Here is a 144,179-nt window from a genome sequence, read left to right as displayed (position 1 = left end):
AAATGTAAAAATGATAATTTCATGTATACACATATGAGTGATCAACTCGTTGTATTTGGTTGTACTCACTCTTTTGTTTGATGATCCAGGGTGCCCCTGGAGTCGACTGATTTTCAGGATGTGAGGAGAGTTGCTGGTTGAAGCTACTGTTGCATTTAAATGAAATTAAAAAAACCCAAACAAATATTTCCCCCACCAAAAAAAAAACACCTTTATGAAAACAAACTTCAAAACGATGAGGAGATAAGAGAATTTATGAAACAATAAAACTAAGATTTCACCAAACACAAGGCAGTTGAAGAGTATACCCTGTTGGCATCTTTCCTGCTCGATTAATTTAGCACACCTGAGAGGATCCCGAGAGACCAGGTCAGGTGATGCATTCAAGTGACTGAAAAAAAGAAGGAAATTATAAGGGCTTGAAATTGCTCTAACAGTGGGTGTTATATATACCTGTCAAAGCATGGAGGAGGCATGGGTGTTTTTGCCACTAAATTTGACTCTATTTGCATGCAGTTGTATGTGTGAATTGTGTTTTCTCTAAACTGTTAACTGCTGGATACCACCTGAAAATAACATTTACCACCAAGGGTTTTACATATCTGAAAATATGTTGTGCTATCATTCTCCATTGTCGCCTGAAGATACGTTTACATTGGGCCAAATAATCAACATTTTTGGAATTTTGGACATTAACAGAATAAAACAAAGTACATGATCGGGTAATAAATTCAGGATAATGGAGTATTGGCTGATTTTGAGTGTCAAATGTTTCAAGGCAGGTTTTCCCATTACAACTGATTTTACTAATTAGCTCTGTGCCCATGTTTTATCCACATCAGTAATGTTAAGTCAACACTGCAATTAGTCCTGAACAGCTGCCACACGGCCATACCAAACAATTCTCCAATCAACACTTGTCATTTTGGAATGATTGTCACAGAACAATTAACACTGAGAGCCACATTAAAGGGGATACATCAGTTTATCACATCAAATAATTCATAATTCAATCATGACTGAGTTTTTTAAGTGTTAGGCACCATTCAACTATATACAGTAACTATAACATGTACAGAATTTGAAAAATTTCCCCCAGTAAAGTGCTTTCCATTTTTTCTAGCTCTACAAAACAAACCTGCTGAACTCCTTTGTGTGGACTAATCAAGCAATAAGTGAGTTCTTGTTCATCCTTTGGCACTGAAGACGACATTTTCTTATGCCGACTGTCTTTGACCTGCAACAAGCAGAAGGACAAAATGCACAGTGCACTTAGACGGCTGCTCTTTTTGCAGCATTCGCCAAGGTACTCTCCTTTTTTCTCTTTTGATTCTTCCTGTTAACATTGAAACAGTTGCTGATTACCAACTGATTACTGAGTGCATTTCACAACCATAATTTTCTCTCCAATAAAATTATTTCATAATAGTGCTTTCACTTTGTGCAATGTAAAAGACATCAACATAAGCATTTTACAAAGTCTGCAGAATGTAGGTTGGGATACTTTATTATTCTTGTCATCGTCATCATCATCATTGCCATAATCACAACACGGTACTTTGGAGTGGTCTATTAGATGTTAAGCTTTAAGAAAAACTTGGTTGCTAATAGTAACTATAAGCAACACAATCAATAGGTGCACTGTAACAATTTTCCCTCCCTGCAGTATACATAAACACACATAAGAGGACTGTAATTTTTTTTCTGATGGATGAGGCGAGGCTTGTTTGTGCAACTGCTTTTATCAGTGATTGTAAAAGTCTCAGTTGCTGTGTCGAAAAATATGTATAATATGCTCAGTATGCACTGATGATACCTACTGTGATACCCTGACTGGTGGCTCTCTCTCCAGTCATATTATCAGAACAACTTGAGGCATGGTAGTATACTATGACTGTATGCAGGTATCACATGTCTCACTGTAACAAGTAAGTAAAAGTGTGCCAGCACAGCAGTGATAATCTGACAACAAACACACCGTTTGCACAGAGAGACGGCTGGACTGTCAAAATTGGTGCATAAACTGAGTTACAGCTTGCAAAGACTGTTATGTGCACATTCACAAAGTAATGATTTTGCATTTCATTTTTGTCAGAGTTCAATTTCACACATTACTACCACACTGTAAACGTTGCATTAATAATTAAGAAGTGCCATATGGAAGACAGATGTTTTCAAATCTGGGCGCAACAAATGACTGGCCAAAACATTTCAACAACCGCAGTGACATCTGGATTACAACATGACAGGCCAACGCTGTAGTAGTAATTACCGACAAGAGCACTGTGATCCAGTTTTTTAGGCATAAAAAAAAGCTTGGAAAAATTGAAAATTTGACCTGATGGTGCTGTTTGACGGGTCACTAAAGCTAGCACAATTCATCCTAAAGAGAACATGAATGTTGCAAAAATATCATTATCCATTTGATTATTTTATTGATATTTCTGACAAACCAAAGTGGTGGACCAGCTCACCAACACATAGCACAGTATTGCAAGCATGTGTAAAAAATAAACATTTGATTCTGTGGTGCTTTGTGTATTGTGTGAGTGCTTGGGACTGTCTATGTGCATGATTGGTTTGTCTGTGTCTCTCTGTGTTGCAGGGGCTGGCCGTGGCTTCCAGGTGCTGGAGCACGGGACACACTTCCTCACCTGCGCCTTATCTGCAATCATCTCCCACTGCTTAAATACTCCAGCTTCACCTTCCATCGGCGCCGGATTGTTGCCAACTTCAGACGTAGTAGATTGGCCGACTCAATTTAAGATTTTCTCTTGTGTGCTTTTTGAGACTCTCTCATGCTTCAGGATTTTTTGCTCATTGTGTTTTTTGCATTGTGTTTCCTCCAGTGCCTCCCGTCATCGTCGTACTCAGTCCTTTGCCTCACCCACCTCCTCAGAATCTACGCCACCTTCCATTTCACCAGCCTCACCTGCCACCGCCATTCCCTTCCTGTTTTTCCTCCTGGGTCCTCCCTCACTCACAGTTCCCCGAACCGTCACAGATTCATTGCTTTAAACAGACAAAGTTTCTGTGCAAATATTGCACAAATGATGGTTTAAATAACTAACACGGTTTGCAGTCCCAAATAAGTGTTTTGTATCTTCGTTTTTTAAACTGGAACTAAATTTTTAGTACCAGAGCTAGTGTCAGTACTGAGTAAAGGTATTCAAGGATGGAATGATCCTTGAAATGAACACTGATGATATTGCTGTACTCTGACACTTTCAACAGCCAAAAAGATAACCTTTTGTGTAGCACCAATGACACATTTCATGCTTACAGGATGTGGTTTTATGGAAATTATTATCCCCACTGACAAAGCACTGACAAGCAAGACACAGTAATGAAATCAAATCTCCATTTTCACTGAAGCAACTGCATAAGAAGCAACACAACAGAGCCTGAGCGCCTTGGCCTTGTCTTGAGCGGTTAGAATAAATCGGGCCACACGGGAAGTGCAGTGAAATGCTCTTGTTCCTCCCTGACAGCACATACAGCCCTGTGCATTGTGTTTGTGTGCGTGCCGAGGTCTGGGGAGTGTTAGGCCGATGTTGGAGGGAGAAATGCTCGGCTCACATCTGAGAGCGGTGGCTGATGCTCGGTCCCTTGGGCTCTGCAGCACCATCGCTGTCAAACCCCGGGGCCCTCGGTTCTTCTCCTGCAGCCTGTGGATCAAACACTAGGCACAGGACTGTCAAAACCCATCTCATCATGGGGAGAGGAACAGACTGAGAGGCTGTGATACAGTTTACTGGCAAGAGAGAGGGACAAAAAGCACTTTGCTTTGACTCTTGGACCCAGTGTGTTCGCTCTGCAGTTTCCTATGTCTTACTTGTGTTTCAGCATGCTTATAAACGTGTCCTACTTACTGACCATACATGAACAGCACTGGGCACTTTGGGAGGCTTGTTAGAGAACAACATGTCCCCACATGCATACAGTGCTTGTGATAACATATCCTGCATATGTTTTCTTGAAATCAAAAAGCAAAAACATGAGAATGTGGAGACATGGTATGAAAACAACATATGGAAGAGAATAAACATTAAACAACATGGCCTGGGGCACAGAGGAGTATCTTGGAAAGATTAATGAGTGTTTCCGAGGACCCCAAATTAAAATAGCATCGCTTTACATATCATCTTGACAGGAGATAATTAATTACCACCCCACATACAAGCATTTTCAGAAACATCATGATTACTGTGCATGCACAAAAAGTCATAGCTTCCACTAATGAAATTCACTGCTTCTTTAATTGATGTCTCTATTGGTGAGGTGCCAGCAGGTCAAGAGAGCTTAACTTTGCATCCGCAGAACTGCTGCCTCAGTGACTCGCTCCTCAAACTAGACCGTGGCAGACAGAACTTATGATCCCATTTTTAAGTGAGAGAACCTGGAGGGAGGAAGTACACTCAGGAATGCAACAAGGACAGTACCGCAGCGATTTAAGTCATGGGGACTTACAGAACTGCACAGTATCTTTAGAGCTACCTGAATAAATTATGGAGTGTCTCACACAAGAGATAGAGCTCGCTAAGAGAGTGGATGGAGTGTGCTTGTTTCACCTCCTCATCAATCAAGCATGGAAAGCAATCTAAAGACTGTCGATACAGGATGGGGAATAACATTGAGAGGTCTTTGGTGAATGGGACGGGAAGGCAAATATAGGCACGTCGCCAAAATGTAGGCAGAGATGAAGGCAGAGCTAGATTTCAGCTGCTTGACGTCATCCTAAACCTTGCTTCAGTACTTGGCAAGATTTCCTGTAAAAATACAGATGTTATACTGTTCAAGCGGAGAAAGTAGGGCAGAAAGGATTGTCCCATCTCTATATATGAGAGGATTGGATTTGTCCCATTTGCCAACATAAAATGGTAAAACTCTTTGCCCACAGGACAAGTTAATTTCAAATTTTAGAATAAAATACAAACTTTGGGCTAAACAATCATCTTAAGAAGCAAACTGTTATGGTTGTCCTTTTTTAACCTTGAAACTTAAAAACACCCATGGCTATGTTAAGTAATATCTAGATATAGTATGATGAACTTCCACCATCACAGAGAGTGTTGTCCGGAGATTATTCCCAGCTTTTCTGCATAACAGCTTGTGTTTCACTCACTCTGGGTCTTATTTACATGTTTATTACTTTACTTCACTACTACTTTACTTTACTTTTATTTTATTCCTTTACGCATGTAATGATTGTGTGTTGGGCTCAAAGTAATCATGGCAGAAAGGGCTCACTGGCAGAAATCTTCTCACTTTAACAATAGACTATATAATAAACATGGATAACATGACAGTTCAACAAAAGTGAAGCAAAAACATCTTACACTCCCCCCAGTGGCTGGCTACATGTAAGGCATAAACCCCGCCTCATCAATGTTAGTGAATGGGACAACGTGTCAAACTAAAAGCTCAATGTACATTTGCTGATTAGCACCAAACACAAAGTACAGCTGAGGCTTATGGGAAAAATCTTGGTTTTTAGATATTTAGTCAAAAACAAAAATATTAGACAAATTTTAAAAAATGACATGATGATGACCAGCCTAATGGCTTACCAGTGATTCAAACTGATCCTGTTGAACATGAATTCTGTGACAGTTGTTAAGACATTTTACATTCAATGAAAAATGTTGACTTACTGGTCATATTAGAGTCAGGGGATCAACAGTGAGTAGGATTCATCTTCTGGGGACAATGAATGTATGTAAAAAATTGCATGGTATTCAATCTAGCTTGTGCCAAAGTGGTTGCCAGACTGACATTTCCATCCCCGGATCCCTGCTGCTAACATTGCTAATAAAAGGTACAGCTGTCAAGTATTCTTCTTCTTGCTGTTGGGGATACCGGAGCCAAAAAATAGGTTCTCTGGTTATTTTGAAGTAAGAAATGTGTTTGGGTCATTTGGGTATGAAGGCAGCAATTAATTGCTTTAATCAGCGTTGAATGCTGGACCAATCGTACCAAAATTTTTGGCAAAGCTTTGATCTTTTGTCTCTCTTTTTGCTTTCAGCTTCAGTAATAAACACAAAAACATTGTGTGTGGTTCATCAGTGTCACGTTTTACATGATAAGCCAGCAGTGTATGAAGTTGCCCTGTTGTGCATCGCACTGTACACCACAGGGGTGTCAGTGCTGACAGCAGAAGGAGAGACGGTGCTGGAAACCTGTCAATCTCCCCAAAGCAATTCCCATCCGTTTTCAGCAGAGTATCTGAGATTTATTCAACCTCAGTGACATTTCTCCTTTACTTCACTTTATTTGTAACCTCCCATTCAGCGACAGATGTGCAATCACTTGGTTTTATTACACATTTCAAAAGTAAAGAACAAAATTAGAGAAACAACAACATCAGTATGGGAATATTAAGTAACTACTAGCCCTCAGAAAAGCCTACTTTAATGAGCAACTTAAATTCAAAAATTCAAAAATTCAAAGTCGAGGGACTTTTTTATTTGACTGTGAAACAATTTTGACTCAATTGTGGATTCATGAAACCACTCTTGTTGTTGCACAGCGGTGTGTTCTGCAATGTATCCTCATACAAACATGGTGATTATGTGATGTAGTAAATATAAACTGACATAGGCCTACTTAATGTAAAATTAAGCAGGTTAGGTTCAGGCAATTAAAGTTACATTGGTGAGGTTTCAACTACACCAACTTACCTTCTTGTGGGGACTATTACTCTTTGTACTACTTCCTTCTTTACTCCTGTCAGTGCTTTGGTTATCGGATCCCAGCCTTCCTGATTATGGGGGGTATATACAAATGTCTGGCTCATTATTGGTTATATACGAATTGTGGCGCATTACTTTATACATGAGTACATGAGTACAGCCTGATCTTGTGGTATGTATCATCTCACAAAGGGGCAATAGCGTGAGTGATTAATTTATGCACCATAACATGCTCCTCATGGCTAATGGCTCCTCATTGCTGCCATTAGCGATCCATCCTAAATGCTTAATAGTGTGCAAAAACCATGGCATGATGACATCAACCTTTGGTTGTTTCCAAAAGTAAATGGTCTGGACAATCAGGCCTTCCTACTCCTTTTTCATGTCGTTGTCTTTTGTGCTCTAAATTGTGTAATGTGACTTGTGCATTCATCCTAGACTCAAGCCATTTCTAAATGTCAGTGCTGCCACATTGGGGACATTTTTTTCCTGTCTGGTTCCACAAGTCTTGATTTAGATCTAATAATATATTAAATCAGCAAGAACCCTGTTCAGTGTGCGCCTCGCCCTGCCAATGATCCTTGACTTGTGACAAATGTTCCACCTCTATGAGTCAGGCACAATGCCCTGCTGCCATGTTAGTATGTATGCCTGGGTCAATGTGAGGCATTGTGTAGTGCTTTGCACTGCTCCCAGATTAAAGGCGCAAAAAGACAGAAAGTGCTGTGATGTATTGCAGGGAAGGTTTGGATGAAATAAACTTGATTCTCTCCACAGGTGGTGACTTAAGTTATATATGTATATATTATATATATATATATATATATATACTTAAGTTATATATGTATATATATATATATCTTTCCATTTTTGTCTGAAGACCATAAGGCTGAAAAGCAATTGATCTTTGAGGTTGAGCAAGTGCATTTTCCAAAGCAGATACAGAGGAGAATCAATTTAAAGCAAGAGCACCCGGCGCCACAATTGTTTTCGGGTATCAAAGGCTACGCTTTTCTGTCTCATGAAACAAACAAACCATAAATCACCACTGATTGGACAGTGTGGATGGCATTGGCCTCACCACAGTTCATACAACAAAACCCAGATCCCCATTAGTGAGGTAAATCTAAAAGTAAGTTAAGCTTTGGGATTTAAATGCCAAGGGTGAAGCTGTTGTAATACATTCAATCATTAGGTGATTATCTGGAAGATCAAATATAGACTCTGTTATAAGCAGGGATCAGGCTACATTTAATGAGTGGAGAAAAACTTTCTGGAGTATCGTCAAAATGAATTGTTCAGTGTTCAGGTTTATAAATGAAACCTGAAAATTCTACCTTTTGTTTTTTTTCCAAAGATTGTTGGCTAAACCCCCTAACAAAACTCCCCAATTGTAGCTCAACAACCCTAACTTGCATAGCGGGACTGTCACACTTTGGATCTCCAGTTGTTGAAGCGGAATGCATGATAGTGTGGTGAGAGAGATACAGAGCATTTAAAGCTTTTCAAGGCTAGTGTGTTCTTCCCTAATCTCTCCAAAACCAAAAGGACTTGAACAAACACAAGGAACAGATTAAAAATTGTGTTTGTCTGTTATAATGTCAAGTGCAATTAATACATTAATGTCTGGGTTTGTGCATTGTAAGGAACCAGGCCATGACTTGCACATCCTGTGTGATGTATTTTTCCACTGTGAGGAAGCTGGTTCATGGATGCTATCAATTTAGATTAATGTAGTGGCTCTATCCCACTCTTTATTGGGTTTGGGGAAGTTCACACTTCAGCAGCCCCAGCCGATGTAAGCCATGATGGCATAATGCTACTCAACTTGCATGCAAGGACCATTGATTTGGCAAACCTTCCAATTTTATTTTGTAGTTCAGGAAAATGCTTTGGGTATAGAAATACAAACATACTGGAGTAAAATGGAAAAGATAATTGGGGGTTTCCTGTGGTCCAGACTAAATCTTCCACTCCAAAATTTGGCTTTTAGGTTCATTGTTTCCTGTTCCACAGTTTCTTGAATTTGGCACAAGTTAATTGGCACTCTTCATTAATGACTGGAGTTTATGATAGAGTGGCCAGGGCGCGCAAGATACTGCTCGATACAATGCCAATGTCATTCAGGGAACCATATGAATGCAAGGTTGCAGTAATAGTGGAGCTTTTTTTTCTTTCTTTTTTTTCATTGAAAGGCTTTTTAATTTGCTTGCTAGAACACATACCTGGTCTAATTATAAACACAATAACACCGTTATATTTTTAATTGGTGTTGTTCCTCAAGGATTAGTAACAAGCAGATTACTGAAGAGAGTGACCTTTGAAAGGATATGTTACCTGGAGACATTGTTCTGGCACACTGTAGCTTTAATGTAGGGGACAGTGTGGGATTTTAAAATGGTTCACTGAAGATACTGCTTTCACAAAAGGGAAGGGAGTATGTGCGTATTCATATAGAAAGGGTTGTAAGACAATAATACTGCAGAGTAGAGCCATTTCCATTGAAGACATGGCAATAAAATTTTTTATACTGTTTAATCTATTCAATCCTCATGAATTATAAATATGTGTGCTTTTATTAAAGGTACTTAGAGGTACTCAGTTGTGTGTTTGTTCTTAGCAATCTGAAAATAACGACATCCCATGGCAATTCTTTTCTTTATCCAAATACATGAAATTTCACAATTCATTTTAACAATATTGGAGGTAATGCAGTTGAACAAATAAGACAGAAAATTTGGCATACTCCTATCTTTATGACTGCATGTCCCTTTCAATGCCCAGTTGGAACTGGAGGGATAACATCAAGTCTGAAGAAATGCAGCCAGTGATTCTGGAGAAAGATTGTTGATGCACGAATTTAAACCCCCACACAAATACATCCTCCTATGCTGTCACATTTATGTCATTACTCACAAGCGCAATAAAACATACTTACAAGCACATTATATTATTTCACATGCACAGATATTAACTGTCATTTGCATGCTAAAAGTCCTTGTGTACAAATTCAATAATTGAGAGTTGTGCAGATAGCTGTGAGAAAAGACAACACATGGGGAGAGGCAAAGAATAGCACTTGCATGTGTAGAAATAAGCAGTAAGAGCACACAGCAGTGTGACAGTGTCTGCTTGACAAGTGCTGGAGTGCATACATGCTCTCACAGGTTCACTCTGCTCTCAAAGTTGAGTTCTGCTCATGTTCATCAACCCAACTTTTGAAAATTTGGGGTGGAAACCAAGGGAGGCTCTAGACCTTATATAATTGGTCACTTTCAATGCTATAACAACAAAGAACAACCCCAAAGGCTGAAAAATGAAGCAAATGCAGAAGTGCCAAATGCTGTAATGCCAAACTCAAGGTTTCAGAACAGCAGTCCACAAACCAATGGCACTTGGCGTAAGAACTGCGGAAGAAGTGTTTCTGTTTTTACTGACAATGTGACCAAACATGGCTACCATAATTAACGGAATGTAAAAGTTGAACTCATCTGTTCTGTTATGTGCAATGCTATTGAAACTACTGTAAAGTAATTTCCTTAAGGCCTAACCATGGAAATGTAGCCAATTACTGTAGTAATTATTGCTAGTCTTAGCTTACATTGATTGTTAGCCAAATCACCATTGCCAGTCTGACTTCCATAACAGAAATCAGTGGAAAAGGAAGTACTCAGTTCACCTACTTACTTAATCTTGCATAAGTAAAAGTACAAAATGATTAATATAAGAATAAACTTAAAGTACAAAAAGTAAAAGGCTACTCATGATGAAGAAAGACCTATTTCAGAATGATTTATATTATATATTGTGTGCTGCACACATTAACCATACCCATTAACTTGTACCTCTGACCACACTGTATATAAAGTGATAATTAAAATGTGCTCTGAGTTTGTCACATCACATAAAGATGTGTTATTAAACACCTGATCAAATTTGAAAGACCAAAAAAATCACCAAGTATGTAAAAGAAGGTCTCAAAATCATGAAAAAAATGATCTGAAACGCTGTGGGCATGACCGCTGGAAGAGCGGAGGCCACGCCCAATCGCAGGACTATGCTGATGATACGTCTCATTTTTATACTGCTACATTGTCAGGGGCGGGGTTATGCTGAGTATAGTTCCAGTGTGTCATAGAGCTATGGTTTTAGGCCTGCCCAAAAAATCTTAAAATAGTAAAATTTTGAAAAAACAGTCATTGTCTAACTCCACAATGCAGTACTGTCCATTAAAGGGTCTTTTTAACATGTTTTCAACAATCAGTTTCCAACATTTAGAATGTGTTTTGAAACAAATCTCTGAACTCACTTTACACAGACTTTAAAATATTCATATTTATGCTATATTCTATATACTGTATATATTGTACATGGTGTATACACTGTATTCATATCACACCTTCATACTGTAATATATCTTAAGAAGACATATTTTCAAGTACTAGTACCACAGTAAACAACTTTGATATTTCCAGACATTTTTGGTAAGTGTGAGGGTCAAAGTACTCAGAAATGATTTGCTCTAACAGTCATTAATTTTTCATTAACTAGCAGACCCTTTGTGGAACCGTGTTATTTTCCTGGTACAGTGTGTCCTTGGCATATTTTTTCTCCAGAGAGCGCAGGTAACAAATTGGTGCGTCTCAGTCCTCGCCTCTGTTTTGATGGCAATACACTTCCCATTGATGATAATCATCTGAAGCAGAGCATAGTAACAGTGATTAATTGGCGATTGTCCATCAGACAGTTAGCAAGTGATGTACCACACTGCTCTGGATTACAGTGATTCACCAACTGATTGCAAAGGTTATCTAGGAGGAAGATTAAAGCTCTACTTACTTTTGAGAACAACCTTGGACAGATTGGCCCTCGGTTTCCAAGACTACTCTTTGAAATTTCTCTCGAAAGTCTGAAACTCAGTTTGTTTTCATAAGGACTGTACACTGAATGTCCTTCTCAGCAGAGGTAAGGACTTGCCTTGTCACCTATGTTTGTTGTGCAAATGTCCCCTTTGAGAGCTATATCAAGGGCATCAGCGGGTGCCCACATTTGAACGGAGTGATTATTTAGAGAGATAAAAGGAGGCTCATTTGTATTCAGAGATGAGTAAAGAGGGAGAAGTGAGTACATCACGCCCGGGAAGGACCGATACTTGCAAATGAAAGCAACCCACGGGTCAAATCAATACTGTGTCTACGATAATACTGTAAAGTGCATACCAAGGCCATTTATATATTTAATAACACTTACCACCTCAGCAATGCAATGGATGACCATGGTACAGGAGCCGCTCATCTACCCATCCATCCTACTGTATGCTTCTTTATGAGTTTAAAAAGGGGGAAACAATGCAAAAGCAAACCTGTAGCATGAATATTTGAATAAATTTTCTAAATTCACTTTGGAGATGAGTCACATCTGTTGAGAATTGTTCTCTAAGCTTTCATTTCCATTTTCTCCTCAGCCCATTTCTGATTGGCATTTAGACAAAGCTTCAAGTATCCTGGAGAGGATTGACATTTGCGTTGCTATTTTTTTTTTTTCCTGGCTCTTCTGCATATTTGGAATGATAAATCATTCCTAGATGAACTCAACACCTCCAATTCTTTTTTTTTTCTCAATATAATGGAAAACAAACCTATGATAAAAGTGAACAGGTTTCAGTTTCCTGCATAGAGTTTGGAAGACTGTGTGTATGTTATTTGTTCTGTGCTACACTATCTGGACCCAATACATGTTCGTATTGACACGTGCTCGGCCTGCTAGTTCAGCTGGGAGTCTCAGCTGGTGGAATATTTAGTATTTGCTATATATTATTAATCATCTTTGTGACTTACAAATGTTTCCTGCTTGTGTCTTGGCTGCAGGAAAATTAATACTGTAGCAGTGCTGCATAGCTGCAACTGCTACCCTACAACTACCACTCCCAGTGATAATGATAACTGCATTTATACAGCCCTTTAAAAAATGTACAACACAAACCGAAGCAAGACAATTAAAATTATAAACCAAATAAAACTACACAACTGAGAGAAGCTGGCTCATAGTTTGTCAGTAAATATAAAACAAGTCCATCAAAGTGCAGTCAAATACAAACACAGGTTGAAAAACACACAGCCATAAAAAGAAAGCAAATTATAAAATATAAACTTAGCAGACGCTGCACAGATGTGTCCAAGTTGGCCTGTGGATGATTTCAAATACTGAATTCCCTGCAGTATAGGTATAAATACAGCTGTCTTTCAGATGACAGCAAATATTAAAAACAGGACCTAAAATATATGGTAGGGACATTATAGTTCAAGGATATACAAAGGTCTAAATCTTTGTTTTTTTGAGCATTCAGCAATCACAGCATTAATTGATTTAGCAGTTGGAGGCAGTGCAACAAGCTATAAACACAATATGGACACATTATAACTTTACAAAGTTGTTATGGTTAAACTATTGGCAACATTTGCTTATTCAACATCCAGTACACATGGAGCAAGTTTTTTGGAATTTGTGTTTTCCGGACAAATGGAGAATATAAGTCCAATATTCCTTGACCAACTCCTGAGCAAAATATCTGGCTTTTAAAGCTGCTAAATGCTAACCTGACACGCCAGATGGTTTCTTACACAGAACCATTTGAGAAGTTGTCATTGGAAACTGTTTGAAAAAGGGCATGGACTTTCAAAAAATACTTGGCATCCGATCGGATGAACCATCTGTCTAACACAGTCTATCACACAGGCCAGTCGGGAAAAGAGTGAAAACATCTTTTGCAATGAAAAAAACCTTCAGTGCTGTATTTTGCTCTTCTTTCAGTGAAGAAATACTCTACAGTTTTGATATAACTCATGCTAATGTAGCTTATTAACCTCTTTAGGAGCCACCATTGTTCTTTTGAATTAACAGTAGACCTGCATGCGTGCGTGTTCTCATGATTCCTTAATCCTTGCATAATTAAATGATATCGCAACAATGTAGGTGCTGTGCATGGTAAATGCTCCTCGTTGTTCAGTAGTAGCAGCAGTAGTAGCTAATTTTATGGATCTGCAGTTTGGTTTGAGCAGAGGGTTAATCTGAGCTTGATCATTAAGAACAGCTGCCTGCCGCTGTTGGACACAATGCTGATGAGAGCTGTGAGACTGAACCAAAACAGTAAAGGTGCGGGATGAAAACCAAAATGAGCTGAAAGATGCTAAAACAGGTAATTTCTTTTGCGAACACAAGCTACGCGGCTGTAAAATACAAATTTTAAAAAGCATTCCTGATTTTTATACATTTAATATATTAGTGCTTTTAGAAATTTAACATATTGGTGCTCTGTTTATGAAATTATATTATATGTGGTGAGGAGTGCGTCGTGATTTGTTTTGGACCTGAAACTCATGACTTGAGAGTTGAGTGCAAATCCTTGCAAAACAATTACTTTTCCACATCCATAAGCAACAGCTTTAACATTACACATATTAATCTTTTCTATCATTGATATACAAATATGAATGAGTGCAGCTTTAAATTAAGGTCACAACAATAGAGTTTGCAGAGGATATGATAGGTTACTCAAAAGGTTCGGTCTAAATTAGTAGGAAAAATAGTGTCCTAAATAAGTTTAAATTTGTCTCATTCAGATTAAGACAGACTATAGATAACCATTTTTTTTTTTTTTTAAAAAGTGAACCAGAAACGTCAGAAAGAACACATACACAGAGTGCATATTGATCGCTGAAAGAAGAGCATGTTTAATGGAAACTAGCAAAATCCTACATCAAACTCCTGCACTTCTCTTTGCAATCACCAGTATATCCCACAATAGAAGAGTCATCAGAGAGTAAATCAGGCAGAGACTTGAAAATTCAGAAAACATGATTTTTACCATGTTTCCTTGCCTCTCCAGATGGATGGAAACCCTGTGGACAGGTACACTATATATACACAGCATGTGCAGTTTTTGATGGCATCATCTTCACCCGTGTGGGCTGATATACTGACTTACACCCTACAGAAAAACCAAGCAGGTTAAAGTTGAGTATACAGAGTTTAGAAAAGAAAAAAAAAATCTTCTCTCAGAAAACAGCCTACACACAGATCACCTGGTCAGTTGCATCATTGGCTGGCTTTTAACTCCTCTCAGCCCGCTGCACACCCAGATGCATAAATGTCTGAATGTCCCATTACCACTTCACTGTATGGTGAGATTGATTCCATTCATCCGTGTTATTAGAGGCCTGGAGGCCAGCCAATGAAGAGGGAGTACAGTATGGTGCAGCAGAGCTGTGGCGACAATTCAATTAGCTGCCTCCATCTTTGCACCACCTCCACATGACCTGCACGGTAGTTTTTGCTGACGATCAACCTAAGTAAAGTGATGGCATCCTTGGGTTGTGCCGTGGACGCAACCAACATGCTGATCAGCTGAGGGGACTTCAGGTTAATGGGATGGGTGGAGGGAGCTTTCCTTCTATTTTCAGTTCAGAGATTGGTTTGGGTGTAATAGCTGGAGAAAATCAGCAATGGTTCAATTTCAGAATACACAAAAGCACACTGAAATTACAGCTCTCTCTTCTGTTCTCTCAGAATGCGACCAGTGTGCCATCAATGAATATAATCATTTATCTTGCAGCTGCAGTACTTCACTCTTAACCTGTAATTTCATTTCTGCATTTGTGTGTTACAAGAATAGTCTGTAGTTCATTTGTGCTGAATATTGTAAACCAGCTCACTGCGCACGCTTCTCAGGTTGGCTGAATGACCTTAGCTCATCTGAGCTTATACAGTAACAAACAATTGCTCTGTCATTTACCATATTTATGGGAAATCAATTTAAGCCTTGAAATATTGAAATGTTTCTGAATATTTAGGACTGCTGACTATATAGATTGTCATTTCAGTCAGTATCCACAAACTTGTCACTCCATCACCAATCATTGCTGCTGCTGATGTTCACCATCTACTAGCTGTAGTGTATATTTCACTTTTATTAGCTTATAACTATTTCAGTAGTATTGTATGAGCTAGAGATATTAGGGCTAGGCACTATGGCTTATTGATAATATTGTGATATTTTTAGGCTATTCTATGATTTACTAAACCTAACTGCTGACCCCATTTAAGTCATGAGTCGACTCACATGATGTAACACTGATCCCTTCAGCATCAAGATCTGCCAACCCCTAAACGGCTTCTGCCTAAGTGTCAAGGAATGGCAAATAGGGGTGTTGCAATACATGTATTTGTATTGAAATGTTTGGTATAAGTTATGTTAAACTAAAATAAAATTATTAAAATCAAGGATATTTCTCAGGCATTTGGACTTTTTTGCTGTATAGAAATAGTACTGAACATGACACTACTATACGGTACTAAACTGAACCCCTAATGAGGAATAGGTATGAGATTATTTAAGATCGGGAAACCCCAAAGGTGAAGCTGAAACATCTTAATCGCCCCCTTGTGGCTGGCTGTAGTATTAGTCATAATATTATCTATGTCCCTGTTTAGGTGCAACGATGAAAACTCAAATATAATGGTCATCTGCCATATCACACAATAATTGATATTGTGTGTTATTAATATTCAAAATTAGCTATATTCCCTAACCCCCCTAAAATGCACATAAGCTGTGCAACGCACTTCTGTAGGCAGTAAGTTAGTTTGGATCCCAAAGTCACACAATATCACAAACTAACTATGCGATCAAGGCTGCAGTAGACCAGCAAATCCCAATTTTTGTGATAAAATTACTGTGTTTGTCAAACGAGTCTGGTGGCTTTGAAAAAAGAGATAAAACTGCTTCTGTTCCCCTTAGGAAAGGGCTGTCTGACAGCAAAGTAAAGTGGTGAAATTATTACACTGACCAAGTACCTCATACAAACTCACTTTAAAAAAATCAGTCGTTATTATTATCAGTGCTCGCCACTTTAAACTACTTCACTGCTTTTTGCTCGTCTGCATACCACTTCATCTTTGCCACGTTTACCTTGGCCTGGCCTCTCTGTCCCTTTTCTTTCCTCGTTCTCTCTATACCCTGGTTTTTCTTCCATATACCTCAAACTTTTGGTGAGCAGTTTGACTCAGAGAGTCAGGCTGTAGTTTATGTATGTTCTGCACAGCTGACCACCGCTGTTGAACCTCGACCGAAACGTTTTCAACAAACTGTTAATGTCAGCAGTGATACAAGTCACTGAGTAAATTGTTTTACGTGAACCCATTTGATGGCTGGCTGCCTTACTTCTTTGAGTTTTCTTACTCAACATTTTTTACAGTGCATTTTGACAGTCTTTTGTAAAATGTAATAACCACAGATGCATCTGTAAACAGGATGGAACTGAGAGGAATACATTTGGACCAAATGTAGACCAATGAAATCTCCTCCATTCTTTCCCAGTACTACAGATCTGTGAAGATTCTGCAAGGCACAAAAAAGTCTGGAGTGGATTTAACAAGAACGTCTCACCCAAAAGAAAAAGACTGTCCTTGAGGTGGTGAAATTACATGAATTAATATGGCAGTATAAGATTAGCCTGGTAAGAGACACCAGTGTAGGAGCCAGTTCAGTGATATTAGGCAAAGAGCCAAACAAGTCAACAGTGAACAGCAGGGACAGTTTGGCCGGGAAAGAGGGGGTCTTTGGCCGGTGTTTGACATCTGCAGAGGACATAGCTGACTGCAGGTTCTATTGTGGACGACAGACATTCACACAAATAGTCAAATGTGAATACACTGTAGTGAGAATGACGTGTTGGCTTTTACTCTTTTCTGCTTGAGTTATGTCAAAGTGAAATTGGCCGACATCCACAGGCGGAGTTGCTAAGCCTTTGAATAGGATCTGCCCGTGTACACATTACTTGGTAAAACCACAGAAATAGCATTCTGCCTCACAACATGTGCCTCTGACAGGGTGTTAGGCAAGTGACATAAACACCAATCCCAATAATCCTCGACACCAAAATTGGACTGCATGTCTTGATTGTTACTGACTCTTGCTGTGCTTCTCCTCCCACATCAGTGTGCAGCTCACAGCAAATATCCTGTACTCCTTGAGAATTCATCACACAGTAAGCAACTAAAAACTGTCCTGAACCAAAAGCAGTATTTCAACCGTCATCACTAAAAATAGCTTTAACACACTTTATGATTTTAGGCTTTAGAACAGGCTTAACGTATCTTTAATTCATGAGCTGCTTCTTAAAGGTTTAACAGTATGGAACTTCAGCATTTCACTGATCATAACAGACAGTCTGATCACAGTAAATTGAGACACTTCTGCAAGGCCATTGTGTTAATATGGAGAATATGTGTCGTAAGAAACCAGAGCAAGAAACACACTTTGAGAGATCTCTGGTGGGATGAAGTGGCAGAAAAAGTTCAGGGGCTGAGGGAACCTTGCTGTGGCAAATAACCTCAAATGTTGCTGTGGGTAATGCATTCCCCCTCAAGCCATTGTGCTGTTTTGGGAAATGGCGCCATTAAAGTCATCACTGTCTACGATGTGGAAAGAACACAGGGATGTGGGAGCAGCGAAAAGACTGGCTGACCTTGATGGAGCTTATTAGCATAAAGCAGCCCTTTGGGCCTCGCGGACTAGGTGGTGGTGGCGTGTGTGTGTGAAAATGTAGTCAGTTCTGCAGGCTGCTACCTATAACCTTGTATTATACAAACCTATAGAATAAGAAGAGGATTATACTGCTCTCCTGTTCACTGCTTACTGCATATACAATTCTGGAGTGAAGAGTAACAGATAATATAAAATAGGGTTGCTGTAATAAAATGATAAAACAGTTAAAACAAGGAGCTTTACAGTTAATGTAAATAAGCTGAGGTGAAAAATTTCCATAGTAATTGGATTTGATGGTCATATAAGAAATAGACTGTGACTGTTTTACTTTTAAAAGTCACTGGATTAATTCAGTACATATTCTGCGGATACTTGTAGGATAATTAATCTAGCCATATTGGGATAGCACTGTTAATTTTGGCAGTTGAAACTGCTTTCATTGATTGTTTTGGACAGTTTTGTCCACCCAGTGTTCACTTTTTTTTGGAAATTTTTTCGGTCTCCACCAACTCTGGCAAAGTATCCCCACAAATGACTTTTTAAACTTAATGTAAAGTTACATAGGTTAGGTTCAGGAAAACAAGCATGGTGAGAACATACTTTAAAATTACTGTTGACTTGGTCTTCCAGGGACAGTCCTGTGTTTTTCAACCACTCCAATCTGCAGCCGTACACAGAGTTTCAGTCTTTATACTATTCCTTCTTTGCTCCCATCAGCACATTGGTCACAACATCACAGCTTTCCCAATTACGTTGTTTAAATACTAATTACTTACTTATGATTACATGGGTTATACAAAAATGGTGGTACATCACAGTGAATTTATTGGACCTTTTTATTGCTGAAAAAAGCTGCCTGTGGCAGTTAAAAGAGTTAAGAGCTAAAAGACACAAAATGTGGGAAAGAAAGAAGTTCAAACCTGAAACCTGTCACTGAAAGGTCCGTGGATCATCTCGAGTAACCAGATTATGATTTCTGGAGACGACATTGCTGTTGAGTTCTGCAGATGGAATTTTTGGCACTTTGAGCACCACATGTCAAGTGCCATCTAGTTATATTAAAGAGAAGGCAGACATTTCTACGGCTGATTTCTCCAGCACTCCGAAACACACTGTTTCTGGACTATCCATCCATGAAAATAATATGTACAAGTCTTTAGAGAACTAATTTTATGTTTACAGAATCCATCCAACATTTTGAGAGGCAGATTTATTTTTTTATTACTTGCAATTTAGGTTACAGCCTAACAAGCGACAAGTAAGGTTGCCATTTTATTGAAAATTCAGCCTTTTTGTGAGCAGAGTTTTCTCAGTGACCAGAATTATGCTGGAACTGCCTGGGTTGTAAATGTGTGAGTCTGCGGGTATGTTTGTGTGTGTTGTTGTTAGAGTCAGGGAAGAAGCTGCTAATCAATACCAGAGACTTTTTATTTATTCGGACAGATACTTTCCAGCCTGAACCCAGGGTGGAATAAAAACTCCCTACACATCAGAGTTGCGTGCCGGGGAAATGTGTAGGAGAAGACGGGCTCTATCAGTGTTGATGTAACTTCTCCTCATCCTGTAAAGGTCATAGATTATTTAGTGTGGCCTGTTGCCTCTAAACTTCTTTTGTCTTTATGATCCAATTAAATGCTGGAACAACTTCATATTATAATAACAGTCATTAAACAAGCGAGACATTCCTCCAGTTGGTTCGATAACTGTCCCTGCAGACGATGTTTCCTTCTCTATCGAATTAAATGTAAGCTCACTAAATAGATCAAACCTGTTTTTCTATTCGTTTGCCAAATCAGGGCCTCAAGGCATCTTCAGACTTAATTGGTTTACAGCAGTTATTTTGAACCCTGGGGCACTTTCTACCTCAGTAAGGTTTGTTTGAGCATTAGGGACCGCTGCAGTCCAAACCAATTGGCCAGAGACCTCGTTGAGGGGCTGGTTCCTCTTTGGGTTTCCAAACCAGCCTGGAGCTTCGTCTGGAGAGAGAATGGGATCTCACTTGCTTCAGAAAGTACAATTATCAGTATATACATCTACAGCATCATACAATATAGCCCCTTTTGCAATGTGCAAAAACTGATTAACCCCCTCTAACATCTGGCTTTTGCATTTTATGTAGTAGTCACGGTTGTTTAGATCAGCTTCAGCTTTGATTGGCAGTGATGAAAACACACAGGTTACTCTCATGCAATGTTCGTCAGTTGTCCTATGCAAAATAATGCACCAAAATTTGGATTTAACCCACATAATCATGAGCCAGTAATCCGTAAAGGCTGCAATCATGTGACCAGTGTGCTGGTAGCATAGAAGAAGGTAGTCCAACTTAGGTGGGAAGATGAGGTGTTGGTCAAACAAATGCAGGACTTCCCCCCACAAGACTGATGTTTGGAACCATGTGAAACCAAGTGAACTCACATCTTCACCATGTTTCTTTTCCTTAAACTAATTGAAGTAACTTTATTCACTTAAATGTATTCTATGTAACTTAATGTTAAGTGCAGAATTTTATGTTAAGTACTGGCCTCCATGCTGCTTTCTACTGTTCATTATGCTGTTTTCCAGTCTGTCTGTGGCATTGACCGTGACACACCAGAAAAAAAAACAAAAACTGAAAGGCATACTCGTCTACTGCTGGTCTACTTGCAGTGGGAAAGCACTCCATTGCCCGTTTCTAGCGGGTTTTCATGCATTTAAAAATCTGCAGACCTGTGTTTATCTTGGTGGAAAAGGGTATATGACTGGCTTTTGAAACCTGAACAAACCAATACTGAACACCAAAGAGTTTGAAATTATACATAACAGATCGAATCACCTACCACATGGTTTATTCAGAGGAAACAGGTCGTTGCGTGTGGATACAGTTAGCCCTCGAAAAATTGTCTGCTATTTGTTGCATTGCTTAAATTTTAAAAACACCAGGACACGCACGTGCATGTGCACACACACACACACACACACACACACACACACACACACACACACACATACCATCATATGCACACACATACCAACACATGCACACACATACCACCTCGGTGCTGCCTGTACAGTTCTATCTTGGAGGCAGAGCATCGCTGGGCCTTAATTGTGTCTTGGAGCTACTGTGCTGTTCATCTCTGGAGATCTCATTATAAGATCCACAAGCTGTTCAGGCACGTACCCGCTCTCCTCACTCTCTCATCCTATCAGCTTGTACATCATAACTGCCTGAAATCTCCATCGCCCCTTTGCAGTATTGACAGAATAAAACAATTATTGTTGATTAGGAAATTGCACCGTGCACCTAAAGAGAGACACACAGAGACAAAGAGATAAACTGCTCTGCAATGTGTTTGATCTTGTCGTTAGCTTTCAGTAGCGGGTGTCTAGTTAGCAGCTCTGATGTAAGCCGTGAGAGCAGCGTGGGTTTCAAAGTCTTCAGAAAGTTTTGTCCATTTGACAGCATTTATGGCTGTTGAAGGGCCCAAAGCATGACTTTTTCACGATTCAGCACCAGTGCCACACTCTCAGACTGTTATTACTCTTTCATCCTTCCTTATTTTCTCTTCCACAGGTACATCTGTTCAACATTTTCATGGAATAATTCATCATGTGCAGGTATTATCAAGTGTGTATATATAAGAAACACACACACACACACACAACATCTTTTTTCTGTGTACATTTGATCTTTTGAGCTGTTAATTTGTAAGTTAAATCTATGTTAGTTGTTGCCCCTTCAGCAATTTGTATGTGGAAATGCTTAACCCTTTAAAACCAGAGCAAAGTGGTTTGATTTCCTTTAAAAACATGGGTAGAAGGCCAAGAGCAACTTAAGGCAACACAATGAATTAGTTTTTTAAAAAGTTGCTTAAAATTCCCAAAGCAATAAGCCATGATAATAATAATAATTGAAAGAAAAAGAAAAAGACATGTAAAGGGGAGTAGAAATGTGATAAATACATGTAAAGGAATTCTGCAAAATAATAAAAAATATATAATTAGAATAATTCTAAACATAGTTTTTTGTGACAATTTTCCAATTATTCATCCACCCTTACAAGATTTATTTTCAGGTTATTTTCAGGTCATTTTCTTCGTCACCCTTTACCAATTTCTTGCAACTGTGGGACATTTCTTGCAAAGTTGTCATTTCCTTTTTAGCCTCTGTGCTTTTGAAAGAAATCTAACCAATTTGCTCAGGTTTCAAAGGGTTAAATATCTTTTGAAAGGTGTCTGAAAGCAGCACAATAAACTAATGTCTAGCAGAGATTTAAAGAGTTAATCATACAAGTTAGTTTTTGTGTTCTTGCCAAATTAGCATCTACCCAAGGATGTGAAACTTTTCCACAACGTAATACTTCAGGCTTAAAAAACATATTAGGACAGCTGGAAACTGCTGTTTTGAACTGAAGTTGCTCGGATGCTGATTCAACAGGAAAATGCCGGTAACAACATCAGTAGCATAATACTTGTTAATGCCAGCCAAGCTGTTAAAGGAAAAGTTTGGGAAAATATGCTTATATGCTCTCTTTCCAAGAGTGAAATGAAAGACACCACATTCCTGTATGGAACTGGAGCTGGGAGCCAATTAGCTTAGCTTTGCAGAAAATTTGGAAGGAGAGAGGAACAACTAGCTTGGCTTCCTCTAAAGCTCAAAAACACATAAACCAGCACCTCTTAGGTGTCATGAGATGCAGAGCAGGTGAACCCAAATGCAAAAGACAGAAAGAAACAGGAACTCAAAAGATCACTATTAGTTTCAAGAAAACAGCAACTAAACATCACAAAATCAAAGACTGGACTGAAAACCAGGACTTAAATACAAACTAGACTGATGAGAGGATGAGGTGCAGGTGGAGAAAAAGGCAGAGAAGCTCAGGTGAGGGGAATGATGAGACGAGGCAGGAGAGCAGGCAGCGAGTTGATTGGCTGAGAGAAAGTGAGGAGCTGGGACGGACTTGCGAGGCTGATGCAGGACAGCTGTGTATCTGAAACAGCCAAAGGCAGCGCAGGAACACAGGAGGGGAAGAACACAGTAAACTGAAACCCAAAAATCAAGACTATACAACATGTAGTTCCAACCAAGCAAATTGATTAGTCCACAACACATTTAGAATGAGCACAAGTTTGCATGACAGAACAGCTTCCTCGTCATTCAGAGAATTACCCCGCCATTTCTTAATTACTGCTCTTACAGAAATCATATAATTATGATACCATCTCGAATGAGATCTGCAGCAATTGATCAACAAATGAACCTTCAAAGTGAAAATGCAGCTGACTAAATGAAAAGCTCACTAATGGTGTAGAATACAAACTAACACAAAGATGACATTAACCTGCATAAACCACCATGTTCTGCACAGACACATTTTAAATACTGACACTGAAAATGTTGTTTTTGAGAGACGAAATGGCATCAAAACGCACAATGAAGCTGAATATTTTGTTAGATAACAACATGTTGTGAGTTTTGGAATTGGTCTCTCTTTTTTTTAATTTATTTTGACTTTTGGACTTTGCCAGTTGCACAATCACAATAATACACTTGAAGGTGACAGCAATACAGTCAGGTCCCAAAGAATCTCTGATGTGCTAAAATGATGTTAAAGCACACCCTTTCATGTTATATTGCTTAAAAAACACACTCTTCCAATAAGCTGAGCTGGTGAAAACAAAGACAGACTAACTAATGAAGGCACCTTAAATGAGTCTTATACAGCAATTTAGTCTAGTCTTACTAAAAGTTGAAGGAATAATGACACAGCAGACTGTGACATTAAGCTTATTAATTAATGCTTTAAAGTTCAGGGCTGAAAAATTAAGCAAAATTGCCAAAAACTGCAGTTCCTCAAATGACCACTTGAGGCTGGCTCCTAATGTAAGTTAATCTTTATAGACCCCAATGTTAAAATGCCCAACATTACAGCTGAAATAAATGTGTTTACAGCCTGATAAAAAAAAAAAAAAAAAGATTTCCGTCTCCATAGTTTACCTCCACCTTCATGACAACCATACATGGGGTGAGTTTTTATATAACTCACCTGTTTACATTTTACTGTGGCTTAAAGTTACCCATAATTAATGACTTTTTGCGAGGTGTTGCTATAATCTATGAGTCAGACCCACTCCTCGCTCCTCCACAGCTCCACCCTCTCGTCCAAATATGGTCAACTCGGGTCACATCTGGTTCCAAAAATCTATGATGGCAATGGCAAAAATGGGAGTCCACAAACCCGTGGCTGACATCGCAGTGACTACGTCCATTATTTTTATAAAATATTTTTATAAAATCTGCATTAGAGTCACAGAAGCTGCTACTTCCAATCTTTATGCTAAGTTATTATCTCCCACTTAATCCACAGATAGATAGTGGAAGCAATCTTTTTATGTAACCCTCAAAAAGAAAGCAGTAAAAGTATATTTAGAAAAATACCAATAATGTACCTTCTAATGAAAAATTCTTCTAACATCTTTCCTGTGTGAATGGTTAATGGATTTTGTGTCAGAAAGTATATTTTAAGATTTCAGCAGATAATGTGTGAAAATCATGTTAACCTTTTCATAAAAGCATAAAACTTTGTACACTTTCACAATTTCGGGCTTTAAACATGTTCAGAAATATCACCATTGTGGTGATTTTACACTCCCCCATAACCAAATAATGTAATTTGCATCATATTGCCTGAACCAAACATGATAATACAGAATAGGTGATATCTAATGATACCATATACAATTGTTCAGATGAATAATTAATGGGGAATTCAGGGACATGAAAAGGACATTGCAGGATCTGATAAAAAGACATAAAGAATGTCTCAAACACAAAGATTGACTTAAAAGAAAATGTATTTCGCAAACGCATTTTTGCAGCGGGGGCCCCAAACTTTACAAGTGTACCAAGTGCTTTTCTGAAGAAGTGAACATATCACCTAAAATTTGACACATATCACATGGACTAAGAGACAACGAGCGGGGGTTCAGTGTCCTGCTCGAGGACATGGATGTGGGTCAAACCTGACACCAATGTGTTGCATGACTCTAACACCAAACAATTCTCTCTCGAAAGTTGGTGCCCTGCCCAGGCGAAGCAACACAGGATTGTGTTTTCATATTTGATGCCATATATATTAAGTTTATTCAAGTACTCCTTTATATTCCCATTTAGTTTTAGTGTAAATGACACGCTATTAAACAGGCAAAAATATGATGAGGAGAGATGTTTCCTGTTATGTCAGCACAGAATGAGAGTGCGGATACTATTAAAGAGGTGAAATACTGAATAGAGAAACGATCATTTTATCTCAAGAAGGGCTCATAAACTGTATGACATTAATCTGTGCGGGAATGACCCTCTCACAGTCCCCATAAAGCCTGGCTGTTACCCAGACCACAGGAAAATATGTGAGTTTTTTTTTAATAATCCCCACTGATGGATCTGAGTAGACTGAGCCAAAAGGTCATTTTCACTCTATTCAGTAACAAATCAGGGGGTGTTTTCTTTTTCTTTTCTTTTTTTTTTTTTACAGATTGAAAAAAACTTTTGATGAATATAGTTGTGTCTGTATCTCCAGACATAATGTTTGCATTACACCTACAGTTTGCTTTGAGATGAATCGACATTTATATCTTAGATCATACACAATTACAGGTTTGTGGGTTTGCATCTCAAACTTTGCTCATTAAAACTTTTGCACTTTTTCACTTAGCGAGCCGGCTATCTGTCCAGGTCTCTGTGCTTTCCAAACACTGCAGTAATTGCTGTCAGTTTCCCTGCAGATAAATAAACCTCAGATTGCTCTCCTGGCTCTCTCATAGTTAGGAATATATATGCAAACACAATCCAGTCCTGGCGGTCCAGAGAATTAGCATCGGTTTGGTCTCACAATGAAATTGCTGTCTTTTGCAACACTTTTATCAGACACAGTTTAAAGCAAACCCACCAACCCCCCCCTCCAGCACCACCCAACCAAACCCTGCAGCTGTCTGAATAATGAAGTCACCTCTCCCTCTTGGCTGCAGCCCAGGTGTAATAGGAGTATTGTCAGTATCACAACGAGAAAGAACGAGGGTCCCTCGCTCTTGAGATGAATGTAGTGTCCTTGTCCATCCAACCCCTCCCCCGCACGCAGCACCACTTCCCGCCTCCAGCTCCCTGTCACACATTCCTCGCCCTTCGCCAGCCCATCACTCACTGTCACTGTCATCCAATCTGAGGGAAAATGAAACCTCTGATGCAGCCTAACCTTCCCTTTCACCTGCTGCAGCGAGCTCAGCGGCTATTGTCTGATGCTCAAGCGTGCAGTGCTAATACAAACGTGCACACACACAATTGTGACTTAGGTTGGTTACACACACACACACACACACACCTTAATCCCTACCTTTAATCCATAACACTAACTTCAAATGGTAATCCACCCAAAATGTATTCTTTGAGTATGAGACTGTCACTTATACTTTGCCTCCTCACACAGAACGGAGGCACGAATTCAAAGAATTATTGTGATTCTTGTGTATCCAAGATGATCACAGCCTCATCGACTGTGTAAACACACAAAGCACTACGTTTTAAGACTACAAAAGGTGAGTGTTTGATAGTTTAAGGGTCGATCTTAGGTGCAGCACCACCACTACACCCAAACCGTAATTTTTAATTCTTGTACACACACACATGAACACACTTGAAATAAATGCAGCTAAGCCGAGCAGTACTGTGGCTCTGCTGTCTGCCATCTGTGCCTCACTCTCTAGCAGCCTGCTGTAAATCGACTCTGCAGGCGAGCCTCTGAGAGAGCTGTAACCCGCTGAATCCATTCCTTTTATCAGGTAGGGCAACATTATTCTGCTTGTGCTAAGTCCGAGGAAACCCATATTGCTAGAATAATAATTCCCTGGTTCAGGCTATTTCCTGACACAAGGCCGTGAGACATTGCGCTGGCAGTGTGTTTGTAAACCTTGTGTGAGACAAGAATGAGATATTACCTTGCGAGGGCTGGAGCGGTCTTCGTTTAGAGGACACACAGATGATGCATCACATATATGAAATGATTAGAGGCAAAGAAGCATGACGTGGTGGCAAGTGGAGGCAATCTCTCAGGGTAAACCAGCTGGAAACCAAATTAAAATAGGCCTTTAGAACATGTAGGCTGGATAGCATGGCTAACCCCAGTAAAAAGGACTTTTCACTTTCCATTGCACCCTAAAATGCTCAGTATATCTGGGCTTGAGGAGAGTGGAGAAAGAGATTGGACACACGAGGCAGCCTCTTGTGAACGCAACAAATGTGCTTTCAGGACAGACAGGCCTTTTCTGGCTTACATCCTGCTGCATATGATGTCTGTGTTACAGGGAGAGGACGTTTTCACGTCTTGTTCTCACTTAAAAAAAATATATATATATAAATAAGATCAGGCACCCGATTAAGCTGGATGCTGCTGGAAGATAGTGCAGTTTTAAAAAGAAAAACAGCGTAATTATTAGTAGGCCATAGACATCTCGAAACTGATTGTATATGTGTATTCGGGGAGCGTTCAGGAGTGTCTGCCTGTTTCCATTAAACTGAATGTTCATTTTATGAGCATAAGCCATTTCCAATGTTGTTTCTGTGCAAACAAGTACAATGCAAACAAGTGGGTCATGATGACAAACTGCACTCAGGTCAACACCCCTGTGTGGTGTGGACAAAGAGCATGCACATGAGCTTCGTTGTGATGTTTTATGGCGGTTTGTGCAAAAATTCTTGGTGGTAAAATCCATTTGGAAGGGTGCTAACGATAACTTTTTTTCAAAAGATTTTCAAAAATTTGTGACCAAAATTTAAGAAAAAAAATATATTTTGAGTGCATAAAAAAGGTAAAGGTCAAAGTTTTTCTGGATGATTTGTGATGTATTGTATATATATTTGACTTACTCTCTGACATGTTGTGTTCAGTATATTCCTGTATGGATTTGTTTCTGTTGTTTTTGGGTTCTTTTCATGGAGACATATTGTGTCCAGAGATCGGAGAGCATCATCATTCAGCTCCGCTCTGATTGGTCCAGTCTGATAGTTTCAGCCTGAGAGTAGATTATTGACCCTCAATCATGCAGATTCCGATCACCTGAGAGACGAATGTGTTTGTGTCTTTATATTGTTCTGCTTTGTGATGGTGATTTGACAGGTCCTGACAAAGATTTCTGTAGATCCAAACATTGCACAATTAAATTTACTGAGAGCTTTTAATACAGTGTGTATGATCTGTCTGATTCTTGCCTTAGTTTGATTTTTTGATCCAGCACATGTGAAGGTTTTAGTATACCCTCCCGGTCACAAATGGAAATCTGAAAACTCCAAACCTCCTCCAATCTCACTTGTTACCTGTCACCCCTGTATGTAAGACCATTTTCTCGATATCTCAGCTATTCTTCACCTCCGTTTGCTTCAATAAATTGCATGAAGGTGACTCAGTGGTTTTCTATCAGTTATTGTAAACAGAGTGATTTGGTCTGCTCAAAAAGGAAGCAGCATTTGCCAAATGACTTTCTACCAAGTTCTGTCTCCCCTTAGTTACCGTAGCGATGCCTGTCATATTTTAGATGTTTTTTACACAGCACATGTAGTTTACTATATTAACTTTGGAGAATAAACCACTCAAAATTCTGTCTTTGATAGTAGAACGAGTGAGGCAGAGGTTAATAATTTCAAATCAAATGACAACTGTTGCTGTCAAATTATATAAGCTAATATACCCTACTAAAAATGAATAGCTGTGGCTAGCTAGCTAGCAGTTAAAGTGGACATTAATTTTGTGAATTGGTTTAAAACGCTGACTTCAGTTCACTTTTTAAAGTATCTAGCTGACTCAAGAATCCAGTAAATGCACTATATGGCTACATAAATGATACTGGGCCAAGAATGGAGTTAAAGTTTCATGTCTTAAGCAAAAAATTTGGTCAGCTTCCTCCCGTTGTTGATCCATTATTGTTTTTGCATTAGTTACTCCTGTTAGTAGTATAACAGAGAACAAAGGGTTGCTCATCTTAGAAAGCATCCATGACCTGATTTTAGTTTGGAAAATAAATACACAACCCTCCAAACAATAAAGTAAACTCAAAGCTGCCATGCCTTGATACGAGTGCCAAGCAATGATTGGACAGATGTGATTCGGGGGAAGGGAGACTGCTACACAACCTGCCAGTGTTGGTGTGGTGGTAAATCTATTGTGTGCTGCAACAAAAGTAGTGTATTATGTAACTCAGAGAAGATTGTGGGCGTCTCTTGAATGTGTTTTGATATTTAAGTCAAAAGCACGTCAAAAGACACTTTCAAGTCAGTCTTTCCAAACTGCCACATTTTTGGCCGGGCATGAAGAAAGTTTCTCTGCGAGTATAATAATTGGAAAGCTTTCAGTTTAATCCAGTGGGCGGGTTGGAACAATCACAGTACACAGGGCCAGACACCTGACGGAGGTTTGAGGTGCTTGTGAGTGCATGCACAACAAAAGACAGGCAATTGTGCTGGTGCTGTTAGCAACTGACTTTGCAATGGAACTACATAAAATGCGTAGTTTTTTATGTAACACAGCCAAGTTCAGTCACGGAGCAAAAGTTGGCGCTGATTCTTTGAATTGAGGAGAGAAGTGATAAATGCTCAGAAAGAGAAAGACAGAGAGGCAGCTCATCATAAAAATGATTTTATTATCCTAATTGTTATCAGAGGACGGATATCAATTCTTGACTTTTTACAATATATTACTATCATTAGACTGTTTTATACATTGTTTCATATATTAATAATTTTCAAATAATTTTGTACATGCTTATTGGGACTGACATTCCCTGGTCAGATTAAGCAGAAAATGAAGAAAAAAAAGGCACATGATTGCTCCTTGTCCTCAGTGAGCAATACAGTCCAAAAAAACCAAAACAAAGAACTGTCATGTTTTGTGTGAGTGCAGGTGAAATGCGTCCCGATCCGATGATGGGCAGCCCCCTTTGAAGACTATTACGTGTCTTGCCTGTGCAGCACAATATGTCCGAAGCAATTTTCCAAATCACAGCCCAAAGTAATCACTTCGATGTGGCAATTGACAGCAATCATATCTTTTGATTTGCTCAGATGCACTCAGAAAAAAAAAGAAAAAAAAGAATACTCGCACGCTTACACACTTTCTCATCTCCAAAGATCTGATAGTTTTACAGTAGAAACAAAAGATTTACTTGAGCCACCTTCAGGGGCTGCACTCAGGTGTCTTGTCCTATACATGTAGCCAAGTGTCAGAAATTTGGGCTATTTCAAACAGCTTGCCATAAGGTCTGTGTGTCTGTGAGCTCAGTGGAACACATGAATTGATCAGATTCTTCTTTAAGACTTGGTGACGGGAATCTCTGTGGCCTGAGGGAGACTCCGAGTGCAGTGCAGTCTGTAGTGTGAAATATCACACACTCCTCGCTCAACTGTCCACACTTTGAGATCCAACTGCGACTTGAAATGCTGCCCAAACTGTCTCAGAGGTTGCTCTCTGGCTTTAGTGCCTGGGATGCTTAATCCAGTTTCGTATCATCCACTTCTGACCGGAACATCTCTGGACCACCAGGCGAAGGCCAAAGTTGGCATCTTTGGACATTTCCACCTCCAAACATCTACCGGTGTCCCTGCTGATGATTGGACCATTCTGCAACAAAAACACATGAAAATATGACCCAATTTGTGAAGTAAACTCATTCATAGAATACTGTAAAACTTCAAATAATAGCCTAGTCCCAATTCAAAGCCCAGTCCCTTTTATTAGACTGGGTTGGTACACATTTTGGCAAATAATCTCTATTAGAAGCCTGGTCTGGTTACCATGCAGTTTATTTTTATAAAGGTACTTTGGATGTATAAAACTGGGTTGTTGGCTACCTGCTGGACATAATGTTAGTCAGCTGCTTATATATATTTAAACCCTTGTCAATATGGATATCCTACACTTAATGTTAGCTTAGTAATATTCTACACAATTCAATCATTCAGTTAATTCTACTGAAAGTGTGAGCACCAAAGATTACGGCGTTACCAGCAGAGTAAACACGAGAGACGCAAAGAACAGATTAACAGATGAGTATTTTTTAATAAGTGGGGGAAAAATGTCCAGTGAGCTATATTCATAATTATACATGTAACATAATTTGTAGCATTCATTTGTATTTTTTATTTTAGTTTCTATTTTTTGTGGCAAATTTTCAGGTATTTTTTGCACTTTTCAAAGATTTCTTGCTAACTTCTGCGTCATGTTTAAAAAAAAAAAAAAAACCCACTCAACCTAGGTTTCAAAGAGTTAAATAAATAATTTGATTGTATTTACATCTTTGCTGGGCTACAGTTTTGTGTGACAGATGTTAAAAGCCTGTCCCAAATATAAGCCTGTTGAGTTCAATGAAAAAAGAAAATAATAGCCCGGGCTAATAATTGAAGTTTTACGGTAAGTCTGTTGTTATGGTATCCATGACAGTTCTTAAGCAATCAATAACACCCATCACAGTCTTATTTCAGGCTTCATTAGCCTCCATTTAAACTGTTGCACTAATGAAAATCAGTATCAAAAGATCATTTGTATTCGTTCTACCTGTGTAAAGTCCCAAAGCCTCTGGGAAATCCTTGAAACAGCGTCACATTTTTTCAGTCTGGGAGTTCGTCCTCTGCCATCATCAATGAGGCATTTTGTGTCAGGCAGGAAGGTGGTCGACCCCAGGGGTCCCAGCTGGAGAAGCCCCTCGGTGGAGTAGCGGGCGAGCTGCAACACACAGAAATCTGATGTGCTTCACAGCAGCAATCACTGCTTCAAAAAACAAACACTCAACTTTTTTTGGAGAGCACCTCAACATCAGTGGAAAGCACAAGCTGTGAGCGGGCTTCAATGAGACTGACAGCAGTAACTACACACGCTTTCAAGTTTTCAGGCCAGTTGGCAGACTGTGTGACAGACAGAAAGGTTGTAATGCTTTCATTTTACGCCTTTTAAAGCTCATTATTTTACACAAAAATAATTGGCACAGAACCTCGATAGCACATAGAAACTGTAGATACTGCACTCTGCCTTTGGATAATCCTTGTTAAATGAAAAGAAAAATGTTGTATCTACCATCAAAAATGTCTTTCAGCTACATTGGGCAATTCAACAGTTTGTTCAAGAAAATTCTTTTGATTATTTACAGCCTATGCCTAAAAGGAATCAAAAGTTTCTCTGCTTTGTTAGGTGCCCTTCCGTCGACTCTAACTATGTATACTGACGTCAGTGTAATAGACTCAGTTACATAAAGGTGACATGAAGGTGTCTTAACTGCAGCAAATCACATGAATTCCACACCGCATCAAAAGCTAAAACAGCAGCTGACCAGGGGCGTAATTTTGATTTCAAACGTGAGGGGGTTGGGAGCACAGCAGAGGCCTAAATACTTAAAGGGGATTACGTTTTTCCAAAACCCCTTCCCAAGAAAGAACATAACATAAATTTGATGTGTCCCCTTCAAAAACAGGATAAACATCACAAAAATATTTTATACAGCAATTTAGGGTTATATATGATGGCATGTTGGCAAAGGTAAAATTGATTTTTTTTTCATGTTAATATGTAAAAAGTATGCAAAATAAACTTTTTTATTCTTTAGGATATATTTAAAAATAGAATTTTAACCCTGTTAAAGTCCATGGAGCTAATTATCATTTTAAAATGTATCTCCTCCTCAGTATTTAAACTAAACGCTCCCAGCTACTCTTTAATAGATACTGTTACCACCTTTTAAAGATTTCATAGCTTTAGAAATGTGTTTGTTGTTTTCAGATTGTTCTTCTAGTTCTAGTTTTTCCATTTCTCCACTCACTCTCATGTCATTTCCTACAACTTAAATGAAGCCAACACCATTTTGACTAATGTACATTAAAAAAAAAAACATTACCAAAAAAAGATCAAAAAGTAGAGGGGTTCAATATTGCCTTCTGAATACACGCTTCTTATAACTTACAACCACCAGCCCACCCCCCCCCCCCACGCCCAGTGAATACACCCCTGGCAGCTACTGAGAATGGCAAAGGTAATTACATTTAGCAGATCTACCTGAGGGCTTTTGGTTTATGTATATATATATGTGTGTGTGTGTGTGTGTGTATGTATATTTTATTACTCATTTTGAAGCATTTTTCCATTAAAAGTAGTAAAAAATCGATACGTGTAGTTTTAGCTTTGGCGATCTCCCTGGCTAGCTTTTACTTGATAAAGCTCTCCTGCTCTAGCTCTCTGGTTAGTTGTCTTTCTGAGCAAAGTGCAATCTTAAACAGAAATCATACATTTCTTTGCAGCAATATTTTTATATGATAAAAAGATATCAGGCTCACATTTAGGCCTTAACTCAAGTTTGACCAAATGTGTAGTTACAAAGTTTTTGTCTAACCTTTTATTTTTAGATAGGAAAATGTCCTTGTTTAAAAAAAAAAAAAAATAGCATGACTGCTTTTCTGTATTACATGCGGTTTTACAGAATATTTCAGTGTACAGCAGCACTGCATGGAAACCACAGTGTACAGCTTATTAATGCCACAATATTTCCCCAAACCAAAATTTGATCCCTGACTGTTTAATCCTGCACATGAAAGGCTCTGTGATGATACGTATCTATTACGTAAGGATACAGTAGAGATAGCATTTATTATTTATGGGAGTGATCCTCTGTGAAAAATGAGATGCCAAAGATAGGGAGGTCTTCAGTATGACAGCAGCCCTGCTTTGAGGGGAACACGCATTGGTTACATGAATGAATCGTACACACACGCACATGCACATGCACACTAAAGCACAGGATGGTTATGTTATTCACAATCCTGGAAGAATCAATGTAACAGAATGCCTCTGAATCCAGACTGCCGAAAAGCTGGCTTATGAATAATGTGTCTTCCATTCCTTTATTGATGCAAAAACATGCTATATCCTTTACTGCCCTAGTGTTTTTTTCTCAGAGTTTGACATAGAAAATGAGATTAAATAGCACATTTTGAACCTGTTGCAAAATCAGGCCTTTGTGCCAAACCAGTAAACAATTTGTTGAAGTTCTTTTGTTGGTAAATTTCAGCATGTAAAATCTGACAAGTAGATCTTACTTAAATCTAGATTTATGTTTACTTTATATCTAAGTGTTAGGTTTACTTGAATTCAGCTGTAATTACTTAATTTTGTGAAGCTGCTGCAACTTATAAATGGCAAGTGGAATTTCCTTGTTCTTTCTGAGTGTTAGCAACTTCAGTGAACCAAGTTTGACTGTAGGTGATCATGAAAAGAAGGTTTTGTCAAGATAAGCTTATCTGCGAGTTCTGTTTTCTTTACATGTTTAAAAGTATACAAATAAGACTGACTAGTTTGCAACTGACAAAATCCAGATATATAGCACAGTATACTTGGTTGACTAAAGCTGCAAAAACAAAAGATTTATTTAATTAAACTTCTCATTCCAACTTCAAAAAATTCAGTAAATATGACCAGATTGTAAGTAAATTTAACAATTAGATATAAAGTAAACCTACATTAAGATTAATAGTTATATCTTCTTACATTTTTCAAGATTTTTTTAAAAGCTAAATCAACTTGTCAGATTTTACAGGGCATAACAGTGTGAGTGGAGGCTTTCTGGAGCATGGATGGAGAAAATGGAGCTGCAGTCAGTGGCCTGTGTGAGTGTTGCTCCTTGTAAGAAGAGAGAACGCAGGTGGTTTTTAATCCAATGTTCTGCCCTAAAAAGCAACTCGGAACAAATAGGAAAACAATAAATCACCAATTCATGTGTCACTCAAAGCTCACTGGAGCTGGTTGGATTGTTCATGAGGATGCTGATAAGGAGAATTCTTTGGACTAATGAATGCCAGACATTGACATAAACATACTTCAAACTCTCAGTCTAATGTGGGACACGTGATGCTGTGCTATTATTCTCCAGGTGGCAGCCTAAAGGTCAGTATTACAGAAAGTTTGATTAAGAATTCTTCATGGCATTTTGGATTGCTGTCTTGGGTCTTCCGGGGTTGTAACACTGTAAGAAGATTTATCCACGGTATAAACTATGACTGGGCACAAGGAAAACCCTCTATAATCCCCACTAATACCTGTTTACAGCTCAGTCTGCCAGCCTTTTATAACGCTAATACATTTAAAATGGGACCATAACAAATAATTAACGCAAGGAAATGATTCTGCCAAGCCAATTAACCTATGCCTCGCGCAGAAACATTAGACGCTCCATTGCCTTCCTGCCATCGTAAAAGTTCTGCCTCCACTTTCTCGAGGTCAGGCTAATCACAAGTATCTTAATTAGCTCATTAATGGTGCAATGCGGTGACAATGTCAATATAAGATGGAGTGTTTGTACACTGCATTGGTCTGTAATCTCCACATTTTTACCTTTCCTGTACCTGGTTCCACCAGGAAATATATGAGGAAGTTTATGCGACGGATTACAGAAAAACGTCTTAAGAAGGGCTTGGCGCTGGACCTACCACATGTCCTCTCCCTATGGGACTACAGTCTAGCTTTGGGATCTGAGTGAGCTTCCGATTTCTAAACAAACCTCAAAAGGGGAGACTTAAGAGGCCCCACAGTGTAAGCGGTGCGGGGGGTGTCCATCAGCGCCATGCACACCCAAGTGCACGACACATAGCTGGCATTCCTTGTGGGAGCAATTTGCTTTTTCCCAGTTGTGCAAAGTGTAGTGTAAGCAGCTGCATGAAATCTGGGTCTTGGACATGCAGTGAAAAATCTAAATCTAAATCTAAAAAACACAATATGATCTATGACTTAATATAGCTAATTCTATCATGCTTTTATTCATGCGAGGAGGCAATTGTGCATGGCTATCCACTATTTTTACCTTTATTAAAAGAGACCAGGCTGCTACAAAATAGTCGCAAAAACGTCTCAGACACATCAGACCGGCTGCCACTCTGTCTGCAGGAAACGCCGGAATCCTGGTGCTCGTTAATCCTGTCACAGCTCCTTCAAACTTTTATAAGATTGCTTTATTAATATTGCTGTTTCATGTTTCATTACTGAAGTGCTTTATGGCGAAAACATTGTGGTCACATCAACTTTAATGTGATGTGACTGTTTAGAATTATGACTGAAATAGCTTCGACTTGACCAAACATTTTTTGTGCATTTATTTTTATGGTCTGCCTGCAGTTGCAGATACAGTATGTCGAGCTGTGTGTTGTTTCAGAGCTATAAGACCAGTAATGTGACTGGCTGAGAGCAAGGGCACCTGTTTCATTTCAATATTTTGTGGAGGAGACAAACATGAAACACATGTTTGAGAGTCCTCTACCAGAAAATGTTTAACATCGAACACTGAATTTCCTGCATTCTGGTGATTTGTGCACCATTTTTTGCAATTTCTGCATCAGTTTATGGTGTTTATCTCTTTTATTTTATCAAAACAAACATCCTCTGCGACTTTCATGCATTCATTGAGGGGGAACAAATGCATGTTCTAAATATAGAGGTGGGCATATCACCTGCATTCATCCATGAGATGTATGCCTATGGCTGAGAGTGTATTTATTGATCACCACAACCTCTGATCTTTGTTCCAGCTCACCCAGCCCTTTGGCAATGTGCACTTAGAGATATCCACACAATCTAAGCCAACAAACATTATACTGATATTTTCTAGAGATCTTCAGATTCTGACACTTGAATTTGCATCTCAGCTAATACCAATCCAATAGCATTACATAAAAAATAAAAATAAAAGAGCAGCTGTGTTCTACCTATCCCACATGGATGTGAAATGATTATTATCATTATTGCATAGCTCAGACTAGACCCTAAACTGGTGGGACCTTCCAGTGAAAAATATTGGCAAATTGCTGACATTTTGCTTTTGGCTAACATTACACTTTTTTTTTTAAACCAGAAAACAATTCTTCTTCGATACTGGTATCAGTATCAGAACAATTCTTATAACAACAACATTAATAATAATTTATTATGAGCAGGTCTGTTAAACTATTCATTTTTTCAAATCATGGTTAATCGCAATTCATCAAATTTTTTTTATCACAATTTTTCAATTCCATTTATTTACATTTCAAAACAGTTTTGAAGTCCATTTTGACAAGTTGAAGCAATTCTTACCAGATCAGGAATATAATGACAGCAAAAAAACACACTGGACTAGCGTAAAGTGGACATGTCTGTTAAGGGGAGACTCATGGGTACACACAGAACCTTTTTTTTATTCAGATATCTATAAGCTAGCATGACATGGGTGGTACCACTTGATTTATTAGGTCTTCTAAATTCATATAATACCAATGCCCACAAGGCCCAGTACAGCCTCTTAAAGACGGGAATGTTGGGCAGCCATTAAAAATAAATGCGTTCTGTGAAAACCTTGGTTGCATCACGATTAACATGTTAACGCTGACAGCCCTAATTATGGGCAGTTATCTTGAATATTAATTGCAAGACCTCACCTCAAATCTCATCAACAGAAAATCTATGGAAAAAGATGCATTACTTACTTTAGAGACTACTCTTTGGTGTGTGTGTGTGTGTGTGTGTGTGTGTGTGTAGGGCAATGATGCAGGCTCTGTAGCCCCTCCACTGTGCTTTTGCTTTTCACACTATTGCATAAAGGTGAGGCATTATCCATTTTTTACATTCCCACTGAGAAAGGCGGCAGACAGAGAGACGCATTCCTCAGAAGCACTGTGAAGAATTATTCTGGCCAATTACATTTTTTTTTTCCATAAGTAAAAGGAGCAATGGTAAAAAGCAATGCAAAATCACAGTGTCCCATGAAATTGAATTTAAGACTAGCTCACAGTAATGCCGGTCATCACTGTAATCTAATGATACAAAGACACAAAATTCATCTCCATTTGTTTATTTCCCACGGGGGGATCAGGATTATAAGAGTCGGTGAAGCTTTATGTTACTGAACCCTGACGAGCTCTTTGGAGAGGGAAAGAGGAAAGGCTGGCGAGCTGCTGGCCTCCTCATAAAACTCCCTCCCATGACAGATAATGAACATGTCACTCACCAGCAACAGGAGCGGATAGGAAAGGTGGGAAATGTAAGAACTATTATGCATGAATAGCATTTGCATGATTTGTCTTTGGGAATAGCTTTTGTTTCACTGCACACAAAAAAACAAATAACAGGACAACTGCCTCCCACCCACAGTGTCATTTGTTCTGGTGTCTGTTCAAGTAAAGGTTATGCTGAGCACACATGTTCTTGTTTTCAGCCGCATCCGCCTGCATATTCATAGATCTACATGTAATCTCACCTGGAAGTGGCCCAGTTTGCCCGTGTTTTCCAGCTGAGCAGCTCAGATAGAGCTGTTGGTGATACTTTGCTCGATTGCACTTTGTCATAACACTGTGTCTGTACTACCTTTCCTAACTGCAGCAGACTTACTGATGTCATGCAGTATTACTGAGCCAAATAAAGCATTTAAACACATTTTAACTTGTTACAAAGCAGTGTGAACATTTGGCTCATTGTAACACCAAACTCCCATGTGCTTTATATTCAGCACTCTTTCACTGGTAAAGAAAAAAGAAATACAGAATTCCAGCATGATATTCAGCAAAAAAATTTACACTACAGAGACAATAGGATGCAAGGATTTAAGTGGGTTGCAATTCTAACAAAGTGTTTTTGGAGTTGGAGTTGCGGAAAACTTTCCTCGCCCACACCATGTTGCAGAATGATAAGTAAAGATGATAAAAGAGCACAAAGACGTCAACAAAATGACTTACCTTTCCAGTTATGCCGATAGATTTGGTCATTTCTACTAACAGAATCTGGGAAATCGCTCCAAGTCAAGCTCTCATTATTATGATTCAGAGAAATGTTGCGGCTAACTTCATTATTCTTAAGTAGGATTTGTAATGCTTTTTATTTTTTTTTTGCAGTATGACTCCATCACTGTAAATAATCTATTAAGATTCTTCACATATATCCACAACTGTTTATGAGATCCTCTGTGCATAAATCTGTATATAAATGCATACTGAGCATGTGCTGTTATATCACTGGTGTGCATTTCCAGTCTCATTTAATTTAATCTCTAGCTGTACTACCCTGAGTCTGTTATGAATGTTTATTGGCTCTGCTGTAGGTTTAAGTGCTAATTAAACAAGACAGGAGGCACGAGGTAGCCATGTTATGTTCCCTTCTGAGTCTTATATCTGCACATGGATTACTATACATATACTGTGTAAGTATATGAACTATCTGATAAATGAAGAACCATCTCCAGAGCTGCAGGTAGAGCAGCCAGCTTTATAACATGAAAAGAAAGATGTTTTTAGAATTTCAACAGTGATACGGATTTAAGGGGAACCACAACCATTTCTGAAATTCATTGATATTAATTAGTCTTAAGACCGTCTAAAAAAATTAGTAACCATCAACAACTCTCTCAAATCCAAAAACTACAGTGCAAAAACTCACATTTGTGCTCCAAAGACAATGAATTGTGAAAGATGTTATAATGATGCTGTGAGCAGCCACGACAATGTTCTGAGTATATGGGAACATTTCCTCTTTCACATCACACTGTAATAGAGTGAAGCTCATTTGGATATAAAAAAAGAAAACAAACATCCTGTAGGTCCACAAAATCAGGCTCCCATTCTCTGTCTATGGAGCAGCTCCAGTCTTAAAACCCTATGATTTGACAGCTTTGAGACTTACTTCTTCGGCTTCTGGGTTTGAGAAAGAGTCGCTCATGTTCATAAATATTGATTGAACTTTCCAAGGCCATGGAAATAACATATTGGAATTAATAATATAGGTGGTGTTCCCCTTTAACAAATGGTAGGACCACTTGGTTAATTGCAATAAAAAAAATATCTCCTAGATTATTAAATCAAAATGCAGTATTATTTTGCACATATTTTCAGATATACTAAAGGCAGCAAAATTGTTGTTTTAAACCCGGACCCCCAAAGCCATCCATACTGTCAGTGCACCTCATGTTCCACACCAGGTTCAGGTTTCTAAATGTAATTCAGTGGAGATCTGCAGCATGCAGAGATGTCAGCATGCTGCAATAAAGCATGTTACATATATCACTGTATGTATTGCTTTCTTTTGGCCTCATTTCATTCCTTTTTTATTGTGGCTCTGTGCAGTTACGTCACCCACGCAGGTTTAGTGGATGTATCACTTGGAGATGTGTGAAACAACACTTAATTTTTATCTACCTGAACTTAATAATTAATGGGTTTTTTTCCAGGGTGGGAGAATCGGCACTTTTAGAATTATTTATGTATTTGGAGTTTCGTTAACCAAACTTAAACTTTAAAACTGAGAACACCCTGTGGGTGTGTTGGGCCTTCTGCTAGATTATTACTATTCCACAAGAATACTTGTTAAAGTAAAATGTGCCTTCTGATTAAATCCACACACAACTTTTTTTTCCCACTTATGTAGCTCTTAAATCTAGACTTATAATTCACTGTATTTACAATTTATTGTAACTTCTTCCCCGGTGTTTTGCAGCGTCATATTACAGTCTGACGTCATTGTGTCCTGGGTGTGTCCTTGCTGTTCACTTAAAAGCTTCAGTGGGGTTGTGTGGAAGTCTATAGTCTGTTAAATTAGAAGCAATCAGGCAAACATATTTGTCTCTATGGCGCTGTTGCAACCACCACTTAAATAAACAAAATTTGATTAAACTTCTGTGGGGCTTGAAGAGCAGAGTAATTACACCACATCATCCTGAGGAGAGTCCTCAAGTGTTTAAATGCAGAATGTGTTGATTCAGAGTATTTACGTTTGCCAAGAGGGCAATATGAGGAAGCCTAATATAAAAAAAAAAACAAAACACTTGTACTGTTACTTTCAAAGAATCCACATAATACCTGCACTGACTGACAGTTTAATTAATTGTATTATGATGAACATGGCTGCTTAATGAACACAGCAGTGAACATGGACACACAGACAGTTCATGAGTCTGGTCTTACCTGAGAGGACATGCCGTGGCACGGGTAGAGGATGGCTTTGTCATCGTCCTCAGAGCCCTGGTCCAGGCAGTAACCGCTAGCTTTGCTGTTCCTCACCTGAAAGACAGCACAGGATATACAGGTACTTTATGGATGTCTGAATTTTTAAAGAGAGGAGACAAGAGAGAAGGTTCTAGTGTGGTGAAAAAAAACTTAATAGGATAAGCGGTTCCAGATAATGGATGCTTATTTGTCTTGGAAAAAGCTAGATGAGAAGATTTTGGTCTTGCTCCTGTCTGATCATTCAATATGTCTGAAGCCTACCAGAAACTCTCAAACTCGCTAATTAACAAGTTTTTTCTCAATTTTTAAAGAAGTCACTGCCCGACTCAGTAATAGTCCAGCACAGAAGCTAACCACAAAGCTGCAACTTGATGTTCTTTCCACTTAGGTTTTTGTGATATAACACATAAAGCATGCTTGTTAGTGACCTCTAGACATGTTGATAGGTAGATTTTGTCACTTTTGGATAGAGCAAGCCTTCCCCTTGATCACACTCTGTCCCTGAGCTAAGCTAACTGTCCTGATTTTATCTTTAGATCTGGCACACAATCAAGACAGTGGTATAACTGTTTTTATTTAACTCATGGCAACAATGATGCACTCGTGCAATAATTATGAAATGGACAATAATTGTTGCACAAATTATGATGGAGGTGGATCTCATCTCTCTCGGGAGCATCCGGGGTGTTGATTAATTAAAAGCTTCCACATAAAGCTGTGGCTTAGTTTGGCATTGGTAAACTGAAAATATTTTACAACAGTGGTCATAAACAGTACTGTGCAAAAGTCTGAGGCCACCTTACACTTTGTTATATATATCTCCAGCCGGGCAACGACAGCTCAGGAATACATCATCAACCTGTGTGGTTGTGCAATCACTCCGCTTCACTGTCTGGGCATCCGCCACACTCATGACTGTGGCATGTACACCACTGTTGCCATGGTTTCTCTGTGCGGCGCTAGTGTGCACAAGATTTTCTGATGTGTGTAACTGCAAACTAATGAATCGAAGCCTTTAATGTTGCGGCTGTATTCAATGTTTCACACTAAATATTGACTTCAGTCTGAAGAAGCCATTTTGTTCTGACCTTTTTGGCGTTTTAATGCATTTTACATGTGCTCTGTATTTTTTGTTGGTGTCGTCAAAAAGAGACTGAGAAATAAATGAATTAAAACAAAATAAATACAAAATAAATGAATAAGGTATCAGTAGAGAAACTTGTATTGGTCAAAACTCAGTGCATAGTAACATGGTGTTGGAAATGAAGAAGAAGTTGCTACCACTGCTCAAAAAGTGCTTCCTTCCTATTGGTTGCTATAGTTAGATTTGCCACAAAATTGAATCTGAAAGCAAGTCAATCGCCAATCGTTTGTTCATTTCCCTTTAATTGGACTCATCATTTCATGCATGTTGCATCGCCTCCTGTCTTTTTGATCTACTGTGGCTTATTTATGCAGAAAAATCTTGTCTCAAGTGCTGACCTGGATGTGACGGATATCATCATGCAGTGACCAGTCCTATTTCTCTTTTCTGCCGCTGCCTCTCCTGCAGGCCTCCAGATGGTGGTGTGCATGGAGCATGAGCTCTGGCTCTGTGTGATTTGAATGCATACGGCTTTATTTCCAGGTTGTGACATATCTATCATGTGCTGTTGTCAGGGAAGGTTTCGCTCGGCTGATCTGGTCAGCATGGCCGAGCGCCGCGGTGATGCTCAGTGACAGATGAGACTCACTTCTGTGGCGGCGACTGTGTGGCAACACAAGGCTTGTCGACAGATCTGAAATAGTGCCACTTAAGTGGCTGCCGCGCTGAGGAATCCATTAGCTGGGTGCCAGAGCCAAAGCAGGCGGCCAGAGAAACAAAGGGGGTGGTAAATCCATGCAGGTTTGATAAATCCAGAGGTTAAATTTGAAGTGTATTCTGACATTGCATCTCCCAAGCATATTGATTAGCTACTGCTTTCCATTGCTGAAATTGATATGACGAATAATGGTGCGTCTGAGCAATCCTCCAAATAATGTCTGACTCCGGAGTGTGTTCAATTCTTCAACCTGTCATAATCCTGTTTTCTTCCCCCACTGTGCAGCCAAGCCCAACACAATCAAGTTGGAATGGAAAACTAATAAGTGTTTAATTAAAACTCATTCGGAGGAATTTGCATCTAATCCTGTGTGGTGATGCTGCATTGCTATAGCAACGAGATACCTTCATCTTAGACTGGTAACAGTGAATTTATATTTATTTCTTCAAATTGGAAGGTCGAGCATGTTATTGTGATATCAGCAATCTTGCGTGCACAAAGTTTTGTACAAACTACAACAGATATCAGCTAGCTGCTGACATCTGTGTTCCAGGAAAATGTATCTCGCAAAAGACACAGAAGTCACAGAAATGATCCTTATAATACACAGCTCACAAATTAATAAATTCTCATCAACTCATTTTCTGTATTTATCATCTGCGGAATCACATTAGCTGTCTCAGTGTATGCATCGTCTTTAAACCACTGCTCTGTAATAGAATTACAGCTGATGATATAGCAGAATTAACATGCAAAGTATTTCAGTAATCCTGTTAGTGAGTATCTCACCTCGCCGTATGTAATGGTGTTGTTGTAGATCCGCATCTCTGGGTAGACGTGTTCAAGATACCAGCGGAAGCTCCGACACTGTAGCCTCTTCCTTAAGGCCAAGCGCTCCGAGACATCCCCGAAATCAACCCCAGGGTTCTGTCAACAAATGGTGCAAAACAAAGACAAAATTAAGCTCTTAGCCTACGGGCACTTTACTTAAGAGCCAAGCGAGAATGCGAGCTGCTGGAGGAATAGAAGACGTGAGAGTGTTGAGGTGCAGAGGACGCAACAAGCATTTAGTTAAGAGATGGATAGATGTGCCTGTCATGCGGGACCTTTATTGTTCTTTCATTAGACATGATCTGTGCTGAGCAAATTCTAATCAGCTGCTTAATTATGAGCGCTCACGGCCCTGCCTGCCTTATGGAGGTGGCTTCCCAGATTGATTAGGGGAATGCCTAATAGCTGCACTGCCTGGCACAGAGGCCTGATCCCGACACACACACACACACACACACACACACACACACACACACACACACAAACACACACACCCTATATCAGTATGTCCATATACAATGCACTGCTTAAATCTGCATGAACATACAAATAAACATGCATTCTATATAACCATAGAAAATACACACATTCATATGAAAGGGCAATGGCCTTCCCAGAGGAACTGCTGCAAAGACACACCCACACAAACAGTCCTCATCCAGGCAAATCCTTCTCATCCGTTCCCCTGCTCTGCTGGAGTCTACAGCCAGCTGCTGAATTTGCTTTCAAACATCTGTTAATAATGAATTCTAGTTAGAAACGTCCACTTTTTTTTTCACACCATAAAGTGACACTAACAAATGCATTCAATTTCAGTGAGACGTTGTTTGGTATTTGGACTTGGGGCCGGCCACTGTGGTGAATCATAAAGCCGTCCCCTACCAAAGTAATTGTGCTCTCAGCGGGTACCTCAGACAATAACAAGAATCTGTGATTGTGTGCACGGGCGGGTTGGGAGGGAGGAGGGGGGGTAGATGGAATAATCGTAGCGTTAGGTCTTTGTACTGTACACAAAATAACTCTGCGCCACAGGACAGCTGAGGTAATAACGTGCCATGCCACTGTGTTTGTAATTACGCTGGAGAAGGGATGTGGCCTGATTGGCCAGTTTGTCAAAGTTGCCCGCTCCTCCTCCTCCTCCTCCTCCTCCTCCTCAACATGTCCTCCATGCTGCACTCACACAATGGTTACAACATTTCCCCAGCTGGTGCTTCCTACCTGCACTTAGTGAGTTCTCTTGTAATGATGTTTGTGCCAAATTTGTTGGACGACATGCCGGCATCAGCAGCATACCAGACCTGTATGAGACTGCTACACAGCCAGTTACTGTTTTGTTATGAGCAGCAGCATGCTGTTTTGGAGCAGAGGCCTTTTCTGACGTCCTTCACTGACAGTCATCTCACTCTGCATGGCTGAAGAGGCAATTAAGATTCAATATTAAACTCTTTATTAATGAAAGTAGCTGTTTACTATTTTGCAGCCCATCTCAAAGACCCTTGAAAGCAATTAAACTGAACTGATGTGTGTAAAAATAGATTGATTAGACATGAGGCTCATCACTTGGTGCACCTCTCTCATCTGTTTGGAGCGAGACTCTGCGGCCTCTTCGCTCTGCCTTTGCTCTGCTGCCAGTGTGAAGGTCAAACGGGATGAAATCTGAATTTTGAATATCTATTGACTCGTGTCTCCAGGGACCCGGGCTGCATGTCTGAATGAGCAAGTGAGAAGGGAAGAGAGGGAGCAAAGGGGAGCTCAGGGTTTGAGGGAGATGTGATGTCAAGACGGAGAAAAACTTACGTTCATGGGAATGTTCCAGGCCATGTAGACGTGGGATTTGTATTCATCCATCCACACCTCAGCGGCCCGCAGGGCATTGCGCTTAGCGTAGTAATCTATGTCATTGTTGTAGGGCTTCTTGGTACGCTCGATGTGAGCCACTCTGGCACATGGCAGGACTTCCATACTCCCACCACACTGCCACACCTAGACAGCAGCAGGAAAGAGAGAGTCCATGGTTCAATCAAATGTGGATCCAAATGTGAACGTTTTTAATTTTTCAGATATACATAAACATAATGCAGGAGGATGCTTTATATTCACTGTTGGGTGCAGTGATAATTGAACTACTTCACAGCTATTGCCTACCAGAAGTGTGGAATCAGTCTCAAGTCACAAATCTGACTCAACATCACACAATCAAAAAAAAAAAAGTCTTGCACTATGACTTTACTTAGACCATGGGAGGATTATGAAACAATGTTCCCTGTGCACAGACATGGAGAGGGCCCAACCACTTCTCCTACGCAGTAGCAAGACACACAGACATTACAGTTGTTAAGTTGTCTTTTTCTTGTTTGTTTCATGTCTCCTTGTAGTTATGTCTCATCTTTTTGTAGTTGTTTTGTGTCTTTAAGTGGTCATTTTCAGCTCTTTGTAGATGCTTTGCATCTCTTTGTAGTCTATTTGAGTCTATTTGTAATTGCTTGTGTCATTTTGTATTCCTTTATGGATGTTTGCCCCTTATTGTAGTCTTTGTTAGTCTCTTGCATTTCTTTGTACTCATTTCATGTCTCTTAGTGGTCATTTTGGGCTCTTTGTAGCTGCTTTTCATCTCCCTTGTGGTCATTTTGCATCTTATTGTAGTTTTGTGTCTCTTAGTAATCATTTTGGGCTCTTTGTAGTTTTCTACGTCTCCTTGTATCATTTGGTGTCCCTTTGTGGTTGTTTTGCCCCTTTCCATAGTCTTTGTGAGTCTCTTTGCAGATATTTTGAATCACCTTGAAGACACTTTGTGTCATTTTTATGGTCATTTCAAGTCTCTCCGAGTGACCTTTTACATGTGAAGGCCAGGAGGTCCCCCAAATAGGCCTATTCAGCAATCCATCCATGACTTCATATTTAGCTCTTTGACACAAAGTATGATTTAAATAGTAATAAAATTACTGATACACCCTCCTTTTTCTCGCTCATGAGACAGTTCTTGTAAGAAGATTATAAAGTAATTGCCAAGATTTTTGAGCACAGTAACAGTGCTACAACAAAGCTTCTCTTGACAAGAAAGCTGTCTAAAAATCTGATAAATTGCCAGCAAGTCAACAGTTTGGCCAGATTATCTCTAACACCGCATTTCAAGGTCAAACAGGAAGAAGCTACAGCCTTGCACTGAGTTCATGCAGGCACAAAAACAGCAAGTACTGAAGGTCAATGTTGACTCCAGAGCTTAGTCTGTAAACAGTAATGGATGTTTGCAACCTTTTTAGCGACCTAAATACATTTAAAAATTTGAGCAATTTACTCATAGAGTCCAATCTAATTGCTTCAGAAGAGAAGAATGGTCAAAACTACCAAAATAGTGATCATTTAAGGCAACTTAAAGTCTCTCTCTCTATAAATCTACATGCTTTGTTTGTTCAAAGCAGTTATAGTTTACCATTCGATGCAGAATCATTGCTAAACATCAAGCTTCAATGGACTTAGTTATTTCACATTTATTCTGAGCAAATGAAAGTCAATGCACACTGCATGGCATGCACTGAAATTCACAGCAAGAAATCTTGCATTAAATAGAAGTCAAGTAAAAAAAAAACTTGACACTGTAACCACTCATCACTGCGGCTCTCTTTTGCTGGAGGAGTTTAAGGAAGAAAATTCTCACAAATTTATGTCTTGTTATCTGCTTTCTGATGCAGCTCAGTGATTAACATATGAGATTTTTGTATGGACACAAACATCTGCAACTAAATGTTCCAGCTAACAAAAGAGCCAAATAACACAAATTCCATACTCCCACCACACTGCCACACCTAGACAGCAGCAGGAAAGAGAGCCCATGGTTCAATCAAATGTGGATCCAAATGTGAACGTTTTTAATTTTTCAGATATACATAAACATAATGCAGGAGGATGCTTTATATTCACTGTTGGGTGCAGTGATAATTAAACTACTTCACAGCTATTGCTTACCAGAAGTGTGGAATCAGTCTCAAGTCACAAATCTGACTCAACATCACACAATCAAAAAAAAAAAAGTCTTGCACTATGACTTTACTTAGACCATGGGAGGATTATGAAACAATGTTCCCTGTGCACAGACATGGAGAGGGCCCAACCACTTCTCCTACGCAGTAGCAAGACACACAGACATTACAGTTGTTAAGTTGTCTGGAGTTTAAGGAAGAAAATTCTCACAAATTTATGTCTTGTTATCTGCTTTCTGATGCAGCTCAGTGATTAACATATGAGATTTTTGTATGGACACAGACATCTGCAACTAAATGTTCCAGCTAACAAAAGAGCCAAATAACACAAATTCCATACTCCCACCACACTGCCACACCTAGACAGCAGCAGCCAAATAACACAAATTCAATCCAATAAACAAAACTGGGAGCAGGGAGCAGCATGCACAATGACCACTACATAGGAAGTAAGGGCTGGGCCTAAATGTTGTTTCATTGTGCGCTGTCCCTGTCTAAATTACATTACATTACAGTATTACATTACATGACTGAGGATTGTTAAATGGCTCAGTGTTGGAGGTTAGCTGCTGTTGCTATGTTATCTAATGCTAATTGGGCAGACGTTGAATTGTCCATTTGCCAGGGGGAGAGTGGCTCCACAGATGGCCGTTGTCTAAACCTTCAGGCAAAGGAAGTTGAGTATCCCTTGTCTAAACTTTGTTAACAGAAACACCGACTCATTCATTTCAATGTCAAACCTGAAATAAGTTGTAGCTATCGTCCTGTTTCTGCACTTCTGTTTCACAGCACTTTTCAAGCACTGTGTCCCATCTTGTAATGGATTCTGAACCATTAGTTACACCTATATTACAGTTATAATTGGGTTAAACAATCAACCATGCAAATCATTCTTTACTTTAACCTTTAGACTATTTTAGGTTCAGGTTCAAGTTACTTTATTTGTACCTGTAGGTGGATTAGTTTGCATTATAAAGTACAAGGCATCTACTTGACACAGTTGTCAGACACTACAGACAACATACAGTATAAAACATGGCAAGATACTAAAAGACAAAAATAAAACATTAAAAAAAACATAAAAAAGATAAAACAATTACCCCAGTGCTAATCAAAATGTTAAATATGTAATAAATAAAACACTTAACTACAAAAACAAAACCTTTAATTAAAAATCTAAAAACTACAATTAAATAAATCATAAATACAGACTCAAAAATGATCTTTGCCTCAGCAGGATCTCCCTCTAGCTAGCAGGTCTTCCTTTAAGGTGACACACATGTGCTTGATGCTACGATAAAGTGTTACTGTCCGTTATTTTCTGCTGAAGCGAGTCAAAGAGCATGTGATAAACAGCTCTAGTCCGTGGCTAATAAATACAATAGTCCATGAGTGCCATGTGTTTGGCTTAAGGAGTGATAAAGCCAGTAAATATTTGTCATCTCAGAAAACATCTATCACAGCAGAAAGTATTGACTGATTGCAGACTCAGGGATGTTGTGACACTCGGCCGACATACTCAAGGTAAGAAAATAATGTCAGGCAGTCACATGGTGGCAAAACAGCTATTTCTTAGAGAGCAGCAAAAGATTTAAATTTCAAAACACTCTCCAAAATAACAGCCTCCATTGATATAGAGTATGCAAATCTGCAAATCTGTGCCATGCTGTGGGAAAGTGGCCCGGCAGTTACACACTCACACAACGCCATCTGAATGCCACAGCATATGGTAATGCCCTTCCAGCCGTACAAACTGCAGAGCCACCACCACCCACAGCCTCTTAATGATGATCACCACAATGCGTAACAGATGTTCTGATCCATTAACTTCTCTTTGAACCCAAAACGATACCCCCTGCATGGTGTTAAAGGAGACTTCTGCTGCAAAACTATTTTCTCAATTACATCCAGAGCCGGGGTTAAGTCCGTGTTAAGCTGACCGTGTTTATTTAATGCCTGCAAGTAAATAAGGCTTCTTCTGCTTTAGGGCATGTCCACAATAATCACGTTTGGTGGGCTTTATTCAAATTTGGAGATTTTCTCCCATAGTTTTGTTCCCTTGACCAGACTAAACAGTGCCATTCAACTGAAAGCAACAACGTCAGGTATGGGCCTTCTCATTCTCCTCCTTCAACATATTGAGTAATCACAGCCTAACCTCCTTCATATGAAAATGACTTTCCAATTTCTAGTTTTTTAACAAGTGGGTAAAATCTTATTTCATTCTAGAACTGTATGAGGCATCTATTTCCCTCAGCACCTTCTTGCCCTGCTGTTGCCCTCTCTCTGTTCACTACTGCTGGGATAGTGCTACCTCTGTGCTGCTGATAGCTGTTGAGAGTCTGCCTGCACACACACACGCACGCATGCACGCACGGACGCACGGACGCATATACATACATACATACATACAGCGACAGGGCTAACCATTAGCATTACATGGCCAACAATACCTAATGAATATTAATGAGTTTAACAACAGAGTTGAGCCATTTCAGTGTGTTTGTTGGGACTGTATTATGATGCAAGGTGCTAAGTGCTTTTCAATTTTTATGCATTCATGCACAATCACATAACAATGGCAATGGCACCAGGAGCACTTAGAGGTTCAGTATCTTGTCCAAGGATACTTTGAGATGTGAACTGGAGGAACCAGGGATCAAACCGCCAATCTCGAGATTAGAGGACAACTCGGTAAACCTCTTGAGCCACAGCCGCCCCAGTAGGCTAATTGAAGCATGGTTGCTCAAAAAATGATTTTCAAATGGCACCTGCCTACCCTTATTGGCCAATTAACATTCCAATTCTTAGGATAGATTTTTTTTCATGAGTACTCAAGTACTCTATGATGCTTCAATGCGAGTACTTGAATATGGAAATTATCTAAAATCTCCCTCACTACTGTGTGTCTCTGTGAAGAGGGAGTATTAGACCAACTACCGAACATGACCCCTAAATGTAAATGCTTTGAAGATGATTGAAATCTATTGAGAGAATTTTGCTTTCTTTAGTTCGGTATTAAGAAACAAATGTGAAAAACAGTTCATGAATATTCACTTAAATAAAAAAAAAAAAGAAAAATGTTTAAAACAGCTGGGCACTGTAGGTTTTAGCAACGGTTGTGGAAATGGGAGTAAATAGGGAGTTAGTTGGGGACTATTTCAAGCCTTGGATTGATCTGGTTATGTTGTGGTGTTTCTATGGCAGCAGGATGGTGTTTGTGGGTTTGCCTCAAAATAAAATGCAGATGTTACTGGCAGTAAAGGAACATGTTTCCCAGGAAAACAGTGCCCTTGATGCAGTTATTCAGAAGCTACTTATTAATGGCGTTCCAATTATTACACCACTCCTAATTTATTTCTAAGTCCTTTCTTCCTTGTTTTCTACTCTGTATTTTGTTTGAATTGTAAAGTGCTATCTAATTAGACCAAAATAATGACAAAAAAACATTGAGATCATCATCCAGCTCTGTTACCTCGCAGTGTTTGAAACAAGCTGAGCATTTGTTGAGACAGCAAAAGCCCAATCAAATCACCAGAGAAAGCTCCTGTGGGCAGACGAGATGTCTGAATCAGTGAGCCTTGAGCCATATGGCCTAGTGCGCAGCGTTCATGGAAATGAGACACTATCAAACATTTACCCAAGTCCCACTTACCATAATTTACATGTTTCTGTAATGCTCAAGGGTGTATGAAAGCCTGTGTTTAATTGTACGTTAATAAAGGCATCTGTCCTCAGTTATTCTCTCTTACCCTGAAACCCTTAATAGCCCTGGCTGGATCTGTGGTGGAGTATTTCGCCGGGGGCTGACCTAAGCTTAAACACCTCCATTGACTGGCTGACCCCTCATCTTCACAGCTGATGATCCACACTGACCCTGGCCTAAAAAATCCATTAGTACTTTGGAGTAGGCTTTACTTGCTTTGCTGCTGCCCATGACAAGTGCTGCCTTTCCACAATAGCCTTCATGGTTGGTGCAGTTATGTGGGAGTAAGTGCAATTCCAATTTAATGGTAAGGCTTTAGTCCTTGCAGATTCTCCCCCATCACCTTTTGTATCATAGTAATCTCTCTGTAATGCCGTTTTTCTTTGGTTTCTTTATCCGGGTTTCCTGTTTAAAATCGATAAAATGTGTGTATGTGTGAAAGTATTTATGTGTGTTAAGTGCTTGTGGATATGTGCACAGAGCACTTATGGATAATTGAAAATGTGTATATGTGTAATTGCAGTTAGCAGTTTGCCCGGCACTAAAAGCAAATTGAAGATCGATATTTTCTCAACCACCATTTCCAGAAGGTCACAAACCTGATAGCTAACTAGGCTTGTGAAACAGCTTTTAGTTTCTTTGTATCACATAAGGCTTCATGCGGTGTCACTCAAAAGCAGCAACACAACATTTTTGTTTCAGTGATGAAGGAGAGGATAATTTTCTTCTTTTTTTTCTATCGTATTGCAGCAGGTCGTTACCACTGTCGCCCCAGACAGCTGATAATAATACTGCGTGGCTGTAATCATCTCAATAAGCATAATTCTTTTAATTATATATCACAACATGGTGTGCTACAAATCACATGCTAAGTAAATTGCAAGGAACTATTTAATGTGGTATCCAACAAAGCAAAATGCTATATTATCTGCCAATTTTGGTAGCTGTAGGTGTTCAGATACTTTGAGGGCAGGAAAAGAAGAGGTGTTCCAAGAGTGTTCCAGTGTTAAAGAAAAAAAAAGAAAAAAAATAGCACTGCTGAATAAATTGAGCTGCTGTAGCTTCTTACATACATACTAAGATGTGTTCACCTCCAGGAGAGGAGCAGAGACTGTGTTTAAGCCAGCAGGGTGTGTTTTATCTAGGCGGTTTACCTTCCTCGTCAATATCCTTAAGTATAATTATAGTGGCTCATTATGTGGGATTTTTCAATGTGCAAGCACGCATGATGGTAACAAAAACATTTCACATGTTAAAATCACAGCTTTCTCATTATTACTTGCTGTACACCATATGAAAAATGGCAGGTACAGGGTCAAATGTAGCAGTGCCTTCAGCATTTTACATTGTTATGTTTGTGACTTTCTTTCTGAAAGCCACTGAGATTAACATCAGTATATCGCAGTGTTTGTAAGGACAACTGAGGCTCACCAAGTTTATTTCATCAATCATCGAGTTAATTTAATTATGCATTAAGTTTGTGTTATTATTCATCAAGTTTATTTTGTCGCTCATCGCTTTATCAAGAGTACACGATTTTCTACAACATTTTTGCTCTTAATACATTTAAATTATTTTGTTATGTATTTTAATGAGTTTAATAATTTTGTGGTTTGCACTTTTGGTTGCTTAAAACTAGCACTGCGAATATGAAATTTTGGGCTTCGGCATATTGTGAACATTTTAATTACCCCATCAATTATTGTGAACATTTTTTACAAACTAATCAGTTAATCATATAATCAAGAAAATAATCAAGCAGATTGATCCTTCAATGCAGAACTTTAAGTTTGGGATTTTTTAAGTTTGTTATTAGTACTTTTACCCAGTATGATTAAGTACAAAGCAAAGGACCTGAATGCTGCCTTTACCACTGGAACTTGGCAGTGCCTCTCAGCTGCTTGACATGCCAGTTGTGTATATATGTGCACTATTAACGGGACTGCAGCATCTCTCCATAGTGTATTTTACAGTTTATCTGTGCAGACGTAACTGAGTGGAAAGAACGAATCAATGCAATTGAGAACATCTGGTAACATTGTAACCTTTATTGTCTGAGATAAGCGACTACCTGGTGATGTGAAAAGCTAATCACAAATCACCAACTATACAACAGGGGAGAAGATGGGGGCCGAAGTAAATTTCTTCCTTGATTTAACAGCAAACAACCTGGTACAAGACATCTGCAGGGAGTCAACTCTGCCTTTGAGGATCATCAGTGCTGATGTGATCTTTTTCAACGTGTGAGAGAATCACCGATCTGAGGATTTGGAGGAAAAACAGAGCAGCAGATTGCTGGCTCCAACAGTGTGAGTTACATTCCAGGACTGCTCATAACTCTATCCTGCAGCCTGCATCTTCATTACTATGGCTTCAAAGCATTAGCAAAACAAATCAGACCAAATGTCTGATATGTTTTCTCTTCGATGTAAAGACATAATAAGGAAGCTCGTGCTTTTATGTTCACACTGGAAAACACACTAATGACATGCTGCAAGCACCTCTGCTCACAACATACTCCAACTTTATGTTGTTATATTGCAAATCGTTGAACCATATGTGGAATCATTCACACTCACTTGTCTGAGTATCAAGCCAAATGGTTCATCTACTGCAGTACTTACTAATAAAAATTGAATGCCTTCTTATTTAAAATAAATTAGCATACAATAAAATCTTCTAAACACATGGAATACAAACATGGAAAAAAAGTCAATAACAGTGGAGGGAAAACTGAGCTTCTGTTGCGATTAGAGATTGTTCCTTTAAATATTCTAATATTATGGAAATATAATCTAATCTAAATACCAAATGATTTTAATATTTTTACCCCATAAGACATCCACGGGTCCTCAGGACTGATTTTGTACAGGTTCATTTGGCACTGACCCTTCATAAAATTGTAGCCTGCATCATTAAGAGGAGGCACTTAACACAGAGCACTTTGATGTAGTGGTAATGTAATTGCTAATTTAATTTAATTGTCTCTGTACATGCAGTTAGTTAATTGCAGCTGGACCATTTGCGTGATAAGCTCCATGGGGCTAGAGAAAACATCAGCCATAAAGAGCATAAAAGCTATTAACAGCAGTAAACAGGTTTCCATCAGCACCATTACACAATAAAATCAATAAACTGGGAAAATGCAGCATGTAGAGGACTATGATGGACGTTTAGACAGGCTCTGGATTCAAGATGTTGGCTATTTTCATGGCACAAAAATATTCACAAGTGAAAGAAGCCACTCAAAAAGTTTTTACTCCTCCATCGACCATGACAACTCTCCACTGAAACTGTGGAATATTTAAAACGATAAAACTGGGGTACAATCAACGTGTCCAGATTGGAATTACTTTGAAAGGTGCTTAAAGCTCACCTTTAAACAGTCAGATCTGAATGCTAAACACTGCTGTCCATCCAAATTCAAAATATAGTTCAATGCTTCTGACACCAAAACGAGCCTTGCTGGTAAAACTTAAGTTCACTTCTGCGTGGTCGGACATCTACAGAGGGAAATGTAAGTGTGACTAGTGGGCTGCGACACCAAGTGGCAAATTCCAAAGCTGAAAAACTGACTTTGCAGAAGTGTCAAAAACTGCAGCTCTTCAAAAGGTCAATTGAGGCTGGCTTCAAAAGTGAGTCAATCCCCATAGACCTCCATGTTAAAATGCCCAATACACATGTTTACAGCCTAGTATAATAGAATATAATAGAATATAATGTAATAGAATAGAACAGAATAGAACAGAAATACTTTATTGATCCCATTAGGGCAATTGTTTCGTTACAGCAGTAAATAAGAGAGCAGGCAAAATAATGCAAATATATATGCAAAGGAAGTCCAAAAAATGGTTTTGGTCTCTATAGCTAATTTCAACATTCATGACAATTGTCCCGTTTAAATATTATTGCAGCTTAAACTCCACCTTCTCTGAACTCAAATCTTCAAAACATGAGTCAACAAACCAATGGGTGGCATTAACAGTGGCTTTGTCCATTATTTTTACATAGTCATTGTACAAGACTAAATGAAAGTAGTGTTCTTTGAAATTATTGATGCGCTATTATGAATTCCAGGCGTCTGATTAGATATATCAACCGGTCCCCAGTGCTCCAACCTGACCAAAGGGTTATTCTAAACTAATTTGTGTGACGCATCAGCCAACCAAGGAAGAAGCCAAAAGTACTACTAAAAGTAGCTAGGACTGTAACCGTGTGTATTCTTGCAAAACATCATGGTCTTTCAGTCATTTGCTAAGGTTGGTGCAACAAGCTGAATGTGACTGTCAGTCAGAATATGATGAGCTCAAATGAAACACCGGAGCTGGAAGACCTGCTTACTGGTTTCCTGTCATAAATGCAATGGAGAGAGAGTTATGTAAGAAAAGGACGGTGTGCCAGTGTTTCTCTGTTGTTGTAGGGTATGTGATTGGAAAAACATTCAACATGATAACACAGCACCCAGATATGCCAATCAATGAGAAGAGGAACGAGCAACCCCTGTTTTGTATTTTTTGTTTCATTGCACAAGAGATGCTTTTCATTCTTTTACCCTTCTGACCCTGTAGCCTTTTGGGAAAGTGTTTGTTCCTTGTTAGTACAGTATATTACCAGTATTTTTTTTTTAACTGAAAGTAGTCTACCACAGCTGCCAGCAGGCAAAAATGTTACCTCAGTCCCCAGCAAGAGGATTGTGTCTGTCTCTGACACTTGCACAACAGTGTTCAAAATAAATGAAAACAAATGGATCCTTTTGCAGTACAGAACTCGCACCAGACTGTGACCAACTCTAGCACCCTGGAAAACGACTGGTTGGGGTTATGGATATGCTTGTGCTCGGGTTAAGACCTTCTGACAAGCACTTCTATAGGAATATATATATATGGGCCCTTTATGTAATCATCCCCTGATTTTCAATCCCACCGGGGAAACCTTAACTGAAACTGCAGGGATGATATTACCAGTTAGGCTTTTTCTCAGTCAGTGGCCAAAATGGAAAATAGGCCAGAGGAGACCGAGCCAGTGAGCAGCTTAGAACCCAGATTGAGATGATGAAAGGGAGGTCATTCAGACTTAATATAATGCCTCATCTTTCTAGACAGCTGACATGTTTGATAGACAGGGAGGAAAATTACCCTGCAGCAACAAACAGAGGCCCCAGGTCTGTCCAGATGAGTGTAGCAGTGTGCCCGGGGTCAACCAGAGTTCATTTCCACTTTTCTCTGCTATTCTGTGTGCATGACTATAACTGCTCAACTACAAACACATACCAGTTGCCAAGAGTTACCAAGATGTGCGGGTTTCTAATTTTGAACGCAACTGAGGCACACATCATCTGGAAGACAGATTCATTGGGTGTATTGATCTTTTCAAAAAGAAGATGTTGCAATCTCCCTCTACAAATCAACGCCTCAGTTAATGATTTCTTGCAATGAAAAACTACACACTTTACATTATTGGCAGTCATGACATTATTGGAGTCATGACGTTGGAGACACACTAGACTTCAATGCTAGTGTGTTCGTTGTAGCTGTGTGTTACAATGGCCAGAGATGCCTGCTATAAAAAAAACCTTACTGAACTGAACTTTTTCTGGTGAAAACTTAGGGAGCTATTCACACTTTAACAGAGGAACAAAGCTCTTTATTATAGGTGTCATATCGCCGAGTGAAATGTTGTAGCAGCTCGGGTTCACTGGGGGGCATTAATTGACTGCCAATCTACCTGCCTTCTTAAAGTTTCTTCACAAAACATCATAAAAATACATTAATTCCTCCTGCCATTTGTTCCTCTCCGTATGGAGCTGAAGATAATTAGTACTGTGTCATTACTGCACTGTTGGCGGAACTCTGGGAATTAACTTTATATAACGCCTCTCTTTACTTTCAAACAGCTTCATTTATTTAGTATTCCTCTCAGCTACTGTGGTGCCTTGTGATTATGGAAACGTCAGGCAACTTTTTGCTCTATGTTTCTGTCAATTCAAAAGCATTATAAATAATGTGACTATAAATATAGAAATCTAAATATCTATTCCTTTTGATTTTGTGGATATTCAATAAGCTCAGTTAGCAGGCAAGTGACATTTCAAAAACTGCACGGATGATCCTCCCACAGTGTGAGTACTGCATTCAAAATTGATTGTGCACATGCATTAATCCAGCAGCTCTCAGTCCTTGTACTTGAGTACACGGACTGTTTTTTTGTCCCACTAAATAACATTCATCTAAAATCCCAGGTGTTAAGTCTGCTCCTGACTAGACGGCAAGGAAACCAGACGGGCTGTAATCCTGGAGAATTAAGGTTGAAAACCACTACATTATCAGTGCCAACCCTCCCCCAACAGAAACGGCTTGGAATTTATGATGTTTACATACTCTTGCGTCGTATGACTCAAATATGAGCATACAGTGTGTATTTTTTTCACTAAAACTCATCTAAAACTATGTCTGCATGTTCAAAAGATTAATGCGAAGCTGCAGTCAGTATGTTTTTTCTTGTTCATTAACATAGAAACAGGAGGTAAAAGAAAAAGGTATTGTTATTCAGTCAGCCAATATGCCTTCATCACATTTCTGGTCAGCACCTTTCCTACAATGCAAGATGAAAAACCTTTAGCAGGCATTAATCCAGTTTTTGGCCGCATTGGGGCAGTGGAACAAACTGTACACATAACACTGACATCTTACCATATTACAAAGTCATTGTGGTGAACGTGAGAAAACAGTTGCTTACACATACTCAGAGCCACATTAGCATTCATGTGAAGTAATGCATACAAGTCCAGTGTTCACTCTTCCTTCACAGTAGCTGTAGTTTGCTCTCCACCAACTCCTAAAGGAAATATGTATTTTTTTCTTAGCTGCTAAATGCTAGACTGTGTTCACCAGCCATTGTTCCGTTGATGAGATGCTCTAAAGGAAAAGACAGCCTAGTCAAATACAGTTTTCCTGGGTGGGCTTGTGTAGTCCCCTGCTGCTGCACCTCCTGTAACACTGTTCATGGAAGATTTAAAGGTGATGAAGCCAGACAGAGGAGGAGGAGGAGGAAGAGGAGCTAAATCATGCATAATCTTATAAACCAGGCAGGTTTTGTATTTTGGGAGGTTTTGCCAAGTGAGCAGGTTATATTTCTTGAGATAGGGTAATGATGTAAACTAAACAGCTTCTTGTCCAAAGTTTTAAGTTGTTTCAACAATGCAGTGCTTAACGTGTGTTCATGTTTCGACATTAAAACATTTGGTTAGGGTTTGGATAAAGAGCATTGTTGCTTGAAATATGTACTTTTGGTGGCACAATCGCCCCCTGAAATGCTGCTGACATTTTGCTAAAAAACAACCAGTCTTCTTTGTAGGTCTCAAACAGTCGTCTGCAGCTTGGCAGATGGGTGTGTCACGCAAATCCACCTACCCCTTCACCTCCCGATGACAAAGTCAACACATAAATATACATGTACTCTGAACTTCATTACTCTAGAAACAGTGATAGGATATGCATAAAATGTACAAATGTACTGTATCCATGGTTTGCACAAACGTACAACACCAGCATTTTTTTTTTTTTGGCAACTGGGTTGAGTTGCTAACATTGTCTGTCTGCTGTTTGGAGCTGGGCAGGTAGTACATAGGGTTTATTTGAGCAGTGAGACTAAACCAAAACACTTAAGTTGTGGCACGGTAATCCAAAACAATGAGCTAAAAGATGCTAAAATGCTCGTTAGACGTGAGGGGGACTACAGATTTGGGTGATAATAATAATAAAAATAATATTAATAAGAAACCCCTCTTGCATTACACATTTTATAAATCTTTACGCAGAAAATATTGAGTATAAGCTTTGGGTTTATAGGTGAAGTCATAAATAACAGTGCACTCCGTGCAGTGTTGGCACCAGGCTCAGTGTCAGTACACTAAACAAAAATCCTTCATCTTTTGTGATTAAAGTTGGTGAAATCATATGCAGAACTGTGTCACAGGACTACCTTCAAGTTCACATGGAAATTTTCACAATTAACTTGGAAGAAAGCCATCCACAGACTTGCTGTATCCACTTGAGATAATGAGTTGTGTGCGCTCGGCTGCATCTGGGGAATTTTACACGTCCCTGTTTTTAATTGAAATGCTCTCCACTCTGCAATCTCTATACCCAAGGGATGTCTTTTTGCAGGATAATATCCCAAAAAGTCTCACTCGTTTCAAAGCAATGCCAGGAAAAGCTTATTAAGGGTGCAAGCCAACCAGACGGCATGTTTATATCTTCTCTCATCCTTTTTGTAAGGTTATGGGGAGAAAGACATTAAGACATTACAACAAATATCATATAAAATGTGATATAAAGGGATTTTATGGGGTATGGTGGACAAAATCGCTGTTCCCTGTGATGTGTTGAACCATTCTGTGTTGGCAAAACTGCTATTGGACACAGAGAAGGCAGAATATATTATAATAGCTATGGATATAACCCTTTCATATTTTGGAATCAGCTCTGATGTTACCTACTATGTAATATTTATTCACACTAACAATAATTTCCAGTTCTCAAAGCTGTAAATGTTCCATGGTAACAAGTCATTATTCACATCTGTTGTGTGAGTGAGAAGAGTATCAGTGGGGAAATACAGAGGTAAAATTACAACATGAAAGATGACAAATAGCCTGGTTTATTTACTGTAATATATCCATTTGTTTTTTTTTTTTCTCAAGAATTATAACTTTACAAGGATCTCAAGCACATTTCACACTGGCAGTTAAAGAGTTAAATATGCAACTGGTAATTTATGACTTATCGATCTCGATCAGCAAAGGAGGAAATGTAACATTAACAGGTCCCTGGCACAGCTTATGGTGGCCTTTAATTACCATAAATAATAAATTCACATTTTTACAAAAGCACAAACAAGCTAGCTAATTAGGCCAGAGCCCCAACAACAGAACATCTAGTTAAGAATTCAACGATGTTCAAAGTAGTAGTGTGTAGTAATGTGTTTTTCTTTGAGCCGTGTGTGTTGGAGGAGGGTGGAAAATGGCTAATGAAAGGCTGAAATCTGAGCGCCTGGCAAAGTACACCCTGAGTCACTGAGCCATTGTGTGTTCGGTGACATGGAGCCTGATCCTAAAGTCTTAGTTAAAGCACTTGACATTTGATTGATGTGTTGCTGCTTGAATGAGCATTCAGTGGCCTTCAACCTGGTTCATTTTTGGACTGTAGGTTTTAAAATGGAGACTGGTAAATTAAATGTTTGACATTTTGGGGAATGGGCGTATTTATTTTCTTGTCGAGACAACAAGCTCTGACTCCCAACTTATCATATACATCAGATTGAAGCGTGGCCCCATGCTTGGTGCTCTGGTACCCCTCAGGAATGGCATGTCTTTTCAAAATAAACTTCTGTGTTTAAAGGGAATATATGTTTGGTCACCAAAAGGTTTAGGCAAAAAAAAAAAAACACTTGGTTAGGGTTAGAAAAAAGATCATGTTTTGGGTTAAATTGACCAAATTTGTTACATAAACTAAGCAAGTTAATGATGTTACGTGGCGTTAATTACGTATTAAATGTTTTTTTTTTTTGTTGTTGTTTTGAAAAAACGTTCCACACAGGACACAGACACCAGACTCCTGGCTGGAAGTCCTGTGTATGTCTGACCCATGCACCACCCTTCGCTCACAACATGTCTTTCTTCTGCATACTATGGCATTGTCGCACATGGATTTACATTTAAATTATTTGAAAGCCCAAAACATCTTATACAGACACTAAAAAAGGCCTGTGTTGGCATCAGACACTGCTGGGGACTGAAGGTCAGCAGCTGGTTAGCTTAGCTTAGCATCAAGACCGGAGACAAAGGGAAACAGCTAGCCCAGCTTTGTCCAAAAACAACAAAATCTGCCTCCCAGCACCTCTAAAGGTCATTATTATTAGTCACTAAATCTAAGCTATGTTAGGCTAAGCTAGCTGAAAGCTTAACATTTTGCATACAGAAGATGTGGTATTGAATTGCAACAAATATGAGTATTTCTCAAAATGTTAAAACTATTCTTTTGAAGTTTTGTGACCCATGCCAGAGTAAACTGAGACATTTTCCCTTTGTGTTTACAACACCTGTTGAATTTACGTATGTGTGCGTTTTCCCCAGTTATCTCACACTGGACAGAAACACGACCATGCTAGCCTCCCGCATTTCCTTCTCAAGTCTTGTGTAATGATGAGTGATGTTTCAATGTGTTGGGAGCTGAAGGCTCCCTCCTCCATTGAGAAGCTGTATATGCCACTCCCCATGGCCCATCACTTCATTTCATGCCTTCTTTTCCCGCCTCTCCTCCTCACACATCCATAAAATGGAGGATGTTGATGGAGAGACTGATAGATACGGAGGCCCCTTTTAACTTCGCCTGTCAAACGGTAATTCCATCCAGTGGCTGCCCTTCGTCTTTGATATGCCTGCTGATTTGCTGGTGCAGCCAAATCAGTGCGTGCCAGCGTTCCTCAAATACTTCAGCATGTCAGATCATTTCAGGTTTATAGTCTGATTTTAAGACATCTAACAGAAACAATTACGTGAATGGGTTAACTAATGCGCAGATAATGAATGAGATGAGTCAACCTGCGCTCATTAAGTGTTACTATGTTTCCTGGTGATGATACTGTCCACAGAGAGAGCTTTTGATGCTTCTCTATATAATTCAATTGTATCGAATAGCAGAAGAATGTGAAATGCACAATTCATCTGAAATGATCTTAATTACCATGTCAAAATGTGCACAAATTAATGTGGGAGTATCTGCAGTCATTCTTGGAAGAGGTTTTTAATGAAGTTTATGATTCACATGGATAATAAGCAAGCTGACAACGTCTGTCTAATTACTTATTCCTTTGGCCCTGAACACCAACTCAGCACGTCTCTGATGTACGCTGATGCTCAGTAACCCATGACACGTTTCCAAAGCCATTTCAGGCATAGGAGTATGCTACATGTCACTGTTAAACACACGGTAAACTAAAAGCGTACTTTCGAAAGACACAATCTGTTCAGGCATAAATTAGGATATAGCATGGATCAGTGGGACCTGAAGGAAAAGCGAGACAGTCTTGAATTATCTATGCATGGAACGCACAGACACATAAATGCAAATCATGAACATGTTTTATAATGTGGGCTGATTGAATGCAAACCCAACGGTAAATTTAACAGCAGCACAAAGCATATGCAGAGCTGCTCCACTTGGCCATATGTCAGCAGTAAGTCCTTCAATAGCTGCAGTAATTCCTCTGAAACAATACCTCACCTGAGGCTTGTATTCACAACTTAAACAGCTGAATCTATTCTCAATTGTCTCCTCTCCCTGAGACGGATGCAGACTGGAACATACATTAATGAACTATGGAGTAAGTAAACCTGAGTCCATTAAGCCCCAATGGATTGATTCAACCGCTAAATAATGCAAGCATTGAAAAAGACAAACGCCCAATCAATATCCAATGCTATGGTTACCTTAACGTGGGCTGTATTGATGCAGAGCAGATGGTTCCTCCCATGTCGTAGCTCTACTGTGTTGTGGGATAATGAATTGGTCAAGTAACAGGGATGGGATGAGCAAACAGAGCAGGGTTGTAGTTGAGGCTACCTACTGCAAGTCGAAGAAAAAGTACAATTTAGATAATTATAAGAAGGACACAAAATAAGCTCTAAACCCGGTCAAACATGTCTTGAAACGACACTTTAATATGAAACCAGATTCAAGTACCACATTCCTGTACCACCTAATTCTTAATGTAGCTATTTATGCAGAGGTCAATAAAAGGACACTCTACTGCGCTGTGTGTAACGACCACATTGTTGGTATATGGTGTTTTGTCCAGAGGCTCCTACAGCATTCCTCATTATGGCATGTATTCAATAATTTGCTGCATTTGTGTCCTCCTTCTGATGAAGTGTAATAGCAGGAATCCTCGGAGGCCTAAGATTTGTTCTCATCTTTGGAATGACTCAGATTGTTGGAAAGGGCTCACATATGGTCTGCGCCCACTGTCATTTGCTGCTTGATGGACGTGAGCACGCCAGTAATTTTGAAGCTGCCAGAATGGCTGGTGTCCACAGATGGCCGGGGCTTAATGCCGCCTCATAATGACATTCATGCCCTTTTCAAGGTGACTTCTTTGGCTGTGGACGGCTGCAGTCTGTACGAGTCGGAGGCAAGCATTACAGAGGTTTGGTCTACTATTCTAATAGAGTGTATGTCAGAAATGTTCATGAAGGAATCTGTACAATCTAAATGTCATGCACAAGACAACCAACCAAAGCACACACACACACACAGATTAACACACACCAACACAAGAGAGTTCTTGGAGCGGTATGTTATGAATGGGCAGAGAGAGCACACACCACTCTGCTGTTCCCAAAAGGAACCGAGCTTATCAGGAAGTAACTTGCTCTGGGCTTATCGAAGCAGCCCCTGATAACTCATTGTAGCCCGCAGATGACATTAACATTTATTCTGTTAGTCCTGGTACAGGATCAGTGTCAGGCCCTGCCTTGCTGTCATGTTGTTGTATTCTTTCAGAAAGTTGACAGCAAAACGCAACAATAACACACCCACCTGTCAGGCTTACTTGCTAAATCTTATGGTCCTGTGCTTGTGATTTATGGGCTAGGCAGACTGAAAGAAGATGATTTCGCCCAAGAAATGTAGCAAGATCAACAGCAGTACAGTAAATCCCTAGTTTTAGGACATAGGCCCACATGAGTGAATGTAGGCAAGTGACCGTCACCTACCGAGGTGATATTGCAGCATGTGGGCAGTGCCGGATGTGGTACAAACAAAGATGTAGCAGCCCAGCTAATGTCAGCTAGTTTGCAAATAAACACAGTGAAATATGACATTATTGGTACATTTGGCATTTTCTTACATTTCATGCCTGTCCCCTTACTCACAGCTAATCAGGCAGCATCTCCAGTGTGGGGCATTTTGTATTTTTCATGGCCAGTATCATACAATATTGGCTCGTTAGACACAAAAACAATCCAACCATATTTATTTGGCATTGGTCAAGTCTGTAACTTTGTGGGTCAAAATCCATCAGAATCGAACTCTATGCAAAGATGCAAATTTGTTCCACCACCTGAAGCAATTGTTTTATTTGCCCCTTGATTTAAACAGAATGGAAGCGAATAGGAGGCAAATATTTGCAATGTTTAATTCTTTTGTTTTTAGATTATTTTTTTTAGATTTATCTTTTGCTTTTATTTGATAGGACATATATAGCTTGAAAGGGGAAGAGAGAGGGGATGACATGCCGCAAAGGGGTTGGAATCAAAAAAGGTTGGAATTGAATGTGCAGAATGTGTATTTGATGGTGTTAGGATTCATGAGTTCTTACGTTTGACACAAGGGGTTAAAAAGTGTCCCACCTTAGACACATAAAGCTTAGGTGGATTATATGTTTTAAACTTATTGTTCTTTTATCATATTCCCCACAGCCACTGTGTTTACAGTCTTTTATTTACTTTAGGATACAAGAGACGGTGGGAAGGTCTGCTTTGTTATAGTAAACAGTAAAGAGCACAGTTCCTCCACAGGGGCGGCATAAGAAGTATTAATTCAACTTACGATAACCACAGTCACTGTTCTCCTCATCCCCTGCTCAACTTTAATCCATATATTACACCAAAAAATAACATAAACATTCTATGAAAGTCACTCAAACGGGAACGGGAAAAATGAACGGGATGGAAAAAAGAATTAAAAATTGAGATTCAACTGCAAAATCATATTAATACCTGTATAGCAGTATCAATGGGAAATGTTCAAGTAAATTGTGGAATCTTCTGTATATCCTATATATCCTACATGCTGTCATTACACATTTGACAAAGCAACACATCTGGAGTGTGTCAACTTCTTGTAAATCCATTTGTATCTACAATTCCAGGTGGCATGTGAGGTTAGTCAACTGCAGTAAAGTGTCCAAGTTTCATTTGTGACAGTGGGCCAGATGTTCTCGGAATAAAGTAAGAGCAACATCTGACTGCTACCTACTGCTTTGAAGCAGCACCTGTTACTGTGCCACCTGAAATAATGCTTACTGGCTCATCTTCACAGTTTGTCTAGTTATCTTTTTTTTTTTCATTTAGCAAAGTTAGTATCTGGAAAAATAGACCTACTGTGACATAAAAGTTGTGGGTGGCATAAGATGCAGCATACAGTAAGACTGGCTGTCGGGTTTATTGTCTGGTTGACTGGTTATTGATGCATCTAGTCGACTGATAATCCATCTTTTCAGTAAAGGATGATACAGATAAACAATAATCTACAACATTTGACCATCAATACATGTTTTTTGGTATTTACTGGTATTACAATACAGATTTGGAATGCTTTTAGTTTTCCAATTGCATGGCCCATGGGTTTTCTCTGTGTTGGTTAAGCCTTGGTATCATGCACATTACAGCTGGCAATACACTGATATTTTGACATGAGAATAGATATCTTAGATTGAATAGATTTGAATATAGTTATATCCTATTGTTGTGTTTTCCTGGTTTTAAAGGCAGAATTACAGTAAAGTGGAATAATTTTCTGAACTTACTACACTGGATGTGCTATTATTTACCTTTACCCACTTAGTAACTACATCCACAACTGATACTACAACTGAAATATTTTGTGAAAGTTCCAGTAGTCACATTCCTCATTCCTCCCCCACCAACTTCCATTAAAGCCTTCATTCATTCATTCTCACTGTCTGTGTGTTTGCTCCTAGGTCCGTCCACCTCCACCGGTTGTCAGACCGTAACACAGGAAGCATATAACGTTGCCATGGAGCCAGATAGCTACCTTTGGAATAGATCTTGAGCCCCATATCATTAGCCTATATTAGTTTACATTTTGGCACACTGACACTGTTAAAAGTACACTTAATTAGCTATTTAGTAATTCCTGTTTGCAATATATCCACGATTGTACAGACAGCTATCACCGGACTACTGTCATACTGAAAAAAAAAAATTTAAACATGATGATTCTCAGGTCAGTCCTGGAGTTATGAGTTATTTTTTTCTATGATTTTAAAGCTGTTGGATGGATGCTTATTTAATGGATATCTGAGATAAGGACATCCCAGAAAGTCAATTTTTTTTTAAATTTAATTGAGGTATGTTAAAAAAAAGAGAGCGAACCACTGATGTTGCAAATTGCAGCATTTGGGCACTGAGGTTTTAAAGTACCATAACAGGCTCCATGACCTGTATATCACAGTCACTGCTGCAGATCTAACTGCTGACCATGTTAACTCTCCTCAAAACAGTGGCGAAACAGCAAAGTTCAGAGCCCCTCCTTTTCACCTCACACAGTATCTCCTGTGCCTCCTGAGACAGGCGTCTCTCACACTTTGAAAACCCCTGCTTAATAGACACTGTACTGTTGAAACTAATTTAAAAATAATATGTACAGCGATAAATTTCCTGTTAAATATTTAATTCACAAAACTGATGAAAAAACTAATCTGAACTCAAAATAATAAATGTAGTGAACTGTTGTACTGTAACATGTCATCACACTTTAATAACTCTGCTTGGGATGCGGAGGGGACCAAGCGAAGTGTAATTATGTCCCACTCCTGTCTAGCTGCTGGTAGTGCTAGACTTTAATTAGCTCCATTCTCCTCACTACAGAGAGATTATGACCAGATGCCTCCAGGCCCCAGCCCAGGTGGTTATGGAGACGAGACTTCAAAGAAAAAAAAAAAAAAAAAAAAACTAGAATAATTTTTTGGTTCATTACTTCTGAAAGGAGTTCCTGGAGAGTTTAATAAATGTCATTGAGACAAGCACGCCACCCCATGAGATCACACTTGAGTTTCTTGGATTTGGAAGTGACTGATTGTTATGAATATGAGACAGATTTCATGAAGCAGTTTGGATGGTTTCCTGATGGCAAAGTGAGCAAATGGGCATATTGTGTGGGGTAAACCCATCTAGTCTCAGATTGGCCTTTTTTGGCAGTAAAGAGGCTGTTGGCTGAAAATAAATTAACCAAATTAACACACGGCACAGTGTTAGGATGAAACAGACCAGCGAAAACGCAACTGAAAAATCTCCTGTGTAGGCGAAACTTAACTGTTTTATTTGATTGAAATACTTCTAATCTAGCACAATAACTTATTTCTGCTGCTGATTCTACACATAAATAGATTGTTAGACTTTTCTTTCCCCACTAGAGAAAAAATACAAATGTAAAATTAAAACAATTATAATACTGAGGAAAGTGAAAGTACATCCCATTATCTATTATTATTACCTATTATGGAGTAATGGCATGCCCTGTACTATTCAGTGTTTAACCATTGTACTTAATAAAAATAAAATAAAATAATTTTAAAATTCAGTTTGGGGACCCATAGCTATAATGATACACCATAAAACTGCAGAGTTTCTAGGAGGAAAAGATATTTTCGGCGACTGGATTTGGCAAAACCTTGATTTATCTACTGGCTATTTTGGTAATGAAGAGGAGGTTCCTCTGTACAAATCCAATGTTCATTGTTGTTTTGACACTGATTACACTAATGGAGGAGCAGACATGAGAAGCCTTAAAGTTGGGGATCACGGCCATTCAGATGTATTCACAATATTTCAACATACAACAAGGACATTGGCCTGGTTGTATTTAGAAGTTAGTTAGTCTGCTGTTTCAGCAATTACCAACTCTGGATAGATGTAAAAACCTGCTGATCTGCAATGTTTATCCCCAGCTGCTCTTGATTATTTTTCTGAGACAGCTACAGTACATTATGTTTCAACAAGTGAACAAACATCAGTTACAGTTCGATTTTATAAGTAATGGATTACTTATTTGAAAACATACTATTCTACTGGTCATTTAGTCCGGACTGAAAATCCTCACCTCACTAAGTTTGTGACTTGCCACCTGTTGGTTTGTTTATACAGAAGTTAGCCCGCTACAATGGTTGCAATGGCAACCTTACACATAAAAACTAGCTGCTGCTCTGACTTTGCTGGTACGTTGATCTGAAATTGAATATCCATTCTACTCTCATTCTATTTCTATGCATTCATCACTGTCTCCTAAACCTGCCTCTGAGCCCTGTAATTATGCTTTAGTTTCTTTGAACAATCCACATCTTCATTTAAATTTGCAACAATGATTTTGAGGATTTATTGTTCACTTTGAACGTGATGCGTACTGCTGTTTCCCATAAGAATTTTATAATGGTCTGAATGCTGCTCAAGAGGCAGGGGAAATCGATGGAAAACAAGGACATCAGACAGGCTGATAGTATAAACAAAGGCATCTGGCAACTTCTACACAAATATAATGTTATTACTTAGTGCATTTCACTGTGTCAAACCCAAGCAGATTATGTTTACTCACCAATTCACAAATTCAAATTTAACACTCATTCATTCTTTTTTCTTAATCAATATGAGCTGTTAACTCTATGTAAGAGGTTTTAGTGAAACTAGCGCAAGGGATGACCCTTGATAGATTTGATGTAGTATTATATTTGCGGACAGATATACCACAGTATAATGTCTGTGCCCACAGGAACTTTGAAATGAAAGGCAATGTCCCGTTCTCCTGAGATGCTATATCAGCAAAGCAGGAGGGCTGGGAGACACATTACAAGATAAACTCATATTGACACTTCTGGCAGAATTCATCATTTCTGTCCCTGACCATTTTTCTCTGTTTGCAAAAGGAGCTTGGTGGCAAGCAGGATGTCCGTGTTCAGACATTTACAATTATTTAAAAAGTGAAGAAATAAAACACCTGTGTTGCTAAAAGAAAAAAAAATGTTATGAGGTTAAGCAGCATCAGTGCTAGCCAAAAGTATTCTGCAAAACACAACACAAAAACACAACTTGGCAGACAAAGAAAATTATAAATAACAATAAAATCAATAAAATTAATGCTATGTGCAAATTTACAAATGTCCTCTTCTTCTGTTTTTTCCCAGCTCCCTTCACCATCAAGCATGTTATGATGAAGATCACCTACTGGTGCATATTTTAAGGTGAACTGCATTGCCAGGTCTAGAGGTGGTACCCCCTACCACAGACTGAATTTTAGCATTAGATCTTTGGATCATGTTTCTCCTCTGTTCAATTTTGTTTTAAATTTAAATGCATAAAAATTCGCCTATAAGAAGATCTGCCACTGAGCAGCATCAGAAGCTAATCCAGTCATGTAAGAAGCTTAGGCTGTATAATAAGATGGAGGACATGACACCCCCCCAAAATGTGATGCCAAAACATCTCAATCGCCCCCTGGTGGCTGGCTTCACTAAAGGTCATAAACCCTGCCCCTTCCAAAACTAAAAACTCAAAGTAAACATCAAATAAAACATATCCCAAAGTTTGTTTCTGTCTGTAGTTCTGCTACTGCATGTTCAAGTGTACATTTATCTGATAAGATTAGTTTTAATTAGTTATTTGATGCTATAAAAATAGGATATAACATCATGATTGGCAGCTGTGAGTGCCAATTGGCATGCTTGTGATCATTTGGGCTGCTCATGATTGGCCGGACAGGTGTATGGGCGGAAGCTCTACTGCGAAGACTCCGAATGATGTCACCAGTGAAAGAGCAGCCATATCTGATATATTCTGGCTTCATTTTTGTACTGTGGAAGTAAGTGGAGACCAAAGACTGTATAAATAATGGACTTAGCTATCTTGACATCAGCGCTATTTTTTTGGTACCAGGCTCTAAACATGTTCATTTCTGCTCATTTCTTCTCTCTAACTGGGCATTTTATGGCTTTATTTTTCAGTTTATCCATTTTCATATACGATCTATCGTACGTTGCATTTGGTGTATCTATCCTTCACTACATCGTGCTAGGAGCATCTGTTACATTTTCCTTTTCCTTGTCTCTGTAATTTTATCCTCTCTCTGTTCATCTGATTTCTTTTATAGATCCATACCTTATAAATTATTTCACACCTGAACAAACAGAAAATGTCAGTGAGATCTATGATTTATTTTCCCTTTTCTTTTGGTTTTTCATCTATTCTCTTCCTCTCAGAAACAACACCACACGCAGTGCTATGTACGGTATAATCAGCTCTGGCACATCCTAGCCTCCATTCTGCTTAAAAAGAGGCCACTTCTTTGGATCCTGGAAGCCTTTTTATTATTTCTTTTTATCCAGAGTGAGCTACAGAAGCCGGAACTCACAGTAAATTATAAATACCCTGTAACCTTTCTGTGTGAACCCTGCCTTTCATCAACCCCCTGTAGTCAGATGGTACTGGGCAGGCTCAGCTATTGTGAGCTGCCCAAGCTAATTGTTAAACATGTTCTTGTCAATCAAGCCTATCCGAAATGGCAACTCCTCAGCCGCCACTACAATGAGCTGCCTGAGCCGCCGGTAGCCTTAGAGGAGTAATTGCCGTCCACTCGCCAGAAGTCCATCTCCATTCCATTAGCGGCTGTACAATATGAATGGCTGAAGCTGGTTGTTGACTGCAGACCTATTCAAGCTTGTACATGTGCTGAATAGCCCCTTTTTCTGTGGCATGTGTTTCATTTCCACACGAACAGGCCAAACAGGAGGGGAGGTAATTGCATTGGTGATGGCATTGTGTTTGCAGACAGAGCGGCATATTCTCTTCACTTCATGAATCAAAAAGCCACAGTAAATATTCATAGTGAAAACAGACAGTCAATGAGGGGCCTGTGTGTGTGTGTGTGTGTGTGTGTGTGTGTGTGTGTGTGTGTGTGTGACGGCCAAAAGAAGCTCCCTGCTATACTATATCACACAGTTCAATAGAGTTGTTCTAACTTTATTTAGCTGCTGTAGCTGAATTGATCTCCCCCCACGAACTCCGTCTAACTCAGTTGCATGGTTTGTTAGGTGCATATAAGCAGCTCTATTGAATGAGAGAACACCGTGTAACCTTGGGGAACGCTGTTGGCAGTTGACACATAATACATAATGCTGAGTTATCACTTCATAATGGCAAAAGAACTATGAGATAAAGACACAAGAAGCTAGATGTCATTACTGTGGACGGCAAAAAAAAAAAGTTATTGATTTCGGGGGAAAAAAAGCCACTCTGTGGAATAATGAGAGGTTCTGAAATGGCCACCAACAACTGCGAACGTCTCTGACTTCAACAAAGCGCGGCAGCAATCTGTAAACCAAGATCCATTCTCTGTCCCCTGTTCAAGTGCTTTTTCAAAGGCGGCCGACACTTCAGAGGTGTCGTTGAAGCCATATTGAGATTCTGAAATGGATGTGGGGATGACGTTAAATGAAGGAGTGGGATCTTTCAAGCATATCTCATTCCAATAAGCCGAAGGAGTGCGTTTAGATTCTGAATGGTTCCACTCGGCTGGAGAGAAACATTTTCTGAATTTAAACGCTAACCAATTCTTCAGCAAGCCCTTCGCTCACATGAAGCGTTAAATTCAACTCAAAGCAGCAGCAAAAGAGATTTACATTTTCCGTATACAGGCTTTAGAGCCTTTGGCTTGGTTGAAGATTTGCATTAAGGGGATTTTTTTTTTCTCTCTCCTCCACTCCCATCTAAGAAACTTTGCAAAGTTTAATCATGGCTTCTGTTGACGCCCCTGGGTTTTGTATCTTAAGCTGTTTCCCCCCTGGCTGGGAAAACATAAGAAAACTTCATCATAAGCTGTTCCAAAGTCTGAATATAGATTTCACAAATCATTCCGACCGGGGCTTTACATCTAAAAATTACCCCCTCAAATATTGGATTTGTAATTATGGCTCTTTGTGTGGCCTTCCTGGTGTACGGCTGCACACACAACGGCCTCCGGCTTTGAAGGAATGCCTCATTAAAAAACAACTTTTCTTGCAGCAATTCTCTAAGCAATCTCATCTTCTGCTTAACACAGTGACTTTTAATTCGGTTTAAAAGAGGAAAAAAAGGAAATTATTTATCAAAGTCTCCTTCCAATTTGAATGCATTTTAAGAGCAACATGGTTGATGATTTGTGGTCCCTCCTTACCCGCATGCCGAGCTCGATGTTCTCGCCTCCGTAGACCTCCATGCCAGGATCCAGCAGACCAATCTCGCCAAAGTATTCCCGATCAACCACAAAGGAGCAGCCGATCATAGCTGGAGTTCTGGATGAGCAGAGAGAGACAGCATCTTTTGAATATTATTATCCAGCCGCTGAACTTTTATACACCCACAGAGAATGCTAAAATATTCAATGCAATCAAGGCAGAAGGCATCTCAGGTTTTCAAAGTTCTGTTATGTCTTTTTTTAGAGGCTCTTGACACTCTGTCAGGGTGACAGAAAGGAAATAACGGGGATAATGAAAACAATTTTATTTTTTATCTGCCAAGTTCAGCCTGGTTTAGTTTCACTGTGACCGAGGCAGACATGTCTTTCATCCAGGAGCACAATTTATTGAGAGGACTTCTAAGATTTGTGTTTATCAAGTATGGCTGTGCAATATATTGTTTTCGATTTTTTTATCATCTGGATGTCAACTTAAACAATAAATGCACTGAGAAAGACTGTCATGTTGTTTTAGACTCACATAGATGACAGAGCGTATTGATACAATAAAAATACAATTTAAAATGGAACTATGATTCTTTTTTTTTTATTGGTGCTTTGCGTGATTAGTTTATTTTTTACATTTGTTCAATAAAATAATGTTTGAATATTGTATTTTAGCAGTATACTGGAGGCAGCAGAGAGACAGAACTGAGTACACTTTAAAGGTATGCAAGAATTGTCAGTAACTGTTTGCACCAGTGAAAGTCAAAGTGAAAGCCAAGCCCAGCTTTGTCCTCTTGGTGTTTTGCCTCGTTTTACATTAATACTGTTGCGAAACTTTTATTCCAATTTTGTAGCTAACGCTGGGTTTACACTGGACGAAGAATGCCCGTGAAGTGTATTGATTTTCGCGCTGATTGGTTATCTTTTACTTACCGCTTCGATTTTAAGAATCTAATGAAAACATTCAAAGCATTACATGGTCTTCAACCAAACTACATTAAGGATTTACTGACGCCCTATGTACCTTGGCGTTGCCTCAGATCAGTGGATGCAGCTCTGCTTGTTGTTCCCTGTTCTCTGCTTGTGACAAAAGGGGACCGCACTTTTGCTGTCACAGTCCCCAAACTGTGGAACACTTAGCCTACTGAGATCAGACTTGCTACATCATTAGCATCTTTTAAACCCCTTTCTCAGATGTTTTTTTAGAGGAAAGCATTTTTGAATATTTAATATGTGACCGTAGCTATGCTTTATTATCCCTCGGCGGCCATTGTATGCTCCTTTTATACATTTTTTCCAATATTAATTTTATGATCACTGTGTTGTTTGCACTTTATTTTACTGTTGTTTTATTGCTGCCTTGTTTTTTAATCTGTTGCTTCTCTGAAAAGCACTTTGCAGCCTTGTTAAGAAAAGTGCTATAGAAATAGATTTTATTATTATATTATTATTTATTTTGCTCACCTGACAATATGTCCTGTCCAATATTCCCTCTGTTTTTAGCTAAAGTTTGGTGTCCATCAACTAATAGAGCCTGTGAGCTAGTTCAGGCAGTCAGCTCGAGGTGCACTGATTCATACACACGTCACACCTCACTCTCACTTCCCAATTTGACAGTCTACTTAAGCTGCAAAAACTTCCCAGCTCTCTTTCCTTGTTAATGCAACTGCTGCCCTGCGTCTGTATTACTGTCTCTCTTACAGTCGCACCTCCACCCCTGCATCCACATGCAAGCTCCAGCTAGCAGGTGGTAGATATTTAATCCTCACTCCCCAATATCTCATGAAAACAAATCATTTGGAAGTGATGAGGCCAGAGACTAGATGCCAAAGTCTGGCAATGTTCTGCTGTGAAATTAACATTTCAAACGTGAGTTGTCTGTCTGATCTGAGGAAAAAAATCCTGCTAAATGCTCAAATACTGTTTGTTGGATGTAGCAGCATACAGTGGGTGAATCAGAGCTTTATACAGAAAACAGCTGCTTGCTGTGGCTGGAAATGAGTTGACGAAATTGGTGAGAGTGAAGCAGAACTTCACAATAAAACCAAAACAATGAAGGAAGCTTAAATGATCTGTATCACTAAGGGAAAACTGCAGAGATAACGGATTATTCTCCGTGGGTTTATTGCCATGAGCTACATATTACACATCGTAATTTGGTACATTGTTAATACAAAAACACTGAATAGTTCAGCTTTATTATTTAGATGGAATAGTAGAGGCTAGAGATGTAAAACATGACACTAGCCCTATTCCCTATTTCCCAGTCCAGTGCAACAGTCCAGAGTGGCATTTTAACTGTACTTTTGTGATTTCATTTCATTTATTATTTGTTTAATAGAAGAAAACTAAAAAAAATGCTTTCAAAACTAGCACAACTTGAAAACTACACAAGTTTAGCTGGTAGAGCGAGAGATAGAGAGTGTTTCTCACAAAACAAAGTGGTTACTTTCCACCTTTACTAAAAGGAATGGTCCCACTTTAGCTGCCGTCCCCCCAGGGCTGCTTTTCACTACTATTATCTGTCAGGTCTTAAGTGCTCTGGGAAAAAGCCCCACAAAAAGCACGACATTCATACAGAGTACTGAGCTGCGTTATTTTTTTCTCTAAAGTGACCATGAGTGGCTTTATTCTTCTTTCTGAAATGACTCCCGGGGTAAGTTCACCATACATTGTTACACACACTCGTACAGAAAAAGCATATGTGTGTCTGCCTCTTAAGTTTAAGAGACATGGCTGGGGAAAGTACTAAAAGGAAAAGCTGCATTATGATTCATTGACTCTGTATTAAGAGAGTGCACTGAGCTATACACTGTGTGAGCCAAAAAGAAAGGTGCTTTTACGTTTAGACGCTGTCTGGGTCGTCACCATGGAGTATTACTTTGAAATCCCTTCATGAGAAGATGAATAAATCTCTAATGCAGGGACAGATGCAAACGCACCTGGACCAGTATATAACCAAGGAAAGCCTTCCTACCATCTTTGTTGGCATAAATCTTTTTGACCTGACCACATATAGGCTGCTAATACTAGACACAACCCTAACCATCTTAGACTCTGTCCATTCTTGATTAAAAGCTCTATTTTCTTTTAAGAGCACACCACGCACCATCTGACTGTTGTCTTACACATCTCGTATTTCCCCCGTGTGTGTGTATGTGTTTGTGTCAGTCAACATACACACTTCTGCACTTCTAAAATATCCTAAAGGTTTTAACTACTTTGGAGAGAATAAACTAGGCTTTGCAAAGTGTATTTTCATCAGAAGTTGTTGGTACAGGCCATGCTTTACACATGGCTGTAATCCACTATTATTTGGAAAGCAAGATGAAGAGGTTGCAATCTTGAAACATAATAAGTTACCTTTGCCATCTGAACAATCTACAGGAGAAAAATGTAGATAATTTTTCAGGAATTTGTTCCGATTAGGCAAGCTGTGATTGCTCTTTCACGTCAGAAGGTGTTGGCCGTGTTTCAGGCTGTTCAAAGACAAGTAATGCAATGATTTTAATGCACGAGGAGATGCAGACAGAGGAAACAGCTGATCAGTCATGTGAGTTAAAAGTTCGCTGCATCAGAATTTATTCAGTTAATGCATTCCATATGCCACTTTATCGCATCAGCTCTTTTTCTTTTTTGACAAAGGCAATACCAAACTCAAGCAAGGTTAAAAACTTATTTGTGCTACTGAGGAAGTTTTATCGAATTTTGCAGTTTCCATACAGATTTTCTAATGTGATACTTACAAAAAATACATTAAAATACATTTATGGAAATACACCTACTGACTCAAGTTGCAGTGCTCATCGGAAAGCAAGGATTGGCTAAGTAGCATCACCTGAGATGATTTACCATGTATGCAAATTTCCTGGGCCACTATACAGATGCCGTAAAGGCTAAAATTGCTGCGCCAGTTATATAGAAACACTCCATCAATATTTAAGAATCCTCGATAATTTATCCAGACCTTGGTCATGTTGCTTAGTGGCACCCACCCCCCAAAAAATTTCTTGCCTACTGCTTAAAAGTTAGATTTTGACAATCCATATGGTTAATAATCTAGCCATCCTCATAACCATCAAAGCACAGAGACACATACTTCCTAGCGGAGAATAGACACAATACAATAAGAATGCAATACAAGCTAAGCATACAAATTAGTTTTATAGACACTGGGACGTAACTTTACTGAGAACATCTCATGCTTCCTGACTTGTGTACTCTTTTTGCCTGACGTAACCTCATACAGTCTTTGTTTAAATTATAAGGCGGCGACAGGGAGGCTTTCAAGTGCCATTATTTGCACTCAGTGTGCAGATAAAAAGACAGTCACAGCACACACTCAGCCTCGTTCACCTCATCCTTTCTCCTCTCTTGACAAGTGACCTACCTTGCTTGTCTGCATCGTGCAAACTTTGTGCAACTCTCTTTAAGTGTCCTCTTTAGAATAAGCTTCCTGGCAATGTAAACACTGTGTTATAGTGCAGACTCAGCATCTTAAGTCAGACGCATGTGACAATGAAGCTAAATGCCTTGGCTGACCATATCTGTTATGTTTGTGATACTTTTCAACATCATGTAATGTACGGTTTTAATGGTCACAACTTTAGTGGGTTATGTGTGGCTATAATGTTTATTGGGAAAAGAAAAGAGAACAAATTATATAGCAAAGTTTGGTGCCTCTATCATTAGTCTGGTGTGCAAGGTGATCAAACATGCAAAATTAAGGCATGAAAAAGTAATTCCCCCACTAGAGCCAATTAACTGAAGCCAATTACATGAGTAATCAGAGCCAGCTGTTCCTCCAAAAATGCAGAAAATAGAGAGGCTGAACATGTCCACTTTTGGTTTCGAGAATCAAACAGCGACGCTTTCATTCCTGACTCGCAATTTTACAGCAGCTTTCAACAATCAAACAAAGAGAAATCAATCATAGAAGAGCCAGAGGTACCAGCTTCTCCATCGACTGAAACATTCAATAGGCTTTGATGCAATGCAACCAACGTTTCTCGGTCTGAGCGACCCTGCCATCAGTTGTGTGTGAAATACAACACAGTCTCCGGTGGCTTTTTTGGAATATTTTGTAAGTGGGAATGACACAGCCATTGTTCTCTCACCGTCAACAATTTTTTTCACCTGCACTGTTGTACTGGTTCTTTGTACCTACATGTATACAGTACAGTGAGCTCACTTCAAACAGCGACATGAAAGAGAGTGTTAGTGGAAAAACAAGACCAAATTGTAAGAGTTTGTCATATAATAACTTCTGGGCTGCATTAGACATCACAGATTGATGCCGGAATCCTCCGATGGTTTTCTCATTTAATGTCATTAGATTTAGTTATTTTTAGTGTACAGATGGTCGGCCTGCAGGGCTCATCTGCCCCTCGCACCCCTTAACTTTGGCCCCTCGATCGCTTGCTTGCAGTATGAACATCTGATATATGTATGCATTTTGGCAGGATAAAGGCTTTCATTTCAGATTGCTTCCTTCTCTTCCAGATGAAGACACTGCTGTTGAGACTGATTTTTGAAAGTGACATTGGGCTTGTATGTGACCTCTCATTTCGAAAGGTGCAGTCCTGATGCTTCAAGTACAGTAGAAGAGGAAAATTAGTGAAACAATGTTAAGTAATTTCTCTTGAATATAATGAAACTAAATGGTACTTGAATTGTAATGTTTTTAAAGTGCAAAAACAAAAACCCTCTCTTTCCAGAAACCATGACGTGGTAACTAAAGATAATCAACAGACCTTGTAGAGAGAAGTTTCATGATGGAACTATTTTCTTTCTACCAAACTGCATCCACGAAGCGTATCACCTCACCAAAGAAAGCATGCATCTACTCATGGAGAAGAGGCTTATGACAGTGCGACATGTACACTTTAACTGTGTACTCATTTATTCTTTTATGCACAATTTATTGTTCCACCTGTTTAAAGCGCAGTGGTGTCTAAATTCCTGCTACAGCTTTCCAAATCTGTAATTTGCTGGTTTATATTAAACCTATCTTTATCCTGATAAAAAGGTATCCTCTGATTCATCTACCTACGTCATATTCCTGTATTCTGTTTTTCAAGTATCTGTTTATGCAAGCTGCCTAGACTGAACAATTTTGTTGAAGTATCTTTTCAACAGTAATTGCAGGAAGTACTGCAAATGTATTGCTTAATCAGGTCTGACTCATATATATTTTTTTTTTTTTTTGCCATAGAGTGATTTTACTGCAGTCACAGAGGCTGACAAACCCGAGAAACTGCTTTGATTTTTAGCATGGGCCTCCTATAAAGCACAACTCTCATCCAAACAGAACGCTTTCCACCTTGATAAACAACAGCCTCTGTGTGATCTTTGTTGAAAATTTCAGATATCTGTCCACACAGGACAGAGTAGGAAGGTATTGGAAAAGGCCAGCGCAAGGTTTGACTGTCAGTAATCGCTGTACTTTGCCAAAGCAAACCTGTTTTTTGTCAAATCTCCAAAAACTATCTTCAGTACTCACAGAATGTGGCAGTTCTGTGCCTTCATGTGCCTTTTTACTTACTTTGTTGTTCAATGTGTCCAAACAGCCAGAAAAGGCTTTGAGACTGAGCTCCAAATGGCCACAAAGCTTCTGCTGTTGATGGGCAGAAACCTCAAGGAAACAAGTGGAAGAAAGATTTCCAATAGAAATCCACATAGCCGACACACTTCAGCTGGCCCTTGAGGGGATCTGTCCATTTGCAGCAAAGTGTCAATGGGGAAACATGAAGCAGCTCTGCAGCGTATGAGGCTGCTCCCATGTCTTTCTCCTATCTAAAGTCTGGCACTTTATGCTCAATAATATATGATCTTCATTGAGATTTGATAAGACATCTAATATTTAGGTCCACAGTATAAACCATCATCACATTGTTTGTTTGTATGAGGCCAACTGTATCAAATGAAACCGTTATTGCTTGGACCGAGCGAGATAATGAAACTCTGCTTTGGAATTCAGTTTTTATTGCCCCTGGTCAAAATCCAACAGTATGTGTGAATGCTTTAGCTTTGGTAGTTTGGGATATTAGAAAACATTCTGACAGTAAGCATCAGTATGTTTCATGTTTGCAGCTTGGTTAAATTGCACCAGCCAAAGCAATTCAAAACAAACTTGCTTATTCTGATTTCAGCAACTGTTCAATTTGCCGATGGGTTTAAAATCAACTGACAGATTTACTGATTAATTTTGAAGCATGGCAAGGTCGACCCTCGAATACTGCAGGCCCTTGAACTCCCCATTACCCAATGTGCTCCCTCAGATCCTGAGGCAGACTCCTTAAATTCTGGCAGTGTCTATTCCTGATACCAAAATGCAGCCTTTTCGCTCTAGAAAAATCTGGTAGATAAACCAATGGCTAATTTACTTATGGGATTGCTTTTACTTTTATTTTTGCTATGTCTGTTTATGCTCTCAACACTTTTCCTTGTGGTGACTTTTTTGTACTAATTAAGACACCCAAATCCCAGCATATAAGGGACCTCTTGCTTAGTTGTAGTCTTGTTATAGCTGTAGTCTTGTTAGCAGGTTCCACATCTTTTTATCTCTCGATCTCTCAATAAATCGTCCCTGATCGAGTGCTTCTTTTTATAAACATCTTTTGTGATTCCTGCGCTAGCTCAGCATATAGACATGCAGTTTTTCTTTAAAACAGCTAAAATAACAGGCCTCATTTGCAAAAAAAACTTTTGCACTTTTTTCCCTAATTTTGTTACTCAGAAAGGTCTGAAGAAGTCTACTTTAGATTCATGATGTATTCTTAAACAGCAGAGGTTTTACACTTGTGTTCTCATCATGAAAAATCCCATTGTCCTTGCAAATCATCTGCACATCAGTTTGGCCAACTGATCCCTTTGAGTACAGCTAAATGCAAAATCCCATCAAAAAGCATGAAACTGCAGGGCTGTGTGCACACACAGAAACTGAAAAAAAAGTCAAAGAATGTCAAAAACAATAGTCTGAAGAGGGTGGAGCACTGGACTCCAGATGTGAAAAAACCCCCAAAAAAGTTCTGAAGTGGACGCCAAACAAGCTGTCATATTTAGACATGTCAGTAGTGGATATGAAATAACAAAAATAACAAATTGGGTGCTCGTTCAGTGACAGCTGTAAGTATGTAAGTATGGTTGAAAAAGAGTGCACAACTGATGAAGAAAAAAGGTTTGATCTCAAATTTGAGGTCAAAAAAGAAGAAACACAGAAGAGAGACGCTGACCATTGGAGAGGGACAGGCTTGCACTTGTTGCTCTCAGGAAATAGATCTACATGATCTGAGAAAGTATGTTGCAGTAGCAGTAAATATGCCTTTGTAAAAGTAGGCCTAGGGTGCAGAGCAGAATCTTTGCAAAAGCTGCATCACTGGGTTTGACAAAGAAATTTGTACTAGAGAACAGTTGGTAAATAAGGTCCAGATGAAGGCACCACAAGCGTGAAAACAACGTGGTACTGTGAAAGTGGTCACTCATGGTGAACGTACAGAGAATTATCACCTGAAACTGCAGCTCCAGCTTTATAGTGAGTTTCAGCAATCTGTTCAGCCCACAACTTTACTGTTTTGGTTCACTCTCACCACAATGTTTAAGAAAAAAAAGTGCTCTTCAAACCTGACATACTAATGCACCAAACAGCAGACAGACACGGTTAGCTACAAGCTGGTGAACATAGCAGAGCATTAATTAAGAATTGGTAAAGGCCAAAGCAGCTGGACACAATCATAACTCCAATTTAATGATAATGTTGCTCCGTAACTGCTGGATGTGTGAATAAGCAACTGTTTGCCAACATGTTTGCCTTATCTACTTAATAGGTGATAATGTCAGTCTTCCTACAGCTGCCCCAGGTGTTGTTATTATCAACGATTCCTAAAAAACAGAATATTTTCAGGGTCTTGACAAGTCAAGTAGAGGGCCATCACTCACACTGGCTCCTGCACCAGCTTTGGCTTTACCTTATTAAATCAAGGAAATACAGTTTGAGTTCTTCCATGTAGAGCAGCATATGAAATGTCCTTCAAGAGTGTTTAAATGCCCAAATCATAAAACAATTCAGCCACCATATTTCAGATATATTCACAGTTCCATTGCCTGTCTCACTGAGACGTATGCATTTATTCATTTCATCAGAGAGATCAGAGCTCAGGGGCAGCTGGGAACCCTAACCCTGCACTTGGCAGGTAACTACAATGTTTAGTTAAAATGGATATTTTCATAGGTATGACCACATTTGCTATGTGCATACTGCACCTCTCTTTTCACGTCTTTTCCACTCTCATATTTCCATGTTTTGTTTTTATGTATTCTCGAATCAAGCCCATCTAAAGATACTGAATAGCCTCAAAATGTATCAATAAAACACACCACATTACAGTCACACCTCTCTTACTGGTTTCGAACCCATTCCAGTTTCAGCGTGTACAACAGCACTTCCTGCCAATATCCAGTGACTTCACACAGCCATTGAAAAGCAGTGAGCAACATTCAACAATCTGACCAACTCTATGCAAAGGAGATGTGCATGAGCCAAATGGTGGTCACACCAAATACTGACTGAACCTCCTTCGTATCAAAGAGCAAAAAATACATTTCTGGAGCATAAGTCTCGAGGAATCCTGATAAATGTCTTTTTAAAGATAAATCTGCACATTTTAGAGTGGCCTTTTATTGTTAGCAACCCAAGGACAACAGTGTCCAGTTCTGAGGTCTTTACTCTGGCTTCCTGTCTCTCAGAGAATCAATTTCACAATATTACTGTTGGTTTATAAAGCAGTGAATGGTTTAGGACCCAAGTACATTTCTGACTTTCTGCTACAATATGAATCATCCTGGTCCACCCAAGGTCTTCTGGGACAGAGCGGACTAGCCAAGACTAAGCATTTTTAATACGCACCACATATCTGGAACAAACTCCCAGAAAACTGCAGGGCTGCTGTAACTTCACGTCTTTTAAATCAAGTATAGCCAAGTATCAATATATTCTTTTTCTGTTAAAAAAAACATTCTGGCATGAAACTTTTCACATGCCTGTGTGTTCAAACTTCTGATGTGACCTCAAGATTTCATAGCAATAAAGCTGCAGAGGCAACACACTAAGCCGATAGCAACATTTGCAGTCCAGCACTGCTATGAATATGAAAAAAGATGAGAAACAATAGCTGAGCTACTTCATGCTGGCTCTGACTTGACCTCGCACACTTGGCTCCTGCACCAGCTTTGGCTTTACCTTATTAAATCAAGGAAATACAGTTTGAGTTCTTCCATGTAGAGCAGCATATGAAATGTCCTTCAAGAGTGTTTAAATGCCCAAATCATAAAACAATTCAGCCATCATATTTCAGATATATTCACAGTTGCATTGCCTGTCTCTCTGAGACGTATGCATTTATTCATTTCATCAGAGAGATCAGAGCTCAGGGGCAGCTGGGAACCTTAACCCTGCACTGTAGCCTGCTGGCAGGTAACTACAATGTTTAGTTAAAATGGATATTTTCATAGGCATGACCACATTTGCTATGTGCATACTGCACCTCTCTTTTCATGTCTTTTTCACTCTCATATTTCCATGTTTTGTTTTTATGTATTCTAGAATCAAGCCCATCTAAAGATACTGAATAGCCTCAAAATGTATCAATAAAACACACCACATTGCAGTCACACCTCTCTTACTGGTTTTGAACCCATTCCAGTTGCTACTCTCTCTCTGTTGTTGCGCCTTTGTGTTTATTGAGGCTCAGCCACGCTGCCGTGGCAACAAAATCATGGTAATTTTCTCTGAATGATGCAACATTTTCTTATTGTTATGGCAGGAGATGCTGGTGGGCTTCATGCCCAAGGTTCTGATATTATATCACGCATCAGGAATGTGACTGCTAATGGTCTCCACGCTCCAAAAACATGGAATAGACGAATGAGAAACCTGACTCTTTTAGCTTTAGCTTGTAAACATTCATTGATATTCATATTCAGGTCACCACTTTATGCAGATACAGTATTCAGAAAGGCTAACTGCAGTTCATGTGTTTTCTTGTTGTCTTGATAAATTCAGTATGATGTGCATTTCCACAGCATTAATTTCAACTCTGGAGTCTTACCATTTGCACTGCTGGAGAGTTCCTATTTTTTAAACAGAAATGTTGTTTTGATTCATTAATTATTTTGAGTCAGTATCACTGTTATGTTATATTTAAGGAAATTTAAATGTCCTGCATAGATGTTTCCTATTAAAAAGCCTTCTAGTGGCTCAAAGACAGTTAGACCCTCCTCTGGGTTTTCTGTTAGACTTTTATTTTGAAACACTTGCCAGATGGGTTCTATTTTACTGACCATTGCTCATCAGCAATAAAAAAAAAACAGGTAAATGGAAACATTTTAAAATAATCAATGATTGATAATGCAATTTCTGCTTAAAAATACACAGTAACATACTTGTGTAATTTGCATTTTGGAAATATACAGTACATTAGAGTAATTTTCTTTAATTTTTAGGAGCATATCTCTCCCTTTTTACCCATACAGTTACCACTTATTAGTCTTAAAATTGAATAAGAAGTTGTTAAAATCACTGGTAGCAGATGGCTTTTGTGCAATTGGTGTAAATATCTTTTTACTGTTGAGTTTTGACTCTTGTTTTTTTTAACTATTTACACTGTTCTTTTGCCTCTATTTCATTTTTCTTTTTTTTTTTGCTCAATTCCTATTTCTATTTCTAGTTTCACATCTTGTTTTTTACTATTTAAATGGTTCTTTTTGCTCTATTCACCTTGTACATACCTTGCTTTAAAATCGTTTTGCTGCTGTAACAATGCAAATGTCCCCGTTGTAGGAATCTAAAGGGCTATCTTATCTTATCTTATCTTTTCCAAGATAAAATCATCTACCTGAAAGGTGCTGCATATCAAGATGCTGATTAAACAGCATCATGACTATACAGGTGTGCCTTTGGATGGTAACAACAAAAGGCCAAAATGTGCAATTTGAACACATTACACAATGCCACAGATTTTGCTTTTTCAGGGACCGTGCTGTTTGCATGCTGACTGTAGGAACCTGTGAACCGAATAATCCTTATGCAACCATAAGCTGTCTCCAATGCCATTTCCAGAAATTTGGCACTACATCCAACCAAAATCACAACTGCAGACCACATGTAACCACACACCCAGGACCTCCACATCTAGCTTCTTCACCTGCAAGATTATCTGACCAGCCACCCAGACTGTGATTAATTTGCACAACCAAAGAATTTCTGCACAAAATGTAAAAAATGTCTCAAGGAAGCTCAACAGCATGATCTTTGTCCTCACCAAAGTCTTGACCTGACTGCAGTTCGTCAGCATAACCAACTTGAGTGGGCAGCTGCTCACCCTCAATGGCATCTGGCACTTTGGAGAAGGGTTCTCGTTACAGATGAATCCCAATTTCAATATTATCAGGCAATTAGCAGATGGCATGTATGGCACTGTGCGGGTGAGCTGTTTGCTAATGCCAACATTGTGAACAGAGTGCCCCATGGTGGAGGTTGGGTTATGGTATGGGCTGGCATAATATTCGGACAACAAACACAGGTGCATTTTATGGATGGAGATTTGGATTTGGATTTAAATATTCAGTGATACCATGTGAAGATCCTGAGACGAATTATCATGCCATTCATCTGTTGCTATGACGACATCATGTCTGACTCATATTTTACTCGTTCTTACATGGCCCACATACTCACCAGACATATCACCCATTGAGCATGTTTGGATGCTCTGGATCAGCGTGTACAACAGCACTTCCTGCCATTATCCAGTGACTTCACACAGCCATTGAAAAGCAGTGAGCAACATTCAATAATCTGACCAACTCTATGCAAAGGAGATGTGCATGAGCCAAATGGTGGTCACACCAAATACTGACTGAACCTCCTTCGTACCAAAGACCAAAAAATACATTTCTGGAGCACAAGTCTCGAGGAATCCTGATAAATGTCTTTTTAAAGATAAATCTGCACATTTTAGAGTGGCCTTTTATTGTTAGTAACCCAAGGCACAACAGTGTCCAGTTCTGAGGTCTTTACTCTGGCTTCCTGTCTCTCAGAGAATCAATTTCACAATATTACTGTTGGTTTATAAAGCAGTGAATGGTTTAGGACCCAAGTACATTTCTGACTTTCTGCTACAATATGAATCATCCTGGTCCACCCAAGGTCTTCTGGGACAGAGCGGACTAGCCAAGACTAAGCATTTTTAATACGCACCACATATCTGGAACAAACTCCCAGAAAACTGCAGGGCTGCTGTAACTTCATGTTCTTTTAAATCAAAGCTGAAGACTTTACTCTTTGCCTGTGCCTTTTATTGAATCAATTACTTATTTATATATTTCACTGCACTGTAACTTTTAGTTTTGTATTTTATGCATGTTTTCACACATTTTCAGCTTGCTTTATCTTTTTTCTAACTTTTAAATTAAGTTTTTAGTTACATTTAAATGCTCTTTAAATTTCCCTGTTTTGCACTGTCTTGATGCTTTTGATGTTTATGTTGAGCAACTTGAACTGCCTTGCCTTTAATTAATCATGCTGTATAAAATTAATCATGCTGTATAATCAGCATCTTGATATGCAGCAACTGTCAGGTGGATGGATTACCTAAAAGATAAGTGCTCACTAACAGATTTAACAATTAAGAAAAATGCTACCGAAACTTCAGTAATAATATACATATATATACACACATATATATATAACTATTTACAGTAACACAATACTCCTGATACACCTGAGCTCTTTCTTAGTCAGTTTAAGTCCATTATGATTTTACCAAGGACACATCTAATCAATTCTAGGATTATAAGGAAACATGATACAAGCCAGTGCTGTCCTCCAATCAACGATGGTGTAACGGTTTGCCCTGCTCATATTCAACATACAATTACACTAATGACACTGCATCGCTGTGGCCTTGTGATCCTGCATCAAAATGACGATATTCATCATGGTAATTAGACAGCTTCGTACGGGAAGGCTTTATTTGTGTGTTCGGGTGGAATGTCGGACCCCAGTGCACCTTAGTTTGATGGTTCCACTCATGAATAAGTCATATCCTGAGGCTATCCATATTTCATCAAACATCCTCATCTATAATGGACGCTGTTGGCCAGCTGAGGCCCTCACCTGATAGGGGCTGTCTCATCGCCCTTGTCCAGCCACTCCTGTGGAGGGATGATGTACATACACCACAGCCCCCAGTTGTAGCCATGAGCAGCGTTGGCGTACTGCTGCACCTCAAACGTGTTGTACTTAATGTTGTCTATGGCGGGCAGGATGATGCGGGTGTGATCCTCCTTCATTCGGGTCAGAATGGGTTCAGCCCTTTGGATGAGAAAAGAGACAGAAGTTAAGAGCCGGCTTTCTGTGTTAAGTATGCAGACGCTTCATTGCACAGTTGCAAAAGGTGAAGAAAGACAGTGAGAGGAGAACAGTCTGTTACAGGGCAAATAATAAAGCTGTGCATATTTTCATTCTGTCCTGCAGAGGTTTGAAGTATTAATATTGCAGCGATGTTAGGATGAATAAATCTGGTCAACAATGGCCAGATGGAAACAGTATGTAAATGTGAAGTGAAAGCTGTGGTTTCACGGAAACTATGTGCAGCAAATCAACCCAAATATTGTTCATACTTATTGAACAGGTATTTACTGTAGATCCTGATTTCATAAAACAGTGCCAGTAGCAGCTATGGATGACTGCAGATGTCGTCTCAACTTTCACTCCAGCGCTACATTTACATGGGTTTTCGGCAACAATGCAGTCTGTCGAATCAGCATTTATTCTGCGTTGGAAATGATTGCCAAGATCCGCTTCCCTCCACTGTTTATGATGTGAAGGTCTTGCAAAATGAATTTTCAGCAGAACAACAAATAATATCATATCATATTTTATATCTCCTGCCCATGAAAACGAAATGTCAAAATGTGACACTTATCCTGGTGAGAGACTTGATAAGAGGTAAAACCTGATAAAGCAAAACACATCAGGTGAAAAGAGAGGCTTAGTCTGCTCCTGGGAAAACTATTCACTCACTGTCTTTTTTTCCTTCTATTTGAAGGGTTGCAAGTTAGTTTCTGAAAAAGGCCTTGCTCCGAGCACTCGCCAGGCTTTTCATCTCATGGCTTTTGCTCTGAGGCAGCTTTGGCCGGCACAAATTCTTTTAGAGCACACTGAGTGGAGAGCAGGGGCCGTAGTCACAAAACATCTTAAGGCTAAGAGCAGCTCTTAACAGGCCAATTTGGAAGAAACATCTTGGAATGACAGGCTTGTCAGTACGCACACCAGAGCTGGGACAATTTCAGGTTGTGTCGGTCTGGTCCGATGTACAAACTTGATTTGATGCAAAGTGCAAACCAGCTGAAACAGCATTGTCACTCTGACACATTGTAGGGAATTAAAAAGTAGCCTTCATCAGCAACCTGTGCAGAAAGCGTCACAGCACGAAATTCAGTTTGTATTGCATTAGTAATACGCAATATGACAATGTGATGATGATAATATTATGTTTGTTAAACGTGTTTAAACAGACTAACGGAGCAACGAGTGTCTGACACAGCAGTGTGAAATTTATTGCATAGCAACATAAAGGAGATCAATTAGTAGAGGTGGTAAGCGCACATTGTGTTTGTTAACTAGAAAGTTCATGTGGTTTTTTTTTTTGGGTGACAGGACAAGACATGGCAGAGTTAAGGCCTGAAAGATAAGCAAATGCACACAAAATGAGAACTGTCAATTTTCATACAACAGTTTACCTTGGAAATGGTATACTGCTGCAACCCTACTTGAAGGAAAACAAGTTATTTTCCAAAATGTCAAACTATTAGAAGTGGGTATCACCAGAAGCCCCACAATAAGATATTATCACAAAACTTAAGTCAACTATTATTTTAATCATTTTTATTGCTGCAAAATGTATCTAGTGGACTGACAAAGCAATTGATCATATTCTTCAAGTAGGCTACCAAACGTTTTTTTTTTTTAAAGATTATTTTTTAGGCATTTTTGCCTTTATTAGATAGGACAGGAGATTGCTAGCGTAAAGGGGGAGAGAGGGGGGATGACATGCAGCAAGGGGCCACAAGCTGGAATCGAACCCACCGCCTCTGCAGCAAGGACACTGCCTTCATACACGGGGCGCCTGCTTTATCCACTGAGCCACCTGACGCCCCAGCTACCAAAAGTTTAATTTGTATTTGTAATCTTAACAACATATAATTAAAAAATAGCTATAATCAATGTCAGTGTATTGATATACAATATTGCCACACTAAAATATCGCAATAACATGCTGTATCGATTTTTCCTTCAACTCCTATAAACTACCCCTTTAACTTTAAGGCAATTCTTCCCAGTGACTACAACCTCACAGGCATCCTCGAGATTTTCCTGTGAAAAAAAAAAAATGTGATAGCAGTTGCGATATTGTCTCTGTGTTACCAATGGGTGAACAAACTGCTCATTACAGTTTTGTTTCTTTGTTTAGCTCAGTGCATCTTGTTTGGGGACAGTCAACGTCCCAGGAATGCTTCAGTGCTTCCTCTCATCTTACATCCACAGTCAATTGGTAAAAGTAATGCTTTTTTTAACTACACACGTTTTGGGGACTGCATTTTCCACAACTGGAGTATTCATTCATGAACACAGACCAACCTCCAGCAATCATAAGATGTGATATCATCGCAAGCAAAATAATCGACCCAACTTTATTTTTTGTGTCCTCACCATTCCTCACAGTAAGAGCTGCCCTCAGCAGTTTTGTTAACAGGTTTTAAGAGGCAACACTTTGCTACTGTGGGAACTTAAGTGCCATTTAGGAGGACTTGTACCGGTAAGATAAAATACTCCTGATTTTTGTGTCTCTTGGTAACTGGAATGGTTTTCTGTGGATGCCTCACACAGTAAGCTTCCTCTGCTATTTAAAGCTTTGTCCAAGGGCAACATGCACTTCAGATCCATATGGTACAGTATGACGCCGAAATGCTGCCGGCGCTGGCTGCATTTGTATAATCTTCTCATGCTGAGAGATGATCTGCGCCATATCTTCAAAGCAACTCTTCATAGGCTCAATTCGTCACATGATATACTTCTAAATTTAAAAAAGAAAGATGCAATTATAAAATGATAATTGTAGCTCTCCAGAGGACTCCAACAATCCAACTTTCTGTCTCTCTCTCACCACCCACTGACTTTCTTTCACTCCATCTTCACTCTCATCCTACCCCCCCATCTACTTCTCTTCAAGAAGTGAAACCCATTTATCTTCTCAAAGCAAAATTACTACTTATCACATGAAGGTAGGGGACAGAAAGTACAGATGGAATGGATCCAAATTAAACGATATGGGATGTCAGTAAAAAATGAAGCAGTACTAAGAAAATCCATCATTTAATAACGAGAGAGTGGTTGGTAAAAGTATTACAGACCCATCCTGAGAGGCTGGCAGACAAGTCTGTCTGTCTTTACTCTGAAGCTATAAAGTTTTAGAGTTTTCCTCTGAAATTTGTGGCTGTATTGATTACCCATGCTGTAGGGAAATGTTAACTAGAGTCAGTGGTCATGTTAAGCAAACAAATCATACAATTCAGTAGTGACTTCAAGGCAGAGGATCACATCAGAATCAGAATCAGAACCAGAAATACTTAATTCATCCCTGAGGGGAAATTGCTTTTAATTACAGATGCTCCCATTCTAAAGTCTTAAAAGAAGTAGAAAAGTGTGGAATATATAAATAAAATTTAAACATAAGTACTAATATAAAATAAATATATCTAAACACTATAGTACAGTATAATTGTACATTTGTTCATGTACATTTGGCACCATCACTGCCGAGGCATCACACGTATAAGCAATACGTTTTGTTATTTAGTTTAGAGATTTTGGGGTGTTTGGGTGTTTTTTTTACAGATTACACAAACATTAAGCTTTGAAGGCGACAGGCTATCTGTTTCCTCCCGTTTCTCGTGTTTATGTTAGACTAGCTCAATATATCTGCGCTCCATCCAAAATAATTTCACTTTAAGTCCTCCGGTGTGCATTCAGAAAGGCAGCAGCAACAACACGCCAATCACGAACTGAAGACCAGAAACCCACCCACAGTGTGCTTCTGGTCTTTTGCTAGCCAGCTTGGGTACCAATTGTTGAATTCCCCTTTTGCAATTTTTTGTGTTTCAGATTTTAATCACATCCATTCACTAGCAACCTATGATGTCTTGGGTTGAGTCTGTTGATCAATCAGAGGCTATTTTTAATAAAGCAGCAGAGGGCACATCATACTTAGAAGGCAGACTCACAAAGACAAGCTCAGACTCAATGAGAAAATGGCCATAGTTGTTAGTTTTTCACTTCTGGTGATTGCGTTTACACTACTACTCTTTTGCTTGTGGCATATTTTGTGCAATAATCTAAAAATCCAATAAAAAAATCCGATATGCTATTTGTCAAGGACACAGGAATGTGCTATCTTCCGTTCTGGCCCAAAAATAAGCATCATCCCCACACCACTCTAAGGGGAAAAATGCTTTTGCGCCTGCAGAGAATGTTTTAGTTGCAGTACCACGAGTGGCCCCTGCCACAAACTGTCAACAAGGCTGAGTGGTGGCACCATATCCAGCTCTCATTTTACATACATGGTTACACAGCACTGTCACATTCTTTTTTTAACCAAAGCCTGTGTCATAACAGATTTCACACTAGTGTTTTAAGACTGAATAGCTTCCACGTACACACAGACTACCTTCATCTGTCAAAGGGAAGACAGCAGACTTTAATGAAGCCATCCACTCACTGCAAACTCATTTTGACCTCCTTCCACAGTAATGCTAGAGCCGCAGGAGAGTCCAGCAATAGATTAGCCAACAGATTAGTCGACATGAAAAAGGAGTATTAAAAATTAAAAAAAAAAACAAAAAAAAACAACAGACTAGCCATATATTCTAATCACAATATAGAAGATGTAAAATGTGTTGATGTCTGTCAGATATTCTCTTTTCTGGAAAAACAATCTGACAGTTTGACTTCAGAAATAACTTAATGATGATAAATGGCCTGAATTATTATTTTTTGTCTGTATCTTTTCTGCTGCAGGTTTTAACATGATGAATTCTCTTTGAAACCTTTTGATGTTTCAAAGCCGTCCGACAAACAAGTTGTTCAACTCAATGAGCCATTCTGTCGTTTGAAAAGGATAGTATGAGCAAACCCTGCTGACTGAAGGCCCACATATCATTTACACCATGCAAGTAGGTGCTGGCATAAAGACTTTGCCGTGAACCTTGAGTCAGGATTGTTTAATGTTGCTCCTCACGTGGTTAGCTTGTCGTGGCGAGCTGAGGTGCTGCTGTTACTGTATCTCCTTCTACACTCCCTAACCTCGAGGAGCTCTCTCTGCCATTCCAGCACCTTCCATTCATCTCTCTGCGTCCTTGAGAACCCCCTCAAAACACCCCAGAGCCAGCCAGCAGCTCCAGCACCTCAGGGAACCATGAGGCTGATAAGATCGAGACGCTCTGGAAATGAGGACACATCTGGTTTTGACAGACGAGCCTGCGTCATTCCTCTTCCTGTATCTGCAATTTCATCTGCATAAAACGGAGAGGGCTTTCATCCTCATCAACCAAAATCATGCCTTGTTCCATACAACAATAGGACTTTTTTTCCTATCCCTATGACTCATCCAACTTTATGAATTCATGCTGACATCCTCCAGTGCCGTCCGCACCATCATGACATTACTTTCATTTTCAGGTTCATACTGAATCAGGAGCTCCTTTGATTTATTAACTCTTCATGGCTGACTGTTTGTCTTTTATAATAGCTGCGCACACATTTTACAGAATCAAAGAAACAGAACATAAGTGTTACAAGCCAGGATAAATATCACTGTAAAATCGTAATTTATATCTGATTTACTTGACCTCAGTGTCCTGCCTTTGTCCTGCAGCTCTTCCCCTTTGAGATTACCTTCTTTATTTAGAATTTCCAGATCAACAGATCTCAAACAGTTAATGATTCAGGAGCATGGAATTATCAGATAATGAAATCTAACTGTGCACAGAATTATGCCCCAAAGAGCATGAGGGCTCTCAGTGAACATGTGAACCACTCATGGGGGGGGATTTTGTGGTAATGTAGCTTTCAACGAACGACCCAAATAATTGATGTGAGAGCATGGACAAGAATAGCACGACAAATTGAGGAGAGTTACATTTCTCATGTTTTGGAAAGCCTTTACAAAACTTATGTTATGAAAAATTAATTAAAATTTAATTAAAACTCTAACAACAAAATGTTGCTGTTAAAACACAGTCAAAGTTGTTTTCTGGAATGTAAATTACATTTTTAACCTCTATACTGTCTGTGACATATCCATTAAGTATTTTAAGTGTTTTTTTTTTTAAGAAAAGTCATCATCGGTAAAATGTAATCGCCTATGCTACTAGAATTTAAATAATTACTATGTTATATAGTTTATTTTTAATGATAAATGATGTAAACATGCTTTGGCTTGTCAGTGTTTCAAATATTTTAGATTAATTAGAGCTTATAAAATATAATATTTTGTAAATTTTTAGGTGAATAATATGTGGCTGCAAATACGTAGATGCCAGTCAGAATATGATCTAATTAATAATGATCTAATGATACTAATATTCCTCTGCTGAGACCTGATGTTAGATTTGATTGCAGCCTCTGCTCACATCCATATTGGTAAATGCCGAACTTTGCATGGAAATGACACATGACAAATTTTCTGTTGTACATCCATATAATACATAAAGGCCACTGTGAGGGAGTTTATTTCCAAATGCACGCTGGAGTTGATGAAAAAGGAGTGCTAAAAGCAAAACTGCACAAAGACTCAGTAATTACTATTAAAATAAAAATGCAAGGGTTAAAGTAACACTGTGTAAATTGGTCATTTTTAAGCGTAAAAATGAACTGTGAAGGTTTTAATTTGTTGCCTGTGTACAAGTGATGCACGTGCATGTGACAGTGTGGGGTGTGTCTTTGAAGAAGATCTAAGCCTGCAGTGCCTCTGGCCATTTCATAACTGCATTAACTCTCTGTAAATGTGAGGTCGTCCGCACTCCACACTCCTCCTGCCTGGCTGTCTCACAGAGCAGCTCAGACATGCACAATATAGAGCACATATTAATACAGGCCAGTCTCCTGCCTCCCATAAAAAATGCAGAATCTAAAGAAAGTAAAAGGTATCTGTGCAGAATGTCAATTCATTGTGGCTTTGAGGCTTTTTGAAGTAGACAGTGGGATGCAGAAGCATGAACTGAAAAAAAAGCTTCCTGCGATGCAATGTTAGATTCCACACTACTTCTAAATGCATTTGCTCAGGATGTGGTTGATACGATAGAAATGTAAAGGTGGCATAAATCCCCGTCTTTTCTGCAGTTTTGGAGGTCTGCCTGGCTTGTGCTCTGTGAAGCACTAAGTATGGCTGCAGCCTTCTTTCTTGTCTCCAGACAGATATAAACACTAAGCCACCACCAGACAAAGTAAGCGAGAGTAAAGACATGATTTACTTTGCTAAGAAAATATTTCCTCAGCCTTCAAGAATCCTCAAATCTATGTACCACTGAGATTAATATAATACCATTGCACCTGTGTGGCATAATAAGCAGCTAGAGCTCCATATTAACAAAAAAAACCTGATAGCAAATATGAATATGACAAATATTACATGTTTCATAATTGCAGGACGCAGAGGTTGGTTTTACTACATTCTTACTTTTATGAATTCCACCATTTTGTCTCATTTTTAGATAAACTCTCCAGGTCACATCGCAGCGGAGCATTCAAAATTCATCAAAGTGTTGCTTTCTGAAGCATGTATTTCATTACAACCTCGCTGCAATGGCAATCTTATCTCCCGCACACACTCAGCAGGGAGTGGCTGCTATACTTCTAATCATTAATCGCTAATAACCTGAGATTGCAAGAGTGCAGGGACTTCAAAACCAAATAAATATCAATTTCCCTGCGACTCTCCTCAGCAGCTGCATAGTAGGATACAGTAGGTCCTAATTACAACACGCTCCCATTTCCTGCCATTAATCCCGTTTATTTACAGAGCAGGCAGAGCGAAACGGGCCCTGTTTGAAGCAGAATGGACAAGCGTTGTCTCAAGGATGGATGGATATAAAGTGTTAGAGGAGATGGATTATGAACATTTAGCTGATGCAATACTGCCTTAATGATAGGCAACAATTTCATATCCTCATATTAAAGCAGAGCAAAGCTGTGGAAATCTGATTCCATCACTCGTCTGGTGGATAACCCTCGCTTCTTAACTCCTCATAAACCAACATGGTGTGAGGGAATGGGAAACAGCTGTCAGGAGCAATATACAGGATGGTACAATTATGTCTGCTTTAACAGTAATGCGAACCAGCATTACATTTCAGCTGCAAATGTACAGCACCCCAGGTGGAATGCCATGCCAATGAATCACAGCACTGCAGCTGAGAGCTGGCAGCATTGTCTCTTTCTCAGTATGCACAGGCAGCGTGTGCAAGGTCATTGAGGGAGACTCTCCACAGCATCTACAGGAGCCATCCATCTCACTTATCACTGTATGTGCAATGGTGAATAATCATATTATGATAAATAGGGGGCTTCTTCCATTGTAACAAACAGATAGTGTGGATAGCACGAGTGAATCTATCTGAATACAGGAGCGGCACAGAATGTTTGCAGACATACAGTCGATAATAAATGCACACACACACACACACACACACACACGAAAAAGATATCTAAGCAGCAAGAGGGAGCTTCTTGAAGATGTCTGTCAACCTCCCTCCCTGCCATATTCCTCTACCCAGCATCTACCTGTAGAAAAATCACAGGGATTCTGCTCTACTTTTCATGGACTTCTGTAAATAAAAACGCATGCAAAAGCAAATCTGAAGCAGCAAGACAAAAAATAAAATAAAATAAAATAAAGGCAGCAGTTATCAAAGGAAGATGGAGGCGGGTATGTGGGTGGGGGTGTGTGTTGGGGGGCAGAAGAGGGAGGTTTGTGAAATTCACACGATGGCAGTAGGTGAACTAACTCAAAGGAGACAGCATGTAGAGCAGGGGGTGGTGATGACATAGCACAAGAACTGAGGAGGAGGAGACCTACATGGAGGTGAATGGGTTACGTGGGGGGCATGAAAGGCATGTCTATTTTTGGGCAAGAACAGATGGGGAAACAGATGAGGGATCCACCAGGGTATCAATTATCATCAGAACTGCACCTAGGCAATGATGCAACCGTCTCCCTGAGTACTGTTTGTTGGCTGGGCGGCTCGTCTTACACAGCCTGCGGGCCGCAAGTTCACATTCACGCTACAAAAACAGAGTGCCGAGAGGCAATGATCAAGGTACATCATATCACTACAAGGGCTAAAGGGTCAGTGTGTCTGGTGGTAAATGGCTGACTAATACATGGTAGACAGAATACACATGCTTTGTTAATTTCATAAGCAGGCTCACAATCACCCTGACCTTTAGTGCTTTCATGTTATCTTTACAAAGGGATCCTTTTCAATACTTTACCAGTTAAAGAAAGCACTGAGTTTGCTTTTAACAGGCTTGTCAGTATACTGTTTTCATGAGGCATCACATGTGAGTATGGCAGAATTCGATAAGGGTGTAAGACAGTGCTACTATCTGATTCTGTTTGTGTCACAAAAATATCTGTATTCAGAGGTGAGAAAAGCCGACACCAGAACTGTTGGGAATCATCCAGCCTGCCTCGTTTTTTACGTCATATTGTTTTTTACTGCCATTAATACTACTCATACATATGTATCTGTTCATTAAGCTGCTCACAAAATATACATAATGCCCCGAATTAATCATACAGTGAATCATGTTTTGTATTTGAAATACAAATTCATAAAATGAAAATGTAAGTCTACACTGACTCTAAATAAAAGCTGTTAATGGCCCAGCATGACCTCTGCATGCACATTTGAGACGGCCCCTCATCTGAGCTCCTCAGTTTTCATCTACTGTCAAGTTGCTCAAAGAGCCAGGATTCGATATTCGATATTTTTGTGGGTATTTTTTAGGTTATTTTCTTGTACTTTTTTAAAATGAATTTCTTGCTCACTTTTGGGTCATTCCGTAATAAGTTTCTCATTGCCTTTTTCCTACATTTTTTTTCTCTTCAAAATATTAACCTGATTGCTCAGATTTCAAGGTATTAACTTTACTGAGTTATGATAGAGAGGAAATAGTGTGACGCTTGGGATATAACATGTGACAGCAGTGGGGGCTGACAAAAAAACAAATATTACTGCAAAAATTCTGCTGCTTCTGCTTTATGTTTGTATTCAGGGCAGATTATCTGTTCATATACAAAACAATTGATGATATTTGTTTACATCCCTGGTATCTAGTTAGCCAAAAAAGCTGAACTGCATCCATGGACACAGTAAACCATTTTCAAGTGGAAAATATATCTCTCTGCTATCCTCCTCCATCTCTCCTCTTTCTTCATCCCTCCATGCCCCTCTTCCTGCCTCCCAGGGAACAAAAGCTACACTTCATTTTTAAACACTGACAGGCTCAAATTAGGTGTCAATTACATCTATTTGAGTGACTTGTTTGCTGGTAAACTTAAGCAGCAGCCAGACATTGGAGTGAGACCCCCCAAAGTAATTTCACATCTCAAAATAAGCCCAGAACCTGCAGGTAAAATTATGTTGAAATGCTCAGCATTTGTGCTCCCTCTTTAATTACACTCACTCTCACTTTTCACAGCGTTTGGCTCTCTCTCTTGTCATCAGTGTGCATTTGCTGGACAGGTAGTGTCATTTAAATTGGGCTGTCTTTTTATTCAGCTCTAACCAAAGCCCATTACTCACATTTTCAAAGGCAATGCAAAAGAGGAAAGCTTATTAACGATAAACCCTCAGTAATAATAAGAGTCATTCTGCTGAAAAGTGCTGTCTCAGTTAGAATTGACCTGGCGCTATATCAAAATGCTTAGGGCACACTAAACTGCGTATTTCAGTGATAATAATCTTACATGACATCCCTCTGTACTGAAAACATGAAAAGCAAACCACAAAGGCAAAGGTGAGAAAGGACAGAGAAACAGCTCAGACCTTCTCATGTTCAACATGACCTTTTCTTACCAGCCAGTGTTAAACTCGACGTGAGCATCAAAGAAGCCGACGACAGGAGCCGTGGCCGCATTCCAGCCGTGTATTCTGGCTCGGATCAGGCCCTCCCGCTTGCTGTTCCTCACAATCTTTACCAGGCCTGGGTAGCGCTTGTTCACATACTGGTCCAAGTTGAATTTCAGCTCCACTGAAAGAGAGCAGATTAGAGAAAATCTCCCTTTAAATTACATCCAAATGACGGCGTGAGTGAATTAACCATGGGGTGCAGAAAATGTGTTTCCAAGATGGGATTGGTCTAACTTTCCTTGAGTCTTTATGTCAGGACTGCAGTGAAAATGAAGGTTATTTTCTTCTATCTTTTAAAATTTTTTTTTACTCTTTTGGTTAAAAGAGTGAATAAGAATGGCAACCAGTGTGGGCAAGCTGCTTGAAAAATTCAATCATCTACTCATTACATACAAATGACATATTTAAAAAGTAATCACATCAGTATCCCAATTAATTACTCAATAGCAAAATAAATTTGGCAATGCTATAGTTAGCTTCCCATTTGTAGCTTCTAATTTGGCAGCTAAAGGGAAACTTCAAAACTTGGTCCAGATGTAAAAACCACTATGTTTAGATTGGTCAAATCTGGACAAGATTAGATTAGATTAGATTAGATTTGTGAAAATGCAAAAAGAGGGAGGATTTCACTGCTTCTTCTACCCATATCTAACTGCTGAATCGGACGCTGCAAATCGAAAGCTAACTTCAGCATCGTACGAAGGCATCTTATTCTTATTTGTAACTTTACTTTAGCTGCTCAGCTGAGAACCGCTAGATGCCTTTAAAGAACTCCAAAACCTGCAAACCCACACAACACGTTTGACATCACACGTACAAATAGAAAATGAGACATAATGGTTTACGGTGATTTCAGACCGAATGTGAAAGAGCTCTACCTGGCTTGTTCTAATTGCTGCAGCCACAACATCCACCTCGACATATTGTAGAGATCAGTATATTCACAAGCCAACCCCCAAATATTGCAGAAACACAGAATTACTGGGATTAGCAATTGTAATGTGATTACTTTTCAAATTTCAAAACAAACAAATTTCAAACTGTAAACATTTACAATACTTGTTAAATAATACAGTAATCTCATTACTGTAATTTATTATTATTCATTGCTTTAGATTCCAACAATCATGGTAGCTGGCAGCTTCACCTGCATGATGACATCTCCAAATAGTGAGAGAAAAATAATGTAAAGAGACCTGTTTGCTGAGCTACCCTTTCTGCTTTAATATGAAAAGGACACCACACTGATGAAAAAAGGTAAAAGATCCACTGAGGGCTTATGTATTTTTGTTGAAAATCATTTTGATCTTTCAGAGCTTAGATGTGTTTTTAACTCAAATCCTGTATCAAATCCAACAATATCAAGAAAAGCAGCATTCATTTGATAATCCCAATTGAGACAGTCTTCAAGGTTACGATACAGGTTGCTGTACGATGTGACTATCTAATGCATTCCACTGCTGATGTCTTTATTCCAGATGGATTACAACATCTCTCCTCCTCTGCTCTCACAGACAAGTCTGGCTGTCATCACTGGAAAAAAAAGTTTCCGGATAAACAGCCAGTTGCACAAATTGCTGTCTGTGTTTCGTTGGAGGATAGATGGCTGTTTGAGCTTCTCCTCTGGGTTACTGCTGAGCGTTCCACTTTCTGAGGGAGAGATTAATAAGGACGCTTGTGGCACACCGGCTCTGAACAGCATCCACACCTAGCTTCTGACTGTGGCTCGCCACATAAATCAGCCAGTGAAAGTAGAAAAATGGCAGTCTAATCCCCTGTCTGTGTGACTGAGGAGACGCAGTGAGTGGAAGGATTGTCAGGAGTCTTTTTCCAGCTCAAGGTCTTAACATATGGTGCTGGTGCACGGAGAGAGGGTGAATTTGGAAGCAGTGACCCTTGAAGCAAATCAAGCTCTAGCATTTGACACCAAACTAAAGCAACCACTCAGGGGATCTTTCTCTGTTTCGGTCTGTCCGTGGATGCGTTGTTCTCCACTTCAATGGTACTTTTACGTTTAAAATGAACTAATGGGCAGCAGGGCAGACAGTGGTAGCACTCTGACTGCAAGTAGGTAGCAGAGGTGAAACTGCCGGGCAGCTGGCTGCAGCATTTCTGTGCAAACAACGCATCTTTGCTTTTTTTCTCCTACTGCTCAAAGACATGCTGCCTGTGGATAGGAGAATTTGTCAGTGACTGGTGGTTCTACTTTTAGTTAAGTTACATTTAAGGGAGTTGTGCCACTACTGTCCAATAAGAAGTGATGATTTTAGAACATTTTATATTCACGATCTGAGATTGTATAGGTTTACTTTTGTCCAAATGTAAACCCGGTTTTGAGTAACCCAGTGTCGCAGTACTTGAGAATTGTCTTTGTCCCAAGACTGCTTTTTGAAGGTCATGGTCTCAGACTCAACAGCATTTTTACTCTGCCTTGGCATTGTCTCAGGCAAGGAGGACAATAGATTTTATGTCAAGACCAGTCAAGACCACGATTGTGGGTATTAGGGTTGAAACAGTATGAGATTTTAACTATGATAACCATCTCCAAAAATATTGCAGTTTCAAGGAATTACAGTATTACAGAATTATTATTATTATTATTATCAGTCAGAATGACTCATAAAGCAATAAAAGGTTTTGGGTTAGCTTTGAACAAATGTATTACTATTATGATTAAAACTTTAAACCATTTTTACATACAAAAAGTCTCCCCTTTAAAAAATGATTAAAATAAAGGGCAAATTCTCTGTAAAACTGCACTTTTTTTCAATATCGTAGATAAGCAAATGTACGCAGTATGATATCCATCAACTTTCATATCACATACCTTAAAACTGGTATATAGCTGCAACCCAAATAGGAATATCACTAAACTTTAAAATGAATGCTTAATAAAGATGTTATGTCACTCCGTGTCTGTACTTATTCACTCACAGAAAACAAAAGAACATTTCAACATATAAACTCACCCCTACAATGCCTTTTGATTATTTTTTTTTTCAAGACATTTCTCATGGTACACTTCTACACACACACACACACACACACACACACAAACATATAGATATATATATATACACACAGCATGGCAATGAAAGAGGTGAATCAAGAGGACTCTTCATTTGTTTTGTGTGGATGTTTTCAGGGGAATATGGATCTTTCAGTTTTGCCTTTGGTTTGCATCTTCAACATATCCCACATTTTACTGAAAGTGTGTCATGCACTGTGGGACTCGCCCTGCCTCGGTCTTGACTCAGTCTTGACCACTCTAAGTCCAGGACTTTTTTTGGTTTCAACACTGTGGTGCCCTCTAAGCAAAACTATAACAAAAAGAAATAGGCACTCCATCAAGAGAGAGCTGAACTCATCAAAGTTAGACCTTTTACTCTTTAATCTCTTTGGTATAAAGCATCTCAGCATGGGGTCGGCTACAAATGAGCATGCTGTTACCATTTAGTTCTAATGTCACGTAAGATCATTTAGAAATAATGAGGTTCAACTTTACTGCATTCCCATTTGGATCAGTCGCTTTTAGAGGCTGCATTGCACCCCTTTGAAGGTTCTAAGACATTTGCAGTTTGGTTCTGTTTGCACTATAGAAAGGTTTTGAACCTGTGCGACGAGTCTCCTTCATCATCGGCCTTCCCTGCAGCAACAATATGATAAAAGCTATTAGAGTGTAATAATTACTGGGCTTTGCTGGGAAGGAGAAAAGTTATGGGCCTCCCTCTGATCCTAGCAAATAAAACATTGGACTGCATCCATGAGAGGAGAGTTATGGAGCAGGGAATACATTTTAAAGGACTAGCAATGAAACATAGCTGAGGATAAATAACTATCCATCATGCTATGAATTTAAAATGAACGCGTAGTAGACTGCGCGAGGAGCACCATGAATTCCTGTGTCGACAAAGGAGATGATGGAAGCCGCTGTGTTAAAGATGGATGGCAAATAGGTATTGAACATGCTTTTGATTAGTTAAACTGTGGTAAAGCATTAGCATTCACTTACATGCTGCAAATCCTGAATTATATTCTCTTTTGCACTGCCCCCAATGTGCTGACTAACTAGCAGCATACTTGTATTCAAATAAGCCACAGGATTTTCTGTTTACGATCCAGTAAGATCAGCCTCAGAACATCCTTCAGTTGTGTTTTGTTGTTGTGTTTACAAAGGTCTAGTCTCTGCTGCACAAACCACAGGCCACATTCTTCTAGCAGTGGATTTATGGACTTGTCTCAGACACTGATACGGAAACAGGTCTGAAATCAATCACTTTGATCGATCACAAGCAGACTAGTGACGTTACCTAACGGGTAAACTGGCTCACCACATTAATGTGAATTTCATTAAATATTCAAAAACATTGCAGCCAAAAGGAAAATGATACTCCTCATCCCGGCATAACAACCCTAAACTGTGTGACAGTATGAGCCCTTCACTTTAAGTGGGGAACATTTTGGCATTGCGGAAGTAATCTGTGCAGCAGCTTGTCAGCAATACGGAGGATATCCACCTCTCACACATTCACTGAAAGCAGCACGATGGGTTAGGGTAAATTAGTTCCTGTTTTTTGACTCCTCCATCCTTTGCCTACTCATAACATTTTCACCCACTTCATTTAAAATTACGCTCTAGTAATATTATGCTATGATTTTTCTCTGAATCACCGACGGGTACATTTTAAAGCAACAATCAGGGATACACTCTTTAAACTAAGTTACGTTCTTTTTCTCTGCTCTGCTCTGCTTCATCACCGGGTGAACATTTTACCTGCTCTACAGACATGGATGGATAACTGAACTGAAGCATCAGCCTCCACCAGCCTTCATCTCCAAATTGTCACTGTATTACTGTAAGATGTACCGATGTACAGACACTCGAAATGACCACAAAGACATGAAAAGGAACAGCAAAGACAGACAAAATTACTTCACAAAGACACAAAACAACCAAAAAGACACAAAATGACTACAGAGACAAAAATACTAAAAGGGACACAGAATGACTACAAAGAGACACAAGATGACCAAAAGGGCACAAAATTGCTACAAGGAGACATAAAACAACCAAAAAAAAAGACACAAAAAGACTACAAAGAGACAAAAAGGACAAAAAAAGACACACAATGACAACAAAACACACAAAATGACTTTAAAAAATGACCTCAAAGACACAAAACCCCTAAAAAAACAAAATAACAATTACATGCAAAGAATTTCAAAGATACACAGCGACTACAAAATGACCACAGAGACACAAAATGATCAAAAAAAGACACAAAATGACTACAAAGAGGCAGAAAAAAACAAAAAAACAACCTCAAAGAGCCAACGCAAACAAAAAAAAAAAGACAAAATGGCCAAAAAGAGATGTAAAGGAGCTTTGAAGAGACACAAAATATCTGCAAAACGAGGCAAAGCAAGTGGAAAAGGACACAAAATGATGAAAAAGAGACACAACACGTGTACAAAAGGCTGTGGGTCTTGTTCCCAAGTAGCGGAGGTGGTGGGGCCCTTTATATATCTTTACCCAGGGGCCCATTATCTCATAATACACCCATGTCTATAGATGCAGACATACTGTGCACTGTTGTCAGACTACAAATAATGATTAAATGCTGTATGTGATAAACACAACTGCAACAAACTTTTGCACTTTAATAGTTTTTTGCAACTGTCGAGTCAGACAAACTTTTAATGGAAGTGAAAGTCAGAGAATTTCAACAAATGAACTTCATTTATTGTAAATAGAACCAGTGTAATTTTCAAGATTGTTTCTTGCAAGTGTCAATGTGTCAGACAAATTTCCTGCAGTATGTTAATGAGCAAATCCTCCATTCTTTAATCAGATTTAATGTATGCAATGTTCAAAGTAATTCAGATCCATTTGAAATTAATACTACAAGCTGTATTCAACTGCTCCTCGGTTTATATCCTGTTTTCATTATATGAATCATTAAGTTATCAATTTGGTGGTGGTATTTGCTAGAATTGAATCCTGTAGGCCTCATTAAGCCTTTTCCTTGCTAGTAAGATGGCGAACAACAATGAATTGGAGTCATCCTGCCCAACACACGCATAAACACACACACACACACACACACACATACATAGAGAGAAAACTCATCACTGGGAATGTGACTTCACTTCAGACCGCTGGAACCAGTGCTGTGAATAAACCTCTCTCAGCCTCCAATAAATGTCAGCAGCTGTCCCAGCTCAGGAAATGTGTCGCAGCGACAAGGCAAACATGCTTCCTGTGCTTGATTTATTATGCCAGGAGTGAGCGTGGCTGTACCTCCACTCATCTCACTGAGCCTTGTTTAAATGAGAGGGGACAGACAGAGCCATCCAGAAAAGGTCAAGCAGTCCAGCCCTGCATGTTAATTGTCTAATGTCACAGCAGAGCGCCTCCCGAGAAACAGCTCACACTTCTGCACAAATCATCATCACAGTTGGTAAACATGCAGCAGGAGCCGCTGACAGATGTGTCGGTTCGCAGACGGTGACCTCAATGTGACCTTGTAGCAAACATGCTCAAGTGGACAATGAAAACATCAACACTTTGTTGTCGCATGCCGTGATGTCAGTGAACTGCACGCGGCGTGCTAATGTTGAACACCAGTCTGTGATGCTTTACAGCAAAGGTTACCAAACAAGCGGCAGAAGTTGTAACATGAGTTAAGCTCTCTGTTTCGCTCACTGCTGTTTAGGACACGGCTTGTACATCCGTTTCAATTTGCTGCTTCCTGTGGCTGGAGACGACGTTAGTCTAACAGCTCTGATGAGTTTCCATGCCTGAGGTGTTGTTGCGTTGAATTAGGTGAATCTCTAGGGTTTAATTAGTGAGAATGGGATGCCAACTTTGTGGCTGAAATATCAGGATATTAGACAGTCATGTCGTTTTTTGATGAAGGGGGTTGCTCTTGTCAAAAACTCCATAAAACAGGAAAAACTGAGGCAGCGCAACAAACAATAAACACTGACTAATAACCTTAGAAAGTTGATACTGTGAAGCTGTTAGCAAAGACTTGTCCATTTACAGATACAGAGCAACATCAGCATTCCTTGAGAGTCGTGTTTTAAGTGACTTGGCAAATATTAGTCCAATATGGGCCCCATTTTGGCTGTGTGGCTCTCCACTGAATTCTAACAGAGATATTTCTCTTTAGCTGCTGAAGGCTCCACTGTGTTCACAGTCACTATCTTTGCCATTTAGCGCTGGTCAGTTAATGCAAAGTCAATGTATTTTTCTGAAAGCACCTGTTTGCTTCTGCTGCAACAACACGGATGAGCGCTATGAGAGTGAAGCAAAAAAGGTAAAGTTGTGGACCAAAACCTAAAACTAGAATTACAGCCTGGCAGTTGTTTGCCTCAGCACATCAGTCACCCATTAGTACAGAAGATCTCTACAGTCAGTACAGCTTTAATGTGGGTAACTGATATCAGTGTTTCTGAGGAAAGTGTTTTTGTGAAACATTATATTTCTTTTTTTTTTCATTATTTTATCCTATTAATTACACATTTGTATTGAATTCTGTCTTAATTAGCATATATATTCTTAAGTTATGGCCAAAAACATGTTTTGTGAGATCAGTGACCATGTCCTTTGACCTTTGATAACCAAAGTCTAATCAGTTCATTTTTGAGTCCATGTGGATGTTTGTGCCAAATGTGAGGATATTCCCTGAAGGCCTTCTTGAGATACTGCATTCAAGAGAATTAGAGAGATGCAAGGTCACACTGACCTTGACCTTTGACTATGAAATTCTTATCAGTTCATTGCTGATTCCAAGTGAGTATACGGAAGGACAACCTGAAAACATAATGTCTTCTCCGCCTGCCTCGGCTGTCAGCAGCGTAGAGGAATAGAAATTAATTTTGATATGGTAAAATGCTCTGTAGAGCTTAAGAAACTGCAGTCAGATGATAATTCTCAATTGCTTCATCATTATGAGCAACACCTTTCACATTACACAGTCATTTAATCCTTTTTTAATATAACAATTTTGAATGTAGTAGCTTTAAAGTATCCCAGAGTTTTCTGATGATAAATAATCAGTTATTATGGAGTTACTCCAAAGTAATTTCATTATGGATTTTTAGTGAATTTTTGTCATAACGAGTCTGAATGCTGTTTCTTTATCACCCTTGCAATAATAACATTTTATGGAAGGGAGGAGAGGTAAAATATAACTAAAATTAAATACTGTCAAAAAATATTGCAGTCGTTTTAGTGAAAATGGAGTTGTTCTTCAATAATCTATTTCAGGAAAACCCTCATGTAAGTCGAAATGTGTGCGGCAGACTGACATAAAGACATAATGAGAGGAGGGGACGGCTTCCATTTTTGTCTGTTCACCAGCTTTTAACAGCTCCTTGTTTAATGGTAGGCAGTTAGAGCCTCAGCGGGGAGCAGAGATGTGCCAGTGGTGACTCCTGCTCGGCCTTCTTTCAGTATGTTATTCATGCGCCCTTTTCTACTGCCAGCCTGAGGGAGGCAGGCCTGTTACTCTGTGCCAAGTGAAGGAGGGCCAAGTGTCGTCTGGAATCTAGTTCATTGTCCCTCCCTCTCCAAACGGGGAAGCTTTTGGGTTGTGGAGCCGAGCATCGTCAGCTGCTGTGGGCGTCATGGTGTGGAGGCAACTGAAGCATTTGCCCACATCACCATGGAGACAGTTGTACGCAGCAGTTTCAAAAAGGACGAGACAAATCCCATGCCTTCTCTTTCCTCTTTTTTTTTTGTTTTAGCTATTTTAAAACCTGGTGTTCAAGAGTCCACCCTCAGGGGTTCTCTATCCCTTCAACTGTTACTCACAAAACCAAACATACTCAGTGTCCCACACACGCGCACACACAGGCACACACACCGACGCACATAAGTAACTATAAGACTGACGACTTTGGCAGGAGTCCAAAAACATCACACTAACTCATCTGTGTATGACACCTTAGTTCACGTTCTACCAGGGAAGAGGAGACATGATGAATTGGCCGACTGTCTTAACTGAATCAGCGAAACTACAGCATTAGACAATGATAAAGTGCAGGTTCTACAGGTTTTGTGATTTAGAGTTTGAGAGGATACACACGTGGATGAGAAACAATTAAACATGATGCAAAAAGGAAATGATCCCAGAGATGGTGGATCAAACATCAACAGTGACTGGCTGTGAAAAGCATCAATTAATGTCCCACTGAGCACATACAGTCAGACACAAGGGGTTTAAGACTTAAATGCTGCTCTGAAGTCATTGTGTTATGTTATCCTATTTAATAGAGCTGCCAAGGGTCTTACCGCTGTCGCTGTTGTCGTCCACCAAGATGATCTCCTTGAGCACATGTGCTGGCGTGTGGTTGACCACACTGTGGACAGAGCGCAGGATCACTGACAGTGCCTCGTTCACAAAGATGAAGACCACAGAGATCTGAGGAAGGTCCTCTGGGTACGTCAGCTGCTTACACCTGTTAAAGATACATTTAAGATTATCATTCACTGAGAAAAACAAGTATTGCGCTCTCTGAATGTGTTTTATATCAGCAATTAGCTCACACGACTCACTAGATGCAAAGATTGATTCCACTTTCATATCTGTCAATTAAATATAAGGTTACCACTGGGTGACAGTTAGCTTAGCTGAGCATAAAGCCTGAAAAATGGGTAAAAAGCTAGCCTTGCTCTGTCCAAAGATAACAAAATTTGCCTATAAGTGGATTTTGTTAGCTGTTAGCTCATTTTACGCTAAACTAAGCTAAGCTAAGCAGCTGCTGGCTTTAGCTTCACTGTACAAACATGAGCATAATATCAAACTTCTAATTCAACTCTTCACAAGACCTATTTCTTAAAGCCCAAGAACAAAGCTTTTTTTAAAAAAAAAAGTATAATGTATCTCCAGTTAGCCTAGAAGAAATAATACATTCATTATTTAAATTTAAAAAATAAACATTTAACTATGCAGCGTGTAATCATGACAAATATTTTGAAACAAAAATTTGTGTAACAGAAAAATGGCATTAAGACATTTACAATCTTGCTGGGACACCCTGCAGCTTCCTAAAAGATCCCCTGATCCTCTTTAATAAAAACCACTTTATAGCCGCTAGGAACCCGGTTATGGTCCTCTGATACCTCCTCAAGGACTCCTGGAGCCACCTCAAGGACATTTGTGTCATCATCAACCCACTCTGACTGCAACAGTACAAACCCTTCTACAGCAGACATTTTGACTTGTCATAGCCGGAAACTCACAGGTGTAACTAATAACGTTAGAAATGGCTTCATTTCCATTTAGGTGTGCCTGTGAGCGTGTGCAGTAGCAGGGCCCCGGAGCCAGCGCATCTGCAGGAAATGGCATGCAGCCATAATTAATGTGATTAGTTACACCTGTTTGAAATGCTCACCTAGAGAGGTCCATTACATTTTGAGAAATCGGCCTCATACTTCTACTTTTTGGAGTTTAAAATGGTTTTTCCTTTCAAAAAAATGAGTAAAACGCTCCGTGTCTCATTCCTAGTGTATCCCCATGGTGCACAGAGCCTTATATTTCTCTCTGAAAACAAAGGGACATATCCTGGAATTTTTTTTTTCCTCAGTGTACCAAACCAACAAGGCAAAAAATAGCACTCCTCTAAGATATCATTTGAAGGCCCACATCCATTTGATGAAGAAGCTGCAGCTCCCAGACCTGGATTCTCTGTACTGTACTGCGACTACTGTTGCAGTATAGCTGCCACACTGACACCAAATGCTGAGCAATAAGTATATTTCTCCAGGGTCAGGAGAAGGATGTATGTATTTACTTGATTTGACAGGTTCATGACAAAGTAATCTTTGGAAGAAACAACTATACTTTTCCATTACAAAGACAAGGAATATAAGAAAGCATTCTAAAAATTATGTTTATATACTTTTAATTTGCATTAGTAGATACATTTTGTAGAAAAGGCATTTCTGCTCCTATCAACAAAATGGAAAATTTATCTACAGTGCAAAAACTTCACTGCCAAAACAAAATGTTTATACAGCAAATATTATCAATGTCAATGTATTTTCCTAATAATATCAACTTATAGCCACAAAAGCATGATTAACACATATCTTGTCACTTTAAAGTGACAGTTCATGATTTTTGAAGCGGGGCTGCATGAGATACTTATGTAAAGTCAGTGTATTACATACAGTAGCTGGCAGTCGGCGTGCTCCGCGTTTGCAGAAAGAGATAAGGTGCACAACCCACAGCTCAGCATTACAATGCTGTATAGAGGGGTTGATATCACGACGTGTCTTAGCCATTTTTAAAAAAAAAAAAAGGCCACTTGACGTGGACGCTGTATTGAGAGTGTTTTCAAAGTGAAGTTTTGTTTTAGTCGGACTGCGCAATGGCATCTCAAACAACTGACCGCCGATGGATGATAAATGTAGCGCCAAAGGAAAAGGCTTTGTCACGGCAAGGTAAAAATGTGAAGATACTCTAAATATAGGGCCCTATAAGTCCCATTAAAGCCCTTTCTGTCACAAATGTATGGCCTGACAATGGCCTTCTCAACTTGATAATAGGTGTGGCAGTCCCTTGCTTACCACTGGTAACAGCCATTTAATGGCTTTATAACAGCCGAATTGGCTGAAAAAGTTTTCCACTTTAAAGGGCAGAGGATCACTAATGTTATCAGAATTCATCCTGAGGGGGGCAGACCAAATGACCTAATAATGATCTACAAGCTGAAATAAAGTCTGACTTTGGCAATGTAAAGGATAAGCTGCATTGTCTTACATTACTAATGGTCGCATCGAGAAGCCAGACCCTGTAATGGTGGTAAATGCAGCAGACTCCAGGCAGCCAAAAACCAAACTGTGTTCTTCCTTAACTGCTGTAGGAATACATTCAGTGCAGAAATAACAGAGTGTGGCTGAATGTGGAGAAGTCAAAAACACGTCTCTACTGACACAGGCAATCAGAGACTTCGATAGTGTTAGACTCAATGGTACAAGGAGGTAAATAACCAGGTTTCTCTTTTACCCTATGTTTCTCTGTTAACTACCAAAATTATTACATGGGTTTTAAAAACTGTCTAAAAAGAACTGATAGACTGATATGCCTTTCTCTTCTTTATTTTTGTCATATTGATGTCACCAACACGGTGAAAAACAAGGTGAGTAAACTGTAGGCAAGGGAAGTAATGCAGTGGTTCCTTTTTTTTTTATATATGTTACATTTTCTGTCTGTCTTTCAAACTCTGTGCTGACTCATTTGAAACAATGCTCGAGCACTGCTTGGACAGAGACAGATGGAATTTGTGGCTGAGATGACAAAGAATTGCTGAAGTTACTGACAGTCATGCCGGAAAAGGGGTCAAAATTAGCATGTCCATCCAGGTGTCATGTTTCCAGCGCTGCCAATCTACATACCCGTGACTACTGCAGAGTCATTTGTCCCAGGAATGAATTGTGACCTTTCACACTAAAGACAAAAGCAAGGTGTTGAGCCTAAATTTGGTCAAAAACTGGTTTATACAAAAATAACAGGTTACAATTATACTTTAAATGTAGACAGTCCTCAATCTTTTCTCACCATCCGTCTCTGCCCAAATTCTCTTGATTTCATACAGTACAATGACGCCATGGTAACCTATTGTGAACATCTGCACATCCCACTTACGCTGGCACAGTTAATTATAAGAACTGTACACTATGCTATGCAAATGAATATACACTGCATTCACTTGGTTTGTCAAAGTTTCTCCCTCACACACTCCATCTCAGTAATCCTGTTACTCTTCTCCGCCGATAATCTCAAGTCTGTCAAACATCCCGTCACTTCCAGTAAAACACAGTATTTTCTCACAGACATACTGTGGCTTTGAAGTCAGAAATAACAGTGTTGACTGGACGAAAGCACTTAGCTGATTCCTGTGGTAACTGTGAGCACACACACACACACACACACACAGCCAGCATCTTGTGAATCTTTTCACAGCGCTCCAATTAGACTCCGAACCCAACAGCTGACAAACGCGTTTCACTCATTTCTGCCTTTGTTTCTCCATGTTTTCACATATCTTATTCAGCAGTGCTGACTCATTATGTAGGGATAATGAGGTGGCTAGTGTAATTGTTGTGGTTGAATAATTTACAAGGATTTTGGCTGCAATGAAACACTTGTAATATTGTTCTTTATTAAAATATCAAATTGACATACATCGACTATATAGTGTAAACAAATCTATGTGTTTTCCTTTAGCTTTGGTAAATCCTGTTAAGCTCTCGAGATTTTCTGCCAAACCTCACAGCAAAGTAGTTTTAAAGGCAGTGACAGATTGCATTTGCCGGGTGAAATACCATTCATGATAGAAATATTAATCAGACAATATATTGATTTGTCAGAACATATCAGTCTCACGCTCTATATCAGGGATTATTAGATGTGACGGAGGCAACGAGTGAGGCCGAATTTCAGTCTTGTAGATCTGCACTTTGCAAGGACCTCATTTAAAAATTAACTGTTTCATCATCCTGAATCACAAATTCGGGCTGCTACAGAAAAGGCCATCCATAATCTCAACTAATAAAACCAGGCAAACCTTTCCTACAAGCCCCAAATGAAATTGTGGTGCTGCATACAATCACTGACTTACCAATGTTTTATTTCTGTAACTTAAAGCACATACAGCAAAATTAAAAACCACGGTTTTACCGTAATTGTTACAAAGTGGTTTTGACTCTGCTGATCATATTTTTAGACATTAAACTTGGTAGTGTTGGTATCAAAGTCATAATTCTGCTACCTTGAAAATGTTTTGTTCAAAGACAGCACGTTTCCTGCTCTTCCACCCTTGCTGTGAGCCATCTGAGCTCTACTGGTGCTCGGTGCCCTGATACCCCGGTGAACTGCGATGTCAGCTTGAGTCAGCAGCATCCATTGGGTCAGGCCGCAGGGGGACGGCCACTCAGCAGATGGATCCCAGCATGGTGCTAAAGTTACATCCTCCTCTCTCCACCCATTGGAGGCCTCCTCTTTCTCCACGGCCGCTGGTTTGTATGAGCGCGTGCGTGTGTGAGTGTGTGGCGGGTATGTGTTAGCGGGTTCTCACCTTTCAACAATGAGAACTGGCAAGGGAGGATCTAGCAATTATGTAGGATGACACAACAGATGGTATCTTATTTACTTGTGAAATTATATAGTAAATGCTTTGCATATCACCATAAAAGACTATTTCTACTTTCCTTCTGGGCCTTACTTTACATTTTTCACTTTGCACGTTTATTTAATGCACCATAACCGGGGAAGATACACTTATCAACTCCTATTGCAACTGAATCCCTTCTGCAATTTGAGCTGGTTGCTTTTAATATTCATTTTCTCAGATTTTAAACTTATTCTACTAACACATGCTGTTACACTCTACTTTATTATTGATAGTTAAATGTCTGAACTTTAAAGAAATAACCTTAAAGATTTTCATTTAAATAACTGCTACATTAAGTCACTATTTATTACCAAATGGGGTAACCTATATAAATTAAGCCTATGGCCCACTAAAGAGAACTCTTGCATTTGCAGTACACCGGGTTTCTGTGGCAATATTCCTGGGAAAAATCACATGCAGCATACAGTTATTAATAATACGCTCTCACACATACCAAAACACACATACATGTGCGCACACACAAACACACACCATTTCTGCTGTGTTAACCCTTTCATCTAGTCAGCTGCAGGGCTCATAAAAAAGCTGGTATTAATAAATTCACCAGCCTGGTTTCAGTCCTTTAAAACAGAATTCAAAACAATTTTCACAAACCAGGAGTCGGCTGTGGCGCATCCTGTCTGAACAGCTAAAATGGTTAACATGGGCGCAGGGAAAAAAGGAGGCAACACATCGTGGTGCTTCCAGGCACTTTGGGGCACATTGCAGCACTTCTGCTTCATGTCCAATCAACCCAGTCCCACTACCAACTCATCAATACAGACGCTTTGTCAGTGGCAGTATGAGACGCATTTTTTGGGGAACGACCATACTATAAAGATTAAGAAAGTCCACATAGGGTGGTAGGGACAAACAAACTCTGGACTTTTACCCAAAGACTTTATAAATAATTCACGTAGCTATCATGACATCCCCCCACTGGTTTGTGGGCTGCTGTTTTGAGGCCTTGAGTTCGGCATTTCTGCTGTCGCCATCTTGTTTTTTAGAGCCAGAAGTGACCATATTTGGACCCTGTTGTGAACAAAGAAGTCAATCCAGTTATTTTAATGACATCATACTGTGCTAGTATGTGTATGCTGCACAAATGTTCTTATTTTAAGCCAAACTGGATGTGTTTTTTGTTTTTAACTTAACCACATACTTTTGTTGCCTAAATCTAACGAGTAAACCTAAATGTTTTTTACCTGTTCTAAATTTCTTATGAAAAGAGGTATGCATTTAACAAGTGCATTATATACATTTCCTGTGGAAAAAAAGAGTAATTTGACACACTGAGTGTTCAAACTGATACTGAAGGGGTACTGGAGCGTCACATTTTGACATGTAGGGCCACTGACCAAGCGAAAGTATCTGACAAGATGGAAGCAGGAATGTGTTGGTCTGAAACCTCTGCCAGAAAATACACTGCAATTACATTTTTTTGCCACTTAAGATGAACAAAACAGAGATCTCTGAAAATGTAACTGCACTGCACTACACAATAAAACATGATGTAGAGTGTTTCTTCTTCTGCAATCATCAGCTATCATTGGCCAAGTGTATAGTACAAACACTGGGATACAGAGAGCATAGTATATTAATAACCAGACCACATTTCTTTGTTGTTATTTTTGCGAAGTAATTCTTGTTAATTATCTAGCTAGCAAACAGTTGGCTATTTACACATCCAACCAATTTAGGGATTCAAACACATGTGTTCATTGCCACTTGGTGTACCTGACTAATATCTGCTTTTTCCCTTTGATCAGCTGACTAAAAATCAGCCTGAATCTCTGCTTTGTGCTACACTACTGCAACAGTGCAGAGTCCCGCCTCACATATTGACACAACTTTCGATTTTAAGGTAGTGGAATATAAAACGAGTAACTTAGAATCACTCAAACAGCTTCATTCATTCAATGTCCTACGTGGCTCCTTTTAACTTAATATATCCATTGATTCGTGCATAAGAATGACAGTCTCACTGACCAAGTAGGCTCGTGCCTGCTGTTCTGGACGGGGAAAACTTAATTTCATTCACTGTTATCAATCACTTCCATTACCGCAGCCCACATGCATTTGACAGCAGAGGTAATAAAAGGAAAACTAAACCACAGAGAGTGTTTATGATGGAGCACACTGCGTACATCTATCTATACTTTAAGCCCCGCTCTTGCGCTCTATTCGTAAGAGTAAATGCACAAGTGTTTTGATTGATAACCCCTCCACTGTATCATTTCAGTCCTTCCCCGTGCATTTATGCTCTCCCTCAGCAACTCCCTTTGTTCCCTCTCACAGCTTCCTCTATTGCCTCTCTCAATCAGCCTTGCCAGGTCTATAAATACAATGACAAATCTGGCAGTGAGTTCGAGGGGAGATTTTTTTGCACCGAGGCACTCCTTTGCACAGCCACGACATGGCAACTGTGCAAAACAAAGTAATGTATATTTCACTCCTGTTCGGTTATACGACTAGTGGAGAGGCTGCGTTTAATGAATATTACTAGAGTAATATCTTGAAAATGTCAGAGAGGGCAAGGCGGCCTCATCGGTTCTAGTTGAGATGTGGTGTGAGGCAGGATTTCAGTGTCGAGATCGTAAAGTGATATTGTAGTTCCATTGCCCTAGTTACTGGATCCAATTTAGGGCATCGCTCAGCCTTAAATTTGTACCTGTCTGCAGTAGTGGGGAAGCCTTGTAAAGCCATAACAGGATGAGCGATCGACTCATCTGTTTGTAATGGGACTGAGCTCACTGGCCAGTGCTCATAATTTGACCCGGAACAAGCTTTGACAGAAACAGAGCACCAGATTAAGATGTATTCCAATCACACCTCCCTCTTCTCCTCCTCCACCAGCCTGCTGCCCCAGCCGCTCCCGCTGACTTTTTCCTCGCCGGCCGCTCTTATTCGCTGTGAAATTTCACATTAACCTCCAGTAACCCGCGCGATGCAGGCAACACCAAAGCAACTTTCCAATCCGCAAGCACTCCTCTCACAAAGATAATCGTTTGCCTTGTCATTTCTCCACCCTCCCATCCCGGAGATAAACTCTAGCGCTGGGAAGAGCAACAATTTGCGTCAGGAGCTGCTGCACCGCGGAGACCTTACGATCCCATTCTGCAGTATCAGACACTAAGGAGATGAGGTAAGCCCGTTTCTCTAGCCTCCTTCTCCAGTTATCACCCTCCCACAGGCACACAAACACAAGACGAAGGGTCCTTGGGCTTCAATATAGTTTGGGGTTTAACTATTTTGACAAAATATAAATCGAATCTTCGACAAAGTGACAATAGAGATACAGGTGTGATTGGGAGTAATTGAATATGAATCCCCTTGGAGGAGAACTGGAGGATGAAAAGCAGGTTTGGTGCCTTGAATTGCATTTTGCTATTTATGAGTGACACAAGTTCTATTTAACATCTTTTTGTTTGTTTTGTGGGCATCAGTAATCTTACCAGCTCACACGCCTTTGCTGTTTTTCTCTCCACAGCTGAATGAGATGTTATCGTACGTAAGCCTCCCAAGGACAGCGAATGGCAGGCTCCGAGTCACCATAATATAGAGCCTACTTAAGTCCCCGGGTATCTCAGTTAAGAATGTCACTTTCCGAAGTGAAGGGCAGAGGCTGGCGGGCGTTGAAAGGGGATTACAGGTTTTTTGTCCGAGAGACAATCGCGACTGTAATTATTATGAATTGGTTTTTGCTGCAGTCGAGCGAGTTTGAAAAGACAGAGACTTGTGAATGTGCAGATCATTCTGTTATGTCGGTGGACTTTGCTTCCCTGTAGTCATCAAAGTCCTCTGTTCAATGACTCCTGTTCAATTAAAAGCCCATTAGACAGGAGGTGACTGGTTCCTGCATTTAACCTCCCTTCTGCAGTGCTGCAGTCACCTTTTTTTGCCCGCAGGACGTAATTAAAGAATAAGGACATAAGTCAGATATATGTAAGAGTCTTTCATACTGCACAAAGAAAAGAACTGCTTTAAACTCAGGCAAACAGGTTAGGACTGAAAGCACCCCGAGGCAGATCTTCCTATAGGCAACACAGGTGACCACCTCAAAAGCAATATTTTTATTTTGTTTGTTTTTAACTCAAACGTGAGGGAAAAATGATCCAAAGAGCTAATGCTAACCGTCAGCCTGAAGTCCTGCCAATGCAGTTCACCTTGTTACGTCCATCAGTGAGTGATCAACAGAATCAGAACATGCTGGAGAATTGAAGGGTATGGTGGAGTGCAGTAGGAGCTGGAGAAAATAAAAAGGCAAAAAGCCATCCGCACGGCAGTACAAAACAAACTGAAAAAGAAGCCTACAAAATCTGCAACTTCGCACATACCATATTTTTTTAGTGTTTGATATTTATTATTCTTGGTTGTTAGCTATGTTGTTTATTGGTATCTTGTCTCGTTTATAATAAATACTTAAAAAGAATGAGTTTGGGGTGCCTGGTGGCTCAGTGGATAGAGTGGGCGGCCCGTGTGGAAAGGCTGTGTCCTCGCCGCAGCAGCCGCGGGTTCGATTCTAGCCTTGGCCCTTTGCCCCCTCTCTCTCTCTCCCCCTTTCACACTTGTGCTGCCCTACCAATTCAAAGCAAAAATGCCCAAAAAATATCTTTAAAAATAAAAAAAAATAAATAAATAATAAGTTTTATCTTGGGTGGTGATGGGGCAGCTTGTCTTGGGTTCTGAACTATGCTATGTTGGAAGTACCCTTCTACAACAATTTTGGCAGTACCAGTATTGTTCTGACTACATAAACCCATTTTCTTTCACTTGTTATGCTTTTCTTTAGGGGGCTGCTTGATTAAAAAACATAATTAAAAAAACTATGTTTGCACATTTCACTGTATTGATTTCCATTGAGCTTCACAATAAATGTAAGTCTTTATCAGCGAGTGTACCTAACGCAGCGCTGTCATGGACCAAAGCCTCACCTTGTTTGACACGACATGTTTTGTTTGCACTCAAAGATTATGAGCTTGTTTGTATGGGTACAAAAAACATTGTGCTGATCATAAAACACACGACTGATTATTGCCTGGACACAGAGAAACAAATCCAGAAGTATAAGATGACAAGAACCTAATGACAGGCCATAGAACACACAGTCAGCGCCATTTAAAACAACCACTTCAGCAAACCCCCCGACGCTCATTTCTTTTTTTTTCTTGAGTTCCAATTTTTGTCGAACAAGTTGATTAAAAGAAGGAATTTCCTAAAACCCCTCCATTCCAGAGGCACTCTCAGCTGACTTTATTAATTAGCAAGCTCCTTTTTACTCGCCCTCCTCCTCCTCGTTCCACTCTAGTCTAATTTTTCTGGGCGTGAAAAGAGCTTGGAACAAAGCGGCGTGGATGAAATGAATTGTTATCCCCGCTAAAGCCCTCAGAAACCTCTCTTGGCCGTCAGATTTCCTCTCAGTGTGTCTGCCTGTCACCATTGTTCTTTGACACTGTGTGATATGAACGCCAGTGGCAGCCCTGATTACCTCCCCCTCCCCCACATCCCAATCCATCTCCTGCAGCACTCACTGTATCACAGCTGTACTTCACTTTCTAAAGATAAAATTTATTAAAGGCACCATTAAGGCTGCTTGCTGGGCGTCCACTGGGTCTCTTTCATAAAAAATACAATAATTCATGACTCCTTTTATTGCAACATTAGAACATGGCTCTTCAACTATCACCATCATCTTGCCCGTGTCCTTTCATGTTGGGATTAGGCATGTCTCAAGTCATACTCGTTTGTGTGACTTCCCATGGCTGAGGCCCCGAGATGCCCTTTGGCTAAACTGACTGTATCACATTGACAGAAGAGAGAGGGAAGGATTAAGTGGAGATAGGCAATAAGACAGATGAAGACGATGCAAACAGGAAGTAAGGACGGCCTGTAAAGAGGAAGATTCTCGAGGGACCATTACGATGTGCGAACCAAGTTATGTGACAGCCAGAGACAGCTGAAGGTTTCAGTGGGCTACTTTTTGGTAGCCATGCTAGCTTGTATGCTTGCATTGCAAAACAGTTTTAAGTGCAGAAAACAATAACAACACTGTCCTTGTGTTATGAGTCTTGACAGCAAAAAGGTAAAATGAACTACAGCTTGTTAATTAACCTGATGCTAGGGCTGTAAATCACTGGTTTCATCATGATGTTGACATCATGATATTAAATTGATACTTTGGACAATGCTACGATATTTGCTGTTATTACAAAGTCTGCCACGATACAATTTCAATTTAATTCAAGTTATATTAGCCACTATTGTATGTTTATATAACACAGCCTGTTAGAAAAACGGACAGAAAAGCTTCCTGGAAAAAATTTCATATTAACTCAGACCATGACCTTTTTCCTAAAACTTCAGGGCTGTCTGACTTGAAGACAAACTTCTCCCAACATCCTCAAAACTGTTCAAGGGTGGAGGGTGTATTCGTTTCAGCGTTGAGGAGGCACATAAGTTGTATCAAACATGTAATTTCCTGCATCCTGATGAGTTGTATGCACCTAATTATGGTGTATAAAGACTTCTGCTTTTATCATGTACTTGTTGGGGGAAACAAATGAACCTGATCTAAATATTGAGGGGGATGTCCCCCCAAAATCTACACATCTACACCTGTGATTGCAATTACTGTTACCTGTGCAGAAGAACATTAATCGGATTGAAAGACCACATTCAAGGATCTCCTCAATTCAAGTGACTTTTTAGTGAAGCATTTCACTTTTTTTTCAGTATTTCCTCTCAAATTCTTAAGTGTGTTTGTGTGCGCGCGCGCGTGCGTGCGTGTCACCTGTCTCACTGGACAAATATCACATATTGAAGATGGTAGAATTTCATGCCTTTATATAAAAAAGCCAACATGACCTTCAAAACTCTATTATTACTGAAATGTATCCCTTTCATATTTATTTCATAAGAACTTCTAAAACTAACAAACCAGCAGCCAGTATGTGATCTATAAGATAACATTTTAATATAAACCTGCAATAGAGATTTGCCAGAAATAAACATGCTAGCAGATAAACTAACAGGCGGAGTCCCGCAGTCTGGAGGCTTGCAGTTTAGATACACAAGGCTCCTATTTTTGCTGGACGTCAGAGCACTTTGCATCAGTTCAGCCAAATTTAACACAGAGCAGACAGGTAGTCAGACAGCAACACAACATTAAAACATCCAGCTAATTTTCAGAATTAGACACTCCGTGTTGACGTCTTATTGTTTTCACTGACTACATCAATAAAACATCCGAATGAGCGGATCCAGGCCTGGATTCAAGTCAGTGGTTTTCAGAGGGCACTACCAACTACACGGACGAGAAGAAGCTACTGAAAAGATGGAAGGATGGAACATCACAAAATTATTTATGACACCACACATCCTTTTTATAGGGACAGCCATAGAAAGAAAATAGCGTGGAACAACTTATTGGGAGTTATGGGAGTGAATGGAATTATTACTTCTTCTTCGGAGCAAAACCGCAGCCGTAACGCAACGCACATGCACAAACCCTGGGTAAGAAGGAAGTACACAGGAATAGTAATGTCTGAGAAGTAGAGGGAAGGTTGACAGCTTTGTATATCTGCATTAGCGCAGATTTCAAGCAAGACACAGGGGACATGGCCCTCTAATATTCAAAACATGTGCGTTTATCCCCTCCAATACAAACATTAAGGTAGCAGAAAAGAATTTTTTTGGCAAAATTAAAGACATTTCCACCGTAAACCGATGCAGAACAGACACAAATCAGTGCATAAAAATTCAACAGAATGCAGGAAATGAAGTGTTTGATCTTTTTTTCCCAGAGGAGGAACCCTAACCCACTCTTTCATACGTCACCTTCTGATGTTGAATCGAAACCTATGTCCTTGAATGTCTGATATATATGCACATTTCATCAGGGACGCTGGAGCACAAAGGCTGCTCTATTGAACACTGCGGGGGTCACAAACAATTTCTCCACAGCCCATCAGCCTGTGAAAATGCTGCTAACAGCATTAATGCCGACCATTGTGAAATGAATGCCAAACATGACAGAAGTCTAGTTGTTTGTACTGTGGTTTTTAGTACAAAACAAATTAATTCATACGTCTTGAATGCACTGCTATGTGACTCATGATATTTTGCGTTGGTGCAAAAATACAACGTCCTATGTGCCACGAGAAAACTGGGGGCAGCAAGTGCAAAATCAATGTCATAAAGCAGTGTCCTCCACTGCAAGCCATTAAATTTACAAGGGTGACATTTGCATTTTTTCTGTTTAATATGGAGAGCAATAGGACGCAGTCTTTGGACAGTAAGACATTCCATGCATCTCTTCAGCACTCCAACAGCAGATGTTTTGGTTGTAAGTCCTGCATAAAGATGAAAACATGAGCAAAATATACCGCAAATTAACCCTTAAAATAAAAAGCTTAGTTGGGTGCCATGTTGCATTGGTCTTAAGAGAGCCATCCACCATTCTACCCGACAACCAGAGGATGCAAAAACTCAATAAGTCTGTGCATGCTAACAGTTCTTCAAAAGCATTTACACCACTGCTGCATGTGCTCAGAAATAAATATCAGATATATATCCTAATGGGAATTTAACCCCGTTCATGAACTGTAGAAAAGAAGCTTTTTATACTTCATTGCTAAGCAAAAGCACAGATATAGCATGACTGCGCCATGCACTTTTGATCCTGGTCTGAGCTTGCAGCAAGTTCCAATAATCCTCAACACCACTACTTAACCGCACAGCTTATCATTTCTGACACGCCTTGTACTGCATCTCTACTTATACTTTGGCACTGTAAATGTCTTGGACATTCACCAAAATACAAATAAATACCAAAAAGAAAAAGAAGAACAGAAAAAAAACACTGTGCACTTGATGAAAATACCAGTTTCCTGGCAAAAAGTCCTGCCGTACATTGTGTGCCTTCACAAAAATAGAGCCCATCAACTGCAGCAGGGATTAAACCGGCAAACTTTCCTGTTACAAGACTTTCTAACATCACACAACCCTGCCAGGAGGAAAAACAGGTGTAAAGCTGTAGTTGGAAGGAGAATGGACATGACAGGAAATGAGAAGAAACAGAAGGTGGACATACTTTTTCGGCCTGTAGTCGGGGATGCTTCTGTCCAGGGAGATGCGGTCACTGAGCTGAGCATTGTAGCCGTACTCCTCGTATTTCCCCTCGGCATCACGACTATCCTCTCCCAGAGTGGCAGCAGCTCCCCCCTGGCCAAGGCCTCCAGGTCCCTCAACTAGCCCCATGGGCTTTGCCAAACCTGCCAAGAAAATGACATAACAGAGAGACAATCACCCAGATGTACATGGCGTGTGTGTAGAGGCATGCACACACACGGAGGACAGGGAGCGACAGGTGAGAAAAGAGGCTATGCAGAAGGGCAAATGATTGACATTCTCTAGCAGTGTGAGGAGACTGGTGTATGTCAGCTCCAGACCCAGCGGGGCTCATCCATAGGGCATCATTACGCTGTCTGTCAAGGAAAAAGCTGCAAAACACCCACATGGACACAGACGTCACAGAGGTGAGCACAGCAGTAGCTGAGAGACAAAGTGGTGCAAGGGCCAACACTGTAACAGAGACTACAGAGAATTCCTGGTGCACAGCTGTAGGACTGGAGGTAACTAATTACTTGTAATACTGTTACTTTAAAAAAGTAGTTTTTTGTGTGTTTGTAGTGCTTTTGAGTATTCTTGAAATGTGCAATATTGCTTTGAATTTAGAACTGAGGCAAAGTAACATGGAAAGGTCCTGATAAACTTTTTGAGAAAGGAGCTGAGGAGAGTCGCCAAATCAGCAGCTGGAGCATAGAGGAAGCTGCCGCAGGAGGGCCAAGCTTCATATTCAGAGAGGTGACACTCTGCAATCAGCTGACACTGTAAAAGATACATGTTGTAATGTGTAATCATTCGACCCAAATATATACACACATATACATTTATATATATTTATATATCTATACCCATACCTGTGTGTTCCAATTCCTCATCAATTCGTCTGTTTTTCTCCCCTGTGATCCTGCTCTGTTATCCTCCCTGCTGTTTCAATTGTGTTTTGCTCCTGTCTTCAATGCACTCTTCCTTGTGATCCTGGTTTGTTTCAGATTGGTTTTTGATTTGTATTTTATTTGTACTTTGTGTTTTTGGGTTTTTCAGTGTTTTGTTGTTTTTTGGGGTTTTTTTTACATCAGCTTTAAAGGCTGCACACCTGTCTGCTTTATTTTTGTTCCGCATTTGGGCCCTCATCCTACCTCACCCGTGACAGTTTATGTCAACTTTCACTTTTACTCCACTACATTTCCTAAACAAAACGTATATTTGTACTCCAATACATTTCCCTTAAGCATTTTAGTTACTTTCTACAAAATAGGGTAGAAAGACAGGAGGGGATGAATAGACAAATGAAGGAATGGGGGGGAAGAAAAAATGGATTTTGTTTTTCAAATCCTCTTAAGTTTTTTTTTTAAAAAGTTGTTTTTCTTCAAGTGTAACGAATGATATATTTTTAAGACATGTATGTTACGAAAAATAAACTACATAATTACGAAATTCTGATCTCTTAGTTTTGTGTTAACAGAATTTACTTGTACCTTTACTTTCAATACTTGAGTACATATACCATTCAAAAAAATTATACAGAAGTACAGTAGATATCAGAAACTCTACCAAAGTCATTTTCTGTTAAGATATCTGTGACTGTAATCAAGTGAGGCCTCAGGGACTTCATGTGCCACTGAACTAGTGCAACTAGTCGGCTGTGCTGGCCATATGAAAAAATGCATGTTTAAACCAGTAACAATCAAGGGATACAAGGATACCACATTTATGATACCACTTTACTACAGCGTGCTGTTGACCTCTCATCAGTTCAATAATGACGATAAAAGTAAGCTGTCTGCAAACTATGCTCTGCTGAAATGTCAAGAGGAAGGGTGAAAAATTACTAATTTAACATAAACAACTTGATAACAACAACACAGGGAAGTCAGGGGGTTTGCTAATGCTACAGGACACAGCCGCAACCATCTTTGCACTAAACGCAACAACCCGCGGACAGTCAAAAATAACTTACCAGTACATTGTCCTTGAAGACTGTCCGCTGTGGTTAACGCGGTTTTCGACGTCTTATCGGTGTAACGTTACTGTAGCCATAGTATGAGACTCCTAACGGTCACCACATCACATAAAACAGTGAGTAGTTAGTTACGCGGATGTAACTCCGCTTCTATGAGCACGTGCGTCGGCCGTGTCACTTCAGGAGCTGTCGTTTAATGCTGCATTCACGTGCTCCTCGGATGTTCCCCTTCTCCAAGTTTGAAAGTCGTTTAACTTTAGTTTTAATGAGCTTTTAGTTGTAATGTGGGAACATGGATGGTACTTACAAGATTTGTTGTACTGTATTGTTCAGAGCATACAAACAGCACAAAGAAAACAGTTTTAAGCTTACAAAGTGATTTTTTTTTTTGTCCAGACTTGTTGCTTCACCAGTAGCCTACATACGTAAAATTACTAAAATATTGCTTACATGACATGTTAATGCTGTATTCACATGTACATGGCCGCTGGAGTATTTTTGGAGCATTTTGTAACTGGCAAAAAGTTGCTCTCAACAGGTGTGATTGTGCCAGCTAGGAGAGGCAGCTAACAGCTAACTTCGTTTCCTTTACTGCAAACCAAGTTAGCTGTTAGCTGGATGTAAACGCAGAGTCTCTGTTCTCTGAAACAACATGAACCAAGATGGTAAGACTCTTCATTATTTATCATACTGTCACAGCAGCACATTACATGCCCTCAGTGGTTTACTTTCCACAAAAAAGACCAACTTAAATTTATCAGAGCATTGTGCTAATAAGAAACTCAACAAAAATAGCTTACACAAGACACAGGTACATTTTCACAGCTTATAGCTTTCTTCAATAATTCCTTCAAGACCTAATTTGTTCTGTCTCTGTACAGTTCTGATGCTGAGTGTATCTCTGTGTTTATCCATCATTTCTGAATCTCTTTAACATCAGGAGAACCTCAACTAGATCTCAATACTGATAGGCTACCGCACACAACATCATGCAAATTTCTCACTCAAGTTTAAAAATTTTAACTCGCACGATGGACAAATTGCACAACTTGCGCAACTCCATCATGTGGCGTCCAATGGTGCATGCCTGCTATATGCATCAAATTCATCCAAAGTCCTGTCTGTCCTGCCTTAGTGGTCGTGCGTATCCGTCCACATCCTCTGTCCCCTTCTCTACAAGAGAAAGTTTTACTTAGGCAATTCCTGGATTTATACAGATCTGTTCAGGAAGTCACTGGAGCTGCAGATGGAGTGGCTGTGCTGATATGAACACTGTTTGAATTTTTAAAATTGTCACTTCCTCTCATCATGCTGCCACCTTGTTCCACATCGCGGGTGTACCGGCATGCTTTGTACAGCAAATCAGTCACTTCCAGTACAATAAACGGGAGCGGATTTTTGGTCGTGCGTAGTTATAAATAGTGGGCATACATCGCAACGTGTCCATCAAACCGCCCAGTGTGAATTTTCATCTATTTGAGTCTTTGCATTGGCTTTGTATGTAATCTCTCCCAGCAAAATGCTCGCATCACATTTGATGTGAATACACAGTAACAAATAACTTTTCAAGCAATTCTAGGTCACTCAATATGGAAAGCAACTAACAATTACAAACGATATCAGTGTCTTGTATTTAAATTAGGCTATTGCTAACGACACAAGCTGTTTCCCAAATCCCAAACCTTTCCAGTATTTTGTCTCTCCAGCATGAGCAAAGTGCCAGCGTTACAGTTATGATACACGCTCCAACCAACGGTGGCACTTTAAAAGTGTGGTATTGTCATGAGTAGCGACTTGCCAGTGTTATCTTGATAAAAGAAGCACTGAACCCTTTGTTTCCTCATGGGTTGAACTGACATGATGTCATTTGTTGCTGTCAAGATGTCATTTACAATCATGAAAGGACCCAAAAATTCACGGCTTAACTGCAGGTATTATTTCATAAGCAGACAAGGTAAATGTTATGAAGCAAACAATTCAGTTTTATCATTGTTCATTATGTAGTCTGGTGAAGTTGAGGACAGTTGAGATTTGGCCTGTAGTGGATACTGTACATCCCACAGGATTTCTTTTTTTTGATGATGATCTGGCAAAGTGGGTCATAATAGAAAAGCTAGATTTTCTTGGTTCATTTTCTCACATCTAAAGGTTGGTTTTTTTCTGACCTGACTAGATTAACCAGAGACAAAATGATAAACACATTACCATTTTGCATGAAAGGTGATTTGAGTTCTACAGAGACCTGAAGTCCAGCAACAAGGCACCAGGTGTTAGCAGTGTGCAGCAACACCATATTCTGCCTTTGAGATTCAAGCAGTGTTCGTTCCATGCAGGTCCTTTCGTCCCACAAAGAATCCCTGAAGAGAAGCCAGATTGCCTATCTGTGTGCTTAATGGTGAACTAGAGCCAGTCCTTGGCCAGCCCCATCATGTGAGGCTTCCTTGGTCTAATAAAAACTAAATTCAGCACCGGATTTAATGTGTCAGACTTAAAATACCCCTCTGCTCTCATTAAAATGACTCATGGCTGTGATTTAACAGGCCGTCGCTTTGGTGCCGTGACAGTGACATTTTCAAACAGGGAAGGAGAAAAATGTGGTACAGGGTCAAAAATGAAGTCTTGGCTGATGGAAATCCTGCTCATGATTCAGACAGAGACTGTATGAAATCAGGGTGCGGAGGAAGGTGAACCATATGCTTCTTTTATTTTAAAGCAAGACTCTCCAAAGGGTTAACATCTGTTTTGGCCCCTGCCCTTTGACTTTTTAAAATAATGCAGCATCCTCATCCCTAATTTCTAAACACAATTCAAACTTAATATGTTAATCGAACTACAATTTGTGAAGCCCAAATTACTTAAGAGTGCAAATAGAAACACATTAGCAAACACAATACACGTTTATTTTATTTGCAGAGCATACCAACTGCTCTATATGAAAAACATAGGTTTTGTATCATCATCATGGGGGGGGGGGGGGGGGTCCATTATAGTCCATTATATTTCATAAATATAATGGACTAAAATGCAGTAAGGCTCTAAGGCATCCTGGATTGCTTTCAATATTTCAATATTTATTGTATACTTTATTCATTCTTCAAATGTTATAACTGTTCAACACACATGTTTGCATGAATCCTCTTTTGTGTCTGTATTTGGCACACCGCCACTAATTCACAAAAATGATAAATTAATTAATTGTATTCACTAATAACCCTCTGTACTTTGATAGCTCATACAGGTTTCAGCAAGATTTCTGCTCAGATTTCTCCACATTCAAAACATAGCACAAAGGTGTGTTCTCTGAGAAGTCGACAATAAAGATATAATATTTCAACAGAAAATCTATGTGCCCTACAGTCATTATGTCATTCAGACTGGAAGACAGACACATAACCCAGCACCAGGTCTCTAAGGGACACAGAGACATTGACACAGAGCTACCAGTCAGGAGAAAAGACGCTACACTGCAGTCCAAACTTTTTACAGGTCAAAATATCTGTCTCCATCTTTTTTCTTTTTCTTTTTAACCCAGAAGCGACCATATTTGGAGCAGGGGGTGGAGCTGTGGAGGAACGAGGGGGGTGGAAAAACAGTTACTGAGGTTAGATTTAGGTAATAAAAGTCACTATAGTTTGGTTTGGGGAACGAAACATGGCAAGAATGTGCCTTAAAATGACTCAAAGCTCACTCAACTGTCATGTGGTTACAAACATGACTCTCCAGGGAAATGTCCCATGGGCAGAGTATGGATTTTTATGACCCATCCACCACCCCAACACTCAGGACTGCTTCTTTATTTTCTCATGTCAGCCCATCGATCATGTCATCACAGCCTTTCAAAATACTTGGTATATGTATGAAATTAGATGCATTACTTTATGTGAGACAACATATGAGCAGTTTGTGAGAATAACCTGTAAAATTTGCAATTTCAAAGAAAAAAATGTGTTTTGTTCCAGGTTGTAAAGAATTTTATTTCTGATGTAAAATGAAGCATTTTAGCACGGGAGTCTGTTCGAATTGATTCTGTTTTTGAGCCAGCCTGAAGCGGCCGTTTCATGAACTGCAGGTTTTGGCACTTGTGCATTGGCTTCATTTTTCAGCCTCGGAGGTTGCCACTTGGTCTATGAGTGGCACTATTGCAGTCCTTCAAAATAAAAGTCCACAGCCACTTTTATAGGCTTATTATTATTGAGAGGGGCACAAATGCACATGTTCTAAATACTGAGGTGGACATGTCCCATGCGATCCACCCAAAATCTGTGTCTATGCTTTTTGACCTACAGCACCCACAAAAGGCATATTAGCAACGATTTTGATATCTTCAGTTATTCAGTCTTTAGTCTTTATTCAGTAAATCTTGCGATTGTGGCATTGAAAGATTAAAGACAAGTTAAAAAAAAGGTTACCAGACCCCCTTTCTCACCATGTTGTCAGCTTTATTCATATCTGTCTCTGCCGGCTTGACTCTTGTTTGACTATTTAAAATTCCATGAAACTGCAGGATAATGTCAGATAATTGATATGCGAGCCAAGCATCCAGTGTGGCCTCCACTGAAAAATCGAGCTGCGTCTGTTCTCCAAATCAACAGATGGACACACAGACAGTAAGTAAACAGCGCATACCAATGAAGAGCTCAGCTCTCAGCTTCACCCCTCCAGGAACTGCGGAGTAATCACCATATTTGGATGGCCTCAAATCCTCGGGTGCTACTGAAGATTTGTAATTGGAGCTGAATGGTTGCAAACTGGCTTCTCCCGCGAGAGGGATTTAGCATGCCCTGCACCAGCCAATGTGGTGGCATTTTGACAAGTACGGGTGGGGTTCACGTCACTGACTAGCCATCTGGCATAGCGGCCAGTGTCGCACAATAACACAGATACCCTCCAGAGCCGGAGACTCGAGTCTGGAGGGCCTCTCCGTCTCTGCATGAGTCTTGGAAGCAGAACAATGCCCGCCAGCTTTGTTTTCTGGTCGCTGCATCATTTTACTTCCCCCTGCCTTCCACTTCCTCTGTCTGATTGAAGGGAATTCCATTATGGAATGAGAGGCCTGAAAATCTGATCCACTGTTGGTATCACTTCAACATGAATGTCGAGATTCTGCAGAAGCAATCTCATGATGGAGAGTTTGCTGAAAAAGCACTGCAGCAAACTGATGCTGTTTGTTTGGAAGCTTTACGTCTTTCTTCTTTTGCAGGGTTGTGGTTTTTATGTAGCTGCTGACCTGTTTTGATAATGCCTGGTAGGTAATTCGAGGTAGCTAAATTGCTCCACCGTGCTCGGATTTATCTTTTATGTTTCCTCCATTTGGTCTTTTCATCTTTTGAAATTTGTTTGGGAAGAAAGCAGAGAGTCATGCAAAAATTGAATATGCATAAATTTATCAAAAGCAAAATGGTTTTTTTCCCACAAAAATGGATTGCTTGCAAACAAAAATAGAAGCTTTTAATACATATCTTGAAAGGAACAATTGGACCGTGTAGGTCTGTGGGCAGAGCATCACACTAACACTGTGGGGATTAAAGCTGTATTCCCACAGTGACTGCATGAGTTAAAAATGTATGTACACATGATCCTGTGAGGCACTTTGTATAAAAGCACCCAGCAAGTGGGCTGTTATGTTCTGGTCGGAAAAAGATGACAATGACTAAAGGCCCACGCTGCTCACTGTAGTGCCGTGACTAAGATAGCTGTAGAGACACAATGAATGATAATCTATAAAGTAAAACAAATATCATATCTGTAATAGCTCATGACACAGCTTTCATATTTCCATGTATTTCCTGGGAAGTATTCTTCTCTCAGATGTGAGAGTCACTCTCCAAACGACACCTTAGCACTTTTATCATCTCACTACGAGGCAATCACAACATCTGCTTCTTCCACTCAGGCTTCACTCACATCCAAAGCTGAATGTGGATCCTTGCATTAACTTCTAATTTGAATTTCACTGTGTATAAGAATATATATCTGTCTCCATCCTCACACTCATTTGTCTGTTTCCCTCTGTCGTGATGCTTGAAACCCATAACAGCTATAAATTATACAGCAACCTTCAGAACGTGTCTGATTTGGTCTTTATGAGATAGAGACTCAAATTCAAAGATGACCCCATTTTTAATGAATGATTTAAGAGCAAGAGTGGATTTATGCGTGTCCAAAGTGATGCAGTGGAGTTCTAAATATTGATGGTGAGCCCAGGGTGGGCGATTCAGTGATCTCTTCAAGAGGAGGAAAATAACTCGATCTAGAGAGATTTAAAGCCTTCAAAGGCCAAAACAAATCTATGAAATATTGAGAGACGGAGAAGAGCTGCATTAATTCTAGCACTGCCACTCAGAACAGCAGCAGGCATGTCAGGAGGATAACAACTCTGATTTGGAAATTGGTTGCACTAGACCCCCTGAATTATCTCTAAACAATGGATTGTTGTCCTTTTGCAAAATGCAAGCCCTATGAGAGCTGGCATGAGGCGCGAACACAACAAACACAGAGCTGCTATCTGTATCTGTTCATTTCACACAAAACATCTGCATCCTAGTGTTGGGAATTATCTGCAGCTTCACATTTTTATGTCTAATTGTTTGCTACTGTCATTTAAACTCTTCATAAATGTATGAGTTTAGCCCTTTAAAGACAAAGGAACATCCCGTTTAAAACGTTATGCACCATAATGGCCAGTGGTGCCCCTGAATATTTTTCATAGGGGCAGCCAAAGGGGGCCACTGATACTTTTGGGGTGGTACACAAAAACCAAAACCCATAACTGAATTTGCCAGTTGTACACTAATATGCTCTGTTTTCTTATTTCACTGTTAACATTGGTTAATATTTTGAGTTCTCCAATAATCCTGATTTAATGTGTTTTATATTATATCTATATATTACAAGAACTTGTTCTTCAATAAGGCTGTCCTTTTCCTTAAAAAAAAAAAAAATTACAGCTTAAATCTAAATGAGTACATTGATTGTAAGGAACAAAATGTTTAGTGAAAACAAGCCTTTTCAAGTTTACAGGAGACACAGACACATTTTTATTGAGATATCTTGAGTTGAGAGTTCAAAGCACCTTTGAAAATTGCCACGCTAGTTGTACCATTGCCAAAATTTAGCCTAAATTTGGAGCTTTATATAACCCCCTACCAGACAGGCTATATACCAATATGGTTGGTACCAAAAGATGCCTTAGGTCTAGTTTTACAAGCTACCATTACCTTTGCCTACCTTAAAATAACTGGGTACCACAGACTTATAATCAGTAATTTCAGCCTCCAATTATTTTCACAGAGCAGTTTCTAGACAAAATAAAGTTTCTATGACAAAAATTAGCTATTGTCAAATTAGGTCACACAAAATTTAGTTTGTACAATGCAACATGAGGTAAAAATAACACATTTGCAATCAAGCTTTATCCTGCACCACACAGAAAATTTGGTTGGTTTGATTATAATTAACTATCTATATCAAATATCAAACATATTCCCTGTATTTGTTTCCATTTCAGTAATGTAACATCATACTGCATTCACTACTAGCAGTTCCAGTCTGAATCTGATGGTAATGAGGCGAGATCCAGTTAGGAGCACCTTCTTGTGTGATTTCTAAGCCAAATTATGCCTGAAGGTCGATCTGGTTAAAGGTCAAATTGAAAAAGAAAATATTATTGTAGAAATTCTAACACCATTTGCATCTGTTTAGAATGCATAATCTGCTCATGTCTGAATAATGGATTTATATTTGGTTACATCTTTAGTACTGGTTGTAAACATTTCAAAACACTTTTGTTCCATTTTGTCAGAATTCTCAAAAAAAAGATGGATAAACATTCAAAGTGCAGAGCGGCAATGAAAATCCATTTACATCATCAATTATCCCGCCTGGCATTCTGGCCCCCTTCATCAGATGTCATCATTAAATGGTAGCGATGTAATCACTGCATGACTCTAGGCCAGCAGTGTAAATAAGAGGAATGCTCGCTCCATCGCAGATTGCCATTATTGTCTGTAGCAGACTGCTGATTGTCAGGTTGGCCGCTGAATTCATTATCATGATTCCTCAAGGCAGAGCAGAATTGATTTTTATCTGATTCCGAAACTGTTTTGTCGACCAGAGCCTCATCTACATATCATTATTGGAATATATTTCATTTCATCAGGCTTTACTGTGCTTCCCTGCAGCCGCATTACACACTGGGCAACAACATATAGGCACACCGTGATGTGTATCATTAAGATACAGTCAGAGCATCAAGTGTGTGTCAGCGTGGAAGAGAGAGAGAGTGTGACATTTCTCATCAAGTCTTTGCCCCAGCAGGCTTAGCATATAAACAGCGTTGGTTTCGTTGCCATTATTGGGCATTATAGATAAGAAGCATATCTGGTGGTGCAGCTGGGCCTGTGAGGCTGCCATCCCATCAGCACCTACGCACTGGGAGAAGGCCGGGAGTGACATGCATGGCTGATGACAACAGCCTCAGTAGGACCGTGAGCTGGGGGACAACAGCCGAGCCCAAGCAATGACACATACAACACTGGTCAGAGGATGAGCTGAATAGTAGCACATCCACTTGCTAATAGCGATATCTGTTTTTAAGAAGCTTATTTTTGGAGCATTTGGGCTTGGTGTAGAGGATAGCAAGCAATGAAAAGAAGGTCGGGTCGTTTCATCTGAGTCTAATTCAATTTTTGTTTGACCGTAAAGGTACAAGGTACAAATTATCAGAACAAAATGATACAAGTCAATTATATTTATTTTATCTATAGCGACTCTACCTCAGCTTGGCAGGTCTGACAACCTTTGGATATCGCCACATGTTGGAGCTGTGTCCATGAGGCTTTGGTAAGATTTAAAGGGGACCTTTTAACCTTCTATGCTTTTTCTTATTTTCTGTCAAATATACATCATGATATGATGTCAGATGTTCATAAATAATACATAAATGTGGCTATTTTTTTTTTCAAAAATGAAGTAAATGTATGTAATAATTCCTGTAAGTAAAGACCTAAGGCTTGATGTGATACTCTGTTTCCAGTGTTTGTTGGTTTTCTATTTTTGAGATGAACTGACGTCAGAACATGAACAAGAACCTGCTCCAGAACAAGTAATACTGGTTGCTGATTTTGTTAATTTCTCTCAGATTTCTGATCATATTCCTACTGAAACATGTCCAGGTATGAGGATTTAGGTGTGGATGCTTTTACTGGTATTTTTTTCACAGTAGGAGGTGCCGCTATACTGTTACAGTACCCAGCTGCAAGAACATTGCTACATGTAGCTGCATGCTAATGTCAGAGATACATGTGATCTAATCTGCAGATGTTGATAACTGTTCCCTGAGTTTGGCTTATATTCCTGCTGGAAGATGTGAAGGCTTTGATTTGGAATCTTTTATTGGTATTTTTTCAAAATAGAAAGTGTTGCTATACTCAGTTCTAGTCAAAATGATAAGCATTTTTTTTTCTGAAATTAAGCTTTCCAAAAATTAGTCAGAATTTTAAATGGTAGATCTGCCACCAATGTTACTATGCACCATGCGTGAATACCAATCTTGACAGACACAGCAGCAGTAACAGAGCGGGACAGGGCTTAGCAAACAGTGGTGTAGTTCTTTTTTCATGTTTTCCCTGCACTAATTGAATATCAACACATTAAGTTTGATATCTACAGCTTAGTTCAAATTTCCATATCAATATTGACCTTCAAAATCCTAATCAGTCAAACTCCAGTGTTAAAAATACTAATTTCTATCTCTTTCTAAATTATTGCACTTAATCTTGTATTTAGTGTTCATTTAGGCCAGTCAGACCCACGGTGCTTCAGCAGGTAAGCACTGGCGGGAGGTATTTATTGGTTCTAATGCAGTACTTAAGGTCAAAACGCTGCTTCATAAGCTTGTTAACAAGCTTAAAACCCACTCATCTGATTACCCCAAAGACGGTGGCACCCACAGCAAAGCAGTGCTGCTGATAACCCTCATGTTGCTCATTTCTGCGCAGAATGGGCCGCTGATAAAGCTTGACCGTTGTTTTCATGTTGGGAGTCTGGTGACCATCCATCAGACGACTATAAAAGAGGAATTCTGCGACTTGTTTATGCCCTTCAAATCTAATTGGACCTTGCTGCAGCTCCCGTGGCTTGCCGTTGGTAGGCAATAAACAACAGAGGGAATGGGCAATTACTTCATATCGCTACCGGACACGGTAATAGTTATTGGCGCAATGAGTCCTCCTCTCACCATGGTTATTCCCAATGGCCACAGAATACAATTTGTGGTCTGTGCACGATTTAGAAAAAGGGGCAGTGACCTGGGATATGAGGATGTGATTAAGTATGCCATTAAAGAGCTCAAGACAAATCATGGAGGGATTGTGACAGCCAACGAACGTTTCCAGCCGGTGTGCAGTCCTGGGTACACATTGCCGTTGTCAAAGAAAAATTACGTAACTGCAATTGATTTCTTTTTCTGTCTCCAACTTGGATTGTGTGGAAAGTGAGTTTGTTTGCTAATTGTAACTTGGAAATTTGTCAGGTTCACACTGGATTTATTGAATTGCCGAATGTATCTGTTTGTTTTTTGAAACACAGTTTGGAATCCAGTGTAACAGGCTGACACTGAATTATCATTATTAATAGTATTCAATTCATTTAAGACACACAGATAAGCTCAAGATGATTGTATTCTCTTGTATCCCTGTGTTAACTGGAAGGCAGGCATCAGTGCCAGCTTTGCACTTAGTTCATTGCTGGTTCCTCTCTTCAGCTCATAATCAGCTGTGACTCTCTCCACTAGTGAAAGACCTGCAAATTGTTTTCCAGCTACTTTGACTCAACTGTGCTGCAAGGGGAGTCAGTTTTGAGAATAATCCTTGAAGCTGATATGGTGTTCACGAATATGAAACAACTGATACAAATTGCAACTCTTTTGACAGTGTATTGAGCCTTACGCGAAGGGGACGACCTCCAGAGAACACACTCATGGTAAAAAAAAAAAAAAAGTCAATTACCAATTGCACTTTAGCAAAAAAACAAAAAACTCTACAAATTCATGTGCTAAAATCCACCCACTCAAAATTGGCATGAGAAAATATATAATTCATATACAATTTCATCACCTGTTGTATAATCCCACATATAAATAAAGTGTAAACAGATAAATCTTTCTTTTTCCTTCAGTCCTGACACAGTGTGTCTCTGTCCCACAGCAGTGACACTCTTTGGGGTTGCATTGTCTCTATATAAAGCTAAGTGACTGAGAGGATGCATTGTACTTTTTGAGAGGCAAAGCCTGCTGGTTGGATGCCAGATGCCAAGCATAACTCAAAGTGACAGAGTGACCCTCAAATAGCTGCCGAGGCTTGGGAATAATAACAAGATCATGCAGAAACAGTCCACAGTCGCACTGTTTTGGGGCCATGAAGCTGTGAAACCTCCTTAACTACTGGCTGTTGAGCAAACTGTCAAGTGGACTGTCGGGCCAGTTTTTCTGGGTCTTTCTAACATTACAACCAGTAAGGAGGAAATACTGTATCTTCAACAATGCAAGCAAGACACTTACCTCCTCTGTATTTTTTCTGTTTCTATTCTGCATGTTCATGAATTAAGATTTTTAACGCCATTTAGAGCGCTGACTTGTGGTTAAAGGGGTATTAAGATATGTGACCTCTACTGGTGAACAGCATGAAATACGACAAAATAAGCAGAAGCTGCCTCCTCCAACACGGTCCTCGTCCCTCACAGCCTCCCTTCCGCCTGAGCTTTGTTAGCCTGTAATTTGCACAAATGAAAAAGCTAAAATTTCCCAGGAGAACAGTAAGCTAGTGAATAGAAATTGACTTTACTGATAGATTAGAAGTCAGCCACTAACACCATGCTAAAGAGGAACATTACATCATGCTGATTTCTTATTATTTGGCTGGAACAAGACGTTTTGGCCTTTGCAGTTTACATGTCATTGGATCCCAACACTGTAGGTTGGAGGTATAAAATTTAATAAGTCATTAGTGTTGATCAACAAGTTGATTCACCTCTTGCGGATGCATTGGGATCTGTTTCGGACTGTACAGCATTTTTGTAGCATTCTCATACAACAGCACTAACACTTTAGCATGCAACCAGAACAGTGTAAAAATGTTTTAGTTGTGATCCCACTTAGCCTCAACATCCTGTGAGTGAGCACTGTGCAGTCAAACAAATAAACTAAATTGAAGAAATGTGCTACCTTCATTACATCAATGACCTGCGCAGGAGTCAATGGGACCCTATCCAACATTATTTTTCTGTCAGCCATGTATTACCATCTTCTGTTGCAAAAATTGTTCATATTTTTTTGGCCTTGAGTCTCATACAAGAAAAGACAATGTCATTGGACCTTTAAACTAGAGATGGGCAATATGTAGAAAACCAAAAATTATGACCCATGTATCACGGTCAAATAATGTTATATTGATATTGCGACAATATGGCAGGGTTGAATATAGGTGCTTTCACAAAATATTTACACAATGTGATTTTTGATTAATCATCATTAGTAATGTGGATATAAAGACTAATTGGGTAAAGGCAAATAATAAGACAGCTGGAGCAGCTTGGTATGTTAAGAAAATTGCATAACTCTACTATAATGCAGCCTTTAAGACCAGGAAAAGACAACACTCATGATATTGCAATATTTAAAATCTAGACTATATCTAGTCTCATTATAATAAACCTACATTAATACACGTTTTGTTTTTTTTCAGGACATTTTAGGAAGTAGTAGTTCTTAGTAAAGATTGTTAAATTATTAAATTTAAATTCGACTACATGCTTTGTTACTAGAGCTGAAGCAATGGATTGATTAGCTGATCAATGGCCATTTTGATAATTTATTATTTAATTAATTGTTTCTGTCATTTTTCAGCAAAAATGCAAAACATTTGCCAGTTCTGTTCATAAATGTGCAGATCTCTGTGTCGTGTGTAACAGTAAAATAACAGATTTTTATGGTCTTGGACTGTTGGTCAGACAAACAAAGTAAACTGAAGACACAGCCTCGGAATCTGGGAAACTGTTACAAGCATTTTTAACAATTTTGACATTTAGTTGATCAGACAATTAATCAATTAACTGAGAAAATAATTACATTTTTCAATAACAAAATAATTGCATTTTGCATTATTTAAAAACAAATAACACTTAAAGCCCATGGACTCATTCCTAATTTATGTTTATTATAATTACATACAGTATATTTATGTGTAAACGGTAGTTGAGTGAGTATAATTTAACACATTGGATTACGTCGCTTGATGTGATTTTAAATTAATTTTAAGATGGTAAAAGTTTGTTTTCTCTATGTAACTAAGTATCTACATTCATTATGAGTTACAAGCTTGAAATATCTCATGGAATGTATCCAGGTTTTTTAAAGCATCAGTATGAATGATGTTTTTTATCAGTTGTGATTGTGTGGATCTCCCACAGGAGAAAAGCACAATGAGTTAGACTGCGAGTCATATGTAACCTGATTTTAAAGGTTGCTGCTCTGCTGAGGAGACCAATTCTGCCCCACAGACTAATGGCCATGTAATGAAATACAAGTCTGTCATTCTGTTATAGAGCCATTACATTAGACTCTCCTTCAAAACTCAGACAGCTTGTTAAATCTGATATGTTTCACCAGCAGTGCCTCCAGTGAAATGAGCTGCTGCTGCTGAGATACAGACTTCCTCTGAGTGGGATTCTATACAAATCTACACACATCAACACTTAGAGCATAAGTTTATGTGAAGTTTACAACAAGTCAATTATGGGTTAGGGGTGTCGCGCTCTGATAGGCTGTTAAAGTAACAGCCCAGTAAAGTCTATCAACACAAATGATAGAAGCACATATAGCAAGTATTGCACCGTGATACATCACCCTGCTTCATTAGATCCTTAACAAGCAGAGGCAGAGCGTTGGAGGCAGCAGACCTCTGACAGTGATTCATGTGTAAAAATCAAGCTGATTTTTCACAGAAATGAGGCTACCGGGGTGACAGGAAAATATGCATGAGTCATGCCTCAGGTCGATGGAAAACTCACCCCAGTGCATCAGCCTGTGCACCTTTTGATTCTGGAGGACAGCATGGCCAATCAAGCCATGACAAGGTGCTCTACATTGCAAAGGGGCTGTCTATTTATGGGGTGTAACTACAGTTCCTGAAGTATTTCTTTTGCAGGGTCATTTTTGCTTCAATGTGATGATGATTTTTTTAGCCACTAAGTGACAGTTGCCATGAGATGATCAAGCCGTGTCCTACCGTTTAACTGATTGTAGACCACATCCTCAAGTCTCTCCAGTCTCTGGAGAATAGACTGCCTGTCCACCAAGTTGGAAACTTTGCCATTCCTGGCTCGCAGCCTCTGGTCAGACATACGCCCTATCTGGATGAGCTCCTCGGATCGGTCCTGGATCCTGCAGTAGACGGAGAACAGGATAATCCCCACAAACACTAAAATGTTGACGGTCAGCAAAGTTTTGATTTTGCGTGCCACAGCCATGAAAGAGAAGATTGTCTGGCTGACTCAGTCAAGCCCAGCAGCTGTCCATGTGCGGTGGCCTGCTTTGCCACCTTACTGTGTGTGTGCGTGTGTGTGTGTGTGTGTGTTGCAGGAGGATGATTTTCAGCCCGGGGAGAGAAGGTCAACTCGTGGAGACCCGAGGAGCTGACGGATCCGTTCAGCACCGCAGACAGCTCCTGGAGGCTGCGCTCACTTCATCTTCGCGGGGCATCGCAGCCCTCACATGGACACTGAAAGGTGGGGAAGGTTGTTGGGGGGCCACGGGGCTCCAGCCGGTGAGCGATGTTTTTCTGGGGGCTTCACTAGCCGAGAAACAGCTGCACACGCTCTGTCGCCGTTACAGCTACATATTACAAGCCGCCGGGGAAGGCATGCATCCTCTAGAGGTGCCTACGGCAGTTGCAAAACATCTTTCCTCCGCAACGTGAGAAGTCGCCAGCTCCTTAGCCCCAATATGTCTCGTCCATCTTACAGGAGATGCACTGCAATAACCGCTCACATCGAAGCATCCTCCTGCTTTGCTGTGGCATCTCCCTCTTTCAAAAGGCGTTGTGGTCACTCGATCCGTCCCGCTCTGCAAATATGAACCCGAGGAGCTTATGTCCGGAGAATATGTGCATGCTTCAAAAACAAGGCGGCGTTTCTCTCCCGCGCGCTCTCTCTCTCTCTCTCTCTCTCTCTCTCTCTTTCTCTCTCCCTCCTTCTCTCTACGTCTGTGCTCCGTCAGTCCATTGTTGTCCCCCTGCTCGGCGGTGCGGGGTGGGATGAGTTGAGAGCAGATTCGCCCTCAGATGCGGTGGGAGAGATGCAGCCGGACTCTGGCATGCTGTCTCTCTCCTCCCAGCCTCTCCGCTCTCTGTCAGGGAGGAAGAGCCGCCGCTGCGTCCTGACGTTTAGAGGCTCAATCATGAATATTCACGAGCTGTGTTTGGGCTAGCAGGGTAAAATAAACAGCACGACTACGAAGGCAGCTAATACTTCTACTTGGTTAGAGCAGCCTTCTCCATGTATTAGTTGGTGAACTGTGGAAATGCGATAACAGATTTGTGATCCATAATGAGGAGGTTAACAGTTTCCATCTCACCTCTGATGCCACGAGCAAGTGACAGCTTTAGTGCTTCACATCCATATAGGATTTAATAAGAACGTTATGCAACCGGCTATGCATACATGCATGGTCAACCTCATGGGTGTAATCATCATTTCACTAATCACATGCTCGGATGGAGCTTTAACTCCATCATATTAGAAGTAACAAACAAATCTTGCACTGAACAAATAGCCTATTTTTAATCTAACCCACTGGGAGAAGAGGTGGCATTCTTTTATATTTCCATCTGAACCACCTTCAGAACAGAAGTTCAACTTTTCAACAACAACAACAACAACAACAACAACAAAAAAGCACCTCACACTGCAGCCCACGCTAGTGACTAGTCTCTGTGAAGTGTAGCAGAAACCTCACAGCTAAAGCAAATATATCTTTTTTATCTTTAAGGGCATGGACAGGACAGACCAGAGCCATGCAGTAATGATTCTAATCATCAGCAGCCACTTTCTCCTCACAAGTCAATATACTGTAGCCTCCCGGCTGCCATCAGGAGCTCCTCATCTCTGATTCCAAATGAATTATAGCTCAAGTAAATCATGTACAAAGAGATTTAGTCTCGCAGTGTACTTTTACTTGATTAGGCAAACCCAGACATGGCACAGGCTTCCCAAAGCACTTTGATCCCACTTCACACCCACCAGTGGATTCAGATTTATACTCTTCACTTTGTTTGCCGTTGCACTATAATCAGACAGCGGCTGCAACTGTAAAAAACCTTTATAGACTGCACAGTTCTTTGTCAGATGACGTCTTGTATGTACGTGATCTTGTAAGTATTCTCTTTAAATACCTTCATGGTATAAGCTACATCTTCAAGATGGAATCAATTCTGCTTTTCTGAGTGCAGGTTCAAGAGCTTTTTATTTTTTAATCCTCATGGAAATCACTTTTGGAGTTGGAGGGAAGTGGTGCACTGTGGTGTGGAGTGTGCTCTATACAAAGTGCATGACCTCATCATTTCTATCAAGACAGAAACTTGCCCAAGAGCAGTGAGGGCTCTTGTGGTCTATATATTCCTCAAATTCCCTGCAATCAGACTTGTGTTTGATTGCAGGTGGGTTCTTATCTATATTTGGATCATACAAAACAACACAGCAGTTCTCTGTGTTGTGATGATACATAGCATTTCCTACCATCAACCCTTTTTGGTTTTAATGAGTGTAGCCCATGGTGTTGGTATGACAATTAAGTTGAAATAACTGGCTTTGTATGCAGCGTTTAATTAGGATTCCTGCTGCACATGAGCCCCATTACAAAAGGTGCTGATTTAATTCAAGGTCTGCAGAAACAGTCAGACTGTGGGGAAATCACCATTACAGCCACCTCAGCCGCCATGCAGGCCTCACACGCACATCTGCTTATACAGCAGCTACAGTATCACGGCTCCCTACGCTCCTCTATAAGACTCTCTGAAGACTTCTGTTCTGTTTCCCGCGTTCAGCACCCTGCATGACTGCAGACACTGGCACTCAAGTGTTTTAACCGTATTAACCTGGGTCACTGCCAGCTGCACCTTAGTCATCCCACTCAGTGTTTCTACATAAGCCACTTGAACATATTCAGTGGGAGGACGCAGGCTGGATGGAACTGTGTGCATCCAGCTCTGCTGCAATATCTACAGCCATGTGTTCTGTGCTCACAGGAGACGTAAAGCAGTAGCTCCCACAGAGACTGCCCTGCAGAGAGTGGAAGTCACTGAAATGTGTGTATGAGTCAGTGTTTTAATAATGTTAACAGATGCCCCAAGTTTTGCTCATCATGATAACATACAGTATGAATGTCCAAAAAAGAAGTCTATCTCTTTATGGGATCACAAATGACATCAAAGTGATACTCAAATGTGTTTTTTGTTTTTATTGAAATGAAGAGGATAAAGGATATTGAAGGATAAAGGTCAGGGCATTTAGCATGTAAACAAACCCATATGTACAATGTAGGAAAGTTTTAAAGAAGCTAAATGTGCTCGCTGACAAGCTCATTTACAATCAAGCACGCAAAATTACTTTAGCATGTCAACTCTCCCACAGTGGATGTTTGCTAGCTTTGAACAGCAAGTGAGCCATGGTGGGAGAAAGCACATGGGCAGGGAGGAGGTCTTTTGTGTCATCATGTCCCAGGATGTTGTACCAAATAAGAGAAAATAAAGATCCCCCCTATTTATTGCTGAATTCTAGTCATTTTCTGAGCTACTGATCATGTTAGGAAACAGTTACAAATGTACACATAAAGCAGATATGGAGCAACATTAGCATTTATTTGTCAGTTGTTTTTGTATTTGTATCTAAGTGTTTATTACTAAATTGTTTTCAGAATTTGACACAAGCACATGGCAACCAATGCCGGAACATCAACAAATGCACATGCTGCCATGGATGGTTGGGATTTGGGGAGGGAGGCACATTGTAAGGTGAAGAAAAAAAAATATCCCATTCAGACTCCCACATGAAAGTCTGGGGTTTGCTGGATCAATCCACCATCTCTCCTGCCTGCCTGCCCGTCCTATAGGTGCCCTTGCACTCTTCATATAGCATAGTTACTGGCAGCCTTTAAACCTGACGCCGTTCTGTGGTGTATCATGCACACGCAACAGATTCTGTCTGGCCATGTTCTCAAGTGACGCCACCCGTTCACGTATCAGGCTGACGCACAAGGTACTGCGCGGCCGTCCAACATCTGGCTGTGTATAATAACAACACGACAGGTTCTGTCCGGCCACGTTCTCAGCTGATGTCATCCTGGATCATATCATGCACACATGAAAGGTGACTTTTGACATCAGGATCACACTCTGAAAGCACTCTGAAAGCGGCAGTATTTGACAATTTCGGAATTAGAGTTGGCTGGGCTTTACACATAACCATTTCATCTGTTGTTAACAAAAAATATTGATTAGTTCAGCTTTAAAAATCAAATACCATATACTGTACGTGGACCTTGCAGTAAATACAGGTAGTTAGAAGCCCTGAGAAGTCTTGGCCCCAAAGAGAATATTAACTATTGTAAAAAGCCCAAGGTAGTAAATGCTTTGTTGGGGACCATTTAGTTTGCTTCACTCCAGTGATTTTAGTACACTGGGCATTTTTGTCATCTGAAGCTGCTCTTCACTGTTTGGTTCACAAGAGACCAACATGGCCAGGCAGAGTGAATGAGTTCAGACAAGAAGCTATTGAGCAAGGACAGCCTGAGGTCAACAGATCACACACATCCACTGCATTGCAGGAATAAATTTAACAACAGAGGTTTTCTTGTCTTTGATAGTGTTTATTTAACATTTCATCCGGGTTTCCATGCCCATTCTTGTGCCCTTGCCTTTATAATAGAATAGAAAATCTACTCTTGGATGTGTTAGAATTTAATGAAAGAAAGACCTTGTGGTGTCTTTAAAGGTAAAGTAGTTTGTATTCAGCATAATGTGAACTGAGTTACTATGAAAAATGCCATGAAAATGATGCAATATTTAAATATTAAATAGTAAAGCACATCAACCTCTGGACACAGAAACTTACATCAAGAATATGCAAGGTTGTGTTTTCCTCAGGGAGGGAATTGTACCCTGCATTTGTATTCACACTGCTTAATATGCATAATGTTTTGGCATAAACACAAACGATCTAATTCACAACAACCTACATCAAGGTCAATGTGACCATTGTGGAAAGAAAAAAATAAAAGCAACTGACACATTTGATGGAGCAGGAACAGCGGTTCTGATGTAGTTGAGTAAATAATCCATGTTTGTCCCTGATCAGCTGACACACAGACTTGCTGTGTCACTTTTAGAATAAAGCACCCACTCTAAGACACTCGTTGGTCACTAATGTAGTGCTGTCTGCTCGCCTGCCAGAGCTAAGTTCATACATTATCACTTTGACCCCCAGGCTAACAGCTAAGCCCCAGTTCTGTCTGCCTTAACTTAGCTCATTCACATTCCACCTCCAGCCACTTCTCCCAACTGTGCTGCTGCGGGAGCTGTTGATTTGCCTAATGCCTTAACTAAATTAGAATAATAACCCTGCGGACTGGAATATGTGGCGTTCAGCTCCGGGCGAAATTCTACATGTTTTGGTTTTTGTACAACACAGTGAATGAAACAACACTGGGGGGCCGGCTGCTGAATGTTTATCAGAGCCGAGGCCTCATTAAGACACAATGTGCTCCTTGACCTTGGCAGACAACTGTGGCTGTACCCGTAATGCATCACTCAGCGGCGTCCCAATCACAAATGCAAAGTGCCTTTTTTCTCAAGTGGGGACGAGGCAAATCGTGATGTTAATGAGACAAAGACAGAAGCAGCGTTGCTTCTGTAGAAACAAAACGGCGACAGGAATTATCAGTGTAAGAACTACCAGAACATTCAGCTGGAGACTGAACACATCAAATATGAAATGTCAAAATGAATGATTGGATTTATCAATATGAACATAAGCCTGGCTTCTCAATGTGTTTGTATTAATGGAGAAGGAGCTCTCCAGACGCCCCCAAATGTTTCTTGATTTATGGCAGAAGCAATTACATCTTGCCAGTGTACCGATGCTTGATGGGCGAATCGGTGCAGGTAATTAGAAAGAATAATGAAACAGGGAGTCAAGGGAATGAATCCCTGCATCAAAAAATCTAATCAAAGATAAATGGACTATCCATATTACCTAGTCATTATACCGGAAAGATTATTGTTTTAAATCCCTGCGTGCGCCAGCTATGGACTCTTTCTCAAACAAATGCCATTACTCTGCTGACACCTCCGACTTGTTTGCAGACTGATTGATATTCTGTGGCTGGTGAGCATTCCTCCAGTTTATGTTTTCAATTTCTGGGTGAGACAATGGAGGGACGTATTTTATACTGAGGGAAAAAAACAGCTATTGATGGATTTACAAAAGAATACAGAAATGTTATTAAAATGCACCCAAAAGCATACATTTGAGCGTAGACAGAGGCGCATACACACAGGCATAAACAAATACATGGAGCGCTATGCGTTGGCTGATTCAATTGGCGCATTAAAGTGCATTGATGGAACTGTTGTTAGGATTTCTATAGTGTCAACGCTAAACCCTTTAAAGCGGAATCAGCTGTAATTACAAGCAAATCCTCTGCTCAGTTCTGGTTGAATCTCAAGGTACTCCCATGCCATACTGCTGCTTCAGAGACACAAAAAAAAAACCTTAATCTTGTTGTATATAAATAAAAAAAAGAATGTAAATGCAATATTGCTTTCTTCGACTAGAATATATTTTTGCCAGCAGTGCTGAGGAGTCTAAAAGGACAGGAGAGCATGAAGACTGAACCAGCACACATGGTGTAATATAGGCTAGGATTAGCTACTGTTGCACATGATGCCCAAAAAGTAAAATGAAGACATCGTGGGGCATCCAGTCACTCACCTGGTAGAGCGGGCGCCCCATGTACAAGGCTATGTCCTCACAGC

The 144,179-nt window shown here is 39.7% G+C and overlaps 1 protein-coding gene across 2 annotated transcripts; it reads right to left on the bottom strand.

Moving 5' to 3' along the window:
* Positions 1–29,881: 29,881 nt before the first annotated feature.
* On the bottom strand, positions 29,882–138,272 carry galnt9 (polypeptide N-acetylgalactosaminyltransferase 9). Of its 2 annotated transcripts, none has more exons than XM_042487464.1 (11): positions 137,379–138,272; positions 121,102–121,282; positions 107,125–107,291; positions 97,770–97,944; positions 86,746–86,943; positions 72,567–72,684; positions 45,682–45,867; positions 43,843–43,980; positions 41,210–41,305; positions 31,812–31,979; positions 29,882–30,878 (listed from the first exon to the last, which is right to left on the bottom strand). In XM_042487464.1, exons 1-11 carry the CDS (start codon positions 137,617–137,619, stop codon positions 30,732–30,734), a joined length of 1,815 nt encoding a protein of 604 aa, XP_042343398.1. In that variant the 5' UTR covers positions 137,620–138,272; the 3' UTR covers positions 29,882–30,731. The 2 variants fall into 2 exon arrangements, with proteins under 2 accessions (XP_042343398.1, XP_042343399.1); XM_042487465.1 differs by lacking the exon at positions 137,379–138,272 and adding an exon at positions 123,094–123,215.
* Positions 138,273–144,179: the final 5,907 nt, after the last annotated feature.

The sequence above is a fragment of the Plectropomus leopardus genome, chromosome 6 (assembly GCF_008729295.1).
Source record: "Plectropomus leopardus isolate mb chromosome 6, YSFRI_Pleo_2.0, whole genome shotgun sequence".
NCBI lineage: Eukaryota > Metazoa > Chordata > Actinopteri > Perciformes > Serranidae > Plectropomus > Plectropomus leopardus.
The sequence above is the reverse complement of the archived record's forward strand: the minus strand, read 5'-3'. Positions and strand labels throughout refer to the sequence as shown.

Coding starts and splice junctions, on each gene's coding strand:
- galnt9 (XM_042487464.1), bottom strand. CDS start 137,619: ATGGCTGTGGCACGCAAAATCAAAACTTTGCTGACCGTCAACATTTTA. Junction 107,292..121,101: donor CCCGACTACAGGCCGAAAAA/GTATGTCCACCT, acceptor TATCTTTAACAG/GTGTAAGCAGCTGACGTACC. Junction 41,306..43,842: donor ACACCATTACATACGGCGAG/GTGAGATACTCA, acceptor GCTGTCTTTCAG/GTGAGGAACAGCAAAGCTAG.